At 46.4% G+C, this 116,076-nt stretch overlaps 5 protein-coding genes across 5 annotated transcripts in view; 3 read left to right on the top strand and 2 right to left on the bottom strand.

Annotated features, from left to right (window-relative positions):
* The window catches only part of LOC119400085 (uncharacterized), a 17,790-nt gene extending 5,896 nt beyond the window's left edge, over nt 1-11,894 (top strand). Inside the window, exons 3-5 of the mRNA XM_037667013.2 lie at nt 11,344-11,550; nt 11,643-11,678; nt 11,760-11,894. Coding sequence (XP_037522941.1) covers nt 11,344-11,550; nt 11,643-11,678; nt 11,760-11,860 — 344 coding nt within the window. The 3' untranslated portion in view covers nt 11,861-11,894. The remainder of the gene's footprint in view (nt 1-11,343; nt 11,551-11,642; nt 11,679-11,759) is intronic.
* Nucleotides 11,895-15,822: 3,928 nt separating this feature from the next.
* LOC119400086 (uncharacterized) lies at nt 15,823-19,902 on the top strand. The gene is made up of 3 exons (XM_037667014.2): nt 15,823-16,023; nt 17,938-18,097; nt 19,518-19,902. Exons 1-3 carry the CDS (start codon nt 15,823-15,825, stop codon nt 19,706-19,708), a joined length of 552 nt encoding a protein of 183 aa, XP_037522942.1. The 3' UTR covers nt 19,709-19,902.
* Nucleotides 19,903-21,284: 1,382 nt separating this feature from the next.
* LOC119399087 (uncharacterized) lies at nt 21,285-73,539 on the top strand. Its single transcript, XM_037665902.2, has 16 exons — nt 21,285-21,402; nt 22,158-22,229; nt 23,621-23,755; nt 26,871-27,050; nt 31,169-31,235; nt 33,694-33,824; nt 54,740-54,852; nt 55,627-55,784; nt 56,498-56,596; nt 57,249-57,363; nt 59,787-59,859; nt 60,827-60,899; nt 64,614-64,648; nt 69,159-69,231; nt 71,698-71,840; nt 73,420-73,539. Exons 1-16 carry the CDS (start codon nt 21,377-21,379, stop codon nt 73,463-73,465), a joined length of 1,539 nt encoding a protein of 512 aa, XP_037521830.1. The 5' UTR covers nt 21,285-21,376; the 3' UTR covers nt 73,466-73,539.
* On the bottom strand, nt 42,250-52,214 carry LOC119400084 (uncharacterized). The gene is made up of 5 exons (XM_037667012.2): nt 51,986-52,214; nt 50,160-50,311; nt 45,464-45,531; nt 43,951-44,028; nt 42,250-42,942 (listed from the first exon to the last, which is right to left on the bottom strand). Exons 1-5 carry the CDS (start codon nt 52,112-52,114, stop codon nt 42,818-42,820), a joined length of 552 nt encoding a protein of 183 aa, XP_037522940.1. The 5' UTR covers nt 52,115-52,214; the 3' UTR covers nt 42,250-42,817.
* A 290-nt stretch (nt 73,540-73,829) lies between the features above and the next one.
* LOC119399086 (uncharacterized) lies at nt 73,830-86,139 on the bottom strand. The gene is made up of 5 exons (XM_049417965.1): nt 85,950-86,139; nt 78,097-78,248; nt 77,594-77,661; nt 75,924-76,001; nt 73,830-74,112 (listed from the first exon to the last, which is right to left on the bottom strand). The coding sequence occupies exons 2-5, from the start codon at nt 78,192-78,194 to the stop codon at nt 73,976-73,978; spliced, it is 381 nt and encodes a 126-aa protein (XP_049273922.1). The 5' UTR covers nt 78,195-78,248; nt 85,950-86,139; the 3' UTR covers nt 73,830-73,975.
* Nucleotides 86,140-116,076: the final 29,937 nt, after the last annotated feature.

Below are 116,076 nucleotides of genomic sequence, written 5' to 3'. Positions count from 1 at the left end.
CGGTCGCACCTAACTTTAACCGCACGCGGCCACTACATACTACTACTACAATCTATGTAAGCGGAGACAGGCGCACGAAAACGCCGAAAACCTCGTGCACTTTGAGCACCCGACATAACTGGCGCATGTAGTGTGATGTTACTATGTTTTCATGCGAGTTGTAGGCATTCACCAAAATATTTTTTTCGTGCCCAAGTTCTCATGTTCCTGCACTTGGTGGCTTTAAGTCATGAAAGTGTTACGAACACAGCAGGAAACTATGCGAAGTAATTCAAGGAAAAAAAGGACTTTGTTTCCATTGCCTACATTATTGAAAGTGCCTTGGATAACTGCCTCTATTCACAAGAACATTTGCACAGCAAGCATGATTAATATCTCAATGCTACCTCTGGCCACCTCCACATTCAAGAACAATACGCCAACAAAAACTAATCGAAATGTTCCTATAAAGAATGCCTCTTTTAGTGACGATCGCCGAGACATTAATGCACTTTTTGCAGGATTATACGACTCTGAGACAACGACAACGTGTATGCGGTCTGTGGGTATAAAAGGTAGATTCAATTAAAGCTTTTATTTACGGGGCAGATTTTCCAGTAAACTGATAATCATAAAATGGCAACATAGGGAAGAGTCAATGTAATTACTTACACAGCCAACGACAGACAAGCAGTATTTCAATTATTCATACATGAACTTTTTTTATCGCTCATTCAGCAGCACCGATGGTGTATTGTACTGAAAAAGTATGATAACCAAACATGCAAGCGAGACCTACCTATATAGACGTCAGACTCTGCCCAGGCGGCGCTGCGAAAACCCCGCCACCAGCGCCCTCATCGTAGCCCTGGCCCTAACTGGGTATGCAAAGAGAGCCGCCCGCAAGCGCATGTGCATAGGCCGCAATATAACCCTCCTCTTTCGTTGGTGTTGAGGCGCGGTTTCCTGAAAATCAAGGACCTGGAAAGCTTCTTCGCCAATCCACGCTTCAGAAACAAAGGAAGCTGATCAAAGCGAACTGCGAGTACAACAAAATAAGTTTTAGTTATTCCCGCGCGCTGCAACTCGCAAGTACAAGCGAGCATCACACACGACACCGAGTTCGAGGCAAGCCCTCCGACATCCGTTCTCTAGAGCCTAAATGCGTTAAAATCGGTATATACGTATGCCACAGCGATAAAGTACTACATACACGATCAATTTACTTCCCAGACAACACGCAAAATCCCAATGACATCCCAAAAATGCCCAGACATCCCACATCCAAGTTACGATGTCCCGGGTGTATGTCCTCGTGGCAGCCCATATTAATCGGAAGTATCCCTACCCACCAGCTCCTAAGTTGGTGTGCAGGGTAATTCTAGTGACGGCGAGTTTCTTGGCGACTAGTTTCCGTAATATTCTCATTAGCATGGTAACTTCAGATATGTTAATTGGCGATCATAAATTTGCATGCTGACATTTCATTAAAGCTTACAAGGTAATATGCGCGCATGTTTATGTCACTTCCAGACAACGCAAGGCATCCTAGGGACATCCAAATGACGTCCCTTTCGGGAGTTCGGGACTTCCAAAAGACGTCCCACACAAGGTGGAAAAACATCCCAAGTGATACAAAAAAAGACCTTTGGGGATGTCCCAAAACTGCATGCGTTTTGGATGTTATTGGGACATGTGACCACTTTTTACTTCAGGATTATTTCAAAGGGTGGGACATTTGCTCCCATAACAGTTAACTTGCTTCATCGCGCTCACCACCCCCTACCTGAGAGAGCCAGTTGCCACTCCAGGAAAGCATATTCCTCGTCCAACCAACCCACTTTTTTTTCACATAGATAACTAGATCACTTAAAACCAAGCCAGTGTTCGGAAACCAAGCAACATGCATAGAACATCAAGTGACCAGCAAAAATGATTTATTGCCTCACTATTATATGGCACTACAATCACCCCGAGAAGGACAAAGAACTTGGTATTGATGAGCGTGTAGTCTAAGGTGCACACTTTCGAGTGAGGGCCTTCCATGGCGTCCAGCAAAGGGCTTGCAGAGGCAGCTGAGGACAACAAAAACAAAGCCTGCATGTATGATACGTACTGCACACACAAATTTGCATGAAAATGGTGAACAGGAACATAGCATGACTATATTGTCTTATGTATCCTGAGACAGGGTCAAACTCATTCCAGATGCACAAGTGCCTGCTTTTACCTATTGCTTTGTCAACACTAGAATCATGAGAACAATGACAAAGAACTCTGTATTTACGAGCATGACATCTGGGGTGCACGCTGTCAAACGCAGAGCGTTCCAGCTGGCGTCCAACAGCAGGGCTCGCAGAGGCAGCTGAGAACAAAAGCCAAAGCCTAATGTACATGTCCATACTGCACACACAACGCACAAAGATGGTGCACAACGGGGATACAGCATGCCTATATTGTCCTGTGTGTGCGTTAAGAGGTTAAAGGGACCGACAACCAACTTTTATGGTACCTATTTCTTTAGCGCGACAGAAAGCTTACCAGTCAGTGTATAATCAAGGAATGGTAATGTGGAATATGCCGTGAAACATTTGTAATTCGAATTTTTCTATCTGGACGGATATGAAGTCGTATACACACGTGATAAGACATGCTGCAAACAGTGAGCGTGAGAGCGGTTCGTGTTTGAGTGCGGCGGTTTACTGCATGTGTGTGTACTCGCGCGCATGCGCCGCGGCTCGACATGGTCCCTGCCTACCGTGAAGGCAGCGCCGTTTCTCGTCACCATGCAACTCCTTTTACCTCATAAGCACCACAGAATAGAGCGGGGATGGATAATAATATACATACTAAGATTTTTAGGACTAATTATGGCACACATGACGGCATCAGACGATGTGACTACGTACAGCAAAGTGATCGACTCCGCAATCTAGCTTCAAGGCTCTTGTGATGGGTTGCATGACATACCTTTTTTTTTGTTACTTTTAACACGATTAGAGATAAAAATCCTACTCACAGCGCCAAAGGATGCTGGAATATGTCAGTATATTCCACGGTCTTTTCATTTCTGACAGGATCTAATCACAAGTTCTGGTCAGTTGTCGGTCCCTTCTCCTTTAAGCCTGGTTCATTCTGAAGTGCTTGTAAACAACAATGCACAATTTTACTTATTGCTTTACCAACGAAATTCATGCCAGGAATGACAAAGGAATTGGTATTTACGAGCATGACGTCCAAGTGCACGCGTTTAAAACACAGAGCCTCCCGCTGTTGTCCAGGAGCAGGGCTCGCAGAAGCAGCTGAGAAAAACAAAAACAAATCCTTCATGTGAATTGAAGGTAAACATTAGACAGAAGTCTGTCTGGTTGGGTAAGTAAACTGAGATAACTGATATTTATTCTCCAACCAAAGTTACGAAGACACGTAAAAACCCCGACGTTTCGGAACCAGCTCGGTTCCTTCCTCAGGGGGACTGCGGCGGCTTGGCGCGGCCTCTTTAAGGCACTCTCGCGGCGGTTAACGACCCCACGCATTACGAGGAGCGTAGCCCATGCGCATACACCGGGGGAGGGTTCCGAGTGAACGGTTGATATTTTGAGTGGTCCTCGGTATATGCCACGACTCCAGTAGTAACCTCCTCCTCCACTTGGTTTCACTTTCGAGGATGGCGGTCCGTTGAAGTCTATTCTGTGGTCAAACGTCTCTGCGTGCTCGGCGACGGCGCTGCGTTCTTTGTTGAGTTTACGGACGTCGTTGACGTGTTGCCTAATTCGTTCGGGAAGTTTTTGGTCTCGCCGATGTATGACGAGGGGCAGTCGGCACACGGTATTTTGTAACGACGCCGGGCGCCCTGTCCTTTGTTGGTCGGTCTTTCGGGCGGGGAAGGAAGCGGCCAGCGTGCATGAAGGCACGTGCGCGATGTGCACGCCTTTTCTAAAAATCCGAGCCAACGCCTCGCTGGCTCCCTGGACGTATGGGACCGACACGCGTTTTGGAGAGCTTGTTCGTCAATGCTGGCTGGGAGTCGCGTAACCTCTTTTTCTCTGCGCGGCGGGCGACGGATCGAATGAAATTTCTGGGATAACCGTTTTTTCTGAGGTCCGCAATTACGCGGGCCTCTTCTTTCCGGCGTTCTGTGTCAGTGGAACATATCTTTTTGGCTCTCTGAAGTAATGTGGACACAACGGAGGCCTTGTGGGTGGAGGGATGGGACGAATCGTATTGAAGGTATCGGCCGGTGTGCGTCGGCTTCCTGTAAACGGAGAACTCCAAGTCACTGCCCCCTCTCCATGCCGAGCCCTTTCAAGCTTCTGCACCGAATCATCGCCCCTCTCACCCGGGAATACCCCAACTCATGTCCGCGAACGCCAGCCACTTCGTGCAGCTAGTCATCAGAGTGAGCATCGACGAAGACGAGAGCCTGGTCTCGTTCGACGTCGTATCTGGGTTCACCACCATGTGCCGGTACCCTTATCTGTATCCTGTGCCCGTGCTGCTCTTGAGGGCGACGATGGCTTGAGTCAAAGGACCCCACTCACTATTGACGAACTCTGCCGCCTACTGGAATTCTGCCTGTCCAGCACGTATTTTTCCTACAAAGGAACAATCTTCAGGCAAAACAGTGGAACCGCAATGGGAGCCTCCATCTTCGTCACAATGGCAAACCTGACCATGGAACATATAGAAGGGAAGCACTTGGCTCCTTCTCGCCGCGACCAAACTCTTTCTTCGCTACGTGGACGATTGCTTTTGTATCGTGAAGACATCTGAAATTGAAAACTTCAGACTGCACCTAAATTCCGTTCACCCAGCCATACAGTTCACGGTCGAGTGTGAACGCGAGCGCACCCTCCCCTTTCTCGACGTCCAGGTGGCAAGAAGGGCAGTGACTTGGAGTTCTCCGTTTACAGGAAGCCGACGCACACCGGCCGATACCTTCAATACGATTCGTCCCATCCCTCCACCCACAAGGCCTCCGTTGTGTCCACATTACTTCAGAGAGCCAAAAAAGATATGTTCCACTGACACGGAACGCCGGAAAGAAGAGGCCCGCGTAATTGCGGACCTCAGAAAAAACGGTTATCCCAGAAAGAAATTTCATTCGATCCGTCGCCCGCCGCGCAGAGAAAAAGAGGTTACGCGACTCCCAGCCAGCATTGACGAACAGCTCTCCAAAACGCGTGTCGGTCCCATACGTCCAGGGAGCCAGCGAGGCGTTGGCTCGGATTTTTAGAAAAGAAGGCGTGCACATCGCGCACGTGCCTTCATGCACGCTGGGCCGCTTCCTTCCCCGCCCGAAAGACCGACCAACAAAGGACAGGGCACCCGGCGTCGTTTACAAATACCGTGTGCCGACTGCCCCTCGTCTACATCGGCGAGACCAAAAACTTCCCCGAACGAATTAGGCAACACGTCAACGACGTCCGTAAACTCAACAAAGAACGCAGCGCCGTCGCCGAGCACGCAGAGACGTTTGACCACAGAATAGACTTCAACGGAACCGCCATCCTCGAAAGTGAAACCAGTGGAGGAGGAGGTTACTACTGGAGTCGTGGCATATACAGAGGACCACTCAAAATATCAACCGTTCACTCGGAACTCTCCCCCCGGTGTATGCGCATGGGCTACGCTCCTCGGTAATGCGTGGGGTCGTTACCGCCGCGAGAGTGCCTTAAGAGGCCGCTGCCAAGCCGCCGCAGTCCCCCCTGAGGAAGGAACCGAGCTGGTTCCGAACGTCGGGTTTTTACGTGTCTTCGTAACTTTGGTTGGAGAATAAATATCAGTTATCTCAAATCCTTCATGTGTATGCATATCCACTGCAAGCACAAATATGCATGAAAATGGTGCACAAAACAAACATAGCACGACTGTGTGTTGCATGTCTGCTAGTTTAAGAGGAGTAAAGCGTGCTTCATGATTACGTGCTCATAAGCAGAAATTTCTCCTTTTAGCTTACGCTAATTACGACGGTGACGACTTTTGCATTTACAAGCATGAAGTCTAAGCTGCATGCTTTCCGTCTCGTAACCTGCACGTGTATGTCCAGGAAGCTGAGCACTTTCTATGTCATTACCGGCAGGCAAAGGTGCAGACATTTGGGTAAAGGGGCACACCAGGGGCACCACTACTAGAAGCAGCTGAAAAAAGAAAAAAGACCATGTATATGTGTACACAGCTAGCACATGCAAAAAGAATATCATTGAGCAACAGTGCATATCACAAACGTGCTACATTTGTTTGGAAGTAAAACCTACTTGACAAACAGAGTGGGCTAGTTGGTCACTTCGGTTGCGTGAGACTACTTGACTGCTGGTAAAGGATGAAACAACATGCACTGAAAAAAGGTGGAGGTATAGGGAAGCCAGACACGGTGCCAGTTGCTAATATGCACCAAGTGACTGAGCAACAGGTCCTGCTGCTTCATAGAGATGTAGCAGAAACACCAACATACATTTTTCAGTTTCTTGTTTCAGTAAGACAAAAAATCATAATCACAAAAGATACGGTAATACCAGTACAAAGACTGGGTTGTGCCCTTTTCTTCTGATAACCGCTAACTGATGGCCAGCAGCAGGACTTTCACATGCAACTGAATAAAAGAATAGCATGAATATGCGCTGTTTTGAACATAAGTTCTGGCTTTTCTTACAAATGGTGTCATAATGAGAGCAAAAAATTTTGGTACTGGGCATAAACTGAGGGCAAGCCAGTCTTATGTGCAGCAATGCTTAATTCATGTCCATAGCCCACTACAAATGGTTAAAGCAATATTTACTTGACACATACATTTGACCATTCCAAAATTTTTTTTTACGTTTATGTCAGTTGCCGTGGAAAAGATGTACAACAAACCTTTGAAGTTTTTTCTTTGTCGTCCAGGACTTCTGATCGTTCTCCACGGCACTACGCACGCGCTGGCTTGCAGTTATTCGAGGCAGATCAGCCATGTGTTCCACGATCGCGGTGTCAATCTACACACGTGGCCAACAACAACATATCAGCATAGTGAGCTTAACAGTTTCTGCGGAAGATAAACCAAATCGCGTCACAAATAAAACTTACTCCCACGTGTCATTCTTGCTGCGAGGGTCCAATTCAGCGTACGCCAACCTGCGTTCGGTGGGGAACCAAAGAAGAAAGTGCTAAGAACGTGCTGATTGCAGTAACCCAGGCATGTCAAGTACTTACCGAAGAGGCGAAAACGCTGAAATTGGCAAGATCTTGCAACCAGGCAAACACCTACGGCATGCGCGCTTGCGATTCTTCGACGAAACGTCACGGATCAAAACCTAAAAACGAGGCCAACGAAGAGTCCGAACTATCCAAACCCAAACGCGCCGGGCGCCATGAATGCGATGGCAATGTCTGCGCAGTGCTCGCAGCAAATCCTCCACTATTTGAGGAGGTGTTGGCTCGCAGTAAGCGCAATTAAATAACAATTGCGTATTAAACCTAAGAAAGAAAACAATAAAATAACAATATTTCATTCAATTCTTCTAAAGTTAATATGCCGGTGTTTTTATAAATACGACACCACCACGACCACACACCGCTCGCGCGGCGCGGCCGCCGGTCTCTGCTCTTTCACGAAAAGCACGCAAAGCACGGCGTGCGTGAGGAGCACAGTGGCGCGAGTACGTGCGTCGTACTGCCTCTACCAAGTGCGACACTTGCTCACACAGTCAGCAATCGATCCCTCGTCCTCATAACGGCGCGACATTAAAAAAAAAAAAACAGAAACGAACACTTTCACGAAAAATGCGGATATATTGCTTTTCACGTGCATGTAGATATGCAATTGTGCAAGCGCGCCACCCATGCACTCCGGCGGAGTTGCTGTTTTCGATTGTTTAGGATCACCAATTTTCAACACGGTAGCTTATTTCACCGCTAAGTTGAAGTCCCAATCAGATCCTACAAGGGATGTTTTAGGAATGATCCCTATGCACATGTCTAAAGGACATCCTAAAAACCACCTGGTTGGGATGTGGGACGTTTGGACTTTTTTTGGGAAGTCCCTGGGATGTAGTGTGTTGTCTGGGTTATAATTACCAGCTTGACTCTTCAGCACGTTCTTTTTTTTTTTGCTACTCTGTTGCAAGGAGACCCGCAGTCAGCTGTAGCGCGCAGGAAGAAAAAAAAAGGTAAAAAGAATCCTCAGAGAGCGAGCGCACCTGAGCGTATTACGCAAAGAGCATATATATATATACACGCTCTCTGCACGCACGCTTCTTCTGACTTTTTTTTTTTGTTCGAAATTCTCGTCGTCTGTAAACTTTTGGACCACCGCATTGTAATAGCCTAAAAACAACGCAGCACGGTGGTAGGCTGGGTTAGTTTCGGTTTTGCGGCCTACAATCAGCCAAGGCGAGTCCAAGCCGAAGACCATATCTGCGCGGTATGCGCGCGCGCCCATTCAGTACGAGAATCGCTGCTAAGGTGAGTTTGCGAGTTAATTTTCTCTTCTTTAGTAGTATTTGCTGGCTCTCTATCAAGCGTACATATAAGTTATATTTCAACATCTCACATACAGTATTTTTCTTGTATGTCAGGGCTCGATAGGCTGAAGGTGCAGTCGTGCGCTTATCGAAAGGCATGGCCACAAACAAAGAACTTGGAGTGATGACGTCGTTCAACGGTGACAGTAAGTGGCCATTTTTTTGTACTTTGTTTCAACGTCTATGCATGTATTTTGTTAAAGTGCAGTTATGATATTTGTTATAGGTGGTCCTTCAGTATTTTTTACACATACAGTGTGTGTCGCCGTTGAAGTGTGGTTCAGTGTTGCACAATGGATTCCGTGCCGCGGACTACGATATTCAGGCGCGTGCGCCGTAAGGTAGAAACCGACTTAGGCCACATATTTCGTCTCCCGGCGAAGCTTCAGCAGAAGTGCTTCCTTTGTCCGACTCCAATAGCGATGAAGAGCCCTCCTTGGCCTCACATTCATCGTGTGGGCAAGATCCTGTAGTGTCGTGCGCTCGCCTTGACGCGTTGCCAGAAGTGCTCAGTGACAGTAATATCAGTGAATGCAGCTCTGTTGATGACAGCGCTTTTGAAGCCGTAGAGTTCTCATGCGACGTTCAGCAATCGTCACAACTATGTTGTGGAGATGCCGAGCGCAATGCTGGACCTCAAGAGCAGTCTTCAAATGCATCGTTTGCGGAACGCTTACGGCAATGGAGCTTAAAGGAACACATTCCTCACACTTCACTGACTGGGCTATTGGGTATCCTACGTTCACACCATTGTTTTTCGGAAATGCCATCATCTGCTAGGGCACTGCTGTCTACACCAAGGATGGCGCTCGTAGAACAAATGGACCAGGACAGTATTGCCATTTTGGCCTCAAGGAGGGCTTCACGCATCCCTGGTACTGTTGCCTTATGTGCCCGACCCCATAGTACTTCATATAAATGTAGACGGGCTGCCCTAACCAAAAGTACTCAAGACCAATTCTGGCCAATACTTTGCAAAGTAGCAAATGTTGAAGCCTCTGAGCCTTTTCCTGTTGGTGTGTACTATGGGAAGTCCAAGGCTTCACATGCAAATGTCTTTCTTAGAAAATTTGTGCATGAACTGAAGGAAGTCCTCAAGCAAGGTTTTACCATTGCCAACAATGTTGTGGGAGTGCTAGTTGGAGCTATAATATGTGATGCTCCTGCAAAGTCATACATCTTGGGAACCAAAGCACACAATGGTTATTTCAGCTGTACGAAATGCACTACTGAAGGAGAATTCTTGCAGGGACGTATGTGTTTCCCTCAGCTTGATGCACCCTTAAGGACTGATACAAGCTTCCGAAATTCCCAGCAAGATGATTATCACATCACAGACACCATTCTAAAGGAGTTGCCAGTGGATCTTGTTAAGCAAGTGCCATTCGATTACATGCACCTTATTTGTCTTGGTGTTGTACGCAAATTGTTTCTACTTTGGCTGAGGGGTGACAAAGCATATAGGATTGGAAGGGCAGCAAGGGAAGCTGTATCAGCAGCTAACAATGAAATGAGAGAATATGTACCTTCAGATATGTCTCGCAAGCCACGGAGCTTGTCGGAAATAGAAAGATGGAAAGCTTCTGAGTTCCGACTTGTATTGCTCTACACAGGCCCTGTGGTTTTACAGTCACGAATCCCTGGGCCCCTGATGGCTAACTTTATGACGCTGCATTGTGCTGTGCGCATACTCTGTAGTCCGTTGTGTGACCCTGAGCTTCTTGACTATGCAGAAAGGCTTCTAAAGCATTTTGTTGAGACATACATTTCCATCTATGGGAAACACGCAGTGTCGCACAATGTGCATGGCTTGGTCCACGTAGCAGATGATGTGCGAATTCATGGATGCTTAGAGAGCTACAGCGCCTTCCCATTTGAGAATTACATGCAGAAATTAAAAAGGTATGTGCGGAAACCAGAAAAATGTTTAGAGCAACTCTACAACCGTGTTATTGAGGAACGGTCGCAGCCTGCACGAAGCCTTTGTGACCTAAGAATATTGAAGCAACCTTCACCCGCAACCGGATGGCTCAGTGGTGCAAGTGGCAGGTTGTCGGCAATGCATGAAGAGGGACCACTGCCAAGTAACTGTATTGGGCCTCAGTACCGAATTGTATCTTTTCCTGGCAATATCACTCTGAGATCAAGCCAGAGAGAGTGCACATGCATGCTGAAGGACTATTCCATCATTGAAATTGAAAACATTGCATTTTCTGCGGGCAATAACCAAGCAATGTTAATCGGAAGGAAGTACCAGAATCTGGAAGATCTTTACAGCTATCCGTGCAAATCATCACTTCTCAACATCTATGTTGTGTCTACACTCTCTGCTATTCAGTGTTGGCCACTCACAGACATTGCAGTGAAGTGTGTGAAGCTCCCATACGGAAAAAAGTGCGCTGTGCTTCCTATGGTGCACCTACTATGAAAGCTCTCCATAGGCAGCAGGATTTTCTTGACCTATCTTTTGTTTCTCTTTTGTAATTCTTGTGTGCAAGCAAGTGTGGACATTAGCTGTGTCTGTATTTGTATTTACGTAGACATTGGTACTGCTCTTTATTCTGTTTAGATTTTAGATTTGCTGTTGTCTCATTCCCCGACGAGAATAACTGCCTCGGGATTGTTCATAACTCATGGCTGCATGATGGCAACCTGAAGACATTTTGGCCTGTAACGAAAAATCCGACTAAAAGGGTCCGAATGGTGATGGAAGGCACCGAGCCTACCGACTCATGGCCAGGTGTGCCATGCATCGTTAAAGGCTGAAGTAGCTATCATCTGGGGTAAGTGTAGTTTAGGAAGTAGCATAAAGTATTGAACCCCCGAAAAAATTGTGCACTCAAAGAAAAAACATTTCTTACAGGGACTTATGAAGATGCGCTACGAAAAATGCAGCTATTTCTTTACGAAAGCACGGATGAAAGTGAACCCATGAAAGAACTAGGCAGGGGTAAAAGAAAAAGACAGCCAAGGCTTCCAGTTGATTATGACGACCTGGCTGGGAACGGAACAAGCAGTGACTCCGATGAGAGCTATGAGCCACCAAGGCCTCCTACCCCACCGCAGCGATGTAAGAAATCATTGTGTTTAGAACTGGCTAGTGCCTGAATAGCAATTAAGGTGCTGCCAGAAAGTTTTACGTTTCACTCCGCACCTTTACAGGCCGTAAGTTCTCCAGAAAGCCTGAAGTATGTTCTGGTACGTGTAGACTTTGTTATATCTGATGGAAGACTTGTAGACAGATGTGTTAAGTACAACATTATTTGTTTTATTCCTCAGCCATGTATGAAAAGGTTAAACAACCTTCAAAATCTGGAACAGCAGCGTCACAGTCCCCAGGCAAGATATCAATTCTTTTCATGCAATATGAGCAGTTCTAAGCAAATTTTTGCATTCGTATTATGTCTAGAATAATCTAAGTACATTAAACCCTCATTAACCTCAGTCCATTACATTACATTAAACCCTCAGTCCAGTAAACCCTCATAGGACAGACTCTCTCGCCAACAGTGCATGTTGAGCCCATAGGTCTCTGGGGACTCCACTTTAGTTTAAAAGTATATTACAATTTTGAGAAAGTGTTATATCGTCTCTTTACAGGTGAAAATGTAACTGATGAAGCTTCTGCAAGTATGTCACTTGACAACACAGGTCAGTGGCGTTTACTTTGCATCCATTAAATATAATGAAAATATTTGATACAGTCATATGCAATATTTCTTTTTGTAATCTTGCATTACATTTTTTGTGGTTTGAGCTTTGATACATCTGATAGGCATGATGATGCAAAGCAGCCTGATAGTTTGAAATTGGTAGTAGCTTGGTCAATATGTGATATTCACAGAGTGTGTTGGCGACTGCAAGGACCGACTTTAATTGTTCCTGGCAACTTTTTTTTTTTTTAGACAATAGATTTTTAATAATTCTATGGTAGTCAGCCTCCCGCCATTTTTTCCCACGAACTCTGTGTGGAGGTAAAAATGTTTGCTGCAACTATTATGACATTGATGCTACTAATTAACAGAAACTGGTTAATTATTTTTTAAGTTATTCCCTTGAGTGTAGTCATTTATATGAGAAAGTTCTAGTGCATGCATATTTTTTAGAAATCTCTAAGGTCCACATAATTTGAGGTATTCATGATCAAATTCATAATCATAGGATTATTATTGAATAACTGTATTGTCTAAAAAAATACCCTGTATAATTGCTCACATGCATTATGCTCTCTGTGTTTCTGTTTATAGGCAGTTTCGCGGTACCTGTACGTAGGCCTGCGACCCCCTGCAATAAGGCAAGTTGATGGATTTCAACACCAGCGTAAGTGTTTAACTGTGCTATAACTTAATGCACAGTCTGAAAAAAAATTCCAGACGCCTAAACACCACAAAAGCGAAGAAGCACAGGAAAAGAGCATCACTTGAAACTGATTTATTTGTGGGAGAACAGAAAATATATACCAAAATACATTTGTTCTTTCTGCGGTGTTCAGACGTTTAGATTTTTTCTCAGAATGGTGTACCAAGTAGCCCAGCAACAAGTTCTTTTAATAATAATAATATGTGCGGTTCAACGTCCCAAAACCACAATTTCGTTATGAGGGACGCCTTAGTGGAGGGCTCCAGAAATTTCGACCACCTGGTATTCTTTAACGTTCACCTAAATCTAAGTACACGGGCCTCAACATTTCTGCCTCCATCGGAAATGCAGCCGCTGCGGCCGGGATTCGATCCCGCGACCTTTGGGTCAGCAGTCGAGCGCCATAACCACTAGACCACCGTGGCGGGGCAACAAGTTCTTTTAAGGCACAGTATTGTGGAAGGTTCAGAGAACAGTAGCAAATCTATATCCTAACGGAAATTGCGGCCCAGTTGGGTAAGGTGACTTCTGAAGCTTTATGATTAATCTCCAGATATTTATTGAGGTAGACTGCAGTGAAAGCTTGAGTGAATACTCACACTTGGTTAGAGATTGATCTTGAAGTGCATGCCATAAACATTTGTCTCGCCCAAGATGGTAAGGCAACACTTCTTTTGGTTCTAAGAAAGACATAGAGAGGTCAATAGAGTGCGGTGAACCTTGTCCTTTTTGAAAAGAAAAAGATCGGGGCATTATCACTCATCTTTCTTCAACAAAGTTTATTTGCCTTTATCTATTGTCTCTGGCGATCAAGCCAAGAGAAAATACTGTGATAAATGACTAGGATGCCAAAATGATGTGCATGCTTAAGTTGGTATATTTCCCAGTTGGAGCTAGTCCAATGTGTCATGCCAGAAGTGAAATTTTGCCTTTTCTATTTTGCAGGCATGAGGCCCTTCCGAATACTGCCTTTCAACACCCGTCATTTGCCTGTAACACTTCAGAACGCAAAATATATTATGAGATGACTACTTTTTGAGATATCACAAGAATGTCTCTTTAAAGGGGCCCAGCAACACTTTTCCAAGTAGCCATGGAATGGCTTTGCTAAAGCAGCTTATTGCCTCACAAATCGACCGCCGCGGTTTTTCAGAATCCATCCAGTACGAGCGGAGTTGCAAACATTTGTTGCACACTGTAATTGCTCTCTCCTCTCGTCCCAGCGAAAGCTTCTAGAAGCTAAGCAGGTAGAGATGGCACACTGGGAGAGGATACATCATGCGTGCCTTTTCTCCTTGTGCGCATTTTTTTTTTTCTCGAAACGCAACATACTTTCAGTGCAATTGTGCACATGCAAACACGTGGTGGCCGCTCGCAGTGGCATCAGTAACTGCCGAGCAGGCTTGTTCAAATCAGCCGATGGCATGGAATTTGAGTCACTAGTGCATGAATTTTTCAACAAGTAGCATCATTCGTTGAAAGAGGAAGCTATTTTTAGCTGACTGAAATTTTATTGTAAATTCCAGGCCAGGCCGCTTGCTGCGCTTAATGTTTGGCTTACATGTTCTCTGGAGCCTCGACTACCGATCAGCAGCGTTTTCTTAGCATGCTTGAAAAGTGTTGCAAGGCTCCTTTAAGTGCGTGTTATTTACTGGTTGAAATTAACTAGCAAAATATGTTACTCAAAGCGACAGCTCCAGGTGACTACTACATGGTATTAACACACATCTGGCAGGCTATCAGTTTCATATGTTTTAATATACTTGCAGCATTAATAATATAGTTAACAGAGCATCTGAAACTGTTAAGGCTATGTTAGTAAGCTAGAGGTCAGTTATGAATCATATTTGCTCTCTCACAGAATTTCTTTTCAACAAATATGAACCCTGTCTTGTTCAGCCCATCAATTCACTGATGAGATTATCCTTCTGTTGTGTACCTTTTACATTGCTGTGTTGGTCTTGCACCTATTGTGGCATTTAAAACTCCATTGCAGATGATTCACCAAGAGAAAGCCATCTGGCAGGGGCAAAATCGCCACCATCTGCAGACACACGGGTGCCTGGTATGTAGTATTATCTGCCTGCACCTAGTGCATGAACCTGCCACTTCCCTCTGTGGAAGAATTTTGCCTATGTTTCTGATTTTCCATTTTGAGCTCTAAAATGGTCAAAATAGCATGTCTCTAATCTAAATCATAGCAACACCGGGCTATGGCTTCAGAAATTTAAGTAGTTTGAGAAGCTTTGTTTTCAAGAAAGTATACTTTGGGCTACTGAAACGGTGCCACAAGGGAAGACGAATGCACACGAGAAAGAGGACACGAAACATTCGTGTGCATTCGTCTTCCCTTGTGGCGCCGCTTCAGTAGTATGAATCCGTATCAACTTGCCCAGTTGTCAGTCCTTCTAAGTATATTTTGGAATTTTGCATTTTTGAATGTGGGGGGGGGGGTGATTGATTGTAAATAATGAGCAGATAGGGAACAATGGATATAAATCGGAAACTGATTGCTACATCTGGGCAGTACAATTGCAGTGTACAATTTCGTAAGGGGTTTCAGAACGCTGACACGTTGTTTAGGCTCACGTGAACTTTTGTATCTTCTCTCCTTTCTATCTCCCTTTCTTTTCCTTCCTTAATCTCCTTCCCCCAGTGTAGTATAGCAGACCGGATGTGCGTCTGGTTGACCTTCCTGCCTTTCCTTCCTCCTCCTCTTCGGAAGGTGTTTCACCTCCCCCCCCCCCCCTTCCCCGGCTATGCCCCTGGTGAGAACTTTGCCCCTTTTTTTTGTTATGTCTTCATTTGGTGTTTGCAGTCGTGTATATTGGAGTATCTGGTATCTGTGCTGTTATAGGTTTTCCCTCTGATAGCAGATGACGTCATGTCACCCTAAGTGGCACATTTGTTGATATCGGTGTGTTCATTAATGTTACTCAAATGGGTACATTCCAAGCTGTTTTGTTTTTTTGTTTCAGTGTTCATGGAGCGAATTCTGACGTTACTGAACTCCATTAAGATCACGCAGCAGATTCACACAGACTACTTCTCTGTATTGATGAAAAAAAATGAAGATGCCCTTTTGGAGCAAGTGGACCTTCCCGATCTACCATTTTCGTCACTTTTTGCGTTCCAGCAATTTGATGAGGGGCTTCTTGTGGATGTCAAAAAAAGGCGGGCTATGGTAAGAAACTGAGTGTGTGCTGCGTCTTCTCTTTTGTTTCTCTATCATTTCAGCTTGGGCCAGAAAGTGTGAACATTGTGTTTAGTAATGAGTAAAAATTCTTATTTATTTAAGACTTTTAGCCATGCAGTCCAAAGCTGCATTTTTGATGAAAGCGAAAATGCTTGAGGCCTGTGTACTTAAGATTTCGGTGGGCAGAAATTTCCAGTCCTCCACTACGGCGTCCCTCATAATCATATTGTGGTTTTGGGACATGAAACGCTAACAAGTATTATATGCAGTCAAACTGTTCCTGTCTGGTTTATTAAATTTTAATTTTGCCGTTTGTTTGATTAGCTTGCTATCAGATATGCCTGTATATGATGGCTAATGTTATTCTAATTGCTAAAGCGTTAACAAGTGCTACATCTCAGTCATGCCAGAGTAAAATTACCTTATGTACATAATTTTGTTGAAAACCTTTGTGGGCTCATCAATATTTTTCACATAACATAAATTCTGCCTGCGGAATATCTGAATAACCTGCTTAGAAATGGTATCAAGCAATTTTCACCAGAATACAACCATTAGTTTACAAGAAAAAAGTGGGCCGTACGTGTCCCATTGACCCATAAAGCGTCCATGAAAAAGTGGGACAGCAGCTGTCCCATTGTCTCATGAGCACACTAAGCTATAATCCTTTTGCCATATTTTTTGCACAAAAAGGTCCGATTCAAGCGGTACAAAGGGACACTAAAAAATGTGCAAAGGAAAATTTATGGTGGACCTTACTGCCTGATGTGTTATACAATCTGCGCCTATGCCTATTGCGCTGCGCCCAGTAGCTCTCTGAGCTCTCAGCATACACCAAGCATTTTAGCTTCTTCTGTCACTGTGGTTGATGTAGATAAGAACAAACACTACAGTTATGCCTCAAGGCAAACCACACCAACATGGTGTCATTGCATGCATAGAATCCTGTAAGTGCGTTTACAACTGCTGCATCAAATTCATGAACTCTCTCAGGCCCTAGACATTAGCTTTTCTCATAGATCTTGTATGTTAGTGTTCTTTTGCTTCCTGACTGTGTAGAGCATCCATCTCTTCATTCTTTTCCTCTGGCCCTCAATTCCAGGAACATCTTAGCCACAGCTTTTGGTCTCATTGCCACTGCTATCGTATTGAAATATGATGAAAAAAACTTGGCCTTTTCCGTTATAAAGTTGTTTTGTGACGCAATAATGTTCATCAGACTCTAGAAACAGTTATGTGTGCCGGTTATGTAGTTAGGCTAAGCAAAGAAGTGCCTATTTTTCATTCAGGGGCACTGACGACATGATTTTTGGCCGATATACTGCACTAATTTCGAAAGAAAATCCATAGTTGCATGCTAGAATCACTTTTCTGAAGATCCAGAAAAAGAGAAAAGTACCATATATCTAGAACTTTAGCCATCCTACATGCAATGTGACATCAGGTTTAAAAAGAATTGAACAAAACAAAACTAATTTAAACTCAACGTATCAACGACATGTATCGCAAATGTGCAAAATATATTTTCTTGGTTTCCTAAATGTTTCTAGCACTCTGCAGCAGAAAAGCATAGAGCTGTTGGCGACGTGCAGAGGCAGAGGAAGGTTTTACTGGAGAAAAAGTTGGGCACATTCATCCCATTATCCTTGAAAGGGTTAACTCATGGTATTTATTACATTCTAGAGTCTTTGACCATTAGGTTCTTCCAAAAAAAAAAAAAAAAGCATCGTGTCCACAAATCTTAATGAAAAATTTCATCGCTGTTGGATAATAATTGATCACCTATGCCTTTCTTTTTTGCTATTCACAAGGACTGGGTCTTTTTTGCTATTCACAAGGACAGGGGAGGGGGGGGGGGCTATTATTATTTGTGGCATACTGATTGCATTTTTGTTGTTTTAGAGGGATCACATTGCAATACAAGGAGGCGACACAACCAAAGAGAAAACCTCACGAATTCTTCGCACCATCCTTGCACCAGCAGTGGCTACAGAGTTCAGTTGGTTCGGGGCCAAAGGCAAGAAAAAGTTTGTGGACACAAACATCTGCAAGCTGATGTGCAGTAAGTTGAATTTATAACTGCGAGACAATGCCTTCAAAACTAATTTAAACTACTATTTAATAAAAACCATTGTTCATGAGATGTGTAGAAGCGTGTTGCTTGAATACATAAATGTCCTTTATTTTCGTAGTGTATTGGTTGCAACATTAAATAACTGTGAGGTTATGCCCACAACACTGCAGTGAAGATCAAGCGATCATAGTAAAATATTACCGTGATAACACTTGTAGTTATCTTCACATGTATTCTATAAGAACTTCCCTGGTACAAAAAGTTAAGAGTTTTTTTTTCCCGTTTTGAACAATTTGTCATCTGTCATCTTGACTCTTGAACCAATTTATGAGGGGTGCTGTAATGGACACCTGTAGGGCATTTTGATTTACCTTGTGATCGTTCTCAGCACAATGCTCTTCGCACAAACATTTCGCATGGCACTACCATAGGCACACATCTGCCATGACACAAATGCTTTGTGTGCTACCTTAAAGGGACACTAAAGAGAAACAACGAATTGGTTTAGATTGATAAAGTGTGCTCGGAAAAATTTTGTGTAGTTTATTTCACCACCATAGGTTTATTATTAGAGGAGAAAACCAAGCTCAATTTCATTTTTAAATTTCGCGCCGAACTTTGTAATTCGTGACGTAAAAGATTTCAAAGAGCATTTAACGTATTTTGGCGCCACTGGCTCGAAGAAATTTCCACGAACTCGTTATCTCAAGTCTCTGGCCCCCTCAGAGGACAATGTACTTCGATTTAACCGATAAGGAACTACGTAGGCCCAAGCAGGCGCCGTTAAAAATATGTGACGTCACGGCAAATGGTGCGGGAATTCTAAGGTGGCGTTGCCACCTGTATTTTCTTTTTGCGCGTTTTCTCGCTTATTATGCGTCTTCTCGCAGCCAGCATGGTGTTTTTGGTATCGTGAAAGACTGCTTTACTAATGCGAGAATAATCTTTTTGCTCTTTAGTGTCCCTTTAACAGTTAAGCTGTCACTTTGCTATGCTGAAACAGCTATCGAGGTTTGATTCCCTGTCATGCCAGAAGCGTTTCATTAGGGGTGAAAATGAAGAGAAAGTGAAGAAATTGTGTTTAACAGCATGTGAAAGAAATCCATGCATTTGAAATTATCCCGAGTTTCTAAATTCCGCTTGCCTTTATACAGTTCGACACATAATACCGAAGTAATAAACTAAACTCAAGCAAACTATATATGCATATGCAGGCATCGGGCATTAGATTAGTTTGGGACAATATTTCTTGTTTGGAAGCTCAAGCGCTTAGGGTGTCACTCAGAACTACATGTCTAGTGGTGTAGTGTTGACCCCTTCACCTTTATTTGGTGCCCTTGTAATATATCTGTTTTTGTTACTGTATAATACTAATAAATTTCCTTGCCTTATTTTTTTCTACTTGCAGCCACCCTAACAGACAAGCAAGTGTCTACCCAGGTGACCGCTACAATAAAAGAAATTGAGAAGTCTGCAATGTCATGGTTTAGACATGCTGCAGAGAGGGCAGCTGCCTTGCAGAAGAAGATGGAGGCCGAGAAGTGCTTCGAAGTGAGTGCACTTTCCCAAACAGATGCCTTTTCAAGTGAGAATAACTAGCAGAAGCTTTCTAGCTTGACAATAAATTTGGCAACAATCTCTCTTACTGATGTACATTATAGTGTTGGATGCCTCTTGTTTCATGTACGTACGGTTCTGCATTTCTATATGGTGGCGTTTGACAGTTTTAATTTTGTTCATACTGTTATATAGCAGCCAACTTCTCACCTAACCATGTTTTATGGAACATAGTTATAATTATGGTATAGAATTTAATATCTGCATATTGATTATTATAGTATTGTGAATAGCTGTAGTGAATGTGTTTCATTAGCAATATGGCTGTATTTACGCACCAATGTAGCAGTGTGCTTTTTGACATGCTGGTACACAACCTATACGTTAATGCCCTTATTTCCCTGCCAGTTAAAAATGGGACTGCTCAAAGTGGTCTGGTTTTGCTTTCTGCATTAACGCATGTTGGATTCTGTCTTTCCAATAGATGCCTGATGATCATGCTGAGGGATAGAGGAGTTTGTCACCACCCAGGAACCCAGGAGTTGTCTAAAATGCAAAGCAAAGCTCACCATACGGAGGGACAGAGGACCTGTCGAAAGTTCAAAGCCTCACTAATATATCAATGTTACAATAAAACACAAGTTGCAAAATTTTACACGTCCTCATTCATTGCATGTAAAAGCCACCATGTGCCTCGAATGTGCACTGCTAATAACGTCCATTTTAGGGCCTAAGCCTGGGATGTAAGGTCCGTCGTGCATCTTGATGAAATCCCAAAAAGGTCCAACGTGGACCTCCATGAGACATCTATCGGCGTTTCACTTGGGAGGTCTTCTGGATTTGTGCGGTACATTGAGAGCACATCCCTCGGATTTCCCTGACATCCCTTCGGTGTCATCCATTGATGATCCTTAGGATGTGTATGCGTTGTCTGGGAAGCTTCTGCCCAGTTCCAGTCAAGGTCAGTTCGAAGCCTATGTTGCTGCTAATCCACAAATCACAAACTTGAAGTTCCGTTTAACGCCATAAGCAATATTTACGCTCATGTGTTGGCATATCTTCTCGATTTCGCAGAATGACAGAAGAGGGGTGCAGCAGGTGTTCGAACCTACCTCGCTGAATTTATTTAAAGTTTATGTATGGATATACACGCATACATGCAAACACAGACCAGCCCACCTACAGAGGGGTCGGGCCCTTCACTCAACTCGAAATAAATATCCTGACTACGCCCCTGTTGCTTTGAAAGCGAGCGGCTTGGCGTATTTGACAAGCGAATAAAACAACAGTCATGACAAAAGAAGGGTGTCAACGCAACGTACACAAGCATCACGTCCTCGCCTTACCGGGTACATACGTTGCAGACACGCACACACAAAAAATTAATAAATAGAAAGGCTAAAGTATAAAGAGACGAAACGCACGATCGTTTTATCGAATTTTCTTCTCCACGATATGGCGTGCTGGCATCTCGCGCTTGGGCGACAAACGGGTCCCATCATTGCGTGCCAAAGCTTCCAGGTTATAAGTGAGTACAAGCATACAATGTGGCCCCTCCCCCCACCCCATCGATTGCTGTGGCCACTCATGCTGTCGGCACACTGTCCGTTCTTTCGCAAAGTGCTGCGTTGCACTTACGTGCCCCGCGTTACAGCGAATTTGAGCAGTGGATTCCCATTTGTTCGTGCCAAGACTGCAAGGATTACGCTAATGTTTGTTCCACCGACCATGAGAAGGTGACGGCCCAAGATTAGACGTACTTCGAACGGTTAAACGTGATAAGATAGCAATGCTTTACAGCGTTGTCATGTAGTTCACGCTCAGGTGGCAGCCATTGCTTTTGGCCTCCAGCTAGGCCTAAGTGTGGAAAACTTTGAAGTGCCAAATCCGATATCGTTAACTCTAATAACCGCCTCGCAAATTTTAATAATATCATCTTCGGGAAAATGTGCAGCACGGCACGGACGAACGACAAGAAATGTGCCGGGAAATGTGCCATCTTCGGGAAATGTGCAGCGCTGCACATTTTCCCGAAGATGTTAGTATACCAACTCGCCCAGATCGCCATATTAGTTTAATAATATCGTGTGTGTGTTGACCGTTGGACATGGTAGCGCCTAATAAAGGCGAGAAGTAACGATATTTCCTACGCGATGCGCAAGCGCAGAGAACACACTCGTGCTCGAACGGCGTCTGCCACGCTGTTTGCGTAGAGATGCATACACACTATCAGCCTTATCTGCGCTGTCGTGTGTTCAGAAAGCCGGTGTGACGCTGATCGTCCTATCGCTGATCTCGTTAATTTCTTCTCGCTAATATTAGAAAATACCGTATCCTGGGGTCGACGTTCGCGCGATATTGTTAAGAAATTGCAAAGGTATATCTTTAAATGGGTGCGAATGTTGAATTTTGGGAGAGCATTCCGCGAAAAAAGCGTATGATATGTGCTTATCGAGATGTCGAGTCTCTGACCTGGTATTCCAAACCACAGGACTGTCAGCCCAGGAACGTTCGGAACATCGGTGTCGCCTGGGGTTCGGCCAATTTACCACACATGGAACAGGTTAGTGTACGGCAATATAATATTAGCTTGTCTTGTACGTAAAAGAAAAAAAAATTAAGCCTGCCAGAATGCACCTAACTTGTACCTTTGAAAGAGCTTGAACAAGGGGACGTCGCTGGAACCAACGTTTGGACAAAGTGGTCTTGTCTTCATCTTCAAAGGTACGACGAATAAAACACAGGACATTCCGTACAGGACGTTCTGTACTGTGTACAGAACGTTCTGTACACGACGTTAAATGAAGGACGTTCTCTATTTTGTCTGTGGTAACTAAGCGCACCTTTGAAATGAATGGACACCAACTAGCACACCTCATAGCTCTGCTCAAGGTATTTTCTTTTTCAAGGCAGCAAGGCAGAAGACAAGACCACTTGCGGAAACGAATGGCCAGAGAAGTATCTGTATTTCTTGTACAATACATACACGTTTTTTCAGTGAGTGAGTGATGGCGTACTTGTGCATAGGCGCAGATAAGCTGTACGTTTTTTCAGAATGAGAGTCAGAGATTGAGATTGGTGACTGGTCATGTGGTGACTGCACGGATGCTCGCGAAGACTCCCATAACAATTAAGAGTCAACATATTCACGTCCGGATGAAAGTTTTCACAGAAATTTACATTTTATACGAGAAGCTACAACTGATAGTTCTGCCAGGCGCGCCTCACACGCGTTATATACAGGCGCCAAACAGGCATGTTCGTTTCTCAAAAAAGGACGGTATGACAAGAAAACACAGACATGAAGGACAGGACTTCCTTTTCTACGAAATATCTACCAACTATCCCAGGAGCGCGTTTTAGTCAATTGCATGTTCGTTTGTTTGTGGCGAGCCAAAACAAACATGCCTATTAGCCACTTTGCACTTTTGAGCGCATGCGGCATACAAGAAGGGCAGCGTCTATACACCTTTTCAACGAAGGCTCCCTGAGTGCCGCCATAATTTCCTCTGGGCCGTTGTGACATGCGTGACCCCCCAAAAAATGCACTACCGAGGCAGTGACGTCAGCTTTTGTACTCCCGTGCAACAGTCCAGGAAGGAGTCGCTCCCTCTCTACGTTGAAAAGGCGATAAAACTATAGACCTTTTCACAGGAGATAAGAAACACTTCCTTTCTGGACTGCGACACGGGAGTACAAAGACTGACGTCACTGCTTCGGCAGTGCAATTGGGGGGGGGGGGTCACCAATATTTACAACAGCCAAGAAGGAATTATGACGGTGCCCAGAGAGCCTTCTACAAAAAGGTCTATAAAAGCTATATACGCAGGTACGTATTTTCAAATCATGCATCCCAATAATGCAATTATGCATTCAATTAAGCGTTCGCTCTCTTTTCCGCGTGCAAAAGAAATACACAGCTCTTTTTCACGTGTCATTTATGTTTTGCTCCAGAGGAGATTCCAGGTCCATGGACTCCATCAAGCCCATGATGAACAAGGCTTACAGTCAACAGCGGGGACTCAAAGTAATGCGAGGACTAAGCCCAATCAGCAAGCGCACTTCATTCGGCTCCAAGGTCAAGGCTAAGTGCGTCAATCCTTATCTTGCAGTAGTAGTTGTAGTGTAAGTATTAGTAGTAGAGTGGCACTAGAAGAAGTATTGGTAGTTGTAGCAGTAGTGTAGTAGGAGCAGTGTTATAACAATTAGCAGTACAGTAGTGATAGCGGTAGTAGTAGTAGTAGTAGTAGTAGTAGTAGTAGTCGAAGCAGCAGTATTAGCATGAAATGAATGATGACATACATGACAACCACGTCTTTACAATAGTAGCCTGACAAATGCACGTCATATGCATGTCATTACGTAAATGACAAGAGGCCATCGAAAATATTCAGGGGGGATCTTTGAACGCTTCCTCAACCCCCTCTCTGGCTACGCTCATGACAGACAGACAGACAGACAGACAGACAGACAGACAGACAGACAGACAGACAGACAGACAGACAGACAGACAGACAGATAGATAGATAGATAGATAGATAGATAGATAGATAGATAGATAGATAGATAGATAGATAGATAGATAGATAGATAGATAGACAGACAGACAGACAGACAGACAGACAGACAGACAGACAGACAGACAGACAGACAGACAGACAGATAGATAAATAGATATATAGATAGATAGATAGATAGATAGATAGATAGATAGATAGATAGATAGATAGATAGATAGATAGATAGATAGATAGATAGATAGATAGATAGATAGATAGATAGATAGATAGATAGATAGATAGATAGATAGATAGATAGATAGATATAAGAGGCAATTCCTATGGTGCTTCCGGCGATGTACGTGATTAGGCTGATTGTTTTGCCGTTTAACAGGTAGCTAGCATACTGTCATAAATGGCTTTTCGGTGACTTGGAGTCCTGTTGGAAGGATCCAGTCGTTCAATTTATAATGATCGAGCGTTGTAGGGAGATTACGAGCATATAAATGGGGCGCAAAGTCCTATCGACTTCTCCTCAGAGTTTAGCGCAGATATTTAAGAAGACGGGACAAAACGAAGGAGGACACACGTGTGTCACCTTTGAGCTTATGTGTGTCTCCCTCCGCCTGGTCCCGTCTTCGTAAAGGGACCATGGCACGCAATATTCGATTATAATCTCTGTGTTATTTGGGTTAATCACTGTGCGGTCACAAACAAGCTGGCGAAATTTTAGCGCATTTGGTCCGGCACTTAACTATATTCAAAAACTTGGGAGACACTTAAGCTTCGCCTTTAAGAGCTGAACGCGATAGCGATATTCTGTTCCTACTGCGCAGTTCGAACACTACGAGGGTTTAACAGAATACGCCCACTAAGGCGTGTGCCTTATGTAATGGGTAGCGTGCTTTAAACCAGGAGCAATTATGCGCGAGAAACTTCTTCGAAGTTGCGATGCACCCACTACATGGTCTTAAGGGAATACGCGCACTAATGTGTGCGCCTTTTGTAATGGGTGGCTGTCTTTAAACCACGAAGTCGTTCGGATATCGACATGGTGTGACGCCCTATGGCAATGTACACTTGTACCACGCAATACTACTGCGATATTACATCTCGTACTGTGACACCTGTATACAGGACGCGTATTTTTGGGAAGCATGAAAGTTACTTTCAGTGCAGCTCCAAGCAGAGGCGTGGCTGTGTGGTAGAACACCTGCTTGCCACGCAGACGGCCTGGGTTCGATTCTCACTCGGACCCAACATTTTTATTATTTATTTTATTTGCGGCTTTTTCGATTTTTCGGTCACGGACATGATGATGATTTTTCGCTCACAACCAACGGCCCCGACGCCGACAGCGCAATTTCTGCGATACGAGCTCTTTAACGCTATCGCGTTAATATTTTTATAAACACACGAGTGGCTTGAGAATCGGGCAACACTGGCGCACTCGCGAGCCGTGACGTAACAAGCTGCTTGCTGTAGCGCTGTAGGAGCGTCTGCATTCTGGCGAACGATTTTGTTCCGTGCACATCATCGCGTGCGATCGAGCTATTTCAGATTTGTTCAGCTTGTCATTGAACGTGAACGATCTGCGGCGGCTGAAATTTTGATAGAAGACGACGGCTCCGCTGCATGCAGCACATGACGTCGCATGCACTATGGCAAAATGGCGGTCGCCGGCGGTGGGCGGGGTTTACAGCCGGTGACTTGCAGGGCTTATTTTGCATTGATATATTCTTTTCCAGTCCATTTTTAATATATATATGTATAGGCACAATAGACCCTTTACTTCTGTTTTTCGCTGAAAGCCGCAAATTCTTGGCTGACAGTGTCATGGCCCCTTTAAGTATCAGCGCTAAACTCTTGCAGTCGGGTGCGCATTTAAAGGGGCAATGACACGGTCACCCAACAATTTGCAGTTTTCAGCTAAAAATAGAAGTAAAGGGTGAATAATACCTATACATATTAAAAAACTGGACTGTAAAAGAGCGTTTCAGTGAAAAATTTGCCGTAGAAGTCGCCGTTTATAAACCCCGCCCCTAGCCGGCAACCGCCATTTTGCCATTGCGTGTGTGACGTCATCTGCTGCACGGAGCGGCGCCTTCGTTTTCTGCCAAAGCTTCAGCCGCAGAAAATCGTTCAATTTCAATGCCAAGCTAAAGGAATATTAAATAGCTCAATTGAACGCGCAGATGACTACGGAACAAAATCGTTCGCCGGAATGCAGACGCTCGCAGAGCAAGCAGCTCGTCACGTCACGGCTCGCGAGTGCATCAGTGTTGGCCGACTCTCAGGCCGCTCGCCTGTTTAAAACATATTCAATTCTGAATTAACTGCTCGACTATATGCGCTAATTTTGCCAGTTTGTTTGTGAACGCACAAGGATTACCCGACATAACACAGAATATGATCGAAAATTGGTTGTCGTGGCCCCTTTTAAAGTCCGCGGCATTTTCGCCTCAAATGCGGGTGCACACATGCGTGCACCAATATGAGCGCACTCCAGACTGACGTCACGAGCTGGACGGCCGGTGACCCCGCCTTCGGAGAACATTGCCGAGTGCATGAGCGGGACTGTTTCTTTAGTCGCGGAGGTGATCGGATGCCGCGCTTCAGTTAACTTCTTAAGACTTCTGGAGCTGTATGAACAAGGCCAGAAGTTGGCCCTTGCGAACGACTTAGTCGCGGTGACGTGCCCGCAGGCTGACGGACCCTCTGTTCCTGATCCGTCTGCTGATCACGGTGGCGTGCGTGGCTGGCTTCACGTACCAGGCCACGGACTTCTTCATCATGTACTTCAAGTTCCCCACCACCACCAACATCCGCGTGGAATCCATGAAGGACCTAGTCTTTCCCGCTCTCACCGTCTGCCTCAGCAACTGGCGAGTCACGCCCTGTTTATTTATTTGTTTTATTTATTTAACAATACTGTCAATCTCTTCAGAGATTATAGCGGGGAAGGCGCATGAAAAATAATATATGTTTACACAAAATCATATATGGTTAAAATCACAAAAAAGTCAAAATGACATAAAAAATCACACATTATACATTGCGATAGAAGAACGCAATACAACAATTTTAGTAACAAAATTTTAGTAGCAAAAGGATAAGGTATACACTTGTAAACATGGCGTAGGATCAGCAAGTACACATTTCGCTACCCACTCCGCATACCTTTTAAGGAAGATGTTTGTTAAGTTGTCAGGACCCGGGCCCTTTTTGGTATCAATGTTTAATAGTGGGTTGAACACGCCTTGCTCGGTAACTGTCAGGGGTTCTATTGGTGAATGGTCGGAAGATTGAATGGGTGGTATGTTTCCGTCGTCTACAGTAAAAACGGATTGAGAGTAATCATTGAAGGAATTGACGAGATCGTTGTTGTCTTCAGAAGAACGCGTGGGCTCATCATTTTTCTTTGGATTTATATATTTCCAAAACTTATTTGGAGCGCTTATCAGAAATGTGGGAAGTAACTTTGCAAAGTAATTATTTTTAGCATCTTTTAGTTTACTTCTCATATGACTAACGGCTACAGTCAGATCATGTCTGGTTAGATTAGTTTTCATGTTCAGTTTTTTTCTTAATCGTTTTACCTTTCGTTTCGCATGTTAACACGTTTCGCGTGTTATCCAGGGGCTTAGTTGCCTAGTTTTCTTCTTTTTGATGGGTACGCAGCGTTTTATGCATGACGTCACGATGACTGTAAATCTACTCCAAAGTGTTTCGATGTCAGTGGATAGGCTATGTGAAAGTGCTACGAATGAATCGTATTCGAAAGAAAAACAGTCGATTATGCTTGTGTCATCAGCATCAGTAAAGTCAGGATAATGAAGCGATGTCTGCTGATGAAATTTGGTATCATTCACACTTGCAGCGCAGTAAATCAAGTCATGATCTGAGATGCCCTCCATAATTTATATTTTAGTAGTGTCGTGCGAGAAATGTTCACTTAAAGAAACTAAATCAAGAATGTTTGACGATGATGCATGTATTCGCGTGGGATGGGTCACTATCTGATGTAAATTGAAATTGAGCATTAAATCACATATCAATTGCGAGCTACCAGACTTGGAATGCGTAGATTTCCAATCTATATCTGGCATATTAAAATCACCAGGAAGGATTAGTCTGGCATTTGATAAATGACTCTGCGTATAGTTAGAAATTGATGTAATGACGTCACTAGAAGCAGAGGGGCTACGGTATACACAACCCACAATGATGGCACGTGAATCTATCAACAATTTGCAAAATATTGCTTCTAAGCCTTCAACATCTGGAAGGACCTTAAAATATAACTTTTTATTGAAAAATATAGCCACGCCACCACGACGTGTGGACCGGTCTTTTCGTATATATTATCGCGTAGTTTGGGCTACCTATTTCCTGATAATGCATGTCACCTTACAGCCAAGTTTCAGTAGTTGCTACAAAATCGGGTTCTAGTTCCAGTAATAAAGATTCAAGCAAATCAGATTTGTTCAGTAGACTACGCGCGTTTAGATTGATGAAGGTTACTTCTTTTTTGCGGGGCCATAGTTTCTGCAGTTCGTCTTGCTGGTTTTTTTTTGTTTGTTTTGCATAGGCGTTTGCATCATGGCTCACGGGAACGTCTTCATTTTTTTCCTCATCCCAGGAAAAAAGTTTGCCATTAATCCGAAGCTTGTCTTAACTTAAGGTCACTTTTTCTCCTGCTTCTTTCTTGATTTTCCATAATTCCACAGATTCTTCCTTATGTTAACGAATGCGTGCTGAGAAGTCCTCACCTACAGAGTAATTGCTGCCTTTTAACTTGTAACAGTTTTGCAATACTGTTATATTGTCGCGATGATCGGCAAGCCTCAAGATTATCGGTCTACATTTGTTAGCTTTAGGCTTTCGTAGTCTGTGTATTCTTTCTACGGCAACTGCCTCAGTTTTGAGAATGTTTTTGACGATACTATCGTTCACTGTTTTATCCAAAGTGTCACCGTTTTCTTTTTCGCTTTCCGGAACACGATATACTATGAGGTTCTTCCTTCTACATCGATTCTCAAGATCGTCGATCTGAAGTTCAAGTTTGCGAAATACTCCCTGAAGGGCACATATTTCGGTTACGCAGGATGCTATTTTGTTGTCTAGGGCGCTAATATTAGCCAGCTTTGACTCAATCGAGGTGAGGCGCTCTTCTTTTCAGCTCATTTAAATCATCAGCGATACTTTGTAGCTGCTTGGCGAACTGGGTAATATCAGGGCCGGGGTTAGTTTCTGCTTCTTCCGGACAACAGCAACGACTTTTCAGCACAATCTACAAGATTAATTACAAGCAAGCAAATGAGCCGCGGGCATATGGCAGCATAATAAAAAATGGGTCGTTAGAGCGATAGCATTTTCCATAACGCCTGCTCACCTGACCGAAGTACAGCATCGTAGAGTTGCCGCCGTGCCCTTCAACCCACAGTCGATTGACGCCAGCATTTATGGGCGAACCGTTGCATTTTGCCACCAGGGAAAATTGACCGGTGTCTTGCCCATGCGTGGTCGTCGCTGATACTGGCTGCTCCCAGATGAAAGCCACCTGGTCGAGGTTCAGAATCATCGGTGACGTGTGCTGGTCGATTGCGCTGGAAAGTGGCATAGAAATGCCATGTCCCGCGCATATCGGTGCGTCGTGTCCCGCTGGTAGCAGGAAAGCGACGAACATCTGCGTGAAGTACAGAATGGGGATTAGCCGGCCGCACCGTTGAGTTGCCGCCGTGCCTTTAAAAGAGCAAATTGCCACCTTTGTGTCTATACCATTACACACTTTGGGCAGTCTTTTTTTTTTTTTTGTCCCACAACAAAAATTGAGAGCCATATTAAATTACTAAAGGAGAACAAATTCTTTCGTCTACGTTCTCCTTTAGCTAGCGCTAAGGAACATCGGAAACGTGGGAGAGGCCTTTGCCCTGCAGTGGGCGTAGTCAGGCTGATGACGATTATAAAGGAAAACAAAGGCGAAAGCATGTGATCTCATCCATTAAATCACTTTGACGCTCTCTGATGATTGCACTTCTCCTATCGGGAAAATGGGGGCTGACCCGAAGGTCGCGGGATCGAATCCCGGCCGCGGCGGCTGCATTTTCGGTGGAGGCGAAAATGTTTGAGGCCCGTGTACTTAGTAACCCGAGATATTATTATATTATTAGTTTAGGTGCACGCCAAAGAACCCCAGGTGGTCGAAATTTCCGGAGCCCTCCACTACGGCGTCTCTCATAATCACATAATGGTTTTCGGACGTTAAACCCCAGATGTTAATGTTATTATTATTATTATTATTATTATTATTATTATTATTATTATTATTATTATTATTATTATTATTATTATTATTATTATTATTATTATTATGAAAATGGGGGCAAGTGAAGCTTGGCGTATGCGTGCCTAACCTACTACTTTTCTTTCTTTCTTTTCTTCTTTCTTTCTTCATATTGCATTGCGCAATGCCCCCTCCTAAACGTTTCCATCCTCCATGCCGAGAATTGGACCTTCATCCACGTGCTTAGCAGCGCAACAATTCACTTGCTACAGACAACAACGACGTTCATGCGTTCATGTCCGGGCAACTATGAAATGTGGCAACATGAAATGACAAATCACCTCGATAACCTCGATGAAAACTAAGATTGCCATATCAGAAACGACCGATCGCCGACAAGCTCACGATCAATAGAGAAATAATTATTGCAAAATGGCGCATGCATGCATACACGTGACCTGCGCGCACCTTCGAGGGCCGCATTTTTGCACGCTCGCCGGCGCCGTTTTTTTTTCTCTTGTTTGCGTACATCAATGCCGCCACCGGAATCTGTAACTCGCAACAAGGTTTGTCTGAAAAGTAATTTTGTTTTGGTATTGTGTGTGTACGAATTGCAATTTAAAAATGCATGTTAAGTAATTTTTCTAACAAGAGCAAAGTGTGTCCAGGAGAGATGTGTTTCATAAAAATTTTTCTTATCCCATCATGCACTCGCAGGATAGACCTGCGAAAAGTTTGCGCTGACGAGAAGCTGAAAGAGCACTGCGCCGGAAACGCTACTTCGGTGAGTCACCATGGGTACTCGCTAGTTCACAACGCTTTGAAGTTTCAGTGATTTACGGTTTCTTTTTTCAAGCACTTGACATTAGCTCGCAGCAGTATGAATATAAAGGGGTTATTCAATATGCGTTCGTCTTCAAAAGATATCGCGCGATCTCTTTTTTATATGTGAAACATGTTCGGTAAAACTTTCATGTTTTGAGTGAGCGCCTTTATACTGTTCATTCCGTCCGCCGCGGTGGTACAGTGCATGATTACGGTGCTCTGGTGCTGACCCGAGGGTTGCACGGGTTCAATACCTGCCGCGGCGGTCGCATTTTTGGTGGAGTTGAAGTGCCCGTGTACTGTGCGATGTCAGTGCACGCTGACGAACACACAGATGGTCGAAATTATGCGGGGTGAGCAGGAGTGAAATGTAGTGTTTCATTATGGTCATGGGCGTCGGCGGGGTGCAAAAGGGGCAGTTGCCCCTTTTGCACCCCCTCAAGTCACACCAAGACTTGCCCACACCCAAGCTACACCAGCGCACTCCCCAAGTCGCGATACAACACAGATTTGCACCCCCCTTCCCCCCAAGACAATATCTTACTGACACTCATGCGTAGAGTTAGCACTTCATTATGAGTTAGGCTAAATGGCATGAGCCTCCGCCCGATCAAAATGGCACAGCCCCATACATATATACATACATCTATCCAGAGAATAACAGGAGTCACGTAACTTTGCTCACGCGCCGGGGTAAGGTGTCACGCCGATCACCTCGAGGACGCGGGAGCGATTCCGGGTCGCGCCGGCCGCATTTCGATGGGGGACGAGGTGCAAAAAGACCCGCGTTGCTTGAATTTAGGTGCGCGCGTTAAAGAACCTATGGTGGTCGAAATTAATTCGTAGACTCCCGACTACGGCATGCCTATAATAATCATATCGTTTTTTTTTTTACTCTAAAACACCGGAAATTAATCAATTAAATCAACGTAACTAAATTTGCTTGCTGGACAAGATGGTTCACCATAGTGACACGCGTACTAGTTTCTTTCTTAGAATAACAGAGAGCTGAGCTAGTTGGTAAGTATTCATTCTAAAAAGACAGGGCGTGCAAACACGGACACAAGAAAATTCGATGAATGCGCAGTGTTGTACCGGCATAGAAATGAAGAAACGCGCCTGATGATTGAAGCATGGCATATCGAGAATAGTGGTAGCGCATGCGTGAGCCAACCGTCGATTAACTTGCATAAAGATGAAATCAAATGCCTTAACAGTTATCTTCCACGCAGACCGCCACGTGTGCTGGATTGATAGGTTCGCCTGTTGCATGGGCATGCGCAGATAAGTTTTCGTGCCTTCTTTCTTTTCAGCCGTTGTGCGTCTCTTCAGTTGTTAGTCGGCGTTTGTGGTGTCCCGACTTCTTTCTTGTGTCCGTGTTTGCCCGCCCTGTCTCTTTAGAATGAATAGTTTCTTTCTATTCCTTTTTTTCATGGGTGACCAGGTTTCACCGGCTAAACCTATCTGTTAGGCATGTCATCGTTCTGCAGAAGCTGAAGGGCCTTGTTGAGTAGGAAGGTTGTGGAATGCTATGGACGGTTTCAATGAGATTGCCATGCGCAACGTGAATATAGCCGTGCACGTCATTTCTTCTACTCACGTGAGCGCCAGTGGTTGCGCCGGAATCTACGATTGCGCCCCTAAGCAACCTCTGAAACACTTGGAGGATGCTTGAGCTTCGCTTTCAAGAGTAGAACGCGATAGCGTAATCGGGCCGTGTTCGTATCGCCTTTCCAATCGCTAGCCTATAGCTTCGCTTCTCGGTGGAGACCTAAACCGTGCCGCAAGGAAAGCCAAAGAGCGGACGCCCTCCGGCTCCGATATCTATGCATGCGACTCGATGAAACACAGCCACACGGTGGGGCGATGCCGTTTAAAAGCGCGCCCGTGGGCACTTTGTGCCATCTCGCGGGTGATAGTCAAGCCACTGAAGAACCACCGAGATGTGCGTACCACCAACGCTAAATGGCGTACTTAAATAGCTCGCCGTTAGTATGTTAGAGAATTTACGCGTGGTAGCCGAGCGGCGAAACGCATTGCGCCACGGAGCGAGGGGTCGCAGCTTCGAATCCTCGCTCCCACTCGAGCCGAATATATTTTTATTATTTCTTTATTTGCATCTAACTCGAATTTTCGCTCACACACAATCCTGATTTTTCGCTCACAACCAAAGACGCCGACACCGACACCGGAATTTCTGCGAAACGAGCTAACGCTGTCGCGTTAAAATAAAGTCTAGTTGCTTTGTGACGAGCGCTTGTCCCTTCCTCATTCTTTGTCCGTGTTGGCCCATAAGTGAGACCGTTTTTTTTTTTTTCGTTATTCACCACCAGCAACAAGTACGTGACAATGTGTGATTTTCCGCTCCTGAGTATGTATCAAAACGCCCAGCTACAAGCATTGCACAATGTACGCAGGCCAGTGCCATCATCGGCGCCATTAGGGAGCACCGGAACCTGTCGTCGCTGTCGTTCGACACCGGTGACGTCATAAAGAGCTGCAACATGAAGCCGACCAGCGGTTGCGACCCGTTCGACTGCCACAACGAGTGAGTGGTCAGTCGTGCGCCGCATCTGGATGTGCTACCGCTCCCACTGAGCACTGACAGTATGGCCTGTCCAATTGAATGAATGAACGAACGAACGAACGAACGAACGAACGAACGAACGAACGAACGAACGAACGAACGAATCAATGAATTAACTATTTAAAGGGACACTAAAGTAACACAATGAATCAGTTTAAACTGATGAATTGTATTCTGATAACTCTAATGTCCTCAATTTCACAATCATAGGTTCAGGAATAGAGAAGAAAATCAATGTCAAAGTTTCATTTTTAAGCTTCGCGCCGAAACCCGCGCGTGACGTCATGGATTTCAAAGTGTATTTTTCATATTTTGGTGACATTGGCTAAACAAAATTTCCTGAAACTTGGTATGTAAAGCCTATGGCCTTAACAATGTACTGCATTTTTACTGATTAGGAACTACGTAGGACCTAGTAGACGTCGCCAAAAGATATGACGTCACGACGTTTGGTGCAGCAATTACAAGGTGGCGTCGCGACCCGCATTTACATTTGGCGCATTTTCTCGTTTACCAAACGTCTTCTCGCGGCAAGCGTGGGGATTTTTAGAATTGTGGAAGAGTAATTTACTAATATGACAAAAAACGTTTTTTTCTTTAGTGTCCCTTCAACTAATTTTATTTCCCAGGAAAGAAGAGATTCTGGAGAGCCTCGAAGCCTTAAAGACGTTACGGACAGCTTGACTAGGCCTAAGAACGGAATGAATGTATTAATGAAATATGAAAACGCATATCACAACATGATAATCAGGGAAACGCACCGAGACTAGAGACCCTAGTGAAACCTGCCGTTCAAAGTTTTCCTTAAGATGCAAGGCACAGTTGCAATCGGTGATGCGGAGCATCAGAAAATTGGGGGACGCTTAAGCTTCGCCTTTAAGAGCTGAACGCGATAGCGATATTCTGTTCCTACTGCGCAGTTCGAACACTACGAGGGTTTAACAGAATGCGCCCACTAAGGCGTGTGCCTTATGTAATGGGTAGCATGCTTTCAACCAGGAGCAATTATGCGCGAGAAACTTCGAAGTTGCGATGCACCCACTACGTGGTCTTAAGGGAATACGCGCACTAATGTGTGCGCCTTTTGTAATGGGTGGCTGTCTTTAAACCACGAAGTCGTTATGATATTGGCATGGTGTGACGCCCTATGACAATGTACACTTGTACCACGCAATACTACTGCGATATTACATCTCGTACTGTGACACCTGTATACAGGACGCGTATTTTTGGGAAGCATGAAAGTTACTTTCAGTGCAGCTCCAAGCAGAGGCGTGGCTGTGTGGTAGAACACCTGCTTGCCGCGCAGACGGCCTGGGTTCGATTCTCATTCGGACCCAACATTTTTATTATTTATTTTATTTGCAGCTTTCTCGATTTTTCGGTCACGGACATGATGATGATTTTTCGCTCACAACCAACGGCCCCGACGCCGACAGCGCAATTTCTGCGATACGAGCTCTTTAACGCTATCGCGTTAAAACACGAGATATCAACTGCTAATAGGCTATGCAAATAATGCGTTAAAGTACTGTCAACTAAGGGAAAAGAAACCTAAGCAGCAGATGTAGGAATAAGTATAGTGTTATTGTCAGCATTGTTATTGTCAATGCATTATTAAGCATTGCCCGAAAAATTGTGTTGCAAGTGGGATCGAAATGGGCCTGCGTACTTGCAGGAGTTACAAGAGGTATAGTCAAGATATAACCAATCACCCCAGCTTTTTACTACATTAATGAAGCGGCTCTCAACGCTTTGTAACTGGACTAGCCATTTTGCAACTGGACTAGGAGAGGCCTGTGCCCTGCAGTGGGTGCAGTCAGGTTGCTGCTGCAGATGATGATTGCGGCAATTTTACATGCTCTGCAGCATGCTATACATGAATTCAGGGTGACATCTCCATTCGACATCTTTATCCTCCTACAGCGCTTCGCGCGGGAGAGGGATTCTATAGTTGTGATGGCAACTTTGTTAACCACGGTAACGAATGCAGAGCTCGTTACGCGGGTTCTCCCGTTCAAACCAAATCCCTGGTCAGAATATTAGCAGATTGCCACGCGAACGAAGACGAGGACAAAAAGTCACAGCTTCGCCGCAAGGGCGAAGCAATGAATGCGATAGCAAGAAAATAATGCTATACGAAGTGAGGCTCGCCAATGGATACTCTAAGTTTGAACAGCGCTCCTGTTGCAAAGGCGGCCGAAGCAGCGAAGGAAACTAGCGTGCTTCAAGTGTCGAGCTGTGACACTTGATAGTTCGCGCTCATCTTCTGTTTGTTCGTTTAGCGGCGTCCCTTGAGCTCGAGTGACTTTCGTACGCTCCGTAACATGAGCGTGGACATCACGGTGAAAGCGTGAAACATCCCTCTTCCCCTCAGCACAAGAAAACCGCGCGAGCAGACAGCGGAAGGGCAAGGTTCTCCCTGCGCAAACATAACAAGAAGCGAGCGCGCTCGCCGACGACTTTTAAATCCACCCGTCGCGCTCCTAACGCCATCTCGCTGGTAATGAAGAAACGCTTATAAGCGCCTAGCGTCTCTGAGTCCGTCCAGCGGTAAATGGTGTGTATATAACGCTCGCCGTTAGCTACGTAGAGGATCTGCGTTTCGTGGCGTAGTGGATAGCGCTATTCGCTGCGGAGCAAGACGTCACTGGTTCGATTCCGCGCTTCGGAAGCATTTTTCTGAATTATTTTTCTTTGGGGCTTATATATATATATATATATATATATATATATATATATATACTCTACACTACTCTACCTGGCGTCCTTCGCGCCCCGTCTGTTTCTACTGTGGCATACGGGGCCATATATCCCGTTTCTGCCGCCGCGGTCAGCAGGATGAACGACGTGGCTATTCTGCTTATGAAAGAGACTTTGCCCCAAGATCAGATGCCTACGCTCCAGCACCGTATCCATCCTCCTCACGTCGGTCGCCCTCACCTCCACTGCCCCAAGCCATGCCTCGTCCTTCTCGTTCACCTCGCCGCCGTTCTCCGTCACCATTTCGGCGTACGACATCACCCTTGCGTCCTGCTCCGATCTCTCTGGACAGCCACTCGGAAAACTAGAAGCTGCAGTTTTTGGAGGGGAAACTGCTCGTTGTCGAAACGTCACAACTCCTCCGTCTCGCCCAGCAAATTTACTGCCTGTTTGTGTGGAAGGTGTTTGTGTTGACGCCCTTGTAGACACTGGAGCCGCAATTTCAGTCATTAACCGCGAATTGTGTTTTCGTCTACGGAAAGTGCAAACTCCTTATGTCGGGTCCCCTGTTATGCGGCGCTAATGACAATCCGATTTGCCCGGACCGGACAGTGTACTGCGCGCGTTCTCATCGACGGAGTCCCGCCATCATGTACAGCTGGCTGTGCTTTCTTCATGCGCTCATCAGATAATCCTTAGGCTGGGACTTCCTATCGGCTTCGTCGACTGTCATTTCTTGCGGTCAACCTCTCATTCGTATTACGGACACTGAGCTTTCTTCTGCTGCCGATTTTTCACCGCCCAACCTTGTCACAGCTGCGGATTTTCTCCTTGCCTTCAGGGCAAGAACGTGTACTTACGATCAGGTCACGAGACGTTATAGATGGCGACGCGGTGGTTACACCTTGCCAGCGCTGTATTTCTCGAGGCATCGCCATCGCATCTTGTCTAGTGCGGTTCACACGTGGTTATGCAAGCATCACCGCCTACAACACGACGCCAGAAGCCCTACTGCTGCCAGAGGGGACTACTGTTGCCAGCATTACCGAAGACGCACCGGTATGTGTCGTTACTGTTTCAACTGACTCGTCATTTCCACAATGTACGCCCGCGGAAGGTTCATCGCGTGCTCTAAAGGCCACTTTGAGTACAGATCTCAATCCGACCCAGACTGATGCCTTGCTGACCATATTAATGAAACACAACGCTTGCTTTGACGTTTGTTCCGATGGCCTGGGTCAAACAACAGTGGCCGCTCATCGCATCGACACAGACGGATCTCGTGTCATTCGTCGCCGCCCCTACCGTGTATCAGCTTCTGAACGCAAAGTTATAGAAGAACAAGTCAACGATGTGCTCGCACGCAACATTATCAGGCCTTCGGCAAGCCCGTGGTCTTCTCCTGTTGTGCTCGTTAAAAAAAAGGATGACTCGGTGCGATTTTGCGTTGATTATAGAGCGCTGAACAATATTACTCGTAAGGACGTCTATCCTATGCCTCGGATCGACGACGCTCTTGATACTTTACAAGGTGCCGAGTACTTTTCGAGCCTCGACTTGCGCTCTGGTTATTGGCAGATCCCGATGCACGAGTCCGATAAAGAGAAGACTGCATTTGCCACACCTGATGGACTCTTTGAATGCAATGTAATGCCTTTTGGCCTCTGCAATGCCCCAGCCACATTCGAACGAATGATAGATACGGTACTGCGTGGATTAAAATGGAAGACCTGCCTTTGCTACCTGGACGACATCGTCATCTTTTCATCCAGCTTCTCACAGCACCTGGAACGGCTAGACGAAGTTCTGACCTGTCTAGCTAAGGCCGGTCTCCAGCTAAACACTAAGAAGTGTCGGTTTGCCAGCCGCAGCATCAAGGTATTAGGTCACGTTGTCAGCAGGCATGGCATTGAGCCCGATCCCGACAAAGTTGCTGCAGTACTGCACTTTCCTACACCAACCACACCTAAAGACCTTCGCAGCTTCCTCGGCTTAGCGTCGTACTTCCGCCGCTTTGTGCGTGATTTCGCCACTATTGCAGCTCCTTTGCACAAGCTTTTGACCGCGAGCGCACCTTTTGTCTGGTCGGATGAATGCGCAGCCGCTTTTCACACTCTCAAGCGATACCTCACATCGCGGCCAGTGCTTCGGCATTTCGACCCTGCGGCGTCTACTGTCCTACACACTGACGCAAGTGGACATGGCATCGGTGCCGTCCTGCTGCAGCGGAACCACGCTTCCGAAGAACAAGTCGTGGCCTACGCGAGCCGCACTCTTTCTCCTGCTGAGCGAAATTACAGCATCACCGAACAAGAATGCCTCGCCGTCGTGTGGTCCGTACAAAAGTTTCGCCCTTATTTATACAGCCGGCATTTCACAATCGTCACTGACCATCATGCTCTGTGTTGGTTATCGTCTCTCAAGAATTTGTCGGGACGCCTTGGCCGTTGGGTACTGCGTTTGCAAGAGTATGACTACAGTGTCACATATAGGTCGGGTCGGCAACACCAAGATGCTGACGCTTTGTCGCGGTGCCCGCTCTCGCCAAGCGCCCAAGTGTCGCCTTCAATCTGTTCATCACCAACCAGCCAAGTGACCAAGCAGACGGCCGGTAGTCCGAAAGAGTCCGTTGCCTCAGTGGACATTCTTTCATCCACAGATCTCACCTCGCTCCAACATGCAGATACATACTGCCGCACAATCATCGATCGGCTTACAGGCTTATCCCGTGCCCCCAACAGCCGCTTAAGACGACAGCTTGAACGTTTTAAACTTCGAGATGGAACGTTATGTAGGCACATTTACCACTCTCTCGGTAACCAATGGGTTCCAGTCGTCCCTCGTTCACTTCGTCTCCAGGTTTTACAAGCCCTGCACGACGACCCGACAGCTGGCCACTTGGGTTTTCACAAGACTTACGAGCGCATCAAAATTCGGTGCTTTTGGCCTGGCCTCTCAACAAGTGTGGCGAAGTACGTCGGTTCCTGCGCGTCATGCCAACACCGAAAACGTACCACATCTCTTCCCGCAGGCCCTTTACAACCTCTGCCGTGCCCGTCCGCTCCCTTTGACTTCGTGGGCATCGACTTATACGGACCCCTCCCGCTTACGCCAGCCGGTCACCGCTGAATTGTTACTGCCGTGGACCACCTAACTCGCTACGCGGAGACGGCAGCTCTTCCCTCTGGTGCTACCTCGGAAGTAGCCGATTTTGTCCTGCGCGCCATTATTTTGCGCCACGGTGCCCCTCGTGTTCTCCTTAGTGACCGTGGCAAGACATTTCTTTCCCATGTTCTTGCTGAAGTCCTCCAGGCCTCTAACACCGTACATAAGACCACATCAGCATATCATCCGCAAACAAATGGTCTTACAGAGCGTTTTCACCGAACTTTGTCCGACATGATATCCATGTATGTTCAGCCAGATCACAAAAACTGGGACACTGTACTCCCTTTCGTCGCGTTTGCATATAATACTGCCACACAACGCACGACGAATTACAGCCCGTTTTTCCTCGTGTTTGGCCGTGAACCGACTTTTGTTCTGGACACCACATTTTTATCCACGCCCTCTGTTCCATCTTCGTCCCTTCCAGAAGAGTTCGCTGCTCGCGTCGCCCGCTGCCGTGAAATTGCCCGCGCCAACACTGCTACCATTCAGGACAAGAGGAAAGTCCGTTTTGACGCGAAACGTCGAGTTGTTTCGTTCCGTCCAGGCGACGAAGTCCTCCTGTGGACACCTGTTCGTACCCCTGGGCTCTGTGAAAAATTTCTTCATAGATATCTCGGTCCATACACCGTGCTGGAAAGGACATCTGCCGTGAACTATCGCGTCGCTCCAGCCAGCGCGGCTACTGATCGTCGTCGCCGCAGCACCGAGATCGCTCATGTCTCTCGCCTGAAACCATATATTCGGCGCTCCTACCCTTAACCTGCTGCCCGCTTTCGCGAAGGGGGAAAATAGTGTGAGCGCTGACTATAATATATATATATATATACATACTTATACATATACGGTGCATGACGGGCGACGGCGGCGGCAAAATTCAGCCGAGACTGTCCATATAATTGCTATCGCAATAATAAGTTATATCTGTGATCAGTGACGGCATCTCCTATATTCAATGCCACAGTGACGACCGAAATGCGATCTTCCTTCAATCTTGGGAGAATGAGTTTTCTTCCAGTTGTGTACCCGTATACACGATGCATGTTCGTAGCCTTTTTCGTCCACCCTTCTTGCATGTGAATCAAGCCGTCGATCCAGTTGTCGATAATGTCGGTGGTCGATCGGCCTTGCCCTATGCTTTGCTGTTGATCTAGCAGTCGATCAGGTAGTCTATACTCGTTGATACAACTGCTTATATATTTGTTCATTGGGCGGTCTGTATACTCTGCCCATCAAGATAAATGTCAAACTAGCTGCCTCTCCAGTTGTTGTTTATTTGTAATGTATAGGAAATCTGGGCAATAAACGATATGCGTGGTTCCTTCCACAAAAGATATTTGTGTGAATGAAGGATGATGCTAGGTTAAGTGAATTCTCACAGCTATTTAGCTCTTATCTAGCGCGTAAGACGCGGTAACCTAAAATGGGCCGCAGAAAAGAAATGGTGCTTTCGTTATAGGTCGGTATATTCATAGTTATCCGTGTGTCAAACTACACTTGTCGATCTAGTTCGGAACCTATAGTCGGGTACAGCTTTAGAAGTCTGCGGCATTTCCTTCTTTGGCGTATGTACACAAGCTTGCCCAATGGGCGTGCACTCCAGACTGACGTCACGTGACGGACGGCCGGTGACCCCGCCTTCGGCGAACATTGCTGAGCGCATGAGCGGGGCTGTTCCTTTAGTCGGAGAGGCCATCGGCTGGCGTTCTTCGGTGATCTGGGCGGGGCCTCTCTGGACCTAAGTTGTATTCAATTATATTTGCCGATCTGGCTATGGAATAACTGTCTATCCCTAGGTAAATCGTTTGCGGACTATATGTTATTCGCTACTAAACCGCCTGTTGTTCAGCTAACTGTGAACCTAGCTGTCGAGCCGGCTGTTACTGTAGCTATCGATCCAATTGTCTATCTACGCACTTGTTGATTAACTGTGCATCTGTCTGTGAATCAAACCGTCGATCTAACGGTCGAATCGACTGCCTGTCGCGCTTCTATACAGCTATGAAGATCACCGTGGATTTTGCTGTCGGTCCAGAGTTGCCAGTTCCGCTTATTATAAGCGGATTTGGCCTTCTTTTTTGGCTGAGTCGCTTGGAAATTCTTAGAGTCGCTTGTCAAGTTTTTTTTTTTTTTTTGGCTTACTCGCGCTTTTTCGGGAAATATTATGACTTTCAAAATAGTCAAAATATACGACCCCCCCCCCCCCCCCCCCCAAAGCACTCATCTAGCGTTCCTAGGCCCTTGTTTTCCTCCTGGCGACATTTATAAAGGCGCTACAGCATGGAGGAAGAAAACGTCAGGAGAGGCCCTGACGTCACTTTCAGTGAAGCCTCGTGAAGCGGGAAGTCGGTCATTTTGACTGGGAAGATTCTTCTTTCTTGTGTACATGTGAACAGTAAAGTAGTAGTCATGTCTCTGCTTCCGGCTCGAAAACCACGTGGGATGCGCGGCGCGCGTGTCCAATTCGAAGAACATGTATGGCTCCGCGGAACTTGATGACATGGATTTTCCAGATGTATTGGAAACCAGTGACGATGACTCTGTGTAGTGTGCGGTTCTGAAGTGCAAGAAACAACTTTCAGTGTTTTCAGTCATTCAAGCGCTTATTTTTATTATGTGAAATGAATAAACAATAACGAAAAAGTAATATAAATACACTTTTTCACTTTCCATATGTGCTTGTATTTTTTTCACACTATAAAATAATTTTCAAGAATGAGAACATTTTTTTTAACTTCCGCTTGTTTTGGGCTTATTCACAGGAGTGCCGCCGCGTTTTTGGGCTTCTTTTGAGGTGATTATTCGCTTGTTTAGTCGGCGGCATCTGGCAACACTGTGTCAGTCCAGGGGTTGATCAACGGTACATTTGTCTGTAAATCAAACTGTCGATGAAATTGTCGCTACAGCTGTCTGTTGTGCCTATTCAGCTATAGAGAATCGCGGTTGATTATTCTGTCGGTCCAATAGTTGATTAAATGTACATCTCTCCGCAAATAAACTGTCATCTAACGGTCGATACAAATGTCGCGCCTCTACGGCTATCAAGGATCGCCGTCGATTTCGCTCTCGATCCAGTTCTGGATCTAGGCGTCGGGGCAGAGCTGCCTCCTGTGTTGACGCAGGGGCTCTCCGCAGGCATCGGAAAAGCGTACGAAGCACTCCTGCGGTACGTTGTCCTTAGCTTCCTTCCGGACCCAGAGAAGGCATTCTGAAAGAAAACGAGACATAGACTGAAAACTAGCGTTGAAAGTTGGGAGAGTTGGTACGGGATCATCTTCTAACAAACTGCGCAGCAGGAGAGGACACAAAGAAAGAAGACGCAGAAGACTACTACGGACGTTCAGTAAATCAGTTGCGAGTCTGCGCTGCTCGCCTGCCTATTCTTTCTTTGTGTCCTGTCCTGCTGCGCTGTTTCTGAAAAGTTGATATACTGAAAAGAACAGCCATGAAGCCGAAGCAGTATCAGCGTATAACAATGTCACAATCGCCATCATAACTTGCAATCAACGGCAAATGTTTCATACCAAAGGCTGTTTTTCCAAACGCCGTGTCTAGCTAAAGGCTCCCACGTAAACTCCTATAGTTTTGGGGTCTCGCCTCCGCTATCTCCGTCGCCTCAATACCGTGCTCAATATCATTGATTTTCGTCACTGAGAGATTAAATAAATAGACAACAACCACGTTTACTCCACCCCCAGTATTATGCCAGCACTTCCACTGTGCCCGTCGCTCAGACAGAAACTGCAAGATTTTATCAAAATGGCGCAGTTTTATCAAAAGGGCCAGATATCGCGCGCTATCTCGACAGACATCAATAGACGGCTCTTACGAGCTGTGCTGTCACCTCCTACTTTACGTTGAGACGAGATACAGCACTAAAAGTACGCTCCCTGGAGCGGCCGTATTCCGTTACGACAGCGTTTTGTAAACTTACGCGACATCGGATCTAAAAGAGTTAGCAGCTAGCCTTACTTAGTATAACATTCCAGTTTGTTGCTATCGCATTCATTGCTTCGCCCCTTGCACGGAAACTGAGTTTTTTTCTAGCTTTTTTTTTTTTCAGGAGTAAAATCAGTTGGAGACCAGCGTCCTCCCTGTCTTGTTGTTTGTTTTCTCTTCTTAATTTCTTCCTGCAGTTTTCTCGTAAGCGCTGAAAATGTATTAGGTGTCACGTATCGAACTAGTCCAGGTTTCTGCCACAATGTATGAGTCTTACGATGCCCGTGGTACTCGAGGTCCATCACCAGGCAGTCGTCGTCCATGTAATAGAATATGCCCTCCAAGACCGTTGGGTCTGAAAGAAAATAAAGGAAGAAAATGTTGCTTTAACTTTGTTATTTCCCTCTTCATTCAATTTCTGTCTACATCCCACATTTCTTTTCCCTCTTCAAGAAACAGTAGGCTTCCTGACTCCCTGTGCTGGTAACTTCCAGTTTTTTTCTGAATTTCTAAGCTTCCCAGGTGCCCTTTCATTGGCGTCAATTCCACGACGGAAATGACGCGTATATTCTTGGTAGACCCCGTCGTAAAAGGCTTTCGAGTTAATAATAGTCGCTTGAGGCTGCGGCTCTTTTATAACACACCCTGTTTTTCGTTTTTCCTAATTTCCTAATTTGTTAGGGCATAAATAAAACTATCCGGAAAGCAGCTGGTCGCATCTTCCTACCTTTAACCTGCAATCTTTATGCACTACTCTTTTTATAAGGTAGCAATATATGTGGCCTTTTAGTCATATATGTAATGACATCGTACAGTGTTCTCTATGGACTCTTAAATATGGCGTTACTTTTGTAAACATTTGTACTTTCGATACCATGCAAAGTGTCAATGAGAGCTTTGGGTGTTACTGCTACGCATGATGCCTAAAATGTTACAACGAGTGGGGCCTTCTTTCATGTTTTGACTCCTGCCAGCTTTGAAGAGCAACGACGATGCCGCGGGCTGCCCCATCATATGCATTTACTCTCAGTCCCAGTGATGCATTGTTCTAATAATCATATTGCATATAGAGGATTATATACATATATAAGGTGTTTGAGCTAACTTGCACCAAGTATCCTTTTTCATTTCGCGCACTTTAAAGAGAGGCTGGAAAAAGAACCAAACAGGGCAGCTATCTCAGCATAGATGAAATAATACGTCGTTTCTGCTTCTGTGTTGAAATTTTTTACTAGAATTACTCTTTTAAATGTTAATTAAGCAATATTTGTTAATTAGCCAGCATGGCGGATAGCCAGTTATCTTAGCATAGTTAGAATTATCCGACGTTTAATAATAATAATAATAATAATAATAATAATAATAATAATAATAATAATAATAATAATAATATCTGGGGTTTAACGTTCCAAAACCACGATATGTATGTAAGGGACACCGTAGTGGAGGGCTCCGGAAATTTCGACCACCTGGGGTTCTTTAACGTGCACCTAAATCTAAGTACACGGGCTTCAAACATTTTGGCCTCCATCGAAAATGCAGCCACCGCGGCTTCCGACGTTTCTGAACAAGCGCTACAAATTTTTATTATATTTTTCGCTAGAGTTACTGTTTTAAAAGTTAATTAAGCAATCATTTTTGATTACCCAGCTCGGCGGATTGGGAAAAAGTATCATGACGTGCTGCATATGGCTCAGGAACAAAGCTGGGTCAATTCGTCACTAGTAATCCTTGTGTTTGTTTCTTTAATACTTGGCACAAGTTAGCTGAAACGCCCCGTATACACTCACCGTCGCCTACGGTCATATCTATGGTGCCAGGCCTAGGTCCGGGTCTGACAGAGAACGTGACTTCTTGCCTGCGCCACACGAACGACACAACATTAAGCAGGCTGTCCCAACTAAAGTACAACAGTAATTGCAAGAAATAAACAAAGAAATAAGTGAGAAAGTTGGTCCAGACGCTAACAGTTATTGCTATATGTAACGATGGGCGTTCTTCATGATGTCCATTAGCGTTCGCTATAGGAGCAAGAATGCATAAAATGCATTCATAAAAAATGCATAAATTATCAGCCAGAATAGGACGCCAGACCTTTTTTTCAAAGCATTATCCCAGAAACCTTGCTCAGCATGCCGCAGAAGCGATGAAGTTAACAAGGTAATGCTTGTTCCATTGAAATAGGGGGTGAAATGAACAGCGGTCTCAAAATGAAATCCTGTAGTCAAAATGAAATCCCGTGTTTCGAAGGCACAAAAAATGGTATGACGTTCGTTTCCTGGGCAACCGGTCTGATCTTTAAGGCAAAATTTTTCACGTCATTCTGCCGTCACGGCGAGATCATTTTTATGTTTGCTATTATGGCATGCCATTTTTTTTTTCGATGCAGAATTGCCGGAATAGTCGAGTTCATCGTCTCGCCGAAACTTGTTGTTCTACGCCTCTTTTGTCCGCGGACGCGATCCGCCCGTACCTATACTCGGTTAAAGCACGTTCACACAGAACGCGGAGCACGCAAGCGGGCAAGCGGATTTTCAAAGCGGAGAGGCAACGAGGCCACGCGGCTGTTCAGACCGACCGCGTTGCCTTCTGCCCGGTGCGCCGCCAGGGAGGGAGCAATCCACCAGTCCACGGCGGACGTGTCTCCATCTTGCGGCACTACGCAATACTGCGCGCGCGCTTCTCGGGCGCTGATTGGTTGTGGCCAAAGCGGTCAACTTTTCCGCGCGGAGAAAATCGGTCCGGGAGCGATCCGGGCAAGCGGCCGCGGCTTTTCCGCTTTTGCGGATAATCCGCGTCCGCTTTCCGGATCCGCGCTCGGTGTGAAAATATGTAAGCTCCGCTCGCAAAACCGAGGCGCGCCATCCCTTCGACCAGGGTTGCCACTGACTTTCGAGTAAATGTCGCCAAACGACGAGCAAAAAGTCGCCAAAAGTAGCCATTTCTTTTACAAATTTCGCCAAAAAAGTCGCCATTTAGATATGGGCGGCATACCTAGTAATAAAAATTTCCACTCGCGTATAGCCCCGTAGAATACAGTACCATCCAAGACCTTTAAATTTTATTGACGTTTCTCAATGCCAGTCGCGTCGCCCGCTTCACCATGGGAGTTAATGGTGCTGCTTCTTCGACTAGACGCAAGATGTGCGTGGCGGCGCAAGGGCGAATGAATGAAACGCTCCTTCCATCCCTGTCCGCTCGTTTCAAAGGTAAAAGTGTGGTAAACCTTGGGCGAAAACCGTGAACGCGTTGTTTGTAGACAGCTTTACGTACCATTATATGAAATAAAAGGATTAAAAGGTTTATTGAAGGTAACACGACAGAATTCTTACAGGAACCGAACAATAGTGAGTCTTACACCTTTTCAGTGTGAACTAATATGATACCGGACGACACCGACCTTCTCTTATAGTCACTTATATCTACACGCGTCAATCCGATGCGTTATTAATGAACAGGTAGACAATGTAAAATGTTATATACCAATTGTTTTCATCGCACACGTTCACCGAGAACAGTGGAAAATGCCTCAATAAAAAAATTTTATTGCACAAATAGTCGCGTATCCGCCTCTCTTCGCTATTCCAAAACTGTCTTTACGAGCTGAATTCTGGGTATTGCAACCACAATTAAGTCGCCAAGCTATACAGAACAGTTCGAACTTTGGCGGAACAAATGGTCGGAACACGCGGCCAACCCGTCGTCTAGCCCCTTCAGAAACGAAACTTTAGAGAAGCTTAAAACACCTAAAGCCATTAACTTATAGTCAAACCCTGCCCCCTCGTGGTTTGCAAGACAGTCCGCTGATTTGCATTTCGCTTGAATGTCGCTGGGGGACGTTCAAGTACCTCCTGCATCTAGATGAATTGGAGATACGCACGAGTTACAGGACGGACATACCGAATGACTCGTAATGTGCACATTCTACTCGTGGGCCTAAAACCAAGAAAAATACAGAGAATGTTGCCGCTCATTCGTTGGGAAGACACTGAGCTTAGGATGCATACCTAAGTGGAGACCTAAGCCGAAAATCGCCAAATATTCGCCATGTCGCCATTTATATATCTAAGTCGCCACGGGCCTCTCAAATCCGCCAATTTGGCGAAAAGTAGCCACCATTGGCAACCCTGCCTTCGACCGTGAAAGACAGTCGTGCTAGCTGGTTTCCGCTCGAACTGCAAGTATTTTTTTCACGGCTGATGTAAATACTACGCATATTAGGAGCTAAAGGTTCGTCGTTACTGCGTAAAACATTACGTTTGGTCTTATCAGCGACGTCAAAATTCTTGACGAAATTTACGAGGACGTTCAAATTTCCTACCTAAAACCAGCGACACAAACGTGTGTCTGTATGGGTAAAGTCAGTGCCCCGAGGAGTGCCTGATGTCACAGAAGTGAAAGCATGGTGAAAGCGCTATTGAATTGGAGCTGACCTTTCTTGGGTTATAACCGAGTGTAGCCGTACACAGCTTCGCTTTAAAAGCATTTCTAACGACCACATGACAGCCTAACCCGCCTAAAGCCTTAAAGGGCTCTAGCAACACTTTTCGAAGTAATCGTCAAATGACGTCGTTAAAGGATCTTATTGCCTCCCGAATCGACTGCCGCAAAAATTGTTAGAATCCGTCAAGTACAAGCGGAAGACAGTCATTTGTCGCACGCTTCAAGCACTTTCGCTCTCCTTTCGTACCAGCGAGTGCTCTGAAAGCTACTCAGGGGGGGGGGGGGGTGACAAGGGGGCAAGAAGATGCGCCTCTTCGTCAGCGCGCGTCATGGCCTTCAGTACTTTCTTTTCTTTTTCGTCTTCGAACGCGCAGCTTGCTTTCAGTGTGATTGCGAGAGAGAGAATAAAACGTTTATTTCATGTTCTTGAGAAGATCGGTGAGTAGGATCCTTAGTCCGGGATCCCATTGGCGCGGGCCGCTGTCCTCGCACGTTTCACGAGGGCCTCTTGGGACTTCGGATCCGAGCTGGACAGAGCTGCCTCCCACCCTTTATGCTTAGTTGTGTCCAGGGTTGCATGGGTGGATTGTGCGGACATTCCCATACCATGTGGTACAGGGTGGCTGTTTTGTTGTCGCAGAACCTGCACTGTGGTTTGGGTGCGTCGGGATCTATTTTTAGATAGTGCGTATGGATTTGGGTACGACAGTGTCTGCAGGCGACGCCACGCTACCTGCGATTCCTTACTTAGTTTTGGCCCCGGGGGCGGAAGTTTCCGTCTTTTGAGTCTTTGGTGTTGTAGAATTTCTGTATAGGTGAGAAGCGGGTCCGTACGCATAGCCGAGGGTGGGTGCGATATGCCGGGATCGGAGGTCCGGAAGAGTAATTCTCGGGCCGAGGCGTGGGCGAGCTCATTGCCTCTAACTCCGCAGTGGCCGGGTACCCATATCAGCTGTTTCCATTCTCCCTCTGAGCGTGGGGACGATAGCTGTGTGAGGATTCGGTGTGCAATGGGGCCAATGTGGCCTTTGCAGAAATTTCGGTAGGCTGCTTGTGAGTCTGTCAGAACGAAGGTGGATCCAGGGTTTCGTAGGGCGAGGGCGACTCCTGCTTCTTCCATGCTAGTTGCGTCTGTGTCCTGGGCTGACATACAATCTATCTGTTTTCCTTGATGAACGACGCTTGCCGTGTACTTGCCGTTCACTGGTCCAGCTGCATCGACAAAGAAGGCGCCCTCAGTGTCTGGGTATTTGTCGTGAGCCTTGGCCCGTGCCCGACGTCGATGTTCGTGAAACTGTGGATGCACGTTGCGTGGTAGTGGTTTGATGATGAAGTCCTGCCTCCATTCATGCGGGATACGTTGTTTCCCCCTCCTCTGAATGGGGGCTTCGATTCCAAGTTCTGATAGCGTTTTCCGCCCCGTTCTAGTTATGGCCAGGCGCAAAATGGTGAAGTGCCGAACGTTGTCAAAGGCACCCTTGAAATCAATTGCAAGAATAGCCCTTTCCGCTTAAGTGGTTCCGCTGGGTCGGTTAACGATTTCGTGTTTTAGTTTTAGGAGGACGTCCTGCGCTGACAGACAGGGACGAAAGACGTACATGGTGTCATGCGCTGGTAAGGTGATGGAGAAGGCAATACAAATCAGGCTAACCGAATATCTAGATGAAAAGAATCTCCAGTGTGATTGCGAGTGCGCGTGTGGGCACGTGGCGGCATCCCGCGGCGACCACAGTAACTATGCAGCTCACGATGCTCAAGTCAGCCAATAGCTGTGGACTTTGGATTTATGGCGCGGTCATTTGTGTTTATGGTATCGTTTCTCGAGAGAAGAGCGGACGTGACTGACAATTATTTTCAAATTCCGGGCCGCTTGCTGCGCTATAATACTTGGCTGGCGTTTTCTCAGGAGCCTCGACCAGCGATTGGCAGCGTTTTCTGACCATGCTGAAAAAGTGTTGCAGGGTCTCTTTAAGAACAAGCTAAAGGCTCAATTAGCCAGACAGTGGCTTCGTCTCTGCGCAGAGTATACAAATGTACGTATACCTTGGCGAATGGTCGGTCTCGTGCAGGGTCCACACGAAGGTGGCTGTCTGTGCCTCGTAGTCAATCGCGGTGCGGTTCGCCGTCAGGCAGTCGAAAATGTCGTCGCTGTCCGAGTCCGCTATGGACACTGCCGACTCCCAGCTTGAGATGATCTGCAGCGTGGAATCAATGTCGTTCATGTCAGATACAGCTGAACCTCGTTATAACGAACACTGATACAGCGAATTAACAGTTAACGATACCTAAATACGAACTTTGGTTCACTACGCTTCGTTTCAATGAAATTTATTCTTTCAATTTCGAAGCATTTCTTAAGCTGAACCTCTGCCACTTTGAGCGTATCTATCTATCTATCTATCTATCTATCTATCTATCTATCTATCTATCTATCTATCTATCTATCTATCTATCTATCTATCTATCTATCTATCTATCTATCTATCTATCTATCTATCTATCTATCTATCTGTCTGTCTGTCTGTCTGTCTATCTATCTGTCTGTCTGTCTGTCTGTCTGTCTGTCTGTCTGTCTGTCTGTCTGTCTGTCTGTCTGTCTGTCTGTCTGTCCGGGTCCGTGTCACTAACTACGGCAGTACGGTAACGTTCCTCCTTTCCCGCTCGTTGTACTTAACCCGCTCCCAGTTTACTGACAGCGCGCCTCCCGAACGGCAGGTTCCTCGTTAACAATGCGTAGCTGACAGGCAGCAATGAGGCGTGACAACCCCACAGCAATTTTTGTGGTGTTTGGGTGCCTTCACCTGCAAAAGCCCAACGAGCGGGAAATGAGGAGCGCTACCGTTCGGCCTTACCGTATTTGCGTGCCGTATTTCCGTAACTTGCTAAAAGACTCTAATGTCGCTGGCGAAATAAAACAGACAGCCAGGAGTCGACGTCTTCCTCAGAACCAGACCAGCAAAAACGCTTTCTTCTTGTTCCATTCCTAAGCGCGTACGCGCCACAGCCTATGGCTCATTCATGATGGCATGTGGCAATATATACCGCGTCAAGTAACGTCACACGTGAAGTGTGCTGTGAAACTAAAGGTTCGTTAAAATAACGAAAGAAGGGGAACTTTTTCGAGGGGCTCGCTTTTCTTGTCAGACACAACCAATTGAACTCCACAGACAATTGAGCTAAGGAAGGCATAAATACGTTATTTGTCGTTTTTAACTGCAGTATAGTAATACTGACATAAATTGAAATATTTAATCTGGACGAAGACGCACCCTTTCCGTCGGTGGGATCCCAATCAACAACCTTCCAGTTTCGGCCTCCAGCAATAAGAGCGTTCCACACTCGCCGTCTTGGCCATGAGTGGCGCTGGCTAACACTCCCAGGGATTACGCGCGCATATATGCCCAACAAAGTGAACGGGGAAGCACGCTCCGTCATAGCTCTATTGTTAGATCGTCGGACGCGTAAAGCGCGAGACAGACGGTACGATTTTCCATGCGATGCGACGGCCAACGCGGTGGTGCGGCAGCCGGAATGGTGGCTGTCCGATGCTATGAAAGGTCACCATTCCGGTTTCCCCACCGCCGCGTCGGACGTCGCATCGCATGGAAAATCGTACAGTCTGCCTCGGCCTTAATTCGAAGGCTGTGGGTTCGGATTCCTCCGACGAAAGGATGCTTTTTCGTCTGCGTTAATTCCTTTCAATTTGCGTCATAATTATTACGCTACAGTTAAAAAAAGAGAGAACAAATGATGCCCTCTATGATTTTCCCGGTTTAATTGTCTCTTCGGTTCACTCCGTAAAGAATGTTAAAACGGTTACCTAAAAGAACAAAAAAAAATCGCTTGTAGCAATTTCTAAAACTCTATACCTTGAAGCTTTCCGGTAGATCGAACTTCTTCAGCTTCATTGGACCGCCCGGTGGTCCAAGCTTGGCCTGGACAGCGTTCATGGCGCAAAGCGCCATGACCAAGCATACCCTACACGCTCGGCCCATCATCGTGTAATGTAGACTCTATAGAGGCTATCTCAGATTTGGGACGCCTGGGGCCACTACTTATATACGGACCTACCGCCGTGCTTCCATTCTGTGACCTCGCGGAAACATGGCGTAGTTTGATGAGCATTTTGGGGGGTGCGGTTTATTTCTGAGAAAATGCGGTTTTTTGCTTAGAATTCGGCAGCGCCAAACAACTTGCGGAGACTGTTTAGATCCGCGCCGTTGGCAGATATCTACCTGCCAGACGGCAGTTATCGTAAACGCGCGAATACAATCAGCGCTGATTGTGGCTCCGTATCAGCTATAGCTCCCTGCAGAGGTGCCCATGGGTCCCGTTGTCGTGGTCCCTGCAAGGTGACCTAATTATGGTCGCAGCGCCACTGGTGACTAATATTGCCGTCGACTGTCGTATAAAGATAGCGAAGATGTGGCTTTGGCGAAAAAAAGAAACGAAAAATAAAAGAAAGAGAAACAAGAGGAACGAGACGTCTCACCTTGTTTTCTTCTTCAAGACGACGCAGATAGGATTCCATCGGTGGCGTTGGCCCCTTGTGAAGTTACTCAGGGACGACCTTTTTTTGGGGCCTATCGTTTTGTCGGGACGGACCACGCGAGTGTGGGCCGTAAACTTCGGATTATGTTTTTCGTGCGTCTGCACATGCCGACGTGAGTGCGTTTCCACTTGGTGGACAACAATTACGAAGGCCACCTTCGTTGCCACGATGGAGGAACTCTGCGGCGCACTGCTGTGGTTCTTGCTCTAAACTCGCTATGTTCTCGCTATCTTCTAGACCAGGGGTCTCAAACTCACCTCAGCTAGCGGGCCGCATTGACGAAATATAGTCCCACAAGGGCTGGGACACTGCAGGTCGTGGAACCGGGAGGGGGGGGGGGGGGTGAGGGGAGTTTGAACAAAATGTCACTTAACGTTGCCGTTTGAAAGAACGCCTATTTCATATCCCTTGCATGGGACATTTCTGAAGTGGACTTGAGGTCAGGTTTCGAAAGACGTATCGATATTGATTCCCACAATGGCTAAAATCTGGACGCCATTTCTGAAGTATAGAGTTTTCGTTCCACAGTGATGTTTCAACTTGTAGTTCCCGCATGGGGTGCCTCACGAAAAAAAAATGCTTGAGACCAGTCCCGTCTCTGTAGCTTACCCGCACAAAGCGCTGTTAATTCCAATAGGCGAGAAAATAAGTCCAGTACTATTTAGCAAAGTCACAAAACTTCATTCCGTTTGAAGTCGCGGGCCGCAAGCGAAAGGTCCGCGTGCCACAGTGTTTGAGACCCCTGTTCTATACGGTGACTAATTAGTAATGGTAGTGACACACAGCCTAGAAACCTGAGGTTAAGCTCTATTCGTTGTTCACTCAGGCAACATCATTACTTTAAAAGGGTATGGGTTTGAGCTTGTTGGTAAGGCTTCATGGGTAAACTACGAAAACGCAGAAAGAAACAGACAGGACCAGGCGCTGAACTACCAATAATGCTTTTCATTTGTGCGAACACGAATAAATAGGCTTTTCACATGAGAGGAGGGGGAGTGGTATTGAAAAACACATGCGCCCTACCCTATACAACGCATGAAATGAACGGTGCAGATAGCTAATCTCTTTGTTTGTTAACGCTATTGAAGGTGAACTGATACAAGCTGATCCGACACTATGCATTTCGAAGGCTTCATAGGTTTCTCGGGCTCGGGAATCTCGGTAACTGCGAACGATGCGCGTCTGCTGGGAATCGGGGCTGCACACGCACCTAGAGCAATGAATTGCCAAGTTGCTGCCGGTCTTCGCTCCAAGATTGCTGGCGTGTTCTCGTAGGTGTGTCCTCGTATTTTACGCGCTGTTTCGAACCCATGAACATAATTACGATTACCTTTCGTCCTGTGCAACGATGCTTAATAAAATAAAAACTCACAGGGTCCTTTATGCGTTCGCCTAAGACGACTCGAAGGCGAAAGCCATCTTATTCTTTTTCTTCTAAGTCGATATATTGATCCTGCACCGCCTCCATCCGAAAGCTTTCGCACCTGACGTGGTTTTGCACTGCCTCCAGGATCGGCGGCATTGCAAGCTTTCTGCAACTCACCTGGTTGTGCTTTGCCTCCGCGATCGGCCCACCTCTGACAAAGCGACGATGTCACGTGATGACCATAGGCGTGCGCAGGGTTCCCCACTTAGGGGGGGGGGCAAAGGTTCATCGCAGCGCCCCCCCACCCTACTAAGTCAATGTATGGGGCAGATTTTGCGCCCCCCCCTCTTAGTTAACTAGAAGGGTCAAGGTACGGGACAGATTTTGCGCCCCCCCTCTCAGGTGATTAGGGGAGGCGGCCGCCCCCCCCCCTGTCCCCCCTGTGCGCAGCGCCTATGGTGGTGACGTCATCGTGTACGTCATGATGGCGTCATATGGTGACGTAATCACTCGTGCTGACGCCGACGCCGAGGGATGACGGTCTACGCCGACGGTCAATTTTCGCGTTTGATGAGGAAATCTAGGCTTTCGGGTTAATATGTGCATGGTTGCATTTTTTTTTTTGCCACTGTCTCATGCTTAGAGGCGTGGCTTTTTGAGGCCTGTTCGCTGAGCAGCGTATTTTCTTTCTTCTCATTGGTCTAGCTGGTACAAGTCATTCGTGCGGTTCCCGGACAGCTACTGCTACACGCTGGACTACAGCCGAATCGCGAACGAGTCGCACCCGCTCAAGCGATGTCGATATCCTTGGGATTACGGTGAGTGCTACAGAGTTCGGCACGACAAAACGCGCATAGTACGGCACGTTAACAACATCTCAGATTCGCTTATTATAATTATGTGCAACCAACTGTACACACGCGGAATGGATACTTCTTTGATTTATTTCCAGCGCCTAAACGAAATAGGAAAAAACAACAACAAAGAAACATACAGACAAAGGAATGGTAGGAAGGGCAGCGTTCTTACTGCGTTTTCTTTCTGTGTCTGCATGCTCCTTTTTTTCCTACCCCCCTTACGGTGGTCTAGTGGTTATGGTTCTCGACTTCTGAGCCGAAGGTCGCTGGATCGAGTCCCAGGCGTGGCAGCAGCATTTCGATGGAGGCGAAAGTGCTTGAGGCCCGTGTACTTAGATTTTGGTGCACGTTAACGAACACCAGGTGTTCAAAATTTCTAAGGCTCTCCGCTACGGTGTTCCTCATTAAATATCGTGGTTTTGCAACCTAAAGCCCCGACAATTATTATATGCCTTTTCCTATTTATTTTAAGCGCTGGAAACACATCAAAGTTCAGTAATCCACAGTGAACTGCCTAGAAATTGAAGCAGTACAGTGATTGAACACTACCCAGAGCAGCGAGATGTGCTGAATTTCGGCCTCCGTCACCGTACACACCATAGACATGTGCTGGGGGATAGAGGGCGCTGCGATCGAGGAGAGGCCTATGTAGTTCATACGTTTATGGGGCCTACTTCATGTTCCTCTTTGTGAAATGTCCGTGTCCGTGATTGGTTCGTTCGCTGTTCGTCGCAGAGATGACGTCTGTCATTGGCTGGGACGTGGCGAACTCCCTGGAGGCGGACCCGTTCGGTGCCGACGCGTCGGTGCACGAGCACGACACCAACTCGGCCGAACAAGCGCACTCGCTGTTCTTCGAACCCCAGTCGAGGTACATCATACTCGTCGAACAGGTACCGAGGCTCATAACACAATAAATAAATAAATAAATAAATAAATAAATAAATAAATAAATAAATAAATCATAATCAATGAAATATTTAACATGCCCTGTAAGACTACCAGGATTTGAGCGAAGGGCACGCGTACAGCAAATATAGATATAGAAAAGGAGAAAAACTGCAAGAAAATATAAGTAAAGAGGAGAAAAAAATGTAAGTGAAAAGTTGGAAGTTATACTGTACAATAATGTATTATAGGACAATTGGAACTGTAACTTTATTTTTGAGAAATGTAGATAGTAAGTTTCCATGAACTGTTTGAAACCGTAGCCAGAAGCTTTATAAGGATCCGAAAAAGTTCATGACAACTCATCATCACCAAATTCATGGAAACATGGTTATATAATGACGATATACAAGGTAATAGGCGCCTTCGTTAACAGATGATTAGATGTGCACGAAAAGTTGTGTTTGATAGCAAACCGACTATGAATCGAGTAGTGCGGGAGGTGATCATACGTCATTCAAATACATTGCGAATAACATATCTACTTCTAACCATTACTAGCATAAAATATCTTCACATTGCATTGTTCACAAAATGTTGTGCAACGTGACAGGTAGGGCTTGACGGCGACCTATTTTCCTTGTGTTCGTTTGAACAGTGAACTAATGAGCACTAAGGCGCTCGCAGGCTTTCGCTTAACGACTTCGCTTCTTCGCAGCAAACGACGCTAGCGCTGCCCAAACCTTACCAGACTAAGTGCGTCAACTACGAGCTGATGAGGAGGTCCAACAAGTACTACGGCATGATGACGCAGAATGTAAGTACGGGTAACAACAAATCAATTTGGGAAACGTAAAATCAATCGTTGAGGTATAAGTGACGACAGCTGTAGTAGGGCGCGTACAGTGTAAAAAAAAAAAAAAGAGAGAGAGAGGGGGAGACTTCTCACTCTCTTTCTAGAGTCCTGACATGTCACGTATACGACTCTCTTTAAAGAGACACGCGAACTCTCTTTGGAGATGTTTATACTCTCTCTTCGGAGTGTCGTGTTACCCAGAAGAGAGTTAGCGTGTGTCTCTTAAAGAGACGCTCGTTAAAGTGGTGCTCAGTACGAGTTGCAACACAGGTAGCCATGGTTCAAGGAGCCCCAAGCCTATACTGTAACTCCGGCAAACGTGAAATTGGTTGGGGGAAATACCAGTAGCCGAAAGAGTGTTTACATCCCTGATTGTTTTCTATGTCGGCGCCACCGTGCAGTGTTAGCGCCGCTTTGACCACGGGCAGCATGTTGCAACTCATGTTGGGCGCGACTGTACGTGACAAGTCGGAACTCACGGAGAAGAGTAACACACATTTTTCGTTCTTTCTCTTGCTTAAAGTGTACTTCTCGATACCACCATCCCTGTTGCGCTCGTACACAAATGAAGCATTCATGTGTTGTTGTTTTTTTGTTTTTTTTTTCTGCGCAGCTCTGCTACGAGCAGTGTCGCATGAGGCTGTGGATGAAGAACTGTGGGTGCATTTCCAGTCGCTACGCCTACCGGGATCTGGAAGGAGCTCCCATTTGCTCCGAAACGAAGACCCGTAAGTATTCGCGTAAATTTATCCTTGCAATAATGTAATTCCTGTTGGTAATGCTCCACCGCCGTAATTCGCGTGACTGTAATGCTCCTCCGCTTTCTCCTTTCCCTATTCCTTCCCTCCTCATCATCATAATATTCTTTTTCTTCCACGCCAAGCGTAATCACCGCGCGTTTTCCTCCTACTTCTCATCATCATCGTCTTTTTCTTCTTCTTCATCCACACCAAGTTCAACCACTGTACGGCTTCCAGCTACTCGTCATCACCATTTGAAATATTTCTAGTCGCTGCCGATTTATTGTTCACGATGTGTTGACACTTATCTGCAAATAGAAAGCTAGCTAAGATATTCTCCGTTGGTCCTCGCTCATAAATTTTCGTGTTTACAGCAGCGCAGCGTACACTTTCCAGCTACAGCTTCACATACAAGTTGTCCATCACGCAAAATGAAACACCTGCGCATCATTGTACTTAACATAGACCTATCACATCAGGAGAAAGGGAGATGGGTGTATTCGCCGCTCCTCTGTCAAGTCTGTCTGACAAGGAGTATACGCGTATCTGCGCTCCACGTGCTGCAGTCGACTACGCAGCCATCCACGTGTGTGCTTGCTTGAAACCCATAAAGGTTTTCTTTTGTTGTTGTTTTATTTGTTACGTTGTTATTCTCTGAAAGTGACACGTCATCCTCGCTGGACACTATTCAAGGTTACTACGTATTTTAAATAAATCAGTTGCGAGGCCGCGCCCGTCTGTCTCTTCTTTCTTTGTGTCTTGTCCTTGCTGCGCAGTTTGTTAGAAGATGACCTTGTACCTCGTTGTCGCCATAGGCGTGCTCACGAGAGGGGCAGGGGGCGCGCCCCCCCCCTAGTCACATAAAGGGGGGCGCTGCCCCATATTCTAACCCAATACCTTTACTCAGTCGGACTTTTCACGTCATTTCTTAATGCGCAGGTTTACGGCTACGCATGTTTTCTTTCGAAGTCGTCCAAGAGGAGGGGCGGGGAGGGGAGGGGGCTGCGGCGAAACTTGCCCCCCCCCCCCCCTAATGAAGAATCCTGCGCGCAGCCTATGGTTGTTGCTACAGCTCTTTTAATAATTACAACTGTTCGCCTTATGTGCTTTGAGAGCGCTCAAGGAATCACATCAACTTATCCTTAATGCGTATCTCTAACCTATCGCATGTGCTCTACCCTACGCATCGCATTATGAACGACTCACTTTTGCTTTCCACGTTTATGGGAAGAGAACGTTTGAGATTCCTCCAGACACTCATTTTTAACATTTGCTGTCTTTAATAATGACCTCCGCAGGCATATACTGTACAGTTAGGCAGTGAATCGCAGAACAAGAAGAAATGTAACGCCGCTATCTCATTTTTAAATCGAGCATATTTCCCAGTCCGCGTTGTAGGAACATGACGCACAAATATGTGTCAACTGGTGAAAGGTGGTTGAACAGAGAACTTCACAAGCCAACGTTTCAAACAAGAGGACTTTGTCTTCCTCAGGGCAGCATGTTTACGTGCGCCTTGATCACTCTTTCCCAGCAGAGAGCAGGAGAGCAAGCTTGCGTACAAAGAAAGAAAGAAAGAAAGAAAGAAAGGAAGAAAGAAAGAAGAAAGAAAGAAAGAAAGAAGAAAGAAGAAAGAAAGAAAGAAAAGAAAAAGAGAATAGCGATGCGCCTTCAAGGGTCACAAAAAAAAGTAAATAAAAAAGAACTGCAAGAAAGAAATAGAATATTTGAGATGGAGGGGTTGGCGTGACAACTACTTGCCCTGTGGATTTCTTGGTGACAATTTCGTGAAGTCTTTCAAGTCTGTGATGCGACTGCACCCCTGCACTCGAACACGTAACATACCAGTGCACGCAGCATCCGGCAGTGGCCGTCGTGTCGCTATATTACGCAACACTCAACGATTAGGGTAACGATGTGGGCTTGCCGGTATGCCATTTTCGCTTTGTAATAGCGCAGCAAAGAACGAGGACACACGGGCAAGGAGACATCTGGCGGCACACGGCGCTGTGTCCAGAGGCTCCGCCTACAGTAACCAAGCAGTCTCTATTCCAATAAAGCTGTTTCTCTCTCTCCCTCTTTCACGATGAACATTTGGTTCTGAAGAAGACCTCCACATAGTCGGCTTAAAAGTTGAATCGCTGTCATATCTACAGAGAAAACTTGCGAGTTATTCTCTCGTGCTTATCACAAACGTCACAGCTCATGGAGTCGAAAATGCTTGAGGCCAGCGTACTTAGATTTAGGTGCACTTTAAAGAACCCCAGTTGGTCGAAATTTCCGGAGCCCTCCACTACGGCGTCACTCATAATCATATCCTGGTTTTGAGGCGTTAAACACCAGCAGTTGTTATTAAACGTCAGGGCTCTTTGTGACTCTCAGACACCGTCTCTCGTCCCCTTCTCCCACAGGACAATGCGCCGAAGTGGACGTGGCACAAAAGTTCACCAAGAAGTGCCTGAGGAAGTGCCGCCAGCCTTGCAAGTGAGGCAACTTTCTCTGGATAATGTCATTTAATAATTTGGAAATTACTAGGTGTGCCATGTTTGGCGTGTTTATTACAACCGTAAGCGCAAGGAGGAGAATGGATCGAGCTTCCGTTTTTTTCATTAGACAAAGCCTAATTTGAAGCCAGCAGTTAATAAAGGCAAGGGAAGCACAGGAGGCAATATTTGTAGTTTCTATTGAAGCGTAGTATGGATATCATAAAGTAAGAAGGAAATAAAGAAAGCAAACGAAAACAACTCGATTCCTTGGGTACGGAACCTCGCATTACGACTTTCTTTTTTCGTTCACTTGAATTCACTTTTCATTTGTCATGATTACAACACTTAATTAAAAAAAACTACAAATAACGACCCGTACGTTTTTCTTTTCTTCATTATCTGTTATCTTCATGTTCGGTTATCATAACTATATTATACTGATATTATTATTATACTTAAATATTTTTGTAACTTCGCATAATACACAGGATAGTGTTATAAATCGCAGGTATGCGTATTCTCTTTAAATCTATGCGAGGTAACGGCAGAGGATGCAATGATAGAGACCTCTGTGACACTTTATGAAAGTACAGCGCGATAGAAACGCTCGTCTAGTTCGCTTAGTGTGTGTTTCGGTCACATAAAAAAATGCAGCCAATTGTTCACAAACACGTCGCTGTCAAGGCTTTACATATCAAATTAGTGTATTGTAGCTCCTTACTGCGTTGCATCCCGTGTAGCTTTGTTCGCCCTGGTTAAACTTTTCACCGCAGGATGGCACCACGAACGAGGATGCTCACGTGTACGTATCCGATTAACCACGTGGCCTTTGGAGTATTTGCGGAAAAGTTAACAATATCTGTTAGGTTTTATACCGGAATGTCAACGTGCATGCGCCCGTCTACACTGTCTTTCACTGTTGTGGGTGAAATGACTACTTGGTTCTGGTTGTGAACGCACTGCAGGGAAATCACTTACGAAGTTCAAATCACGGCACAAGGTCAGAAGGAGAGCGCCCAGGAAGAAGAGGAAGAAGCGGTAAGCGAAATTACGGTACTTCCAATAGTAAAAAAAAAAGAAAAACTCACAGAGTTCCTTATGCATTGACCTAAGACGACTCGAATGCGCAAGCCATCGTCAAGGCGTTGGACTGGGCTAGTTGGTACATTGTCAAAACGGATCAATACCAGCGGGAAACACAGCAAATAGTGAAAAGAAAACCGCGGGACCAGCTTATAAAAAGTAATAATCTTCTTTTTCTTCTCAGTCCATGTACTGGACCTCCCGCGCCGTCTTCGGAGATATTTCTGCACCTAACGTGCTTTTCCACTGCCTCCAGCGTTAGAAGCATTGCAAAGTTTCTGCACCTCACATGGTTTTGCATGGCCTCCGTGATCGGCCCACCTTTGGCCAAGCAAAGATGTCGTGTGATGACGTCTCCATATGACGCCATGTATGGGACGTCATAGTGACGTCACGATGACGGTATAATGACGTCGAAAATTTTGGCCATATGTGACGTCATCACGTGATGACGATCTTTTGCATCACTTGTGCTGACGCCGAGGCTGCCGGACGCCGCTGGTCAATTTTCGCGTTCGATGAGACATCTAAGGCTTTCGCCTTAATATATAACAGCGATCTGATATAGAAAATCACCAATTTGTACAGATATGATGGAAACATTAAGGAAATGGATAGAATATCAGCACCTAAAATTTCCATGGAAGTCTCAGAGGAGTCAATCTAGGTGATCACATGTTATGATCACCAGATTTCGATGTCGTGTCTGCCCATTAAACTTGTATTTACGCAGGGCTGGTCTAGCGATATCGTGCCGCTGTCAATTCTGCGAAGAAATAGAAAAAATAAAACATTACTTTTTGCCATGTCGCAGATATTGATTACTCAGAAAAATACTTTTCGGTTATTCCGTTTTCCGAGGTAGTCTTCAACTTAACTGCAGAAATTGTACTAAACTTTAGTTCCTCCGTTTTGGGACATTGCCACGTGGATGCCTTTGATGCCGTTTGTAATTTTATTCAAGCTACTAAACGTACACCATTTTATATAATCTCTACTTTTAAAATATTCGTAATATTAGAAATGTGTTGAAGTCCAACATATATATGTTCGAAATTGTTCTGGTCAGATTAATACAGCTCTCTGGCCTGCTTGCTCAACTGCACATTAATCGCATTATTTATTTGTTATACTATCTATTATTTCCTTTTTATTTTATTTTTAATCAATGAGCACTGTTCAAATTATCATCTAAATATTAAGATACGAAGTCTTGGCCAATGCCCCAGTGGATGTGTGCCACAGTGTTGAGGAAACAAACAAACAAACTACACACAAAGAAAAAACAAACTAACTAAGTAAATAACTAACCAACCAACTAAATAGCAAACAAACACCAAGAAAGAACTTACAGCCTTCTGATTACATTCGACTCTTGGCCTATTTGCCCGTATCCCCATGATAGGAAACAAACAAAAAAAAAGAAAAAAAAACGAACAAGGAAGCAAGCAAGCAAAAAAAAAAAAACCAACCAACAGACAAAAGATAGTTGTTTCCGCCGTACAACCGCATCAAAAAGACGCTGATGCAACGCAAGCTTGTAAATTAAATGACGCGAAACTTGCGTCAGTTTGAAGAGATCGCATCACATCAAACTCGTTACCTGCGCGCTGCACACACAAAAACATTGGCTTTGAGTGACGCAGTGTGTGGCGTCACTTGTTGCGCAGCGTGGAAATAAACAACACGCCCTGACAACCATAGACGTGCTGCGAGCGCTCTTCGCGATTTTGTAAAGTGGACACGAACCTAATGAACTTGTCTGTGATTGACATTTAATGTTTGTCCTAATCATATTGTGATCCTAACGGACAAATCTCGCAGTCATTTTGTCTGTAAGTGCATGGAAAATATTTGTGTACATTCCGTCCGCGGTAATTGAGCGTGGCCGCCCTCTATATTTTCAACTATGCCCACAAGCACATTCCTTGTACGGTCGCGATCACAAGTATAACATAAGAGTTTTTGATTATGTCCTTTTAGTGGTACGACCACCGAGTGACAGTCTGGTTTCTTTAGGTTTTCGGAGTATTCAGAAAAAGACTTTTAAAAAAGTAAAACTGGTGCGAAATTCATGGATTTGGTTCCAGTTAAATTATGTTGGATGCACGTAATACCGGAGCCTAAGGTTGCTTAAGACAAGGGCCAATTAACTGGCACGATAATTAATAAAACTTAACTGAATGAGTCTGTTGAAAGAGCAGGTGGTTTTCATTGGGAGCCGCTGCGATCGTTGCGGCACATGGCGGAGCGGATCTCAACCACACGCTTGTTTCTACGTGGCCTCTGGGATCAGCTTCGGCAGCGCGACCTAACAGAAAGTTAACTCAACGAATACACCAGGGCACACGAATGCCGACGTGTGTGTGCCACTTACCACACACCCAAATCAAGGATTAGGGTCACTCGAAAATTTTAGATACGAAGCAGCTTATGCTCAGGGCTATGTCACTCCCTCCCTCCGCCGTGCGGCGTCCACCCCCCCCCCCCCCCCCCCCGCGCATCCTCCTACTCTTCCTCTCCTCTCCGGCATTCCTCCTCTCCTCTCCGGAAGAGAGAGAAGGTTCCGCAGTATCGCAGAACCTGCGACACTACGGAACCTGCGATACTGCGCAGGTTCCGCAGTGTCGCGCGCGGAACCTGCGGCTCCGCGCAGGATACTGCGAAGGGTTACAGGCACGACGGGAAGCGCTGCATACTCCGCTGGGGGCGCCACTGTAGCTCCGCGCTATAAATGACGCGCGCGCGTGCTCCGCTCCCAGTTTGGTAGTTACCATGGAAACGAAATGGTAAATATAACGGTGGCTACAAACCTTAACTTAAACGACGAACTGAAACTAATGGGAACTTGCGTCGACCCCATGCTGCTTCGCATACTACTCAGAGTTCCCTACGGGAAGATGGTGTAATTTTTTTCTTGTTCTTTTTTTGTTAATATTGGTCCGATGATGTGCAGATAGCCGGCTCTAACGCTGTCTACCTTCCCATGTTTTCAGCTCTGAATAAAATAAAAGTAAACACAAATGTTCGCATCGCGTTTAGTAGTATGTTATTTATTCGACCGTTTCATTAAACCTTTACGGTCACGCGAATAACAACTTGTACGTTTGGATCTAAATCTACCCAATCCTCGCTATTTATTCCGAGAAGTTATTTTTCTCTCTCCTTTTCATGACGTCGCGTGAAGTTTTGCAATCGCCATCATGGCGTGAATCCCCTAGCCGTGCAGCAAACATATGAAACGCCACAAGAGCTGTGAAAACGAGACGCGATCAGAGACGATAACGCTGATTGCTTTACATGGATGGCGCAAGAAATACGCGGTTTTCTTAATGCATCTATTAATTTATCTAACACTGATAAGAAGTACTTTATTTCGCAGGAAGGAATAGAGGCAGTGACGTAGCAAGTATGTCCTTTATTATGATGAACGTGTGTACATAACAAATATAACTTAATTCTATGACTTGCAAACTCTTAATAATGTTCCCCGATAAAGTGCCGTCTATAGCAAGGATACTAGACGAAAAAATATATAGTTTCCTGGTTATATCTAGTACTTTAAGCGGCACCTGATCAGGACTGTAATATTTATATGTTCTCATTGCCACTGAATCAAATAAAAGGTACAAAAAAACTCTCATCATCACTTCTTTAACTGTGTTGCAGGACTATGAGGAGGCAACTCCTAAACGTCCCGAAAGGTAAGCAGGTCATGTCAATTAGAGGTTTATTCTCAAACACCTCTGCTTATGTGCATATTTATGTGCGTACATATGTACTGCAGTGCATACACATGTGCATCGCATGCATGTGTGTGTTAGGAAAGGGATAATTGACAAGCACCCGTTTGTAGCACGAAGGCACAAGAAAATCTATATAAATTTCCCAGTATATATAGCTTCTAGGTGAAGAAAATTTCGTCCTAGTCCGTGGTTCGAACCCGGGACAAACACTTTTCCGGAGCGGTCGCCCTATCAATTCAGCTAACCAGGATTCAAGGAGGTGGCAGTGCGATGACTACTTACTCAACAAATGAAAGCATTGAACACTGGATATTTGCACTATTCACAGAATTTGCAATATTTGTGTCCATGTGCTTCAAGTTTTTGAGTAATTCGCCCTCGCGCGCTGCCAATTGTTGGCATTAATGGCTAGCTCAATTGGTAGGGCGACCGTCCCGGAAAGGCGGTGGTCCCGGGTTCGATCCCCGGACCGAGACGAATTTTCCCTCAGCTAGAAGCTTTCCTTACTGAGAAATCCGCATGTATTTCCTTGTAGTTTCGTGCTACAAACAGGTGGTTGACAATTATCCGTTTCACAACCCCTTCGCCACCTTGCGGGAATCCGCAGAGCTCATTTGCAATATGCCTGTGGTGTGTGCCTTTTCGTCCGTGCCAGATTCAACGCTTCCTAGACGTAATTGTGCAATATTTCTACCGTGCTAAAGCACGCACTGTGGTTAAGCTCCTTTCAGCGCCAAGTCAGTGGTATCCAGTCGAAAAAAGATGTCGCAGACATTTAGAGAGTGTACGGAGACTGTACAGGTAGCAGCAACTGCCAGTTCAAAATTCATGCGTAAGACAGAAAAGACGATTACTTTTAAGGGCTGGATTCTTAGTTAGACACAATATTAATGAGAACTAACAGACAATAATGCCAGAGGAAGTATAGGGGATGTTATTCGTTGTAATTAGGATAAAGTGTGAAGAAAGTAAAGTGGACGAAAAGATAACTTGCCGCCGGCAGGGACCGAACCTGCGACCTTCGAATAACGCGTCCGATGCTCTACCACTGAGCAACGGCGGCGGTCATCTCCCCGTCCACTTTAGAGGGTATATATGTGAATTGAAACTTAGGAGTGTCAGTCAGCGCCAGTCGCAGCCATGGCGACGAGTGTGGAACACTCTTTTTTCTGCCTTTTTGGCGTCACGTAGCACGTGATCTATTTACGAGCAGGCAGTTGACCAATAATCCCTCGCATACTACCTGAAGGTATTATGTCTGCCAGAACGAGACCCTCGCTATGAAGGAAAGAAAGAAGATTACTTTTAAGGGCTGGTTAGACACAACAATAATGGGAACTAACAGACAGCAAATGCCAAGGAAAGTATAGGGGGTGTTATTTGTAGTAATTAGAATATAAATGTGAAGAAAGTAAAGTGGACGAAAAGATAACTTGCCGCCGACAGGGACCGAACCTGCGACCTTCGAATAACGCGTCCGATGCTCTACCACTGAGCTACGGCGGCGGTCATCCTCCAGTCCACTTTATGCGGTATATATGTGCATTTAAACATTGGAGTGTTAGTCCGCCGCGGTGGTATAGCGGTTACGGTGCTCGGCTGCTGACCCGAAGGTCGCGGGTTCGATAGTCAATGAGAGTGAGAAGTAGAGGGGGGATACATTTTCAAAAAAGAATAAACAGTAATGCAGCCTACAAGACAGTAAAATAACAAAGAAATAAACAAAATTCAATAAGCAAACAAGGTAAATCATAAAAAAAGGATACAAAAATGCGACAAGATAAGAAAGTAGATGAAAGACTAACGAAAAAAGAACACAGACAGACCAGTAAAGAACCGGAGTTAAAGGAATCTGGCGGAAAGCGCTTGAGTTAGCATCGAAACCTATCAGCATTTAGTAATTTTACATGCTCATAGGTTATATACTATACTAAAAACAACAGACACTAAAGCCAAGGAAAAGATAGGGTACATTATTTGTAATCTTAAACTGTAGTGCAGTAAATATATATGACATAAACGTAAATTCAACGGAATGAACATAAATGGAAAGCGGGCGAACAGGTAACTTTGAATCATTTAGGGACCGAACCCACAACCTTTAGATAACGCGTCCGACGCGCTACCAATTGAGCTACGGCGGCGGGCGTTTTCCCGTCCACTTTACGCGATATTTTCGTGCAAACCGGGGAGTGTTAGCCATGAGGTGATTGGGGAACACTTTTTCTTTTGCCAGCTGGCGTTACGTAGCACGTGGTATATATATATATATATATATATATATATATATATATATATATATATATATATATATATATATATATATAATATATATATATATATATATATATATATATATATATATCATAAAAATATTTTGTCGCGGACAGCCGAAACGGCCGCGACCTTTTGAGAAAGGTGTGGTCGCCTTTCACAATCGCGTTTTTGGTGCATATAACGGTATGGGCTCAGAACCCGTTTCGGATTGAGACACGGGGGCCAATCATAAAACATTTCGACCCTACGGTCACAGGACAGCGCCAGCACTGTGGGGAGGTGGCGGACACCTACCACATGGTGTGGGCCTGTCAAAACAACTCAGCCCTTACTCCTCACCCGAACCCTACCCGAGAGGACTGGGAGGCGGCCCTGCTCGGCTGCTCAGACCTTCAGGCCCAACAGGCCTTGGTACAGAGAGCCAGGGCGGCGGCTTCAACCAATGGGGTCCCGGAATAGAGACTCCACCTAGTCTGTAGGAACCTCTAAAGAGGTCCCACGCCTCTCCTTGTAAATAAATGCTTTTCACCACCACCACCAGCCGCGTTCACATTGTGAACGAAGTCGCAATTGACGAGAATTTCGACTTTCGCGCTGGTCTTATGCAAAATAATTACTGAATTGACGTTTTCCTCAAGAAAATGAAAGCGAATTCATGTAATAGGCATTTAGTTATTGTTTTCTTGATACTTTAGATAATTCGGCATTCGGTTAGTTCGGACAGTTTTACCGGTCCCGCGAAATCCGAATTAGCGAGCTTTTTCTATATATATATTATATATATATATATATATATATATATATATACATATATATATATATATATATATATATATATATATATATATATATATATATATATATATATATATATTATATATATGTACACTCGGCCATGTGGAAGAAAATGAATGTTATACAAATACGCATTTCCACAATTAGTTTTCCGATTAAAGAAATAGCTCACATGTGTCCTGCTCAGCCTGATAACGCCACATCAAATTTTGACAAGCGCGATAAAAAGGTTGACATGCTACAGATGGAGCGAAAATTTTCTTATCACCTGCATCATAGTTACGATCACTCAAGCTATCCAATCTACCGGTACGGCTTGACCTCATTACAACCTATAGGTTGAACTGACTGGCACGTGTAGAGAAGAATAGAATTTTATTTATTTATTTATTTATTTATTTATTTATTTATTTATTTATTTATTTATTTATTTATTTATTTATTTATTTATTTATTTGTGCACATACCTCACAGGTTCCAGTCTGGAACATTTCGTGAGGTGGGGAGGGTTATTTCAGAAATAACAGCGCAAAAATGTAATTCAGGACACTGTAAAATTCATTACCTTCAATAGGGAAGTTTAATTTTTAAAATCTAAGCCAGTTGCACCCCGAGTGAAAGGTGTAGGAAAGGCGGAGCATTGACTCGCCTGTGTTTCCCTTATGTTAAAATTTTATTTATATGCTATCTCCGGGTCTACTGCGCTCTTTACACGTGTTTATTTGCTATGTTCTGTTCTTTTCTGGTGATGTTCTGATTTGTTTTGCGATTATCTATTTTCTGTTCTATGGTCTCCTTTGTACTGCTTTTCTACTGTTTGCTGCTCGAAGTGCGGCGCCGCTAACCCCCAGCGCTGGCGTTTCGCCTCCGCTGTTCTCTTCCGTATATCTTTGCCTAACACCCGACGCTGGCGTTTCACTGTCGCTTCACTGGCTCGTACATACGAATTAGCCCTTCAGTGACACTGGCGTTCATGGGAAACGCTCGACGCCGGTGTTTCGCTGGCCACGACAGACAATTTAGCCCTCCGGTGGCGCTGGCGTTCACGGCAAACAAGCGCTGGCGTTCCAGAACTGCAGCCGAATCGGCTTGTGTGTTATAAAACGTGGCACCTGCGTGACGCCAGCGCGAGACATGACACAACGACAGGGCGGTCCCTCAAAACTGCTTCACAGCTAAAAGAACTCAGCGGTTAAGTTCCCTCAAAATGCACGGTACCTCAGGAAGGAAGCATATAGGAGATTCATTTTGACCATCGGTTTGTTACGTAATGGGCCACTGAATACGTGACACGCAATCTTTTTTTTTTTTGCATTCTGCCTTGTGAGAGATGCTAGTAAGTGCCCCGAACACTTGAGATAACCGTCTTGCTTATTTTTGTCTTTGTTCGTTGCAGCCAGTTGTTCACAATCAACCTCCTCTTCGCTAGCGAGAAACACACCATCCTACAGCACTTGAAAAAGTTTACGGTAAGTTCTCAAGGCGAAAACCTGATAAGGCTTCAGAGGAAAAAATTATAGTAATAATAAATCTGGCGTTGGCGGTGCGAGCACGAATGGTAGTAAAAATCAAGCTCATTCTCACCCGCATACGTCGGGTGAGAATAAAAGTCAATTAACAATGAATTAAATGCGAAGTAATGTGAATTAAAGTATTAAGGGTGTGCGAAGTGATTAGAAGTCACAATTAAATAAACGAGGGGAATCAAATGTGAGTCAAGGTGATGAAGGTGAATTAAAATTGTATGCAAGTGAATTAGTGCAAATGAAATGTTGAAGCGAAATACTTGAATACAATTGGAATTTTCAAGTAATACGTTCAGTGAATAAAGTGAATTAAAGGCGAACGAGTTGTGAAATCACCGGCTTTTGCCTGTGCACCCGTTAACGTTAGGTAAAGAGACCATAAATTTATTTCATTATAGTTGTCGCGCAGTTTCCATATTCGCAAGAAAATTCTCTGAGCCTGTCCCGAAATGCTGTCACAGTTTCTCTGATATCATGACACTCGATACACACATGACAGTAGCACTGTTGGGTAACACGATCTTGTGTTGCTTTACTCAACAACCACATATAAAGTATATGTTTCGTTATGTTTCTGGCTCCCGAAGGCAGTAAAGATGTACTGAAAGTTACCGAATGTCGCAGCATACTCGTTTAAGGCACACGTTCCGATTGATTTACTTGGCGTCAGCCTCACCAGGTGGCGCTATGAGCGTTACTGCGCAGTAAATGTGCGTATCAACACCCTGGGCGACGGAGGCGCGGGTTTTCAATAACACTGAGCTGTTTGCTGTTGCGTAATTTGCTTAAGAAGTCACGTCCATGAACGTAGATGCAGGTATAGCGAAGAGGTTAAAAGGGCTTTCAATACGATCACCCAACAATTTGCAGCTTTCAGCGAAAAACCGAAGTAGAGGGTCTATTTTTCCCGCACATATATGAAATTGGACTACTGAAAAATAATATTTCAGTGCAATATGAGCGCTAGAAGTCGCCGGCTAGAAAACCCGCCCACCGCCGGCGACCGCAATTTTGGCATGGCGTGTGCGACGTCATGTGCTGCATATAGCGAAGCCGTCGTCTTCTACGAAGTTTCAGCCACTGCAATTGTTCAATTTTAATTCCAAGCTGAAGAAAGCTGAAAGAGCTCGATTGCACGCGCAGCTGACCACGGAACAAAATCGTCCGCCAGAATGCGGACGCTCGCACATCAAGCAGCTCGTTACGTCACGGCTCGCGAGTGGGCCATTGTTTCCCGACTCTCAGGGCGCTCGTGTGTTTAAAAAATATTCAAATATAAGCTAAGCGCTCGACTAAGTGCGCTAGAATTTCGCCAGCGTGTTCGTGAATGCGCATGGAATAACCCACAAATCACAGATTATGATCAAAAATTGGGTGTCATGACCCCTTTAAAACAAACGAGACAGGTGGCTACCTTTCGCTGCTCAGATTCTTGTTGCGAGTACCATTTGTACATGATAAGAGAAGGTATATGTGTTGCGACACGGACACAAGAGCAAAGATCAGAACAACATGAACGCCCATCCTGATTTCTTCTCTAGTGTGCTTGTTTGCCCGCCTTCCATGTTTAAGGTATGTTGCCACTCTTTAAAATGACGTTTCTTTTAAAAGTGAATTTTTAGTTTTGACATTCCAAACATGTATAGACATCCTGAATGGTGTTGCAGAAAAAATTACGTCTCTGTTTAGTTCTCTTTAAAAATTATGGTCTTTTTTTCTTAACTACCCTCAAACTGAAAATGACATGTTCGCAAAATGCAATTATTGTTTATCTCGAAACCTGACTTTCAGTCGGTTTTTGTTGCGCAAAAACCCATAACGTTTGAACAACTAAATTTTCTCCGATGAAACATTCCACGCTTCTTGCTTGGACATTAGCCTGTGCAATGGACGAGCATAATTCTAAACGATGAGTAAGTTTTGATGTTACAATAGCTCAGTTGAATTGCAGCCTCTTGACACAACACAGTTTTTTTTTGTTTTTAGGCTCTAATATACCTAATTTTGATGATAGTGCAAAGATCCTAGTTCATAGCACAGCCTACGTAATGCTGTCAAGCCTTATATTTTTTTATGGTTGCATTGGTAGTTATGGCTGTTGGCTTGATGGGTGTATTTTGGGTAATTTTGGTAATTATTTTATAATTAGCTTTAAACTTTTTAACTAATACACTTGAAGTATCCTTTTATGCAGTCCTCCCAACAGCAAACACAAAACAATAAATTTTGGTTCAAAACCTAAAAACATTTCTAAAAAGATGGCAACATATCTTAAATCATGAATCCGTACCAATTAGCTTTACATTCTGTATTTCTAAGCAGTTGTAGTAGTTTACATAGCTTTGATATGTCGCTTTTCGTTTCACTGTCCCTGCAATTCATTCGTGGTTATGCTCCTCCCCCATGCAGTTCATCGAGGTGTTCGGCTATCTCGGAGGCTACGTCGGCATCTGGTTGGGCATGTCCTTCTTCTCGCTCCTGGACTCGCTCATTCTCTACGTCCAGGACAGACAGCTCAAGAAACTGGACCAGAACAGAATACGGCCCATTGAGTAAGCGAGCGGGAATCGGTTTAAATGGGCAAATTGTACTCGGAGAACTAGGTGTTGTTAATTTCAGCATCACAGATTTATTATAGAGGAGAAAATGAAGGTTTCATGTTTAAACTTCGCACCGAAATCTCCGTGCGTAACGGCGCGGATTTTAAAGTCTGTTTTTCGTATTTTGGCGACACTGTCTCAACGAAATTTCCTGACACTTGCAATGTTAGGTCTATGGCCCCCTTAGAGGACAATGCACTTCTATTTTACTGATTAAGAACAACGTTGGACCTAGTGGACGCCGTCGAAATCTATGACGTCATGGTGTTTTCTGCGGGAATTTCGAGGGGGCGTCGCCACTTGCGTTTTATTTTTTGCTCGTTTTCTCGATTGCTAAGCGTGTTAATATGAGAAAGGTCGTTTTTCTGTTCAGTGTCCCTTTAAAGGGGTATTGACACCAATTACTGAAGCGGAGTTTATTCCTCCATACAAACCTCCTGTACACAGAGACGCCTCTGAGGAAGTGTAAAGCTTAGGAAATGTCGAAAAGATATATTTTGACATATAAAGTGAATTTTAACATGGCGCACCTACTGCCATCGACACTAGCGAAATGTCGGGCTACATGATAAATTCTGGTGACTTCACGCCCCAGTAGGGCTAGTTGCGATGAGGTTAGGCCGCAAAGCATGCAAAATAGCCGCTTTTCTGTCACCAACGAAGCCAAGGAGCGGAGCGGCCGTGGAAAGGTCACGAGGCTTACGCGAGCACGTGAGGAGACGCCCATACTGTGTCGTGACATCATGGTACTCTAGAACCCAAACCAAGCTTTTAAAAACATGTTGTAATTAATTTTTCAGTCCCTACTCACTCTTACCAGTACACTTTCTGAGCTCTTGAGCACTTGGCCGTTCATTTGACGCAAGACAACAACTGGAAACTTTTTTGTCAGTACCCCTTTGATCTGACAGTGGGACTACTTTTGACAAGAAAAAAATATGCGTCGTTTGATAGATCTCATGACGTGAACAACTTGATGAACTCGGGTCAATTAACAAATATGCGGATGAAGTGCTTTTTAGTGAAGTTAAGTGTTTCAGGCAATACTACAAGGTGTTTATTTTTTGACAACGATTTTTAAAATAAAAATCCTATGACAGTCAGGCTCCTGTCGTTTTCGCTCAAGAACTCTACGTCACGGCAGAAATACTTTGCCGCAGCGAAAGTGACATTGAAGTGAATAATTAACAGGAAGTCGGCAATTAACTTTCTAATTATTGACCTGAGGACAGTTGTTTATATGGGAAACTTGTCGGCGGTCACAAGTTTCGGCATGCCCGTTTTTTTGACAAATGACAAAAGTTGCGCGTAATTTTAAGTATTCGTCATCGAATTTTAAGGCCGATATCGAAACAGGCCGCGCCCGGTGCGCAGAAAACGCGACCGCTCTATTAGGTCACTCTGGAACTACTCGTGACGAAGAAGTGACGAAATCTGAATTAAGGCGCAACTTCAGGTCCACGTCCGTTGGGCCTCGCCTGCGGCCGCGCGACTAAAAATGTGCGCTTTTTCATATGCTTCTCTTTTCCAGGGTCGCCAGTCAAAGCGACGTTGTTGCCAGGCGAGCCCTTTATTGAAGATGCCAACATTACTTACCTATCTACGTGTGGACAAATGTTGCGACTTGCTTTCACTGAACAAGAAATTTCGGATTTGTTGAAAGCGACTCTATTTCTCCTTTTTTCACTCACTCACTCACTCACTCACTCACTCACTCACTCACTCACTCACTCACTCACTCACTCACTCACTCACTCACTCACTCACTCACTCACTCACTCACTCACTCACTCACTCACTCACTCACTCACTCACTCACTCACTCACTCACTCACTCACTCACTCACTCACTCACTCACTCACTCACTCACTCACTCACTCACTCACTTACTCACACTAATGCATAGCGTAAAGCGGCTACGAACGAGGTAAGCATTTTTTTTATTGGTACTGCGGACTTTTGTTGGACATGCGATATTGCTTCATAACTTCTCTCGTTCTATTGCTGGGCAGTGTGCATCATTGCGGCCTCTAAGATCTTCGGAGCCCTTTAAGTATCTCGGAGCCCTGTCATGGGTCCCGCAGATCTAGTAGTCCCCTTCGCCGTCGGGGCAGAGGTCTCTGCTGTGCGCCGGAGGCACAACACCGCACGTGTCCACGAAGTGATCGATGCAGTGCTGCGGCACGGAGTCCTTAAATATCCACTTCGTCCAGAGAAGGCATTCTGAAAAGACGCGAAGACCGAGTGAACAACACGTCTCAATACAGAGAGTAATATGCTCGAGCAGGGGCGTCACTGAAGTGGTCGTCTCTTCTTCAAGGCAGCTGGTACGGCAGTTTGACCACTTGTCGGAACGTTGGATCCAGCCTTAGAGGTTCCTGCAATGTTTACTTGTGGGAACTCTGGTGCTGTGACCGTTTAGTCATCAGGGGAATGATGCCTAGTACATGGACTTGCCTAGTCTTCGTGCTTGCGGCTTGGAACGCCCTTGGGGCTTTGTTTATTGCTTTCTTTTGTGTTTTGTTTCGGATAAGAATTCGCAGACGATTACGGCATTGCCTAATGCGAATTCTGAGCGCAGCTTCATGTTGGAGCAACGCCAACTGCGTTCGAAGTTTTGGCTATCCGCAGTTCTAGCAATGTAACATTCGTTACATATTGCCGCAGAAATTGCCAGTGCTCGAGTGCTACGCACACCACTCTGTACATTGCAGGCGTCGTGAACAAAGCGAAATGCCGACAGCCCCGTTACGACAAGCGAAGCCAGCCGCAGTGTACGTGCCAGCCCTGCATGCGCACGAGCTGCGACCGAGGGGCCAGAGCGCGTGACGGAGGAAGAAAGCGAGGTTAGAGGCCAGCGGCTCGTGATATCGACAGACTCCGCGTTCGCTCTCTTTCGTCCTCGTTCGCTCTATCGGTTACGCTGACAGCGACACCGCTCATCGCAGAACGGGCGCCTAAGAGCTGCCCTCTAAAAGAATGACTTGTTTTGAACCTCGTGAGCTGATCTGAATTGGCCAGCCTAACAGGGCCAAGGTGGTGAAGTGAGACTGCTGAACTTCGTCTTGCGACAAAGCGACTGTAGGACACGTGGAGCAATACGGAGCCGAAAGAACAATGCTTAGGTAAATCCATGTGCTACCAATCATTCCCATGTTGGTTCAAGCATCATTCGTTGCAGCTCCGATAAACATTAGCGCCACATTTCCCTTTAGGGTATACTGTAATGAAATTTTATGGCTACGACACACGATGTTCAAAAAGATTCATCTCTTCTACCCTCCATCTCCTGCTAAACTAATGCGATTCAGAGCGTACATGGCGGGTATATGATGAGAAATGGTTTAGCAGAGAATGCCGCTGGAGCCAAGGCTTCGACAAGGGGACTTGTCTTGGTCCTCTTGGGTTTGCAGCTTGCAATGCATGGCACGTACAAAGAAAAACAGGATAAGTACAGCAACATGTGCATATAAAAATATGGCCACAGCGAGCAATTAACAGCTACTACGAATCCCTTCCGTGTCAAGAAACGAATCGGGACAGGCAGATAATTCCAGAATTCAATAGTCCTTGAGAAAAAATTGTACTTAAAGGGTTTGGCATGAGCGAAAAAGACAGGAAAAGTTTAGCTGATTCCTGCTTCTTGTGAGTAGTGGCTATGCACGTGAGAGAGATCAGTTAGGGTAAGAGTAATGCGATGAGCAAAACACTACCTGCGGGATCGGCCTATTTGTGACCACGAGACGATTCCGTCTCTTGAGGTCATCGGGCGTCATAACATGACGTCGCTGATGATGGCATGATAACATCATTGATGACGTCGTCACTTAGTCACGTGACTTTTTTTTCCGTTCGTGTTCCATTCACCTTACTTTTTTTACTCAATAAGGTTTTCGCCTTAGCAGACATCAGTTGGAGGACAGCACTTGTCTGTGTCCACCTTTTCGGTCGTCCTTTGACTTGTGGCGGGCGATTAGAGGAGACGCTACCGTACTGAGCCCGCCTGAAAGGCGATATGTAACACTGCCACTTACGGTGCCCGTGGTACTCCAGGTCCATCACGACGCAGTCCTTGGTGGAGTAGTAGAAGATCCCGTCCACGACTGTAGGATCTGGAAGGAGAAAATGGTGGCCGGTGTGTCGCAACGACCGGTGGTAATAAAGCTTACCCTTGCAGCAACAAAATTTTGCAGCAGAAAAGACTGCCTACAAGCCTGGTACAGAACAATTTAGCTTAATATGAACTGGTGCTATATCGGTCGCATTAAGACCGGAAAAAGGGAAGGGCAAGTATAAATGAAAGGCCGGAATGTCATCCAGGACTGAGTGCGGTTGTCTATCCTTCCCTGGTCAAAGGGGGAGGAAAAGGCCACACAGAGTGTACCCATACAGTCTCCGCATTCAAGAAGGTCGATACGCATATTTTATTCTTTATTCTTCCTAATCGCGTCAACAAACAGCGTCGTGCCTATGTAAAGGTACACGGTACAGCTTTTGCTCTTGTCGATAATGACTAATAGAAGAGCAAGTACATAAACAGAGGCAAGTCTACACGCCAGCAACATCACAGGAGTCAAAGTGCTGCTGATTTCGTCAACCATAATTTCGGCCGCATCACTTGGCTAGCAGGACACGCATTCTTTACGTGAAACGAACTTCACTGTCGTAATGGCCGTGCAAGAACAATCTTACAATATCCTGTCAGCCCACAACACCGTGGAAACACTGAAGATAAACAGCCAAACGCAGATCATGCCTCCGGTGGCTAGTTTCTTATCCTCGTTAACTGTTTCGCGTACCTGCTTCCATGCGTATGTGTCCCTCTCCTTACATGGCAGAAAGTGCACATCGGTCGACAAAAATGGGAAAAGTCATAAGTCCGCAGACTGCCATTTTAGATAATGAATAACTTCCTGTACAACAAAGACTATTTGCGTAATATTGTTAAGCACATTTGAAATCTAAGTGTTTCCTGTGGACACTGTCGGTATATGATCTCCAATGCGACCTCTGTAATACATGTCCTTTAGCTCACGTAGAAGTTTACCTGTTGCTCATGGAACATCATGTTACCACACTGGACATAGGCGGCCTCGTTGTCTAAGCGTCCACATTGCATAACATCAATTTTGGCTTCATTGAACGGTTTGGGTAGATAAATTATTCTTGAGGATCTCGTTGCTACTTTAGTCTGCCTTTGAAGATCTATCTTACTGGCTGCTACATCTTTTTCCGCTTTCATGTTTAGTTCCTTTGTTTTTGTCATGCTAATGTCTATTTTAGTCTCTTCTGGTAAAGATCTATCTATCTATCTATCTATCTATCTATCTATCTATCTATCTATCTATCTATCTATCTATCTATCTATCTATCTATCTATCTATCTATCTATCTATCTATCTATCTATCTATCTATCTATCTATCTATCTATCTATCTGTCTGTCTGTCTGTCTGTCTGTCTGTCTGTCTGTCTGTCTGTCTGTCTGTCTGTCTATCTATCTATCTATCTATCTATCTATCTATCTATCTATCTATCTATCTATCTATCTATCTATCTATCTATCTATCTATCTATCTATCTATCTATCAGTCAATCAATCAAAGAAGCGTCCTGTAACAACCGGCTGAAGGGTGCCGTAAACTTATCTCGCGTAATGCATTGCACTGTTCGATGACACGTCACAGCGAACGTTTACGACTTACCGTCACCGATAGTAACTTCCATCGTTTCCGGACTCGATCCAGCCTTTCCATAGAATGGAATATATTGCCTGCACAATAGCAGAAAGAGTCGCGAAGTTTCCTCTGTTAGTGCAGACAAAATTACTCGGTGGGGCCTTATTCGTCGAACCTGCGGCCTGGCAGTGTCACATACAAGCTCGTACAAAATGCAGACAGAATGCAAAGAAAATAAGAAATGCATATATAGGAGGCAAGTGTAAAAAAGAAAAGAAAAACGTGACACGTACTGTCTCGTATTTGAGAGAGAGACAGAGCAAGCACTGTCTCCTATTCGAGAGAGTCTTTATCTCTTGGCAAGGATTGAGCAACCTTATGTTTCTTTATATTTAACGCCTCCGCGCTAGGAGCATCCAATCAATCAATCAATCAATCAATCAATCAATCAATCAATCAATCAATCAATCAACAATCAATCAATCAATCAATGTATATTATAGAACATTAAGCTGCGGGCTGTTAAGTACTCAGGTGAATGGTCAGTCTCCTGGAAGTGCCAGACGAAGGTGGCCGTCCGGGACTCCGGGTCGATCTCGGTCCTGTTGGCAACCACGCACTCGAACATGGTGTCGTTGTCCGAGTCCGATATGGCCACCGAGTAAGGAAAGTTGGTAAAAGCCTGCACGAGGCAGTAGTCGCCGCGTTAAGTGACGCACACAAACCCGCTACGCGCTGCTTACATCACACGCACTGCTTACGTCATGTCCTGAAGAATACATAAGCATCTGTAACTTGCCTTCGCCCCATTAAAGTGAACAAGGCTTCCGTAGGGAAGCCGAAACGTCTTTTATTTATTTTTAGTTTTTTATTTTATTTTGGTCGGTGTCCTTTGTTTTATTGCCACAAACCCGCTATAATATATATATATATATATATATATATATATATATATATATATATATATATATATCTATATATATAGGTTCTACCCTGGGATCTATCTCGACAGAACATGCAAGATCTGCGGTATAGAACCTGCTACACTGAAACACGCTATAGGAATGTGAAGCAAATGCTAAAGACATTAGCCCCGATGTTCTCTTGGCGAGGTGGGCCGGTGCCCTGCACAGCTCAGAGCTCACCGACTAATTCTGAGCATTCCAGCAGGGCCGCGTAGCGGCGCCTAGGCAAGGCCTGGACGTGCCGGCGTGAGAGACCGAAGCCCGGGTCATCAAACTTCAGGACACTGAATCAAAATTTTACCAACGAAACCACCACAAAAGTGCGTCAACCGTCGACGTAGCCATAACACAACTCGTGGGACGCCAAGATCGGCTGCGGTTCGATCCCTCCTGCCAAACACCTACCAGTCTGTACAAGACAGGTGCAAACATTTCCCCGGTCTGAAGCCTGGCTTTCCAGGGATGTACTGCTTGGATGAGAGAGAGAAAGAGAGAGAGAGAGAAGCACGGAAAGACGGGGAGGTTAACTAGACGCACGTCCGGTTTGCTACCCTGCACTGTGGGAGAGGGATGAGGGGCGAAAAGAGAGGCAGAGGAAGAGAAGAGGGATGGACACAAACACGAGCACACTTGGGGGAGCAGACCCAGTCTGCAGGCGGCCGCACAGATCTGTTGATTTTAGATACTGCTTGGACGAGGCTCGTATAATCAGCTGCACAAGCTATCATAGGCATGCCCACAGGGAGGGGGAGGGGTGCGGCCGTTTTCCTCCTCCGCCTAATTTTATAGCGGGGCCCCAAGTCTGCTCCCTTCACATGTCGGAATCGCGGGCAACGAGGCTGCAGACGAACTCGCAAAACGAGCACACTCCGCCGAGACTTCGCTGACGGATTACGCCAGCTCGTTCGACTCGGCACGCAACAACCTTCGCCGGGAGCTGGTGCGCGAGCATCCTGACGCACGGGTCGCCTCCGGACACCTCCCTCCTCCCATCACAACCACTGGTTTCACTCGCCGCGAGCGCTTCTTCTTGCCCTGAGGATCGGTTCTGTGTGGCCCGCGGACGCAGGCATCGTCTTCGCGGCGCCGCTGCACCGAAATGCACCGATTGCGGCGCGATCGAAACCCTGTGCCACCTATTGTTTGACTGTCCTTCTCTCAACACTGCGCGGAAGCGGCTCGCCATGAAGTACCGCCTCGTCGGACTGCCGTGTGCGACCCTACAGGACTTGCTCCATCCCACCGGCCACGTGCACCGTCGCCGATCAGCCCTTGCGGCCCTACTCGCTTTTCTCGAGGATGCCGGCCTAGTCGAACGAATTTTCTAGCCGCTCACCACGGTGACTCGGACGCCCGTTCTCCTGCCCCCCCACCCCCTCACTGTTTTTTTCCACTCATACCTTTCTTTTTCTTCCTTTACCATACTCTTTTCACTCTCACTGTCCCTTTAATCCCCAATCCCCCGTGAGTGTATCGGTTGAGGTGTCCTCACTTGAGAGAGTTATCGTGCACTCCACACCCAATTTCCATTTTCATTTCCTTCTTCCTTTTAAGAATCACCCCCCCCCCCCCCCCCAATCCGCTACAGTTAAGAACGAGGCCACTTGAAACGTTCTTTCCAAACACTAAAGCTGCAAATCTATCAGTCACTGGTTGACAGGTGTACTAGATGAATGGACCACAACGTAGATTTACTTTTTTTTTCACGCGGCTGTGAATGACAGTCGTTCGATAAATTCCACAGCTGCCGTACGATCAAAGGTGTGTAGCGGTGCCCGCAGCATCAGCAAAACCTGTGTCCATTGCCCCCTACCCCCTCCCTTACTCTCACCCTAATAATCTAACGGGACCCCAAGTCAGCCCCACGACTTTGCTTATGCTGACCTTTCGCGTAGTTCATCAATGCACAGGCTTATGGCCACGCATGTTTTTTTTTTACGGTAATGATGACCGAGGACCCCTGATTGTGAATACAAAGAACGGCCTGCTTTTGGTCCCCGGAAAGCCGGGGACCAAAGCCGGTGTCCCAGGAAAGCGGGGGACCAAACGCAGGCCGTTGTGAGAAGTATGTCGTCACTTTTTTTTCATTCGTGCATCCATTGTGGAGCTCGTTTTCTTTCGGAATCGATCAACGGGTAGATAGATGCTGCGGCGATTTCGCCTTCCCCTAATGGGGGGCCCTGCGCCCGCCTATGCGCCGGAGCATTGCGCCGTTCCTCACCGCCTTGCATGCGTAATCACGCAAACCGCAATTAAACTTTGCAGCGGGATATCCTGTAACAACATTTGTTGTGATTTAACGTCCCAAAACCACGATTTGAATATGGGGGACGCCGTAGTGCAGGGCTCCGGAGATTTCGCCCACCTGGGGTTCCTTCACGTGCACCGAAATCTAAGTACACGAGCCTCGAGCATTTTAGCCCCCATCGAAAATGCAGCAGCCGCGGTCGGGATTCGATCCCGCGACCTCCGGGTCAGCAGTCGAGCGCCATAACCACTAGACCACCGTGGCGGGTAGCGGGATACCTCGGAGCACAGACGTGCTAGAAGAATTCTTCCAAGTGGATCTGTGTAGAAACGCGAATGCCTCCGACTTCTCAATACAAACATTCCCACTTACTGCAGTCACTAAAGTTCATTATTCAGGCTTAGTTAACTGGGCTGCTTAAAACGATAATTAGTGTCTCACTTTGTCTCCACTTGGATACATCACTTATCTGCAAAAGTGGTTTTTACGTTTTGCTAAAGCGCAGCTCAGTTTGAGCAAGAAGGAAAAAAACAAGCTAATAGCAAAGAAGTAAATGACATGCAACTGGATGAGCGCTAAATGTCACTTCGTTCTTTAATTTTGTATTTGTTCCTTCATGCTCAAAGTGAGCAGCGCTTTAACAAAACGAGAGTGTAATGCATCGACTTGCCCAACCTGCAGTATTTGTGGTTCTCACGTACATCTCAGTGCTGAACTTTAAGAAAACCCATAAAGCTTAATGTTGAACTCCCGGAATATGCCGCTGTGCCTGTATGCGATCTCTACCAGATGATATAAAGTATTCGTGGACAAACCAATGAGGAGTCGCGGAAATTGTTTGAAATAACACAGTACCTCGAAGCTGTCCGGCAGTTCGTACGCCAGCTTTCTAGGCCCGCCCGGTGAGCCGAGTTTGGCTGAGACGATGACGTTCGTACCGCAGAGGATCGCAAAGAAGGCAATTGCGTACGCACTGCGCATCATGGCGGGACGTTCCTTACAACGCGGAGGGGAACAGAGGCGACTGCAAGCGCTTTAATAAGGGAACGCCTCGGTACTGATTTTCTGTGATAGCGCAATAAAAGATAAGAAAAACAAACGCGTGACGAGTAAAACAAAAAAGAGAAACAAGAAAAGAAACGACCGAACGGAGCGACACAGTCCTAGACGTCATTCTTATCCCGTGTCGTGCGCTATCGTGTTCAATTAGGAAGTTTCGCGAAACGCGGTCGAAATGTCAATTCTGGCATGCTGTTTGTTACATGGGCTGCGATTTTTTCAATTAGCGCTCTCAGTGACCGATAGAACGTACAGGGGTGGTAATAAATTCCCAGGTCACACTGGCATAGGGTTACACGAGATAGTGGCCTGCCAACTTTTGACACCCCCCCTCCCCCTGTACGTTTCAATCATCATGTAAACAGAGAAGGCATATGCTTCGACATGGTAAGACAGACGAGACTCGAGTGCCTGAGCGAAATTACTTTTTGACAACGAAACTGTTTAATGCATATTGAAAGGGTTTGCAGCGCAAGCACGGTATAGTGCTGAAGGAAAGGCTTAAAAGCGAGGAACGGAAAGCAAAGAGGGACGACAAGACCTCTTTGCTTTCCGTTCCTCGCTTTTAAACCTTTTCTTCAGCACTACCGTGCTTGCGCTGCAAACCCTTTCAATATGCATTTTAACCGACTAGCCCAAACAGCCGTTCTTCTTCGAAACTGTTTAAGGCGGAGGTTTGCCGTGGATCGTACGGAGAAAAACCTCGCCGAGCAATGACGTCACCTTGCGCCGCCTAGCAACGCTTTGGAGGAAGGAAAGGATGTGGAGATGAGGAGATAAGTGGAGAGGAGGAGGAGAATTAGTAAATAAAATGAACTATAATTTCTTTGTGAGGCGGGATTCGAACCCCCGGTATCCACGATGCGAAGGCGAGCACCTTAACCACGTGGCTATCCAGGCACGCTAGCAGAGCAAGCATCTATAGGAGCAATATGATTGCTTTGCTATGGGCGTGAGGACGAAAAAAAAGAGAGAGAAACCATAGCATAGCCATGTATAGTACAATATAGCACAGTGGTGGGAAAGGGAAGTGAGGTTCGGAGTAGGGGAGAGGGTAAAGAATAGCATAGCCATGTATACTACAGCATAGCAAGGGGGCGCGAAAGAGATGCGAGAATGAGGAGGAGTGCTGTGAGGGTAAGGAGGAGGGAGTGCACGAGGGAAGGCCACTAGCTACTCTGTTTTGACAGTTTTCGCGCCAATAGTGCGTAGCTCCCCAATTTTAATTCTTTCCCAATTAGGCCGTCCTATATAGACGGGACGAGATGGAAGAGTTTTAAGTCCGCCACAATTAAGAACGAGGACACCTGAAACGTTCGTTTGAAACGCGGCAACTGCGAACCGATCAGCCACATGGTTGACTGATATGAACGGGTCACAATGTAGGTCTGCTTCGTTCCACACACGGCCGTGATTGACGGCCGTTTGATACATTCCGCATCTTCCGTCATAGGATGATACAGTGAACTGGCGAGCAAGGGTGTTTGGTGGCGCCCGTGGCAGCGGCAACAGCAGATGACGTGCGTCCATGAAAGGACGACACACTGGGTGGAGGCAAACGGCAAGCAAAAAAAAGAAGAATGACTAAAAAAATTAGAAGCACTTCCCATATCGGCAAAATGCGCGCAAGCAAAGCTTGTCCTGCGCATGCCTCGCCTACTATTTTACAGCGAAAGCTGTTATGAGATCACAACAAGGGCCGTTTTTGGCGCCGTAGTTGTCCGTAGACGCCGTAGTTGTCCGTAGACGCCGTAGTATGCATCTTCGCCCCAAACCAAAAGACACGACACAAATCGCACTTTCCTTGCGCACCGGGCCAATCCCGGCACGCGTAGAAATCCGCGTCTTGGGGCTCTTCATACACACGAGCCGGAAGTCGATACAACCCTGCGCGAGCTACGTACGGTCGCGGGGATCAGGTGGGCCGCATGGTCCGTCGGGTCTTGAACGAGCCGCGATGCTCTGCGCCTCGCCAACGCTTTCGTGACCAGTCGAAACCTGTATTCGACACCCTACCTATACGTTTGCGCAAATGTGATGTGAACACGCTCGAAGGCATTCTCCGCAAGATATACAAGCGCGACCTCGACCTCCCGATCTCAACTTCTAACCAGCGCCTTGCAGATTTAGGCATGACCAACACGTACGGGGAACTCAAAGAGGCCCATCTTAACAACCGGTACCTGCGGCTTACCAAGTCGCACGCTGGGAGATGTCTCTTACACCGCCTCCATATATCTCCTACACCTATCAGGCAGAAGAGCGGACCACGATCCCAGAGGACTTGCCTGGTGCGTTGGTTATCCAGCCTCTGCCCCAAAACATGACTAGGGGGACTAACGAAGGCAGGCGAACTCCGCAGGTTACAGCCTTGCAAGGACGCTATGGGTCCCGTCGTGAAGTCTTCGACACGGACGCGTCTGGCCCTCACTATGGGGGCTGGTGCACGGCGTATAGTCCATCAAAACGCGCCTGTTCAAGGGCTCACTTTTCGAGCTCAGGACATTACTCACGCGGAGGAAGTCGCCATAGCTCTCGCCGCAGCGGACCCCGCATCTCGGATCATTATTACCGATTGGCGGAGTGCGTGCCAAAATCTTACGAAAGGTCGCATCACCATTCGCGCTGCTCGAATCCTAAGAGGTTGTTATTATCTGGACCACCCAAATACACGTTTAGTCATCTAGGCCCCAGCTCACGCAGGACTAGGTGGTAACGAGGCTGCCGATGCCTCTGCCCGCGCGCTTGATTCCCGGGAACCTCCTCGCCCTCCATCGCCTGACGATCCAAAACCTAATTCGGTCACCTCATTTCGCGACATCACAGCGATGTACAAATTGAATAGGCTTCGATTTCCGACCCCGGCGCCGGGCCTGACTAAGGCTGACAAGCGCTGGCTGGCTCTTACGCCTGTACAAGCAACGCTAAGCGGCGCTGCTGCTTTTGACAGGCAGCGCCATCTCTGGCAGAAAGATATAAACTGGGGTGTGCACAGCGCGCGTTTTCCCTTCTCTCCACCGCGTTGCCGCTCGCTTCTGTGCACGTGCAGAGCTCTCGCGGCGCCTCAAAATGTACCGCCTGCAGCGCGGGTTGAAAAAGATCTCACAGCTGGACAAGCACTTCCGAAAAGCAAACTTGATAAAAGGAGAAAGGCTCGTCAATCACGTTAACGGTGAAGAGCAGTCGATCGACGACAACGACGCCCGACTCAAAGCGAAATGCATTTCCCAAGTCGCGATTACACCCTGTAGGACTGTACCTCCAGGTAAGTCTCATTCTGTCATGTTAAAGATGAATAATGGTCCACATGTACTCCGAAATGAAGCCGTACACGCTATCGATGTTCTGCGGTGTGGACTACAAATCATATGATTGTTGTTTTGATATGGCATGCTTACAGTAGCAGCCGTGTACTTTCGTGAACAAACGTTTGCGGCGTGCGAAAGAAAAAGAAATTATACGGCCATGGCACTGTTTCCTGAGAAGGTTCGAGTCAAGTCCTCCGTGCCGCTGGAGGATCACCCGCCGATTAAGACGCGAGGCAGCTAGCTGAGCTTTAACCACTGTGAAGCAAGATGAACTGCTCGCCCCGTTTTTTCGACTCTCGCGTCATGCTTGCAGTCTCTGTTTATGATATCGACTTGACAGGCGTGTAAAACCTGCTGCGCGAACGCGGCTAGAAAATCGCACAAAGTCAAAAGGTGGTTAATTCAAGGTTGCAACTGCAAAGCATGTATTAAGTGCCAGTTATATCTAGCGGCTTAAATATATATCATCCTACTAAAGTGACAAAAACAAAGCAAAGCTGCAGAACGATGTCAAAGCTTGCTGAAAATGCACAGACGTCCGTTCCGGCGTGATAAAGCAGCCTTCCGAATTGCAGGCGCCGAACTTCTGACAATGTGCCGAGTTCAGTTGAATTCAACCAACCGCGCAACGCTAACGGTATAACGTGAGTGTGAACGTTCAACAACGACGGGTAGGTCTCACGAACACGGGGAATCAAAACACAAAGTGGCTTCACCTACAACCGCAACTGTACTTTCACAATGCGAGAAGACAGCGAGTAATCATTGCTGTAGTCGCTGCGTGCATGCGCCGCGTTACTTACCGATTCAGGTAGTCGAAACGAACGAAAGCGATGAACTCAGACAGCCAAAATAGAAGGCGGGACAGCGCTGTCAGCTATCCACGCTTGCCGCCTTTATTTCACGTGCGACACGCCCGGGAATCGATACAGTTTCACACGTGAATCGCGTGCCTTGGTGTTGTCTCCACTGTTGTGGCAGCGCACGACGGAGCAATACCTCGACCTCGCGTCCACTTCCGTGGGATCGCTTCTGCCATCGCGGAAATGCTGGCTTCGCACAGCAAGCATCTCGGTTCAACGTGCCGAGCTGACGGCCCCCCAGTTATCCGCACCGACAGAAGAACGCGTGCACACGCGCGCTACCGCTACCGTGAAAGGGGCTGAGTCGGCGGCGCCAAGCTCCAGAGCTTTCCGACAGAGCCGCGGCGCGGCTGGCGCTGTCGTCGCGCCGCAAACTTGAGCTTGGGTTCCCTATTGCGCCCGGCGATACTTAAGTATTTCAATCCGGTCTTCTCCGAGGAATGCCCACACTGTGATCATCCGCTTGCGGATACTTTCCACATATGGTGTGGGCTTGCCCATCTAACCCGGCTGTCTCCCCAATCACCTCCCCTTCACCCCCTGTCCGAGAGAGCTGGGAGGCTGCCCTGCTCGGATGCCAGAAGAGAGTAGCTCACCATCAATCGAACGTTACTGGTGAGCTACTCTGGGAATCTCGTTTGCCGCGTGCGAAAAATTAATGTCAAAGTGCGCCGTTCTACGTGGCTGCATAGCTGGCCTGAACGAATTCGCCCCCCTCGAATAACACTCCTTCCTGCAGTGAACTACACTAACTTTGCTGGAAGAGATCTTATGCGACAGGATACTTCACATTTTCGGTTCGCTATGGTCAGCGATATTGAAAACAACATACCTTTCTATTTGCTCGGCTGTTTATATCTCGATCTGTTGAACAGATTACGCAGGCTATCCGAGTTATAAGCGTGTCACGCACGAGAGCGAAATCAAACATTTATTAAAATAATAACTGTTTACTGGTATACCTTGAAAGCAATTTTGGCATGATCATTTGGCATTGCACAAAACAGAAGCGTGGAACTCTGATGATAAACTTGGTATAAGGCAATGTTATCAAGCGTATTTTTAAATTTGTTGAAAAAAAAAATGCTGCATTGCACCGAGCGTACCCTTAAAATACTGTATAGTTGGTGAGAAATGGTCACAGCAAAAAAAAAAAAAAAATAAAAAAATAAAGCAGATCCCACGCATGATGGAGTCGATTTTATGCAAGTCCTAGTTCTATATACATAGTGTGTTGCAGTAGCATGCACTTTAAAAATTCCGGGATGTGCTATTTCTGATCAAAAGAACATAAAGCACTGTGCCGAGGAAGTTTTGATAAGAGTGCATTATGAAAAAAAAAAAGTGCAGCAGTGCAGAAATCGAACCCCAGCTGTTTACGCGCTGGCAGCGCCAAAAAAAGAACTGTTTGTCGGAACACATCAAAATATCTGCAAATTCATTGCAACGCTGGGAATACTACGGAGACAAGAAATAGGAAATGAAACAATTAAGTAATGATGCCAATCATTTTTGATGGCCTATTTTCTACGTATCGCAAGATAAGCTGCACCTTACCTACCGCACGCCGATTCGCCCGTGCGTTCGGCTGCTGGCGTTCCGAATCGAGACGTCGCGCACAACTTCCAATTACCGTACAAACACAACTTCTATTACGTATATCAACCAGTTGAACAGCAAGCACGGTGCGCAAACAAGCTATGCGTCAGCGATCAGTCGAAGTACGCAATGTTGAATGTTCTCGATGTTGTTCGATAACGTTCTCGAGTGCAGGGAACCTGAACACCGACTGCAAAGCTAGCGCAAAGAGTCAAGATTCACCAAATGTCGAAGTAAATGGCATTTCGCGCGATGTCACTGCGCTAATGCAATTATGTTTACAGCTCCGGACCTAGCGAACACGCCCGGGCGTGACACGAAAAGATGCCGATGATGCCATGAAGAGAGTTCGCGAGCACATGGCAACATTCGCCGTACATTTCATTAGTTACACCGCTAACCGCGCTCTTTGGCAGGGAGAAGAATCTTAGCCATTCTGGGCCTCAATCCAGTGCTGGCAGAGGAGAGAAGCCATCCAATCATCGAGGAGCAAAGAGAAAATATTCTTGTCGCACCGATCCCTCGCAATATGCATCCGCAGCACAATGAGGGAAGGCGTAGAGCAAGAGCGATTGCGATCCTGAAGAAGATCAAGGATGATCCTCAATCGGTCTGCTTCCTAGATGCGGCACAATATGGTCGCTCATCTCACTATGACGTGGTCGCAATAGATAACAGAGGTGAAATAATCTCGTCGGCCTCCCTGACTGGGACCACTTCTAAAGCGGAGCAGGTTGCTATTGCTTTGGCACTCTTGGATGATAACAGGACGCAAATCTACTCGGATTCTAGATCGGCAGTCAGGGCGTTTGCCTCGGGCTTCATAGCGAAAGAGGCACATGACGTTCTTAAGAACCGGACCATAACTATGCACACAATCATTTGGTTCCCGGCACACCTAGGTCAAACTTTGGACTCCCTCACCAACCTCAACGACATCGCCCACTCCCAAGCGCGCGTACTAACTCTCCGCGTGGGAGGAGAAGCCTTGTCACAGAGCAGGGTTCAAGAGTTCCGAGACACTTTATTCACATTTAATGAATTCACGAAGCATTTTTATCTGGAAAGAAGAGTATTTCCTCCACCACACAAAAAGCTCACGAGACCACAGGCGATGACCCTTAGGATGCTTCAAACTAATTCTTATCCGAATCTTGCTTTCATGCACTGTCTATTCCCAAGTGACTTCAGCTCGCAATGCCCTGGCTGCGGAGGAACGTGCGATTTAGAGCACATGCTTTGGCGGTGCCCCTCGTTACGTGGGGATAAGGACCTCACAGAGCGCAAATGGAGCTCGGCCCTCAAGAGCTCGGAATATCAGCAACAACTTTGGGCTGTCCAGAGAGCCTGCGATGCGGCGGTTAGGCTAGGTCTAACTGTCCCCACGTGGGAGCGGCCCGCGGTGTCACCCTAAGGGGTGGCACTTCTCCGGATCTTTAAATAAAGTTCTTCGTACCGTACCGTACCGCTAACCGCGCAGTCGATCCATACCTGTCGATGACTCGAAATCCCTTCTAATATCCTCTCGAAGAAAGACACACACATAATGCCGTTCTGCCGAGCGTAACACGGCACTGAGGCTAAAAGATCGGTCACTGCTCAACACACGCTAGCAACGCGCCGGACGCCGACGTTCTGGAAGGGACATGGCCGCCGCCACCCAATGTTGCCCGCGTGCAGCCTACCTTTGCGGTACTCACAAAGAACAGCATTTTGGCGCCATCTGTCGCTCGAACAGCAAAATAATCTGTGTTTCGCCTTAGTGGCGATAGATGGCGACACCTTTCAAAATAATTGGAGATTTCCGCAGATAAAGTGCAGAATGAGGATCGATCCGTTAATCAGGCTGAGAAACAGGTACGCTAGAGCGGCGTACTGGAGGTTGGCATTGTCCTTCCGCGCCGCGAAATTTGACCGCTCCGTATAGCGCTCACGGCGTGAGCCACAGGCCATTCTGTCAATCATGCATGGAAGAAAATCCGCCATTCGTTCTGTGACTGCATCTGTTTACACTGCTGTTTTTGTGTTCTTTTCGTTTTCTGTAAGCGCACTGACGCGTAGTTTTACACTTTCGTGCGCAATTCATGTCGGACGGGAAGCGTAGATATAAATGGCGCATCGCCGACATGCCACGTCACCGCAGTCGTGGCCTCGTGGTAAAGTGTCCGCTTCGGCTGCGGGAGGTCGCGGGTTCGAATCTCGCTGCCGCCGGTTACCCGCCGGTTTCTGTGAAATTGGGCACAAGCGCTCCCCCGCCTGGCACTTTGGCTTATATTCATGGGGGATGACGCTTGGGAAAGGAGCCTGCGCCAAAGCCCGTCAAGAGACGATCGAGAGCACAACATGGAGACCCACTCGAGCAAAGGGATCGAGTGGCTCTGTGGCGGTCTGTCGTTGCCACAACGTGTGCGCGCAGCTGTTGAAATGTCCGGCTGCCCACACTCAACTTGGCAGAGAACGTGGACGGTGCGTCCATGTGAGCAGGGTGAACGCGGTATGTGCTCACGCGCGAAGCCTGGCTCCTCTGCACATGCGCGGTGTCGTTCGTTGCGAGTCGCACTTTCACGGACAAATAAATTCCATAGGTCACTAACGTAGCGAGGAGGGCGGGGGTTGAAACGCTCCCCCCCTCCTCCTCCCAAGTTTTCAATTTTGTGTATTGATATATGAAGGCACACGTACAAACGAACGCACGGAGATACATAATGAATGCTTGAACCCCCCTCCCCCCACGAAAAAAAAAAAAGATCCAGCCAGCTCCACTTCGCGAACACTGTCGCAACAGCGAAGGCTATGCCCGACCTTCATCGCGCTCCATCACACTGCTATGTTTTACAAGTCTAATTACGTTCGTTGGCGCTCAGCTTCGGCCTCTCTTGCGCAAACATCGCGGTAGGCTTGGCGACGACATGCCCATTGTTGCGTCGGGTGGTTTCTTCACCGGGAGGATGAGAAATGTTCACCATATTGAAGTGAGTGGGTAAAAACTTTATTGGACATGTCCGGCGTCATTGAGCGGGGTGGGGCTACAAGCACCTCGGCCTAGGCGACGGCCTCGAGTCCTTGGACCCGCGCGGCATCCTGGGCTTGCAGGACGGCCCACAGTCGATCGGCAATGTCGTGGCTGAATAGAGCCGCCTTCCATCGCGCCCCGCGGTTCGACACTGCCATGTCTACCGGGTTCGTTGGGGACTGCTGCTCGCTACCGGTACACTTCCACAGCATGTGCTGCAGCGTCGCTCTGGCTCCGCACGCTTGACACGCGTCGGACGTATAAATGTCTGGGTAGCAGAGGCGAACGATCACCGGATTCGGGTACGTGTGTGTCTGTATTTGTCTCCAGGCAACCTGCTGTTTCTTGTTTAGTTTGGCGTGGGGTGGCGGATATTTGCATCCGTTCAGTGTTACGTGTTACGTTTTCCGCGTTCTGAATAATTCGAAAGCGCAACAGAGCTCTGCTTGTAAACACATGTGCATATTTTCTCTAGATGAGCGAAACGCGGTTTCGTTTCGGTTAATCAGGTCTCCCCTATGCAGTCTTCACAAAGAAAATCGTTGCGTGACGCGGTGCAGACGTAGTCCATCTAAGCAGTCAAAGAAACGCGCGTTGTGATTTGTGAAGGTTCCACGAGCGCGAAGATTGGAGATACCCGAGTGCCTTTGCGACGCTGCACAATGTAAAGTGCGACACACTTTCGCTCGTGCAATGTTCACGTAACATGAAAGTGTCAAAGTTACTCGTGGAAAATGGACAAAACGTGGTTACAAACTCAGAGTTAAGGCTAGGTTAGGTCCTAGAGATCAGCTGGTGTTCGCGCGGCACACGGACGTTATACCTTGCGAAAGCTTCGTCGCTCCCGATTTCAAGTGTTGTCGAAGCTCTGTGAGGTAGGCTGCAGCGGAGTGAAGTTATCTTTTATAAACTGCAAACACAGGAATGTAGAGCTTTTCTTTTTTGTAATGCGGCCGTGTTAAACTCCCGCGACGTAGACGGCCTGATTGTAAATAGCGCGATCGGCGCTGGCTCAGCTCCCGCTACGAGACTTCAGTTTGCGAGTTGGTGGGTGTGTAAGGCTTGTGCAGCGTCAAGCAGGCCCGTAGCGAGGAATTTTTTTCGAGGGGGGGGGGGCACTTGCTGAAAGCCTTGATTATTTGATAAAAACGCCTATTTTCATTATTTATTTTCGATAAAAGACCATGTGTCATCAAAATTTTGGGGGGGGGGGGGGCGCCCTGGGCACCCCGACTGGCTACGGGCCTGGTCACAAGTCTAGGTAAATATCCCGTGCCTTAATAAATACTCTCGTGCTCCACTGCCTGAGGTAAGGAACCTCGCTGGAACAACATATACATGTCATATTGCTGCGGAGAAGGCCGGATTGAAATACTTAAGCATCGCCGGGCACAATACTGTGTTGGTGTACAGGCGTCAGAGCCAGCGCTTGTCAGCCTTAGTCAGGCCCGGCGCCGCGGTCGGAAATCGGAGCCTGTTCGATTTGTACATCGCTGTGATGTCGCGAAATGAGGTGACCGGATTAGGTTCTGGATCATCAGGCGATGGAGGGCGAGGAGGTTCCCGAGCGTAACTACACGGTAACTGAACAAGAATGCCTCGCTGTTATTTTCGCTGTTCAGCGGTTTCGGTCGTACCTGTACAGGCGTCAGCTTACGATCGTCACGGATCATCACTCTCTGTGCTGGCTCGTCAATCTTCGGGATCCGTCAGGACGCCTTAAACGATGGGCTCTGCGTCTGCAAGAGTGCAACTTTACTGTCTGATACAAGAGCAGGCGACGACATGCTGACGCTGACTGTCTTTCCAGGATGCCTCTCCGTACCACGGAATGTGATGCAGATAGCTTCGACCACGTAATCGCAACCGTACGCCGAGATTTCCCAGACGTCACAACCTTAGCGAGACAGAAAAGTGAGGATCCGACTCTAGAGCCTCTTTTCCCTGCCGCGAAAGACTCATCAGAAGGTCGTTTTTGTGTCCGGGATAGGGTGCTATATAAGAAGAATTTCTCCGCGACAGGTGCACGCTACCTTCTGGTGGTGCCAGAAGCCCTTCGCTCTTCTGTTTTACGTGTCGTGCACGATGACCCAACTGCAGGTCATTTAGGATCCATGCGGACACTCCATCGTGCCAAAGAAAGACTTTAATGGCATCAAATGCGCAAGACAAAAACGGAGACATACGTAGCCAGTTGCGCTGAGTGTCAGAGTCACAAAATACCTACCAACACTCCCTCCGGTTGCCTAAGCCTGTAGCACTTCCCAGCCCGCCTTTCGAACAAGTAGGCATCGACCTGATCGGACCGTTTCCACGTTCATTCAAAGGCAACCGCTGGATCATTGTATATGCCGACTACCTGACTCGGTTCTGCGAGACGGCAGCACTACCCTCTGCAAGTGCTGGCGAAGTGTCGCAGTTCATGCTGCATTACATATTACTTCGTCATGGCCCTCTCGTGTGATAATTAGTGACCGTGGCCGTCAGTTCACGGCCGATGTGGTTGAAGAACTTCTACGTCTGTGTGCCACCAACCTGCGACATTCAACGCCTTATCACCCCCAGACCTATGGCTTGACTGAGCGCACAAACAGAACACTTGTGAACATATCTATGTACGTTAGCTCGGACCACAAGAACTGGGACGAAGTGCTTCCGTTCGTCACATGCGCCTATAACACCGCGCAACATGAGACCACCGGATACAGCCCGTTTTTCCTTCCTTACGCTCGTCCAGCGAGGTACACTTTGGATACTATATTTCCTTTCCGTGGTCATGACGATGCTTGTATCGCAGAAACCCTTTGCCGGGCAGAGGAGGCTCGGCGACTCGCTCGACTGCGTACTCTGGCTTCACAAAAACGGTCGAAATCGCGATACGATAGAAGACACCGGGAAGTAACTTACCGACTCCTGTACGTAAACCTGGACTGTGCCAAAAACTACTCGCCGACTATGTTGGACCGTTTGTCGTGACTGAGCGTCTTAGTGAGGTGAATTATAGAATTGCACGCCTTGCTGCTAGTGGAAGACGGTCTTCAAAGACCGAAGTCACGCATGTAGCCCGTCTAAAGCCGTTCACTCAGCGACTGCCCAGCTGACTTCTCGCCCGGAGGCCTTCGTCTGCGAGAGGAGAAATTTTACAGTGGGTCCAATCCAGTGAAGCAGCACCAGCGACAACAATAGAAGTGTTAGGAAGAGAAGAACGACGCGCAGTACTGGCACGCACTTGCCGTTCATACCCTGTAAATAAGCCTCTATTTAACCTCGTTTACGAGCCCTAACAATATCATTCACGAAGCCATACCAATATAATTGCTATATAATATGATTATAATGACGCTTGGGAAAGGAGCCTGCGCCAAAGCCCGTCAAAAGACGATCGTGAGCACAACACGGAGACCCACTCGAGCAAAGGGATCGAGTGGCTCTGTGGCGGTCTGTCGTTGCCACGACGTGTGCGCGCAGCTGTTGAAATGTCCGGCTGCCCACACTCAACTTGGCAGAGAACGTGGACGGTGCGTCCATGTGAGCAGCGTGAACGCGGTATGTGCTCACGAGCGAAGCCTGGCTCCTCTGCACATTCGCGGTGTGCATTGGCGGGTTGCACACCGAGGCTCCTTTTTTTTTCCTTTCGCGTCCTTTTTTGCTCTTTCGTCCATATAATTGCTATCGCAATAAAAGTAACGTAAAATGTGACATCTCGTTTCGAGTCTCGTATTCGCGAAAATCTCGGAGGCCATACTTTGCGCCCGGGCGTGACACGAAAAGATGCCGATGATGCCATGAAGAGAGTTCGCGAGCACATGGCAACATTCGCCGTACATTTCATTAGTTACACCGCTAACCGCGCAGTCGATCCATACCTGTCGATGACTCGAAATCCCTTCTAATATCCTCTTGAAGAAAGACACACACATAATGCCGTTCTGCCGAGCGTAACACGGCACTGAGGCTAAAAGATCGGTCACTGCTCAACACACGCTAGCAACGCGCCGGACGCCGACGTTCTGGAAGGGACATGGCCGCCGCCACCCAATGTTGCCCGCGTGCAGCCTACCTTTGCGGTACTCACAAAGAACAAGAGTCACTGGAAAATTTCAGAGTACCGCAAAGGTAGGCTGCACGCGGACAACATTGGTCGGCGGCGGCCATATCCCTTCCGGACCGTCCGGCGCGTTGGTAGCGTGTGTTGTGAAGTGACCGATCTTTTTGCCTCGATGCCGTGTTACGCTCGGCGTAACTGCAATATGTGTGTGTGTGTTTCTTCAAAAGGATATCAGAAGTGATTTCGAGTCTTGGACAGTCATGAATCGACTGCGCGGTAAGCGGTGTAGCTAATGAAACGTGTGGCGAATGTTGCCATGTGCTCGCGAACTCTCTTCGTGGCTTCATCGGTCTCTTTTCGTTTCACGGCCGGGTGTGTTCGCAAGGTCCGGAGTTGTATAGTTGCATTAGCGTAATGACCGTTCGAGATGACCTTTATTTCGACACTTGGTGAACGTTGACTGTTTGCGCTAGCTTAGCAGTCGGTGTTCAGGTTCAGTTCATAGCGCATTCGAGAACATTATCGAACATCGAGAACATTCAGCGGTGCGTCTTTCCACTGATCGCTGACGCATACCTTACTTGCGCACCATGCTTGCTGTTCAGCTGGGTGTTTTCTTTAATAGAAGCGGTGTGTGTACGGTAAGTGGAAGTTGCGCCTGAAGTATTTGTCTCAGTTCGGAACGCCAGCAGCCGAACGCACGGGCGAATCGCCGTGGGGTAGGTAAGGTGCATTTTATTTTGAGAATACATTGTCATTTCCTAACAGATACGTAGAAAATAGGCCATCAAAAATTATTGACGTCACTACTCAGTCGTTTCATTTCCTATTTTTTGTCTCTTTAATATTCCCAACGTTTCAGTAGTTACAGTGCATTTGCAAATATTTTGCTGTGTTCCGACAAAGTTTTTTTTTTTTGGCGTTGCCAGCGCGTAAACAGCTAGGGTCCGGTTTCTGCACTGCTTTTAATTTCAACTTTCTTTTTCGTAATGCACTCTTGTTAAAACTTCCTCGGCGCAGTGCTTTGTTACTTTGACCAGACATAGCACATCCCGAAATTTTTTAATGCGCATGCTACTGCAACACAGTATGTGTATACGAGCTAGGGCTCGCATGAAATCTATTCCCTCAATGCGTGGGAGGATAAGCCGTTTTTTTTTTTTTTTGCTGTGACCATTTCTCACCCACTAAACAGTATTGTAAGGGTGCGCTCGGCGCAATGCAGCATTAGCAACATTTTTTTGAAAAGAAAATAATAAAATACGCTTAATAACATTGCCTTATATCAAGTTTATCAACAGAGTTCCACGCTTCAGTTTTGCGCAGTGGCAAATGATCACGCGACAATTGCCTTCAAGGTATACAGGAAACAGTTATTATTTTATTAAGTCTTCGATTTCGCTCTCGTGCGTGACACACTTATAACTCGAAATGCATGCACAATCTGTTCAACAGATCGAGATATAAACAGCCAAGCAAATAGAAAGGTATGTAGTATGTAGTTTTCAGTATCGCTGAACACAGCGAACCGTAAAGGTGAAGTATCCTGTTGCATGACATCTTTTCCAGCAAAGTTTGTGTAGTTCAGAGCTAAAAGGAGTGTTTTTTCGAGGGGGGCGAATTCATTCCGCCGCCAACTATGCAGCCACGTACAACGACGCTCTTTGACGTTGATGTTTCCCACACGGAATTGAAAATATACGAAATTCCCGGAGTAGCTCACCAGCAACGTTCGGTTACTGGTGAGCTACACTCTGGCACCTGCATGACGCGTTTAAAAAAGCGACGAAGTACTTCTAGGCACCGTGGTACTGCTAAATGTCCGGCCGCGCTCTGCATTCAACGCGCCTGCACCCAAAGCGCTTGGAAGGGAGATGGCGGCGGGATGTCTCGTGAAGCGAGTAAGCCAATCGCGTCGGCGGCGGCGCGTGGAAAACAGATGCGATACTCTGAAATTTTTCTAGTGACTCTACAATGATGATGATGATGATGACTTTGTGGCCAACCCTTCGCAACGGGTGGACATGGAATCCCCGCCCTAGCCAACCATGAAGCTCTACTTATTACCTGTTTTTCAGTAAAACGGTAAGGAAAAAAAAGAGGAAAAAAAGGGGGGGGGGAGGGGAAGAAACAGGAGCCGCTCTGACTAGGCAGCAGTCAAGAATGTCTCGCCGCAACAGCCGCTCGCCAGCATTCGAGGCGGCCCTTTGTCGCTGCGACCGCGGCTCTGTCCACACTACGCCGACTGTCGTCTCCGCCGGCCTGTTCGAAGCCCAGAGCAGTTTCCAGAGAGGCACCATACGTCATCGCTGGGCAAATGCCCTCACACCGCAGTACCACATGTTCGATAGTTTCGTCCTGTAGACCACACACACGACACCGCACATCACTCACGTCCTTCTAATAGCCTTAAGGCGTACAAGTGTGCGGAGTGCACCAGCTCTCGCCTCAAATAGTAGCTTGCTGCCAAGGGTGTCGTACAAGCTGTACCATGCCAATACTGTTCTTGTGGCACCGATACACCGCTAGCGTCGACTTCTCCGACTGTTGTGGATCCAACGTGCCTCCTCTTCTTCCCGCACTCGTTCCCGCGCCTGTTTTGCCCACTCGGCGGATGAGTTTGCGCTGAGAGGGGCGCGAAAGAGGCCGAACTTGCTCTCGATGCGGTAGAGGCGCCTCACCCACGGAGTGCGCATGCATGTTGCAGACAGGTAGTCAAAAACACGCCGCGCCATCTCTCTCTGGGCATGCAGAGCAAGCGGCCACGGTAGGCAATTTTGCTGACCGCCTCCCGAGCTTCAAGCTCGACCAGCCGAGATCACCCTGAATAGCTTCGTTGGCCACAGCACCATGGCAGCCGAGAGCTATCCGTTCCGGCCAACCTCCCGCTGTCGTCGCTAAGGCCAGAACTAGAGTTACCTGTATATGCTAAGATAGCATATACAGTAACTCTAGCCAGAACATGGAGAAGGAAAAATAAGGAGAGGCCCTGACGTCACATTCGTGAAGCCTCCACATCGCAAACACCCTGCATCGCATCCTAGCGAAAAAGCCTCGAAACATTTCGCGATTTCCACCGTGTCGTTTGCAAGCGCATGCGCGATTCGAGCCTTTTTCTTTTTTTTTTTTTTTTTCGCCGTGCAAGCGGCGCCGCGGCGCAGTCGATTCACGCATGCTGCTCCTCGCGTGTGTTCTTAGTGGTGTATTCGGTTGGTCGCTCCGATCCTCTGGCTCGGAGTCGGCAGATGCGGAGGCAGCCCGCAATCGGAGCGCGAGAGGTAGCGTACCAACCGAATGGATCGACGATCTCGGAGCAGCGCGCCTGTAGCGCCACCGTGCAACCAGCGCGGGAAGCCGCCAGGTAAACATCGACAAATGCGGTCAAACCATCCGAGCTGGCGTCATCGTCCGAGCTGCTGTTTAAGGACGAGACAGATGGTACGTTTTTGCCTCCGATCCGGCGTGCGGCGTCGGATGTCCGGCGTGCGACGTACGGCGATTCAGCACACACGGGCGAATGAGCAATCAGCGGCTCCGCCCACATAGGGCGCCTCGGCATGCACACTTGGAGGACTTCGTATATTCGTAATAAAGCACAAAACAAACACTTTGCACAGCCCGCTTCGTTATATAAGAAAATAATCACTACAACTACGCCTTCGCGAACGACAAGCACATCGCAATAGCTCGCCGTCACTCACGATTCCGAGAGGTAGGCCTAGCATGGCGGACGCCGGCCGTCTCCTATGCCCTTCACGATCACACGCGAGCTCGGCATAGAGCGCTTGTTTTTGCCAACACGATTAGCTTTGTACTCGCATGTAATGCGTTACCATACGCTATTAAGTTGGTCGGCGTCATCGATGTGAAGGCATTCGTCCGCGAGCTGCTGTAACACCATTTACGTTTCGTCCGCCTTCAGTAGCCGCCTCCGTTTCGACATGGTGCAGTTATGGCTTGGTACATGTGAACTCACCACACAAACGCTCAAAAACGCCACGAACACAATACAACACACGTGTACAAAGTATTACGCGTCCGATGCTCTCCCCTTCTGAAATGCGCGCTCGTGCTGTCACGTACCCTGTCACCTGCCGGTAAACGCGGCGTCTACTGCCCCTCCCGGCCAGATCGCACCACGCTCTCACTTCGAAGTCAGAGCGGTCGGGAGCGCTCCGAGTCGGAGGCTGACGCTCCGAAAGAACCACCCGAAGGTAGTTCGAGCGCTCGGATTTTGCCAACCGAACGCGCGACCACATTTCAGAGCGCTCTAGAGCGCTCAAAATCGCCCACCCGAATAGGAAAGCTACGCAATGCCCAGCTGTTGCCGCATGGTTGCGTATACCCGGTGCAAATCGCGTGCACTGCGGAAAGTACCGGGTGTGACTTTTCATGTGTACGTACACGTTCGCTTCATTGATCACTAATGCATGGTATTCGCATGCGAAGCTCTCGGATGTGCGCTCTGTTGCTTCTTACTCATTGTGTCAACTCAGAACACATGCGAACTTTGTTTTTGGCGTCTGACGCGCCGTACATAACATGCGCCGAAGGCATCGTACGTTTTTAGAGGCTGTGTCGTTCAACGAAAGGGCAATAAACTTATGTTGTTGTTATCGGACCACGTGTATGTATTGTGCGTCGTGCGCTCGCTGCGTGCTTATTGTTGTGTGCGTACTGGAATTACAAACTTTACGTACACGATCGCGTATACAATGCAGCGGTGTCCTCATTTGGACGTGAAGTTGCGTCAACTATAGGTTGGCGTTGCGCCGAATTGCTACTACGCTCACTCCATATACACGAACAAAGAACCGCTAATACGACAACAGATCGGGAAATCGGGCTACGAGAAAGGGAAGGCCTAACGCCCAGCAAACGCCCAGCAGAACGCGTAAGTCACTGCTTGGTGAGTTAGAATACGATGATGCAGGGGCTGAACGTTTTCATCACGGCACGTACCGGTATTCTGTCTGTTGCACAAAAACGCTCCACGAAGAATTTCAGCACGCAGCGCTCGGGCCTGCCACGCACGAACACGCCCTGGGTAAACGTCTGCTTGGCAACATTTTACTGCGTGCTAACCGCACAATACGCGCTAAGTTTACGCCGGACTACAAATCTGCGCAGAAGCTAATCACCGCGGAGAGCAACGCCGCGGGGCGTCTGCTGTTTTGTTTGCCCCATAAATCTGACGTCACTTCCGCCACACTTTTCGCAATGCATTGAAATACGATAGGGCCTCTCCTTAGTATTCCTTCCTCCCTGAGCGAGAACTAAAGCCAGAACTAGAGTCCTAGAAAAATTTCGAGTATCGCATCTGTATTTTCCCGCGCGCCGCCGCCGACGCGATTGGCTCACTCGCATCACGTGCCCTCTCGCCGCCATAGTCCCTTCCAAGCGATTTTGGGTGCAGGCGCGCTGAATGCAGAGAGCGGCCGGACATTAGCAGTACCACGGTTCCCTAGAAGTACTTCGTCTCTTTTTTAAACGCGTCTTGCAGATGCCAGAGAGTAGCTCACCAGTAACCGAACGTTGCTGGTGAGCTACTCCGGGAATTTCGTATATTTTTGCATTCCGTGTGGGAAACATTAACGTCAAAGAGCGTCGTTGTACGTGGCTGCATAGTTGGCCACGGAATGAATTCGCCCCCCTCGAAGAACACTCCTTTCTGTAGTAAACTACACAAACTTTGCTTGAAAACCTCTCATGCAACAGGATATTTCACCTTTTCGGTTCGCTATGTTCAGCGATATTGAAACTACATACTACGTACCTTTCTATTTGCTCGGCTGTTTATATCTCGATCTGTTGAACAGATTGTGCATATATTTCGAGTTATAAGCATGTCACGCACGAGAGCGAAAATTTATTAAAATAATAACTCTTACTGTATACCTTGAAGGCAATTGTCGCATGGTCATTTGCCACTGCGCAAAACTGAAGCATGGAACTCTGTTGCTAAACTTGGTATAAGGCAATGTTATTAGGCGTATTTATTTTTTTCAAAAAAGAATGTTGCTAATGCTGCATTGCGCCGAGCTTACCCTTACAATACTGTTTTAGCGGGTGAGAAATGGTCAAAGCAAAAAAAAATAATAAATGGCCTTATCCTCTCACGCATTGAGGGAATCGATTTCATGCGATCCCTAGATCTATATAACATACTGTGTTGCAGTAGCATGGGCGTTAAAGCTTTTCGGGATGCGCTATTTCTGATCAAGATAACATAAAGCACTGCACCGAGGAAGTTTTAACAAGAGTGCATTGCGAAAACAAAAAGTTGAAATAAAAGCAGTGCAGAAACCGAACCCAGCCGTTTACGCGCTGGTAACGCAAAAAAAAAAAGAAGAAAGAAAAACTTTGTCGGAACACAGCAAATATTTGCAAATGCACTGCAACGTTGGGAATATTAAGGAGACAAAAATGGGAAATAAACAACTGAGTAGTGACGTCAATCACTTTTGATGGCCTATTTTCTACGTATCTGATAGGAAATGACAATGTATTTCGCAAAATAAGATGCACGTTTACCTAGCGCACGCCGATTCACCCATGCGTTCGGCTGCTGGTGTTCCGAACCGAGACAAAATACTTCACGCACAACTTGCACTTACCATACACACACCACCTCTATTACAGATAACACCCAGCTGAACAGCAAGCATGGCGCGCAAGTAAGATATGCGTCAGCGATCAGTCGAGGACGCAATGCTGAATGTTCTCGATGTTCGATAACGTTCTCGAATGCGCTATGAAGTGAACCTGAACACTGACTGCAAAGCTAGCGCAAACAGTCAACATTCACCAAGTGTCGGAGTAAATGGCATCTCGCACGGTCATTACGCTAACGCAACTATGTCTACAGCGCCGGACCTTGCGAACACACCCGGCCGTGAAACGAAAAGAGACCGATGAAGCCACGAAGAGAGTTCGCGAGCACATGGCAACATTCGCCGCACGTTTTCATTACAACCGCTTACCGCGCAGTCAATTCAGACTGTGCGATGACTCGAATCACTTCTCATATCCTTTTTGAAGAAACACACACACACATACTGCAGTTACGTCGAGCGTAACACGGCATCGAGGGGAAGAGATCGGTCACTTCTCACACACGCTACCAACGCGCCGGACGGTCCGGAAGGGAAATGGCCGCCGCCGCTCAATGTTGCCCGCGTGCAGCTACCTTTGCGGTACTCTGAAAATTTTCTAGTGACTCTAGTTCTGGCTAAAGTCCTGGATATTTTGGGAAAGTACCGTCTTCTTTTAACCGAGGCCGCCACACCGAGCACCCTCCTCTCCCGGCTCCACCCTCCCGCTTCACGGGCCGTCGCCTGGGAAACGCGCGCGTTATCCGGCGTGACATAGCATTCTTGATAGGAAAGTGGCGCGAGCCGGGTTATACGGCGGCGCCCGACACGGTGGTCGTTTGGGAGAGGAGATAGATACGGTTTGGACAAATGGGAGAGGAGGGTTGGAACTTGGGAGAGGAATGGAGGAGAGTGTCGCTCTTTCTATTATATCAAGGGACTTTAGTTCTGGCTAGAGTCACTGGAAAATTTCAGAGTACCGCAAAGGTAGGCTGCACGCGGGCAACATTGGGCGGCGGCGGCCATATCCCTTCCGGACCGTCCGGCGCGTTGGTAGCGCGTGTTGAGAAGTGACCGATCTTTTCGCCTCGATGCCGTGTTACGCTCGGCGTAACTGCAATATGTGTGTGGTGTGTTTCTTCAAAAGGATATCAGAAGTGATTTCGAGTCATCGACAGTCATGAATCGACTGCGCGGTAAGCGGTGTGTAGCTAATGAAACGTGCGGCGAATGTTGCCATGTGCTCGCGAACTCTCTTCGTGGCTTCATCGGTCTCTTTTCGTTTCACGGCCGGGGTGTGTTCGCAAGGTCCGGAGCTGTATAGTTGCATTAGCGTAATGACCGTACGAGATGACCTTTATTTCGACACTTGGTGAACGTTGACTGTTTGCGCTAGCTTTGCAGTCGGTGTTCAGGTTCACTTCATAGCGCATTCGAGAACATTATCGAACATCGAGAACATTCAGCATTGCGTCCTTCGACTGATCGCTGACGCATATCTTACTTGCGCACCATGCTTGCTGTTCAGATGGGTGTTATCTGTAATAGAAGTGGTGTGTGTACGGTAAGTGGAAGTTGTGCGTAAAGTATTTGTCTCAGTTCGGGAACGCCAGCAGCCGAACGCACGGGCGAATCGGCGTGCGGTAGGTAAGGTGCATTTTATTTTGCGAATACATTGTCATTTCCTAACAGATACGTAGAAAATAGGCCATCAAAAATGATTGACGTCACTACTCAGTTGTTTCATTTCCTATTTTTTTGTCTCCTTAATATTCCCAACGTTACAGTGCATTTGCAAATATTTTGCTGTGTTCCGACAAAGTTTTTTTTTTTTTTTGGCGTTGCCAGCGCGTAAACAGCTAGGGTTCGGTTTCTGCACTGCTTTTAATTTCAACTTTTTTTTTCGTAATGCACTCTTGTTAAAACTTCCTCGGCGCAGTGCTTTATGTTATTTTGATCAGAAATAGCACATCCCGAAAATTTTTAACGCGCATGCTACTGCAACACAGTATGTGTATACGAGCTAGGGCTCGCATGAAATCGATTCCCTCAATGCGTGGGAGGATAAGCTTTTTTTTTTCTTTTTTGCTGTGACCATTTCTCACCCGCTAAACAGTATTGTAAGGGTGCGCTCGGCGCAATGCAGCATTAGCAACATTTTTTTTTTGAAAAAAAAAAATAAAATACGCTTAATAACATTGCCTTATATCAAGTTTATCAACAGAGTTCCACGCTTCAGTTTTGCGCAGTGGCAAATGATCACGCGACAATTGCCTTCAAGGTATACAGGAAACAGTTATTATTTTAATAAGTCTTCGATTTCGCTCTCGTGCGTGACACACTTATAACTCGAAATGCATGCACAATCTGTTCAACAGATCGAGATATAAACAACCAAGCAAATAGAAAGGTATGTAGTATGTAGTTTTCAATATCGCTGAACATAGCGAACCGTAAAGGTGAAGTATCCTGTTGCATGACATCTTTTCCAGCAAAGCTTGTGTAGTTCACTGCAGAAAGGAGTGTTCTTCGAGGGGGGCGAATTCATTCCGCGGCCAACTATGCAGCCACGTACGACGCTCTTTGACGTAATGTTTTCCACACGGAATTCAAAAATATACGAAATTCCCGGAGTAGCTCACCAGCAACGTTCGGTTACTGGTGAGCTACTCTGGCATCTGCATGACGCGTTTAAAAAAGCGACGAAGTACTTCTAGGGACCGTGGTACTGCTAAATGTCCGGCCGCGCTCTGCATTCAACGCGCCTGCACATAAAGCGCTTGGAAGGGATATGGCGGCGAGAGGTCTCGTGATGCGAGTAAGCCAATCGCGTCGGCGGCGGCGCGCGGAAAACAGATGCGATACTCTGAAATTTTCTAGTGACTATACGCTCTTCGAGCCCTTCGCCACCATCTCGGGTCATAACGAAAGACCTGTACCGCCGATCTCTGAGTACCGCCAACGGCGAATGGTGTACATAAATAGTCCGGTTAGCATTGCGGAGAACAGCCGTCTGTGGCGGAGTCGTTTCGCGCTGCGCGCGGTGATCGAGAGGTCGTAAGTTCGACTCCCGATGCCGGAACTTTTTCTTACAGTTTTTTTTGCCATATGCTAGCCTATATTTTACAACGCCATTTCGTGACGCAAATGCGTCAGTGGAGCCGTGGTGGACCCGGCATAAAACACTTTCGTGTAAAATAATATTAAACACAGTTGCAGTGGGTGGGAGGATGTCGTCTTTTCACTCTTTTCATCTTCATTTTGATTGATATTGATGCACATGGCAAAAATATTAGTTATATCCCCGAACTTACAGTGCTCCCATTTCTCTTCGTTTATTAGATTAAGGGAGAGGTTTCTATCCCGTTGATTAAAATGTCTCCCGCTCGCAAGTCCTGCATAAACGTGCAGTATTTCGAGAAGCAGTTTCAAGATAGCAGTTTAAATATTTGACACACTGAAGGTCTCAACATTCTTCGCGTAAAAATGGTGACGAGAAAAAAAAATCGGCTCGAAAGAGCTAATGCTTTATTTGAATGCAAGCAACAAGAACCACATTTCTGCACAAGGCTGGTTTTATAGTGCGATATTCCAGAGGAAAGTACCTACGTAAGGATAGTTCGCAACACTGTGGCTGTAAGCATTATCACGAGCGGTAATAAAGAAATTATCAGAAGTTTATGTTTGGATTCGCATTGGTACGCAGGGAAGCTGTAGTAAAGGAAGAGTGTAGGTTGTGTCTTTCCCTGTCATTTATAAGAATTAAGTGGGACGAAGAGTGGCTTGCTGCAGGGTTTGTTCAGTATCATCGAGAATTCGGCGCAAGAAAGCAGGGACACAAGACAGATAACACGTACAAAGCACTGTGTACGAATTATCCTTCCTTGTCCTGTTTTTTAGCAGAATTTTACGATGATGATAAGGAGGAGGGAAGAGGAGAGAGGAGGAGACCGAGACAACGAAGCGAGCCGGAAAACGAGAAAGAAAAGAACAGAGAAGAAAGGTGTAGAGAGAGGAAGAAGAGTAGAAAGAAAGGGGAAGGGAAGCAATCGCGCGATCTAGTGACCAGATACCATACCACTTGGCCAATCCGCGCATGCACAGTAGCTAAGCCACGCCCACCGATGGAGACATCGCGCGCAACCTCCGCTCTCAAGTACGTAGCATGGCTGCGTACTTGCGACGAGGAAGCCGCCTTTGCAGACTTTGGTTATGGGTCATGAAAGACGCGCGCTACAAACTAGTTCGAAGACAGCTGCGACACGGTTGTCTCGCTCTTTAACGATGGGGCAAGCAACGATCTTTTCAACCACCTCTAGCGCCCTGCTCGCTTGGTCGTATTCTCAAGAGTATTCAGTCACCTTGGGCTAAAAAGAAATTACACCATTGGACAGCGCTTAACTTGCTCGTGAAGAATTATTTTCTGGGTAGTGTAAAAGTTGCTTCCCCTGACTCATGCAACTTTCAGGAGTATATACAGATCGAGAACTAAGAAGCTTTAAGATTTCTCAAATTCAATGGAAGTTTCAGGGTTCGCTTGGCAACTGCCTCATATATCTATTGAAAACTTTTAATAAATGAACCAAGCGTGGTTCCTTCATTACCCTTTTAGTTTTGTTCACCGCTCAGTACATCAAAGACTGGCACTTCAGTGTAGTGTACGTTATTTACAACTCCTGTTTCTGTATTCATAATTAAGGCAGGAATTTCGTAATTCACACAGTATCTTGCGTTTCAATCTAAGCGGCAGTGGCGGCTGCTCGCCGCCGCCGTGTTACAATGGTTGCGGTGCTCGGCTGCTGACAAAAAGGTTCGCGTGTTCGATCCCTGCCGTGGCGGTCACACTTAGTTGGAGGCAAAATGCTAGAGGCCCGTGTGCTTAAATTTAGGCCTACGCTTAAGAGCCACCAGTGGTCGAAATTTGCGGAGTCCTTTGCAGCAGCGTGCATCATTCTGGAATTGATTGTGACAATTAAAACCCAAATACTGTAATTATTGTTGGCTGCTCCAAGACGTAATCACACTGGACCAACACTTTCTACGAAAATTTCGACAAGATCTTGACGCCAGCATTTGGCGACTAGGTGGTAGACCATGTCACTGTCGTAGTCTACCACTTAGTCTTTGCCACATTATAGTTTTAGCGACTCCGACTAAGCCGGTGAAAGTGAGTAATAGTCTCGCTACATGCATTCGTGTTGACGACGCCAGATAGACCAGCCAGTAGACGACGACTGGAACGATCATCGTTTTGATGAGCTTATGAGTGGAAACATTGTTTCGCGAAGAACTCGTGAAACTATCGCGTAACCAGTTAGCGCGCACTATCGCTTACCCCATACTGTTATCGTCTTTACCTGGTGAGGATCATTCCTCCAAAAGAATTGTAACTGCGCCACCATGTAGATATATTCCCTTCTCATTAGCTGTATACATATTTGCGTAGGTCATTCGTTTTTGCTCTTTGTTACCAATGATGACCCAAACAAGCAACTAACTTTGACTTCGAGTTGATTGAGTCCCTCCTGGAATAAATTTAGAATCACTGAACTGGATGAGGAAGAGACCAAAATGTGTGGAAAATATCAAAATCCGTCGTTCTTTAAGAAAAAAGAACAAATGGCTGGCTCTCCCGTAATCGAGAGTAGATTACTCCGCAGAGCCCAGAGGAGTTGCAACACGATGGTTACAACATGAAATAAATGAATCTTGTTCACATCGCGCAGTTGCCTTGCAGTCAGCCTGTTCCAACGGTCAGTTGTTCAGGCTGAAAGTGTTAGTGTAAATGTTCGTTTTGGTAGGGTATTCCAGTATTTTACAATGACGACAATGCGCTTTTAAATGTAATCAGGATTTCTTAGGTAAATTTCCCTGCTAATTCCAGCTTTATTACCGCGAATCTGATATAGCAATTTTAATCTCAGTTTATTGCGACAGGAAAGAAAGGTATTCCCATCCAAGTTTCATTGCAGTGCGGCTCTCCCTTCTTCCGAACCACATCGACAGGAATCTGGCAGCTCGGTTTTAATTGCATTGCTGTGTAAGCGCTCGCCATTTCGATCTCCTTGATGTCACGCTAGCAGCTGGGATCCAGATGAAATTGTCCGCAGGTACCTTGTTGGGTCAAAAGAGGGGGCTACTGCCTCACAAAACTGAGCGCAGGCGCGGGGGGCGCGGCTTCGAGCGAGCCAATAAGCGCGCGCCAGGTGGTGAGAAAACAGAATGCACGGAAGAAGAAAAGAGAAGCGCGCGCTGGTTCCGCCCAGGGCGCACCCAAACGTTGGGCGCACCCACCCCGCAAGCATGCGTTACTGCATGTGTAGAACGTAAGCGCTTGCTTTCGCGGGAACGTCAATGCCGGTGAAGAGCCAGTAATTCATCTGTCCTCGATAAGCAAGCAGCGCTATGCCAACGAAAACAAGCTGATGCCAAGCAAACGAAGTACGCTGAGAGTTACCACATAGCAATATTTACGTAAGAGCAATACATGCGAACAAGAGAGAAGAATACAACACAACCACAGCTCGGCTGTATCTTTAGATTTCACATGCGTAGAACTTGGTTTCCCCCTGAAATTTGCTTGCATATGTCCATGGAACCTTTGTATTCGCTCTAGAAGGCAATGAAGGTTACTTCAGCAGGGCCCTACACAACAAAGCCATACTCCAAGTTTGGTAGAGCATAGGCAACCTATGCCATACGTTCTAAATTCGCATGCGAAAATCGCAGACGTCTTTGTATGAAATTCAAAGCGCTGCCAGCAGTGGTTCTAACAGTGTCTACTTGTGCTTTCCGTGAGTTTTTGGACGACATCAAGACATCTAGATACTTGTACGCACTGTCTTGCTACAATAGTGCTTTTCTCAGACGGTACAATGACTGACTAGCCAGCCAGTTTGAGCTCACCACGGCGTCTCCACGGCTTCCTTCTCCAACCGGTCATATTACCATAAATGTCGCGAAGTCATATCTCCATAAATACGGAGTGACAATGCTACCTAGAAGTCTTCATGTTTAAATTACACAAGAGCGACAACCGTAGGAAAATTTTCCAGATGGGACCGGCGTATCTCACTTGTCAAGTTATGCTTTTCTCCCTGCATAATTTCGAACTTAATTTACTGATGCCACCCTGAACTTTGCTTGTATATGTTAATTGAATAGTTTTAAAAGTTACAGGACTCAGGAAGCATTGACTTACAGGTCACTCCATTTTTGACGAAAAATGTGATTTATTGTTCGTTTTTACCGACTTCACGCTCAAGACATGAAGGCACACGATGAGGATGCTAGATCCCGTCCAAGACACCTTTGCACGTTTCCTCGTCATAGACCGGGACGGTCATGTCACAGTTGTCCTCGAAATGGTCCTCGCATTCTTGCGGGGATGCTGTGCAGGGCGGTCCTTTTATTACCCATAGACCACAGTCTGTAAGAGACAAAGCTTTCTTTTACATTGCCTGCTAGTAACAGATGTGTAAAAACTGGCCCAAAACTCACTCATCGTATTCAGATTGGATTAAGGCTGTTTCGACATTATAATGGGGGATAGCCAACAATTGATATCATTTAGCCGTCTTTAGTCCATGTTTGCCAGTTCTAGTCAATATCAGTCAGCATTAATCAAAGAGTAGTAAAATTTAACCAGTGCTTAAAAGTGGTCGTTGTATACAAGCAAGTACGGTTCTTCAAATCAAGTGAGTCAAGGGACTGCTACGCTGTAGTGCTGTGTGGGTTCGTCCATATTTTCGGTCAGAAATCGTCATGCGCCGTTAAACAATGCGGGTAGGACAGACTAAGGAGGTCGTGGCTTTAAAGAAAGAATGCTAGAACACCAGCACATTACACAGATAGGTTGCATAGAATGGGGATGTGTGATGACCGCGGTGCCGCCATCATTGCCTAGCGAGGTCCCGCTGCGCGTTCTTGCCACTGGGGGGAAATTCGGCGCATCAGTCGGGGCGCCGAGACTAGCCGTGGATACCTGCAGTTCGTGAGCAAGTGTTGCTTGTGTCTCGTAGGTCACGCAGCAGCGCAAGTTAGCTTTCGAGGTCAGGGTAGTGGTGTGAGCGCGCGGATGTCGTCGTTCCCTGAAACGCTTTGAAGAATGCCACCGAGGGGAAAAAATGCAAAGGTGGTGTTTTGTGCCAGGGTGCGACGGTGGCTACAAGCACTGCGGAGAAATTTGAATGTCTCTCTTCCGTGAAGCTGCCTGCGAAGATGGATTTTAAATGTGTGCACGTACCGTACGAAGGGCCAACATGGCAATGCAAGACAATCCTGCGGTTTTCGAAAGGGTACGAAAGTACCTTGCAATGTACGACGTTCGCACATGTATAAGCATATTAAAAGCTGAGGTTTGGACGCTTCTTTCTCAAGCTTTCACAGCTTGGCAGAGGTCCTCAAGGAAGACGAAGCGTCTTCTGACTTTTGGAGGCCCTGCTTTCCCAAGGCCATCTGCTCCCAGAAAACGAAGAAGCACCTTTCGGAGACATTACCTACTGAAACAGGAGAGGTTGCTATGACCATGTGGACTACATGTAGACAAACACAGTGATGCCCACCTGGGTTACCGCATAGCGGGATATGCAGCCAGGACACAGTGATGCCCGTCTGGTTTACTGTATCGCGGAATATGCAGCCAAGACGTGCAGCTTTCTTACTCATTAAGGCACTTGCAAGAATGCCTGCCTTGTACATGAGAAAGCGTACCACACCATTAGCCAGCAGAAGCCTGTAAACAGTGGTACATGCGGGGCTTCTTTACCGCTCAGTTCGTCTAGTATATAGCCTAATTCAGACGCTCGAAGACATGCGAACTAGTGCATTGGGCACTGCGCGCCTGCGCCCCGAAATAGTAAAGCATTTTTTTTTGCGTCTAGCAGCCCATTTGCCACGGATTGGCTGCAGGGAGCATTGAGCTTGTCTCACAAGATCGCTTGCCATGTTTTGCTGCATCACACGTGTTCATTTTCTGCTCAGAGGGCGGGTCCGGCGTGCTACTGAAAACAAAGCAAATATAGTTAGGCCTGCGTTACGTAATATTTTAATGTTCTGCATTGAATGTACTGTTTTGAATAAACTCGTATCAAGGTACGAGTCTTGTACTTTATAGTAATCTTCTACCGCATTGCAGAAAAATCTGCGTTGACTTCCTATCTTTAAAGTACTATTACAGTCGCAAATATGTCATCGATCTGCGAGCGATACATGCAGGGTTTTCCAACCTGCTGGCCTTCAGTAGCGATTCCTGTAAACACTTTTCGCAGTGCACAAGCGCGGCAACCTCGCAAAAGGTGGCCACAAAAGCGCGCACTTTGTCGCAGGGGTCTCAAGCTCACCTCAGCTAGCAAGTCGCATTCGCAAATTTAGTCTCCCTCAATTAAAACAAGGGGGGGGGGGTGAGGCACGAGTTAACATAATGTCAGCTAACGTTGCCATTTGAAACAAGAAGTTTCCCCTATGTCATATAGTGGTCATTTTTTGGAAGGGATTTGCCGTCAGAAACATATCGACATTGATCTCCAGAATGTCAGAAATGTGAACGCCGATTTGGAAATATAGTTTCTGCCACACAGTTATCTTTCAACGCATCCATGGGGACCGAATGGGTACCATATTAAAAAAAATTCTGGAGTCCATTCCTGTCTGTGTCGCTCGTGAACATACCTATCAATCAATGAAATAAAAAAACATGTGAAAAATATGAGGAAGGCAGTCATCTGCGGGTCGGGCCACTAGCAAAAGGTCTGCGGGCCGTGTGTTTGACACCCCTGCTGTATCGGCTGCGTGATCGGCGCTTGTAAATTACAGGTGAAATGAAATGAGAGCACTGAGAGACTTCATAACGTTCTCTCGACGTCTGCGAAACTAAATAACAATGCTCGTCAGCATCGTAAGCACTTCAGCGGAGAAAGAGTGCGCCCAAATCATTTACCCGCACAGAGGTAAGCAGATGAAGCGAGAAAACCCCCGCCAGCAGCACCATCGTGCGGGAGGAACGCGTTTTTGGGCCAGCCTCCGGAGACCGGTCGTCACACCACCCCGTTCTAGCCACCCTAACAAAGATATGCTTGTAGCTAGAAATTATAGTAATACGCTAGCACGCTAGTAAATGTGCTATGTTCCTTTGTTTGAACATTACTAGTGATTCTCCGTGAGTCGCAAATCCCCAAATCCCACATTTTCGCTTCACGGACAAGTCTTGAGCATCTTCTTCGTTTGCTATTAAAGAAAAGCCTATGGACGAACTTTCTTTTTTGCCCTTTGATTGAGGTGTAGGCAATGCATAGTAAGAGCCGACGGGCTTGTCATGTCGCTTATGCAGCATTTTTTTTTCGGCCCTCGTCAAGTCAGTTACTAACAAACGACCTTGCATGCAGCTACAAGCCCAGGTAGCATGCAAATTATCATTTCTCGAGGGTGGGTTTTCCGCCACAGTTACAAAACATGGTTTTCTGCGGATCACTCTCTGCGGCCATGACTTAGCGCATACGAAGAATTTAGCCTATATCTTTAGCCTCACATTGTCTTACTGTACAAACGCCGAATCTCAAAGTCTTAGGCACCCTGAAGTAGCAAACGATAGTTTTGTGAACGGAGCCGTTTGCAAAGGTTACCTAAGTACGCTCAGCTTGAGGTTTTATTCATGCATCACCCTCCACAATCACGGCCATTGTTTGTGGCGGCTTATGGTTCCATGATCACGCTTTGGATATATGTAGATATCTGTAACACCAGACGGTAGCACTGCCACTGCTCTGGCACAGATAGTTCGACACTATATGCGTCAAGCTCGGCCCCTACCAGTGGCAAGATATGTCTTTAATAGCTAGGGAAACCGAGATCCTTAATAACTTTCCTATTAGCCACAAATATTGAAGCAATTCACAAAAAAATCAATAATTATCTTGCTCACATCATTATCCCTTGACATTGTGTTACTGTTACGAAGTGCTGCACACGTGTCATGTTACAATATTTCCATCTGCTCTCTTCTGAGCAATGGTTAACGGCGTTAATTTCGTACAGCTGATTCCGGAGCCTTACTTGGTTTGTTCTTGAACGGGATGTCGGCTACGGCGCAATTCTCATAATTAGTGTAAATAAAGTGCGCCGCTTGCTCACCATCGGCACCTGAAAAAAAGAACGAATATAAAAGAAATGTTCGAAAGGATCCGGAAAGTGTTCGAAACGTTCGAACACTCGTTTCGATTACATTGCCGCACGAGGCTTGCCGGTGAAAGAATACTTTAATCTAATTATGACATCAAAAAATAAATGACACATAAAAGCTTCACAACATACCAATTGTTTGAAATATTTACTGCATTAAAGAGGAAAGCTTCACAAGTGTGCGAAATGGAACTAGACTTAGCTCAAAATTTTTAATAAATTTTCGCCCACAATTTGCTCAAGCCACCAGCATAGTCGAAGATATTTTAGAGATGAATATACTTTTTTACTCGATAGGCAATTGTGTTGTCTACCAAAACAGGTTGACAAATATTTGCGCGAGCTTCGATAAACTTATTCATATATGTCAGCCTTACACTTGAGCAGACGTAATGGGAAATTGCTGAGCAGGGCTGGAGTCAACGTTTCCACAGCAGGACTCGTCTTCACGAGGGCAGCCACTGCCTTCCTTAGCATCCTCTCTACGTTCACTTTCCCACAAGCTCATAGGAGGAGGTCTATAACAACAAGATTGTACCCGAAAGTTTGGGAGTAACAAATTTCGGTGGAAGGGGTGGGGCGTTACAGGTGAGTACGGATTTTGGTCTATGTTGAACATGGTGCTCTCAAGAGCAATGACACTATTTCGCTGGTTGCGCGCATGCTTAATGGTGCTTGGCGATTTCAGGATTGCTTGACTCGCGCTCAACCTTCCGCCGCTTGCGTCACTGCTATCTCCTCCTCACTCGGCGCTCAGCCTCTTGATCAGCGGACGAGCCCACTACAATCATTGGCCACACAACGACTGCAGCAACGGCCAGATGAGGTCGCCTACCCTCCACCTCCGCGATGCTCCGCCTCCTTCTCGCAAGGCCGCGAGCTCCTCCATGCCTTGCCCTTTAAGCGTGCGCTCCCCACTTGAAGGAACCCCCCTCCTCAGACGCTAGCTTCCCTCGTCGCTTCTTAATTAATATCGCCAATTTCACTGGCAGGATATGTACGCTTGCGAACGAAAATCAATTTCTTTGGGAATGAATCCCGAAAACTGAGCTGCGCAATACCAGCTCAGATAACCAAAAGGGGCCTCCGGGGAAAACCAAGTCGCAAATATCAGATTGGTGATTTCATTACTGACTGTCCACCCTTTCCCAGGTTCATAAGAAATAGTCCCCATCGAATATTTTCACACTGCTTATCTCACAGTTACCGTCATCCACCGTGAAGACAGGTTTGTCAGGTGTCAATCCTTCTCTCCAGTAGTAGGTGTGGTTTTCTCTGAAACATATGTTACACATTGTGCTCTTAGGCCTGTATTAGACGACACACAAATATACGTCGTAGAAATGCACTGTAACGCATTATTCTGTTTCGTAAACAGCGAGGTATTTAGAAAGCACGCGTTCTTACGGCTCGCTTGAGCGTAAAGGACAAGAACATTAAGAACGTCCCATTGTCCACTAACCTTCGGAAGAAAGCAGGTACATAATGAAGAAAATGGACAGAACTAATGATTCGGGTTATGGAACTGACTAAAAGAACGGGAATGAAAGTGCAAATATTAACAACTTCCCGCCGGCTACAGGTGGATCCCCCTTCCCTCATTTTAAGCGTGTGTTGATGATTAGTCAATTGAACGTTCACCTCGGCTGTCCTTCGCTCCGTGTCTCATGCTTTTGTCTACAAGTTAGGCTCCAGGAGTGTTAGCGAGAACCACTCACAGCCATGTCGGTAACTGGAGCCAGTCCACTCAACCGTTGGTGAGCTAACGGGCAGGACAACTGACCAGCGAGCCCGTGTACAATTCTACGAGATGGAATTCCGGCTTTAAAATTTCTTTCTCTATAGCTTTACAATTGACAAGAGCGAGGCACTCTGAGCAACATGGGATTATTTTATTTCTATTTCAACAACTATGTATGGAAACGAACCAGCTTAGTTAGAGAAAGCGAGGCTTGATGAATCAAGCGTATAGTTTAAAGTGTCACCATTCCATTAGCTTCTGTCGTTTCACGAGGCACGTTCTATGTAGTTGTCTCCAGTGTATGCAATGCACCTGGAGGAGCTTTCCATGTGTGCCTGGTTGGCAATACCATATTTGAGTTTATCGTATTCTTGGACCTGCTGAATAACGTCATCTTATGGTTGAACTAAGTCACAATACAGTGTTTTAACACCTCAAGAGAGGGACAGCTGGGTAATAAGGCGTCGGGGACCTTTTATTTGTGTTCTATGCAACAATGTACTTTACAAAAGATCAAATGGAGATAACTGTGTTGCCGTACTTCCAAGGTTGTTTTACTTCTTTCAACATCGCGTTGGTCTAACACGACAAATATGCCAGGTTTGGACTTAACAATGTATGCAAGTTATTGACTACGGCGAGCGCATTTTGTTTGCGAATGTACCATAACATCTGGAAGCGCACTATTTCTTTCATCGTGCCTTCATCGTGCAGGCTTTGCTCCCGAACACCCCTTTACCTTGTCTATGCCCTTCACTAGAAATGCCACATTGTATTCGCTTTGTGACAACACTTTCCTCGTTTTGATATTTGCGCGCGTGTAATTTCATTCTGCTTCTAGCCAATGGGTAGGCAGCAGACCGGAAAATAGAACGCCAATACCTATCTTTCTCTAGCTTTCCCTTTCTATGCTAAGCTGTAAGTGATTGCATCAATGGCCATATAAATTCTGCCACTCGCTCTGTACCGCGACGCGGTTGCAGTTATGTCGCGTGCGTTCTGGACAACACTGTATCTGTTACACAAATTTTGTACACGCAAATGGGTACAGTTTATTTTATACACGAAAATTATGGAAGACCATATTGGTAAATAACCGCTATGCTTATTTAAATCTCTAAGTAATAAAAAAGACCGACATGAGAGGGGCCTGAGAAAAAACTTGGTCATGCAGAGGAAACTTTTTTGTGGCTTTTATTTTCCATTTCAAAATAAATGGAAATTTGAATAATAAAACGGCTAACCGAATTGTTTGCTCTCGTCATGTGGCTAAAGAATATCCCTGAAAACCTGTCCCGCACCATAGTACTTCTCGCCTCACACGCGAACGAAATTAAATGAAACCTATATTTCTTGGGTAATCATTCTTTTTCCTTTTTGTTGAAGAACATAGAGAAATGGAGCTGGCGAGATGCTATAAACATGAATATCTCCACAGTAGTCATATTATAACAGAACACAACATAAATACGCAAAAACTCAATTGCATATCACTTTCAGGTTATTGTAATCTATCTGAACTCACGCTGGGCTTCCATTCACTGATGGCAGCACCCACATATAGCTAGCAGTCTTGCTTTCTTCATCAACATATCGCCTTACAACGAACATACAGTCCAGATCTCCATCATTGTCAGCGTCAAACGCGGCTATGGCGTGAGGAAAGGCGAGGAATGTCTGCAAAAAATAGGAAGAAAAAATTAGAGGTTCATTAGCGAACAAGTTCTAATGTATCAACATAATGTTTTTGAGAGTTTAGTACCTTTTGAAACGCCTTAAAAGGATTAGAAGACAGCTCAATAATTAAAGCGATGTTGACTGAACAATTTTTGTGTTACATAGCAGTAGATATCGCTGTGTCCGCGTCGTACTTTTCAGTCCTTGTACTTACTGTGCAC

The sequence above is a fragment of the Rhipicephalus sanguineus genome, chromosome 7, assembly GCF_013339695.2.
Source record: "Rhipicephalus sanguineus isolate Rsan-2018 chromosome 7, BIME_Rsan_1.4, whole genome shotgun sequence".
Classification (NCBI taxonomy): Eukaryota; Metazoa; Arthropoda; class Arachnida; order Ixodida; family Ixodidae; genus Rhipicephalus; species Rhipicephalus sanguineus.
This window is presented reverse-complemented; position numbering and strand designations above follow the sequence as displayed.

Excerpts from the sequence above, each read along its gene's own strand:
- LOC119400086 (XM_037667014.2), top strand. The coding sequence starts at position 15,823 with ATGGAGCGAATTCTGACGTTACTGAACTCCATTAAGATCACGCAGCAG. Across the intron at positions 16,024-17,937 it reads TCAAAAAAAGGCGGGCTATG|AGGGATCACATTGCAATACA; the intron begins GTAAGAAACTGA and ends TTGTTGTTTTAG. Across the intron at positions 18,098-19,517 it reads CATCTGCAAGCTGATGTGCA|CCACCCTAACAGACAAGCAA; the intron begins GTAAGTTGAATT and ends TTCTACTTGCAG.
- LOC119399087 (XM_037665902.2), top strand. The coding sequence starts at position 21,377 with ATGTTTGTTCCACCGACCATGAGAAG. Across the intron at positions 27,051-31,168 it reads ACCGTCTGCCTCAGCAACTG|GATAGACCTGCGAAAAGTTT; the intron begins GCGAGTCACGCC and ends ATGCACTCGCAG. Across the intron at positions 57,364-59,786 it reads TTGCTCCGAAACGAAGACCC|GACAATGCGCCGAAGTGGAC; the intron begins GTAAGTATTCGC and ends CTTCTCCCACAG.
- LOC119400084 (XM_037667012.2), bottom strand. The coding sequence starts at position 52,114 with ATGATGGGCCGAGCGTGTAGGGTATGCTTGGTCATGGCGCTTTGCGCC. Across the intron at positions 50,312-51,985 it reads ATCTACCGGAAAGCTTCAAG|ATCATCTCAAGCTGGGAGTC; the intron begins GTATAGAGTTTT and ends TCCACGCTGCAG. Across the intron at positions 42,943-43,950 it reads CCTCGAGTACCACGGGCATC|AATGCCTTCTCTGGGTCCGG; the intron begins GTAAGACTCATA and ends GTTTTCTTTCAG.
- LOC119399086 (XM_049417965.1), bottom strand. The coding sequence starts at position 78,194 with ATGTTCGAGTGCGTGGTTGCCAACAGGACCGAGATCGACCCGGAGTCC. Across the intron at positions 77,662-78,096 it reads GAGACTGACCATTCACCTGA|GCAATATATTCCATTCTATG; the intron begins GTACTTAACAGC and ends GCTATTGTGCAG. Across the intron at positions 76,002-77,593 it reads GGAAGTTACTATCGGTGACG|ATCCTACAGTCGTGGACGGG; the intron begins GTAAGTCGTAAA and ends TTCTCCTTCCAG.